The sequence below is a fragment of the Furipterus horrens genome, unplaced genomic scaffold (assembly GCF_987537825.1).
Source record: "Furipterus horrens unplaced genomic scaffold, mFurHor1.1.pri manual_scaffold_2, whole genome shotgun sequence".
In the NCBI taxonomy this organism is placed as follows: Eukaryota; Metazoa; Chordata; class Mammalia; order Chiroptera; family Furipteridae; genus Furipterus; species Furipterus horrens.
This window is the reverse complement of record NW_028327172.1, coordinates 174,497,992-174,641,006: the sequence shown is the minus strand read 5'-3', so window position 1 is coordinate 174,641,006 and position 143,015 is coordinate 174,497,992. Positions and strand designations below refer to the sequence as shown.

The following is a 143,015-nucleotide window of genomic DNA, read 5'->3' as shown; positions in this document are numbered from 1 at the left end:
TTAGAGAACTCACTTGAAGTGATAATCGGTGTCCCCCTAATCTGCCAAACCTGACACGTGTGAAGCTTTGTTGGACTATTATGCCCCAGTCAAGCTGACAGTGAACTGTAGTCTAATAAAAGATGAGCTCAGGCAACTCCCCCCAAATAATCATGTGCTGAGTCTAGCCCAAACTGCTCTTCTACAAGATAATAAGTAAAACATGTGCTTGCTGTTTTAAACTCTGAGTTTTAGGCAGCCAAAATAGGGAGACAAAGAAACATGCCTCAGATAGAAAAGGAGGAATCTCAAAAACAAAACAAAACAAAACAAACAACAACAACAACAAAAAAAAAAAAACAAGAAGAAGAAAGAGAAAGAAAACACTAATCACTAAATAAAATAGAGGCAAGCAATCTACCAAGTACGAAGTTCAAAGCAATCATTATAAGGATGCTCAAGAAGTTAGAAGAATAGAGGAACTCAGTGAAAATTTCAACAAAATTATAGAAAGCATTAAAAAGACATAAAACTCATAAAAAAAATAACCAGTCAGGAATGAAAAATGCAATAACTTAAATGAATAATACACTAAAAAAACTCAACACCATATTATATAAAGAAGAGGATAAAATCAACATTTGGAAAACAAAATAGCAAAAAACACCAAATTATAACAGCAATAAGAAAAAGAATTTCAAAAAAAAGTATAGTTTAAGGAACTTATGGGAAAACATCCACATTATATGGCTACCAGAAGAAAAAGAGAGAGAGCAAAGGATAGAGAACCTATTTGAAGAAATAATAATGGAAAATTACACTCACCTGGTGAAGGAAAAAGACACACAAGTCCAGGGAGTGCAGAGAGGCCCAAAGAAAGTGAAACTCAAAAAAGCCCGCACTAAGAGACGTCAAAATTAAAATGGTAAAGGTAAAAGACAAACTGTGAATCTCAAAAGCAGCAAAAGAATGACAGTTAGTTACTTACAATGGTACTCCAATAAGACTGTCAGCAGATTTCTCAATAGAAACTTTTTAAGCCAGAAGGTATTGGCACAATATATTCAAAGTGATAAAAAGCAAGTACCTATAAACAAGATGAATCTTCCCAGCAGGGCTCTCATTTAAAATTGAAGGAAAGATGGATATAAAGAGAAAGATCAACAATAATACAGTCATAGTAAGTGATTTTAACATCCCTTTGACATCATTGAATAGATATTCCAGACAGAAAATCAATAAGGGAACAGTGGACTTAAATGAAAAACTAGATGAGATAGATTTAATTGATATATTCAGAGCATTTCACCCAAGAGTAGCAGAATATGTATACATTCTTAGGACACAAAACAAATTTCAATAAAGTTAATACTGAAATCATATTAAGCATCTCCTCTGACCAAAAATGGTATGCAACTAGAAATCAATCACAAGAAAAAACTGAAGAACACACAAACACATGGGGCCTAAATTATATGTTACTAAACAATGAATGGGTTAACAATGAGGTCAGGAAAGAAATCAAAAGATACCTTAAAACCCATGAAAATGAGGACAGTCCAAAATTTATGAGACAAAGCAAAAACCCTCCTAAAAGGAAAATTCATAGCCTTACAGGCCTAACTCAGGAAACAAGAAAAATATCTAATAAAAAATCTAACTTTACACTTAAAGGAACTAGAAAAAGAACAACAAACAAAACCCAAAGTGAGTAGAAGACAGGAAAAACAAAAGATTAGAGCAGAAATAAATTAAATGGAGCCCCCTCCCCCCAATACAGAAGAACAGTGAAACCAAGACTTGTTTCTTTAAAAAGATACAGAAGATTGATCAATCTTTCACTAGACTCATCAAGAAAAAAAGAGAGAGGACCCCAAAATAAATCAGAAATGAAAGAGGAGAAGTAACAGCTGACACCACAAAAATACAGAGGATTTTAAGAAAATATCACAAACTACTATATTCCAACAAGCTGAACAATCTGGATGAAATGAATAAATCCTAAAACATACAATCTCCCAAAACTGAGTCAAGAAGAATCAGAAAATCTGAATAGACAGATTACAACTAATGAAATTCAAGCAGTAATAAAAAAATTAAAATTCCTGTCTTCACAGGTGAATTTTACCAAACATTCAAAGAACTAACACCTATCCTTCCCAAACTATTCCAAAAATTTCAAGAGGAGGGAATACTCCAAAGCTCATTTAACAAGTCCAGCATTACCTTAATTATAAAACTGGATAAAGACACTACAAAGAAAGTTATAGGCCTATATCCCTGATGAACTTAGATGCAAAATCCTCAACAAAATATTAACCAATCAAATCCAGAAATACATTAAAAAGATCATACACCATGATCATGTGGAATTTATTCCAGGGTTGCAAGATTGGTACAGTATAATATCTGCACATTAATAAATGTGATACACCAAATAAACAAAATGAAGGCTAAAAATTATATGATCATATCAATAGATACAGAAATAGTTTTCAACAAAACAAGCACCCGTTTTGATAAAAACTCTTAACAAAATGGGAATAAAAGAAACATGTCTCAACACATTAAAGGCCACATATGGCAGTCCCATGGCTAACATCATACTTAATAGAGGAAAACTAAAACATTTTCTTTAAGATCAGGAATAAGAAAGCAATGTCCACTTCACTACTCTTATTCAACATAGTACTGAAGTTCCAACCACAGCAATGAGGCAATTAGTAAAATGAAAAGGCATCCAAATTGGAAAGGAAGAAATAAAACTGTCATTTGCAAATGACATGATCCTATATATAAAGAACCTAAAGTCTCCAACAATAAACTACTAGAACTGATAAGTGAATTCACTAAAGTAGCAGGATATAAAATAAATATTCAGAAGTTGGTTGCATTTTTATACACCAAAAATGAAATATCAGGATGCGAAACTATGAAAACAATCCTATTTACAATTGTATTAAAAACAGTTCTTGGAATACATACAACCAAGGATACAAAAAAACCTGCACTTGGAAAATTATAAGACACTGAAGAAAGACATTAAAGAAAATACAAATACATGGGCTCATGGATAAAAATTAATATTGTTAAAATGTCCATACTCCCCAAAGAAATCTATAGATTCAACACAATTCTTATAAAAATACCAATGGCATGTTGAACAGAACTAGAATGAATATTCCAAAATTTATATGAAACCACAAAACCCACTGAGGACTTCCAGCCAAGATGGAGGTGTAGACAGACATGCTGCATCTCCCTCCACAACTAAGGAGAAATACAACTACCTCAAAACTAGAAACAATCAGAAGTGCCAAAAAATCAAACTACATGGAAGTCCAGCAAAAAAAGACATAAAGAAGAAATACTCATCCAGACAGGTAGGAGGAGAGGAGCGAGGGCAGAGAGGATGTGGTGTGGTGCTGGCAGCGGCAGCAGCAGACGCAGGCCTCAGAAAGCTCAGTTACACGTTCTAAAATGTCAGGAGGCACACCTGGGGACCATTCCCAACTCCTCACCAGACCTCGAAGCTTATGATCCCAGCACCGGGGAAAATCAAGCCTCATTGCTTCTGACTGTGCAGATCAGCGGGGGTTGGGGTGGAGGCAGAAACTGTCTGTCTCTCAGCAGAGTCTGCTTGTTTAAAGGGCCCCCAGGGTCCTAGAACATCCGAAGACCCACCCACTCTGGGAACGACAGCTGGGGCAGCAGCTAAAGGGGCACCAGACTGGTGCGGAAGTGGGAGAGGTGCCTGGGAAAGGGGCAAGTGCTGGCTGGCAGCATTGTTTCCTCTCGGACCCCTCGCCCACATACAATGCCACAATGTGATGAAACAGGTCGCCCTGTACAGATGAATCCTTAAGGCTCCGCCCCTTACAATGTAACAGGAGCGACAGCTCTACCTGGGACATGGAGGCAAACAAACACAGGAGCCTGTCAGAATGAGGACAGAGAAGTATGGCCCAAAAGGGGAAACAGATCAAGGTTCCAGTGGGAGAACTAAGTGACAAGGAGATAGACAACCTAACAGAGAAGGAGATAGACAACCTAACAGACACAGAATTCAAAACACTGGTGATAAAGATGCTCCCAAGCTTGACAGGTATGCTTGAGTATGGCAAACACATAAGAGAAGAAGTAAAAGCTATGCCAAGTGAAACAAAAAAAAATTTACACAAAACCAGTGGTGAAGAGAAGGAAACCGGGGTTCAAATCAATGATTTGGAACATAAAGAAAAAAAGCAGTCAACCAGTGCAGAATGAGGAAACAAGAATTGAAAAAAATGAATAAAATTTCCCAAATAAATATTGTCATTTGCCACAACATGGGTGAACCTTAAGGGTATTATGTTAAGTGAAATAAATCAGACAGAAAGAAAAATAGTGTAATGTCACATATATATGAAATCTAAAAAGCCAAACTCATTGAAACAGAGAATGGAATGGTGATTTCCACAGACTGAGGTTTGAGAGAAATGGAGAAATGATGGTCAAAGCGTGCAAACCCAGAGCTATGAGGTAAGTTCATAGTGATTTTTGTTAATACTATATTATACTCAGACATTGCTATAATGAGGAAATTTAAAATTTTCTCACCACAAAAAAGGTAATTATGTGATGCGAGAGATGTTAACTAATGCTAAGGTGGTAATCATTTGCAATATATAAATGTAAAAAAGTAACCCCAAACTAACACAATTTTATATATAATTATAATAAAGATGGAAAAATGATTTTAATGGTAAGATATTAATTTTAAAATCTCCTAAATCAAGCAGTCTTCTGAAATATATTTGTTATGCACCACAGACGAGCTAAAGACTTTTGACTCACACCCAATAAAATTCATCCATTATCAATATTACTCTTTCAATAATATGGGCTATAATCCTGGTCTGGGTGTTAAGCATTGTGTTTTCTATTAGAAAAGTGCTTTTTTTTTTTCTTTTCTTTTAATCTTAGTAAGTCTGGATAAATAAGAGAGACTAAGAAAATATGAATTCAGCAGCCATTACATTTCTACATTATGAAAATTCCCTTCTTGCTACAAAGCTCCCTCAGTTTCTGCTTTAATTTGTCTACTCAAAGATTATTCCAGGTTGTTTGGACTGCTTAAAAATTAAGGAATTGACTTCTATTTCTGGCCATGACAGTGTAATTAGAGCCAGACTACTGAACAAATTATATACAACAATTATTTTCAGATATTGAACATTAGGTATCACAGAAATATGATAACAAAGAGAGGTAAACTAATGAGGTGAACCCTAAGATCACTCCAACTTTCTGACTGTAGCCACTTTCCAGATGATATTGCAGGAAACAGGATCTCCAAAAGAAATTGGTCATATTACTGCATGAGGAAAAACAAAGTGGAGTTTGAGGAGACGAGACATGGAATAGGAACAACAGAATTTGGAAATTCAAAATAGCCCACACTACATTCTACTGAAATATGAGTTATTTGGAGAGGCTTTGTTCTGACATGCTGAAGTCAATTTTTGCACATGACCTTAACCTATCTTTTCTTTAATACCACTTTTATATATCTCAATCTTGTCAACTATTTAAAGTGCTAAAATTCCAGGTTAGTGGAATGTGGCCTTTCCTCAGAACCAATGCAGATAAAAAGATAAACTCATTCTCAGTATGTATGGTTATTCCTGTCAGGGTAATAGCCAGAGTAGAAGGGAAGGGAGTTATAAGGTGTTAGGTCCTGGGTTGGTGATATAAAGGAGGGCTTTCTAAACTAGGAAACTAGTTAGGACTTGGCAAAGTTTATGATATAACTTGGATTGCTGGACACAGTGAGGTGAGATCTTTATCTTAGTGAGTGAGCTATGTATTTTAATAACTATACTATTTTAGTTGGTCACATCTTGTCATCCAGGAATAAATTAGCTTTTTTTGTTGGGTCTCAGTATTATCTAACACAGAACTAGAAAGAAAAAAAATCCTAGTTCTGGTACTGTTTGTCAGTGGAAGAAAATATATGCTGTTTTTGCTATTAAGAAAATTAAACATGTGTTGCCACAACGTGACCTTATTTTATGAAGACTTGCTCTTTACCGCCATCTATTGTTGAGAACTGATACATAATCACCATGCTTTCCACGTGTTTATTATGCCTCTCCTGTTAATTTTCAATAGCTTCTTAACTGTTCTCTTATATCAGAGTTTTGTAAGTTTTTATCAGATGTGCCAGTGAATACATTCTCCCTTTCAGTTGGTTGGCTTTTCATTTTGTAGATATTTTTTTCTTTGCTGTGCAAACTTTTTAGTTTGATGTAGTCCCATTCATTTTTTCTTTTGTTTCCTTTGCATGAGGAGATAGAAAAAAATATTGCTATGACAAATGTCTGAGATTTTACTGCTTGGTTTTTTCTAGGATTTTTATGGTTCTGAGTCTAATAGTTAACTATTTAATCCATTGAGTTTATTCTTGTGTGTGATCTAGTTTCATGTTTTTTTCCACATATATGGCCAATTTTTCTAACATCATTTATTGAATAGGCCATTGTATGTTTTTACCTCCTTTATCAAATATTAATTGACTAAAAAGGTATAGGTTTATTTCTGGGCTCCCTATTCTTTTTCATTGATCTACATGTCTGTTTCTATGTCAGTATCATACTGTTTTGATTACTATGGCGTTGTAGTATAGTTTGATGTTAGGTAGCATAATTCTTCCACTTTTGTTCTTCTTTTTCAAGATTGCTGAGGCCATTCAGGGTCTTCTGTGGTTCTATATACATTTTGAAATATTTGTTATACTTCTGTGAAATTCATCATTGGTATCTTGATAGGAATTTTGTTGAATCAGTGGATTGCATCGGGTAGTATGGACGTTTTAATGATGTTACTTCTTTCTATCCATGAACAGGGTATATGCTTCCAGTTATTTGTATCTTCTTCAGTTTCTTTATTCAGTGCCTTATAATTCTCCAGGTACAGGTCTTTTACATTCTTGCTTAAATTTATTCCTACTATTTTTTTTTTTTTTTTGGTGTGAAATAAGTGTGAATGGGATTGTTTTCTTAGTTTTTCTTTATGATAGTTTATTATTGCTATATAATAATACAACTGATTACTAAGTATTAATTTTGTATCCTGCTACTTTTTCTGAATTCGCTTAAAAGTTCTAGTAGTTTTTTTGGTGAAATCTTTAGGGTTCTCTCCATACAGTATTGTGTCATCTGCAAATAATGAGTTGTACTTCTTTCCAATTTGGATAACTATTTTTTCCTTCTGTCTCATAGCTCTGGCTAGGACTTCCAGAACTATGTTGGGTAAGGGTGGTGAAAGCAGAAAGCCCTGTCTTACTCCTGTTCTTAAGGGGAATGCTTGTAGTTTTTGCCCATTAAGTATGATGTTGGCTATAGGTTTGTCATATATGGCCTTTATCATGTTGAGATATGTTCTCTCTATTTCCACTTTGCTCAGAGTTTTTATCATAAATGGGTGTTGGATTTCATTAAATGTTTTTTGTGCATCTTATTATAAGATCATGTGTTTTTTATTCTTCATTTTGTTTATGTGTTGTGTCATATTTATTGATTTGTGGATATTACACTAACTTTGCATCCCGGGAATAAATCCCACGCGATGATGGTGTATATTTTTAGTGTATTTCTAGATTTGGTTTGCTAATATTTTGTTGAGGACTTTAGCATCTATGTTTATCAGGGATATTGGCCTTCAATTTTTGTAGTGTCTTTATCAGGTTTTGGAATTAGGATAATGCTGGCTTCATAAAATTAGATTGGGAAACTTCCCTCCTCTTAAAATTTTTGGAATAGTTTGAGAAAAATAGGTGTTAGCTCTCTGAATGTTCAGTAAAATACACCTGTGAAGCCATCCTGTTTAGGACTTTTGTTGTTGGGAGTTTTTTTATTACTTCTTCAATTTCAGTATTTGTAATCTGTCTATCCAGATTCTCTGATTCTTCCTAATTTCGTTTTGGGAGATTGTGCATTTTTAGGAATTTATACATTTTGTCCAGATTGTCCAATTTCTTGGCATGTCATTGGCCATAATATTTTCTTATAATTCTTTGTATTTTTATGGTGTCAGTTGTTACTTCTTCTCTTTCATTTGTGACTTTATTTGTGCCCTCTCTCTTTATTCTTGATGAGTATGATTAAAGGTTTGTTGATCTTGTTTATCTTTTCAAAGAATGAACTCTTGGTTTCACTAATTGTTTGTATTTTTTGTTTAGACTGTTTAGTTTATTTCTGCTCTGAACTATACTATGTCTTTTGTTCTATACACTTTGGGTTTTTTTTTTGTTGTTGTTGTTGTACCTTTTCGAGTTCCTTTAAGTGTAAGAATAGGTTGTTTATTTGAGCTTTGTTTGTTTGTTTTTTTCTTGAGATAGGACTGTAATGCTATGAATTTTCCTTTTAGGACCACTTTTGTTCTGTTCCACAAATTTTGGGTTGCTGTGGTCTGAGTTTCATTTATTTTAAGGTATCTTTTGATTTCTTCCTTTATCTCATTATTAATCCATTCATTGTTTAGTAACATAGTATCTAGCCTCCATATCTTTGTGTGTCCTTCAGTTTTTTTCTTGTGATTGGTCTAGTACTATTGTATTATAGTTAGAGAAGGTGCTTGATATGATTCCAATCTTCTTAAATTTATTGAGACTTGTGTTGTGACCTAACATGTAATCTTTCCTAGAAAATGTGCCATGTGTGCTTAAAAAGAATGAATATTCAACTGCTTTTGGGTGAAATGCTCTGAAGAGATCAATTAAATTCATTTGATCTAATGTGGCATTTAAGGCTGTGTCTCCTTTTTTATTTTATATATAGAAGATCTATCCATTGACATCAATGCAGTGTTAAAATCCCTGACTATGACTATATTTTTGTCAATCTCTCTCTTTTTTAAAAAAATTTATTTTTATTGTTTTTCTATTACAATTGTCCCATTCTTTTCCTTCATTGCTACCACCTACCCAGCCCTCCCCTTCTCCCACAGTCAATCCCCACCCCATTGTCCGTGTTCATGTGTTATTTATAATAGTTCCTTTATTAAACCCTTACCCTACTTACCCCCTTCCCTCTCCCGCCCCCCCGATAACTGTTACTCTGTTCCTTGTTCAATTTTGTTCATGTGTTTGTGTTGTTCATTAGTCTCCTGTATTAGGTGATATCATATGGTGTTTTTCTTTTGTTGCCTGGCTTGTTTCGCTAAGCATAATTTCCTCTAGTTCCATCCATGTCGCAAATGGCAGGAGTTCCTTCTTTCTTTCTGCTGCATAGTATTCCATTGTGTAAATGCACCACTGTTTTTTAATCCACTCATCTACAGATGGGCACTTAGGTTGTTTCCAGCACTTGGCTATCATAAACAGTGCTGCTATGAACATAGGGGTGCATAGGTTCTTTTGAATTGGTGTTTTAGGATTCTTTGGGTATAATCCTAGCAGTGGAATTGCTGGTTCAAAAGGCAGTTCCATTTTTAGTTTTTTGAGGTAATTTCATACTGTTTTCCAAGTGGCTGCACCAGTCTACATTCCCACCAACAATACACTAGGGTTCCCGTTTCTCCACATCCTCGACAGCATTTGTTGTTTGTTGATTTGTTGATGATGACCATTCTGACTGGTGTGAGGTGGTACCTCATTGTGGTTTTTATTTGCATCTCTCTGATGGCTAGTGATGTTGAGCATTCTTTCATATGCCTACGGACCCTCTGTATATCCTCCTTGGAGAAATCTTTGTTCAGGTCATTTGCCCATTTTTTAATTGGGTTGTCTGTCTTCTTTGTGTTGAGATATATAAGTTTTTTATATATTTTGGAGATCAATTCCTTATCTGATGTATCATTGGCAAATATGTTTTCCCATATGGTTGATTCCCTTTTCATCTCGCTGATGTTTTCTTTTGTTGAAAAGAAACTCTTTAGTTTGATGTAGTCCCGTTTGTTTATTTTTTCCTTTATTTCCATTGCCTTAGGAGATGTATCAGTGAAAATATTGTTACGTGAGATATCTGAAATTTTCCTGCCTATGTTTTCCTCTAGGATTTTTATGGTGTCACATCTTACATTTAAGTCTTTGATCCATCTTGAGTTTATTCTGGTGTGTGGCCGAAGTTGGTGGTCTAGTTTCATTTTTTTGCATATCCCTGTCCAGTTCTCCCAGCACCATTTGTTGAAGAGGTTCTTCTCATTCCATTTTATGTTCCTTCCCTCTTTGTCAAATATTAGTTGACCATAGAGGCCTGCATTTATTTCTGGGCTCTCTATTTTGTTCCATTGATCTATATGTCTGTTCTTATGCAAGTACTGTGGCTTTGTAGTATAGTTTGATGTCAGGTATTGTGATTCCTCCTGCTGTGTTCTTCTGTCTCAAGATTGCTTGGCTAATCGGGGTCTTTTTTGGTTCGATATAAATTTTTGAAGTGTTTGTTCTAGGTCTGTGAAATACGCTGCTGGTATTTTAATAGGGATTGCATTGAATCTATAAATTGTTTTGAGTAGTATGGACGTTTTAATGATGTTGATTCTTCCCATCCATGAACATGGTATATGTTTCCACTTATTTGTATCTTCCTTAATTTCTTTCTTCAGTGTTATGTAGTTTTCTGAGTACAGGTCATTTATCTCTTTGGTTAAATTTATTCCTAGGTACTTTATTTATTTACTTATTTATTTATTTGCTAAGTAAATGGGTTTTTTTTCTAGTTTCTCTCTATGATATTTTATTGTTGGTGTACAGAAATGCCTTTGATTTCTGACTACTTTGTACCCTGCTATTTTGCCAAATTCACTTATTAGGTTGAGTAGTTTTTTCATGGAGTCTATAGGATTTTCTATGTACACTATCATGTCATCTGCAAATAATGACAGTTTTACTTCTTCTTCTCCAATTTGGATGCCTTTTATTTCTTTTTTTTTTTTTTTGTCTGATTGCTGTGGCTAGAACTTCCAATACTATGTTGAATAGGAGTGGAGAGAATGGACATCCTTGTCTTGTTCCTGATCTCAGGGGGAATGCTTTCAGTTTTTGTCCATTGAACATGATGTTGGCTTCGGGTTTCTCGTATATGGCCTTTATTATGTTGAGGTATGCTCCCTCTATTCCCATCTTGCTGAGAGTTTTCGTCATAAATGGGTGTTGTACTTTATCAAGTGCCTTTTCAGCATCTATTGATATGATCATGTGGTTTCTGTCTTTCATTTTGCTTATGTGGTGTATTACATTTATTAATTTCTGAATATTAAACCATCCTTGCATCCCTGGGATGAATCCCACTTGATCATGACATATGATCTTTTTAATGTGTTGTTGGATCCGGTTTGCCAATATTTTGTTGACGATTTTGGCATCTATGTTCATCAGCGATATTGGCCTGTAATTTTCTTTCTTTGTTGTGTCTTGACCTGGTTTTGGAATTAGGATAATACTGGCTTCATAGAACAAGTTTGGGAGTCTTCCCTCTTCTTGGGTTTTTTGGAACAGTCTGAGAAGGGTAGGTGTTAGTTCTCTAAATGTTTTGTAAAATTCGCATGTGAAGCCATCTGGTCCACGGCTTTTGTGTGCTGAGAGTTTTTTGATTATTGTTTCAATTTCACTCTTTGTTATCAGTCTGTTCAGACTTTCTGCTTCTTCTTGATTTAGTTTTGGAAGATTATGTTTCTAGAGATTTGTCCATTTCATCTAAGTTGTCAAGTTTTTTGCCATATAGCTGTTTGTAGTAATTTCTTACAATCCTTCGTATTTCTGTGATATTGGTTGTGATTTCTCCTCTTTTGTTTCTGATTTTGTTTGGGTCCTCTTTCTTTTTTTCTTGATGAGCTTGGCTAAAAGCTTGTCAATTTTGTTTATCTTTTCAAAGAACCAGCTCCTGGATTTATCGATCTTTTGAATTGTTTGTTTAGTCTCTATGTCACTTAATTCTGTTCTGATCTTGATGATTTCCTTCCTTCTACTCGCTCTGGGCTTTGTTTGCTGTTGTTGTTCTAGTTCTTGTAGCTGTAGGGTTAGATTTTTTATTAGCGATTCTTCTATCCTTTTTAGGTAGGCCTGCATTGCTATGAACTTTCATTTCAGGACTGTTTTTGCTGTGTCTCATAGGTTTTGGGCCGTTGTGTGCTCATTATAATTTTGTTTCAAGAAATTTCTTTATTTCTTCCTTGATGTCATTGTTAACCCATTCATTATTTAATAGCATGTTATTCATTCTCCATGAGTTTGAATGTCTTCGAGTTTTTCTTTGAGGTTGATTTCTAGTTTCAAGGCATTGTGATCTGAGAAGATGCTTGATATAATTTCAATTTTCTTGAATTTTTTGAGGCTTGTTTTGTGTCCTACCATGTGGTCTATCTTTGAAAATGTTCCATGTGCACTTGATAAGAATGTATATTTTGCTTTTTGGGGGTGAAAAGTTCTATATATATCAACTAAGTCCACTTGATCTAGAGTGTTGTTCAATGCCTCGATATTCTTAGTGTTTCTTTGCTTTGAAGATCTGTCCATTGTGGACAATGGTGTGTTAAAGTACCCTACTATGAGTGTGTTGCTGTTGATATCTTTTTTGTAGTCTTCCAAGATTTTCCTTATATATTTCGGTGCACCTATGTTGGGTGCACATATGTTTACCAGGGTTATATCTTCTTGATGGATTGTTCCCTTAAGTATTATAAAATATCCTTCTTTGTCTCTTTTTATGACCTTTGCTGTGAAATCTGTTTTGTCTGATATAAGTATTGCTATCCCAGATTTTTCTTTCATGTCCATTTGATTGGAATACTTTTTTCCATCCCTTCACCTTCAGTCTGTGTAAATATTTTGTTTTGAGTTGTGTCTTGTAGACAGCATATATGTAGGTTATGTTTCCACATCTATTCTGCTACCCTATGTCTTTTGATTGGAACATTTAATCCATTTATATTTAAGGTTATTATTGACAGGTATTTATTCATTTCCCTTTGTACCTGTGTTCCTCTCCTTCTCTCTTTTTCTTCCAGCATTCCTTTTAGCATATCTTGCAATGCTGGTCTTGTGGAGATGTATTCTTTTAGTCTTCCTTTGTCTGGGAAACTCCTTATTTCACCTTCCATTTTGAAAGAGAGCTTTGCTGGGTAGAGTAGTCTTGGTTGTAGACCTTTGTTTTTCATTGTTTGAAATATTTTTTGCCATTCCCTTCTGGCTTGTAGTGTTTCTGTTGAGTAATCAGTTGATAGTCTTATTGGAGCTCCCTTGTATGTTATTCGCTGTTTTTCTCTTGCTACTTTTTGAATTATCTCTTTGTATTTGAATGTTGCCATTTTAATTATGACGTGCATTGGAGTAGGCCTTTTTGGGTTCATCTTCATTGGGACCCTCTGTGTTTCCTGGACTTGCATGACTTTTTCTTTCTTCAAGTTAGGAAAATTTTCTTTCATTAATTTTTCAATCAGGTTTTCTATCCCATGCTCCTCTTCTTCTCCTTCTTTTATACCTATGATACATATACTGTTTTGTTTCATGTTGTCCTGTTGCCCTCTTAAACCCTTTTCATTCTTTTTCAGTATTTTTTCATTTTGTTGCATTGTTTGGGAATTTTTTTCTACATTTTCCTCTAACTCACTGATCTGATCCTCTGCTTCATTTAACCTGCTTTTGATTGATTCTACTGTTCTTCAGATCAGAAACTGTATTTCTTTATTTCTTCCTGGTTCTTATTGACAGTTTCTATGTCCTTTTTTATGCTGGTGTAGTTCTCAGTAAGTTCCTTGTATCTTCCCTGGAGTTCTTTGTAGTTTCCCTGGAGTTCATTGTAGTTTTCTTTGAGTTTGTCAAGTTCACTGAGTTTCCTCATTACTATTGTTTTGAGTTCCATGTCTGATAACTTGCTTGCTTCTATTCCATCTATCCCTTCTTCTGGGAATTCCTCTTTTCCTTTTGGTGGAGTGTTGTTTCTGTTTGGCGGGGTGTTATTCTGCCTCCCCATTTTGGGCATTGGTCTTGTTTCTGCTTCTTAGATTGATGTGCTTTTATTTTCTGCCTTTATGGTGTGAACTTCTTGTATCCAGTTGTTGAGCTGCTGCCTCCAGTTGACTTGGAGGGGAGTAGTCTGCTTAAGTGATTTCTCCTGTAGAACTTGGGATGATTCTGTACTGGGACCTAGTCCACTGCTCTCCCAGCGCTTTCTTGAGAGACAGCACCCAAAACTTATTACAAAGTGCCTCTAGTTCATTTCACCATCCTTTGGCCTCAGCCAGATGCAAGTGCATTCCCTCGCACAGGCCGCGAGCAGGTTGACCTGTTGGGCACCGGGGCAGGCAGGTCCAAGGAGGACTGGTTGCTCTCCTGTTCCTGTGGAGGAGGAGGCCTCTGTGTGCCTGTAGGCTGATTTGTTGTGGGCCTATTGGGGTGGCCGGCCAGTTCATTGGTTTCACATCTGTTGGGATGGGTCCGGGTGGCACCTGTGCATGGGCAGCCAATGCGCTGGTCCTGCACCCGTGTGAGGTGGCCAGTGTGCTAGCCTCACACCTGGTGGGGCTCGCTCGGGTGGCACCCATATGCAGCGACTGGCGAGTTGGTTTTGTGCCCATTGGGGTGGGGCCACGGGCACCTGTGCACGGCGATGGTGGGCGCCTGTGTGTGGTGGCCGGCTTGCTGGTCTTGCACTCGCTGGGGCATGCCCAGTTGGTGCCTGGGCACAGGGGCCAGCACGTTGATTTGGTGCCTATTGGGGTGGGCCTGGGATGCCTGGGTGCTACAGCAGCGTGCGCCTGGGCGTGGTGGCTGACTGGCCAGCCTTGCATCCCCTGGGGCGCACCCGAGTGGCGCCCGTGTGCAGTGGCTGGAGAGTTGCTTTTGTGCTTATTGGGGCAGGGCCCTGGGCACCTGTGTGCTGCGGAGGTGGGCATCTGTGCATGGTGGCCGGCGCACTGTTTCTGCACCTGTTGGGGTGGGCCCAAGGGGGCACCTGGGTGCGGTGGCCGACGAGTTGGTTGTGCACCTGGGCGGGTGGACTGGGGCACTTCTGTGTGCGCGCTCGTGCGACCTAGTGGGAGGGTTGGGGAGTGGGCGAGTGTGCCTCTGCACCTGTGTTCCTCAAGAATCTCATCCCACCACTAGCCTCTCCTCCCCTCTCCGCAAAAAAAAAAAAGAAAAAGAAAAAGAAAAAGGAAAAACACTTTCATACACACACAGCAGTACGCTGTTTCTTTCCTCTCAGAGCCAGATGCCACCTGGCCCACTCCTGGCTCTGCCAGTGGGCAGAGCCTCGCTCTCCTCCCAACTCCCCTCTGAGGAAACCTCGGGTCATTAAAAAATCTTTGTGTACTGCCAGCTGCAGCTCAGGGAGCCAACCCAGTCAGAAATCCCGTCTCATCCCTTTCTCCTCTGCCATCCTCACCAGACAGGTCGCTTCCAGATGGTCTTCTCTGATCCAGCAGTGCCAAGGCTGAACTCCTGCCAGTATCCAGATATCAACTGAGATGTTCTGTCTGCAATTAGTCCAAACTACAGACAGGTCTTGGGAGCAAGAAAGTGCAGCCTCCCCTCACTCCTCTGCCATCTTACCTCTATACTCTAGTTTTTCAATCTCTCTTTTTATGTTCATCAAGATTTGACTTGTATTTAGGTGCTCTAATGCTGGGTGCATAAATGTTTACAAGGGTTATATTCTCTTGTTGGGCTGTTCACTTTATCATTATATAGCATCTTTGTCTCTTACTATAGGCTTGGTTTTAATATTATTTTGTCATATATAAGTACTGTTACCACAGCTTCTTTTTCTTTCCATTTTTATGAAGTATCTTTTTCCATCTCTTTACTTTTAGTCTGTATGTATCTTTTATTCTAAGAAGGGTCTCTTAAAGACAACATATACACGGGTCTTATTTTCTTATCCATTCAGCTACCCAGTGCCTTTTGATTGGAGCATTTAATTATGATATGCCTTTTATGTGTCGCTTTGTTTGGGTTCTCTGTACTTCCTTGATTTGTGTGTCATTTTTCTTCACCAGGTTAGAGAAATATTTCGTCCATAGTTCTTCAAATAGTTTCCCAATCCCTTGTTATTTGTCTTTACCTTTTGTTACCCCTATTATGTGGATGTTGTTATGCTTCAGGTTGTTCCAAAGGTTCCTTAAACTATACTCATTTTTTAAAATTATTTTTTCATTTTGCTGCTTTAATTGGTTGTTTTTTTTTTTCTACCTTGTCTTCCAAATCACTGATTTGATCTTTTACATTTAACTTTCCAATGTATTCTTTATTTCAGATATTGCATTCTTCATTTGTGACTGGTCTTTTTATGCTTTCTGTGTCCTTTTATTATGTTGTTGAACATCCTTGTAATCATTACTTTGAATTTTATATCTGATCTTTTGCTTGCCTCCATTCTATTTAGCTCTTCTTCTAAAGGATTCTCGTGTTTTGTTTTATTTTGTTTGTTTTGTTTTTCATTTGGGGCCTGTTTCTTTGTCTCTCCATATTGGCTGCCTCTTTGTGTTTGTTTCTATGTGCTAGGTAGGTCTGCTATAACTCCCGGTTCTGGTAGGAGGGCCTTATGTAGTAGGTGACCTGTGGGACCCAGTGGTGCAGTCTCCCTGATCACCTGAACTGAGTCTTCTAGGAATGTTCCTTGTGCACGTTATGTGGGCTCTTCTATTTAATTGAGTATTGATTGCTATTGGCCCATTTGTGTGTGGGATCAACACCTAGACTGGCTATAAGACTCAACTCCCAACACAGTGTGCAAACTGCTGTGCAGGTGCTGATCACATGAGTGGAATTTGCCACAGCAGGGTTTGGTGCCTGCCAAGATCTCCCTGTGGATATACTTCTTGTGAAGCTAATTGGATTCTGCTCTGTTGTTGTCTGAAGCTGGCCACTGGGTGTGTTTGATCTGAGACTCTTCAGAAGGAAGATGGTGCAAACCTATGTCAGATGCTGCTTTGACTGATCCTGGGCCAGTAACTATCAGTGATCCCCAGCTTGCATCTCCCTTGCAGGGCCTGTGTGAATGCAAAAAGGTGTTATGTACTTAAAAAACACACACACACACACGTTCATTTGTATATATATAGATAAGAAATAGGTGTACTACAAAATGACCCCAATTTGATAAAATTGTATACAAAAATGTGGTGGTGTTTTCCTATATCATCTTAGAAAAAAAGCACTATGACAGAAGTAAGGAAGATAGCCTGAATAAGAGAGCATAATTAAGGAAATCCACATTCATTGCTGGATTCTTGGTCTAAGTTTTTATTAACCGCTGGGATAAGAACTACTTGCGAAGTTGCTTAAACACTGCTATGGCCTGAAAAAACTGTGATAAACTTAACACTGAAGTTGTGTCTGAAATGTGTACTCTCTTACTTTGAGCAGGTACATTGATGGTAGTGCTAAGATAATTAAAAGTTCCTAATGTTTTTGAAACCCACAGTCACCTATAATTTATGTAGTAAATTCTAAAAATTAAAAACACTAACAAAGTCATTTTCTCAGTCTATAATTACTTAACCCATCAATATCTGTAACATGAAAATTGGTTTATTTGAATTTAGGAACTGCCCATGTTATTAAGGACTTTGTTGTAAACAAACAGTTAAAAAAAATAACCCTAAAAACTTCAAAACATTTCCACTAAATGCTGAACTAAATATGTAATAAAGAGTATCAAAAGTTATTCATTTAAACATTATATATATATATGTGTGTGTGTGTGTGTGAATATATATATATTCCTTTTAAACCCCAAATACTGTTTTAATGCTCCTCTAGGACATATATCAAATAAAGAATGTATGCTGAAAGAATATATTGCAACAGCCTAGATAGTACTGTTAACTCTGTTATGTTGCCAATGTTTTGGAACAAATTTTTTTTTAAATTTCAGTGTGAACAGAGGTTTTTCTTATGAACATTTACAGATATTTCTCAGCTGAACCCATTCTTTTGGATTGAAGGATGGCCATGTCATGTGTCAACATGTGAGTATTTAAGAAAATTCATCTACAAACGTTTTCCTACATACTTCACACTTTCTGTCTGACACCATAGCATCAGATGCTTTATCTCTGTACCTGGGTTTGTTCTCCTGTGGGTTATCTTCCCCGGGCCTATTCTGCTTGGACACTGACAGAGATTGTTGCTTCAACTTGTGGAAAGTGAAGAGATGCCCAAACCCAAAGACAGGACATATAACAGAGGCTACATGTGGGTACTGGTACGGAGAACTATTTGATGTGTTCATAGAACAGCAGGAGATTTTTTAGGGTGAAGCTGCACACAGCACTTCTGTGAACCCTAAAAACATTTCTATTTAGCTTTTCCAGTGATTGAGTAATAGTTCCTCTGAGAGATCTGAACTCTAAAACTTGTTCCTCCACTTCCCCTTTGACCTGCAAACTTTGACATCTTCTTTTGTTCCTGTTTTTTTCTCATTTGTTGCTTCTGTTGGTTATTACTTTTTAGAGTGTCTTGTTATTATCTTTTAGAGTATTTATCAAAATTTACAATTATGCATTAGAATGGTAATTTGTTTATTTTGAAATCTTGATATTAATTATTTTGATTACTGATAAAGTTATATAATATGCTATACACTGTGGTGATAAGAGAAAAACACAAGTCAGGAAAGACCCTTTCTCTGAGCTGACTGTCTGAAGGAGGAGATGAAACAAAGTAAACAAGCAAAAACCAAAGCAAAAATGATCACAAGTGCTTTAAACAAACAAGAGTTGGGGAGGTGGGAGAGGTTTCAATAAAAATTACTGAAATGGGAGTTTAGTATCGCAATCTCCTTCCATGAAAAGAGGCATTGCTATTTAACACACTGCCTATCCTACTGTAAGTGCATCATAAATTAGTTGAATGAATAAATGAATTAATGGATAATTTACAAAAATATAACATTTATTGACTATCTACAAATTTCACTGAATTGAGTTCTTTGTGTACATTATCTCACTTTATCCTCATAACAACCCTAAGCTATCCATACTTTATAAGTAATAATAAGTATCCTGTCTAAAATCAGAGAACGTGTCACATGCTGGATTATCTGATTCCAAAATGGATATGTGTGATCAACATAGTTAATGATTAGAGGTAATAGTTTTTCTAAATTAGACTTACTCAGCACATAACAATATTCTTGTTCTATTTATGATATTCTGCACACTACCTTCTGTTCACTTAAATTTTACATTCAAATGTATATAAATAGTTGCCTTCGTGCATGTATAAATTCTGCAACATAAACATTTAAAAAACACTTTTCAAAAACAGTTACAAAATAAAACACAAAACAAATTTAGTCATAATCCCAATAAGTATTGTTATTCAATGATTATATTGTGAGTTTACCTCTAACAATTTCTATTTGAAATAAAATGGGAAGGAGAAAGAAGAAAGTGATTAGTGTATACAAACAATACATGCATATGATAAGCAAAGAGAAAATATCAAAGCTATTGTAGTCCTCATTTCTGTAAATTGGCCATGTCGTAGTTGACATCTATGGCTTTCTTTGTTAGTCCCATCTCTTTCTTGCCTTGTGTTCAACTGGATATTTCTGTGGGTTCTTTACTTGGTGGAATGACCCAAGTCTTCAACCCTGAAAGGTCTGTCTTTAGTCATCCTGCCTTTTTCTGGTATGCTGTTAGTATTCCATTAACACTTATAATTTGGTGTAAAAGTAAAAGAGGCGTTCTGGAGGTAGTCCTACCAGCTTTGTTGTGTAGCAACAATTGAACTTCTCCTTGGTAATCAGAATGAATCACTCCATACAGGAGATTAACCTAAATACCTAGAATAACTCTCCCCCCCCCCCATTAGTTCAGTGACATACATATCTCAAAATGGCAGGGTGGTAGTTTCACCTTCCAATTCAATGGAACCATTATTGTGTCCCTGATGGAAGCATTTCCCATTAAGGATTAAGATAAATTTCCAACTAGGAAGCAAAAATATTGTACAGATAGTGTACAAAATAGTGTAATTCTAGTTCTACTCCTTGATTCCTGTACCCATGTATTCTGGCTATGGACATATAGCACTGCATAATGGTTTCTGTATTAAAGCATACACAGCCTTCTATAAAACAGAACCCCATTCTTTCAGGCTCTTGCCTCCCAGGTGTTACTGTAACTTCGTCATCGATAAGCCATACTACCTTTCAATTAGACAGCTACTTCTGAGTGATAAAACCCAATGCAAATTTCTCTGCTCACCCTATGCCTCACCGATTCCCTCTTTTCATGGTGTCTTTAATGAGAGGTTCTTTATTTTAATGTGCTTAATTTTATCATTTTTTATTGGTGCTGTCACTGTCTTGTTTTTTAAAGCTTTTTCCCTATGTTGAGATTATGAAAATGTTGTTCTATAATGTATTTTTAAAATAGTTGGTAGTTTTGCATTTCACCATCTTTATCTTTAGTACCTTGTGGTTAATTTTTATGTATACTGTTGGGGCAAAAGGCAAATCTTTTTTTCTTTCTATGTAGGTAAGCGATTGTTCCAAAGAGATGTGTAGACTTCTCTGTCTGATGACTCTAATCAGCTCTATCATACAGAAAATATCTATATATGCATAACTATTTTTCTGGGTCCTGCATTTGATTCTGTTGCTTAATCTTCCTGTTTCTGCTCTGATACCATATTGTCCTAATTGTTATAGTTTTATAACATGTCACAGTTGGGTCCATAGGCTGGTGTCAGGTGTTTGCATGGTCATGGCTTTCCTTAGGTCCCTGGGAGGACTCCCACTGGGTCACTGGTTGGTCCTTGGGCAGGTGGGACTAGTCCTGGACCATAGCTGAGTGGGTGGAACCAACTCATGGAGCTGCTTTAAGGGCCATAGACAGGTCCAAGATCTGCAGGCCTGCCTCTGAAGGCATGATAGATGTCTCTTGGCTGAACCTCTGGGAAGACAGGATAGCTCCTGGACTGTGACTAGGAAGGGGTGGATCAAAATCAAAGGGCTGCTTTAGGACCTGCTGGTCATCGGATCTGCCTCCAGGGATACAAATGGGCATGTTTCCCACTGTATTCCTGGGCTGGCAGGTGTGCTCTTGGACCACAGCAGGGTTGAAGCTAAGTTATAGGACTGCATCTGGATCCCCAATAGAAACTAAGGTTGGCAGACCTGTCACCCAAGGCACGGGCAGGTATGGTTCCCTCCCAGGTCCCTTGGTGAATGATGCTGGTGGCAGGACCAGGGCCAGTTAGGGTTCTAGTCATATCTGCTGCAGTATGGGATCTGTAGTTAGAATTATGGCTGGTCAGTCTGGGTGCAGGCCTGCCTTTTAAAAATGGCCCTCCTCGGTTTTAGGCTCCATTAAGGTTTCACAGACTTCATCCTGGACCCCAAAGCTTGCAAAAAACAAAACAAACAAACAAAAAAACCACACACACAAACCAACCAACCACTTTTGTCCTTGGATGGCTGCCAAATTATTGTTGCTGTGGGTGGGTACAAGTGAGATACTTCTTATCCTGTTATCTTAATTGCTGATGTCACTTGGCTAGGTCTGAGGATTTTAATAACTACGGAATTTGAACCAAGTCTCTAAGACAGATTATTCCTTGATATAGCACACAATAGTCCATTCTGTTCTCTATTGAGCATACCCTATCTCCAGCATGATTTCAAATTCTAAGTGCTACAATCAAGAATTATGTTAAAAACAGAATTCTTTGGAGACTAGAATTTCTTGCAGCAAAGAAAAGCTAGAATAAGAATTTATCTCAGATAAAATGAAGCTATATGAGACTTTATCATAAAGAAACTAAGGGTTGGTGATTGAAGTTTGAAGCTTGTCTATCATAAAGTTATGTTATAGAATGCATTTAGAGACAAGCTGTCGAAGAGTGTAGGTATATATTTTTCTCAAGCAATTTTTGAGCTATTTGTGGTTTGAATAAAGATTAATCATTAAGTACATAATGGCAGTAGTAGTTGTTGTGTAGGAAAAAATTAGTTGAAAACAATTCTCTGTTTAAGACCTAAGAGGACAAACAATTTTATTGTTTTTTTTCAGAGAGCATAATTATTATCACAATAGAAATATATTCTTTTCTCTGCACTTTACTGAATGAGAAATGACCAACAATGTGAAACTAATTACAAAATTGAGATTTTCAGATCTTTCTCCTGAGGTTTGGTATTAACATAACATATTATACAATACTTTTATTATAATTTCTTTAAAACACTTAACTATAGACATTCTGACATTATGAGTATAAAATTATATGTATATGTGTGAGTGTGTGTTTTCATTTATATCTTAGCAGTTGTTACCTAACATATGACCTCATTAGATTATGTCCCAGAGAAAGCTCCTAAAGTCATTTTAATTTCTCCCTTGAAAATATATTAATGTAGCTGAACCTGGGCTCAGCCCAAGCATAGGAAGCTCATAATCCAGAGTTGTGATAAATGTATTCCATGTGTCAACTTCTCATCCAGTTGATGGTTAATGGGGCTGAACTTTGGACAGCCTGCCAATACCAGTGTTTGAGACTGAGTGTAGCTGCTTTGATATTAAAGGTCAATAATGTTGAGCAACATAGCTCAAACTACCAAAATTTTTCAAAAAGTACATTTAGAAGATAGGAATTTAAGTGCTTAAAATTAAACACAAATTAAGTAATTTCTAATTGTGTCTAAAAAAAAATCCCTACCATCATGCCTTTCCTGTTTAAATATGATAGTTTGGGTTCTTTATTTTTTTAAATTCATTTTAATGTTTATTTGAGCAGAATATTTTCTCATGTATTTTTTTAATATTGGAGTGACGGTAGATGTATATTCTGAGGAATTATACTCTAATTTGCTACTGATTTTTTTGTGACTTGTTTATTTCTCTTAGTATAATGTCTTGATGGTTCTTTGTGTTATAGCAAATAACATCATTTCCTTCTTTTTTAAGGCAGAAAAACATTCTTGTATATGTACATACCCTCATTATCGTTATTTATCTGTTTATAGAGTTTTGGGTTATTTTCTCCTCTTGGCAATTATAAACAGTGCTTCAGTGGACATGAGTGTGCAAATATTTCTTCAACATTCTGCTTTTAATTCTTTTGGATATAAACTCATATAAATGGAATTGCCAGATCATATGCTAATTCTATTTTTAATTTTTTGGAGAACCTCCGTTTAGTTTTTCATAGAGGCTATATCATTTTATATTTCTGACCACAATGCACAGGGTTCCATTATATCTACACATTTGTCAACATTTGTGATTTTCTGTTTTTTAGCTAGTGGCTAATGTGGAAAAAGTTTGTTTATAAATGAGTAGTCAGAAATTTAGACTCTTTTTCTCATAGAAGTAGTTTGTTATATGAATATTTGCCTAAGTGGTAAGATAGCAAAATTTCAATATGTAATTATTGAATGATTGTGGAAAATAGTATAGCTGTAGATTTAAATAACTGATTAAACAAAATTACTAAATAATATACCTGAAAATTATTTTTAGAAAAGATTATATTTGAAATTTATGCAGAAGTCAATTGTAAGCAATGCAGAAAACCTGCTTTTGATGTCCAGGCAAAAGACCTAAGTTTTCCCTATGTAATTCTTTTCATGATTAATATGCTGATATGCTGATTAAAAGCCTAGATTAGCATGTTTCAAGGACATTTGAGTCTATTAAATGTCATCTATAAAGTATAATGATAATATCAATCATATGGAATTACTAACAATTATAATTGTTATGAAAATCATGTAACATTATTCCTGGTAAATTGCAGTGTGTATTAAATGATAGATATTATTAATCACTAATATAATATTAGTAACATTTGTTGATAAGGAACTAAAAGTAATAATAATGTTGAAACTTAGTAATGCTAATTATTTTTGCAGAAAGCAGAAATATGGAGAAAACCAAAATAGATTTTAAAGAGAAATTGGTCTCTCATGAATTAGATTGTTTAAAATGTATAAAAACTACAATGGAATATGAGGGGGAAGTGGGGAGCAAGACATTCATAATATAGGATACTTACCTCCACTTACCACAGAAAGTTGTTTCTTAGAAAGAAATACTTAATAAACTTATTCCTCCACTGGCCAATAGATGACATGATTGGACGAGATAAGATGAACAAAGTAAGGCCTGTTGAATGTGGAAACAAGAGTGTGCCTGAATTCATTTGTAGCAATTAATGACATGGAAGCAAGGTGGTGCTACTTTTTTGCATAGCATTAATACCTTGGAGGTAATCTTTGTAAAATATTTATTTATTTGCACAAATCTGTTAAACTTATTAGTAGGTTTTAAAGACACAGATATTTGATATTTAGTTTAGACAGCAACAGAATAGCTGCTGCTTAATTGACTAAACCACCCCTCAAATTTACCTGTACATTATGCACTTCAAATAAAGTAATAACCATGTCCTCTGCTCATCTAGACCTTAATCAGTGGCTCCCACACTCTACTGCATATTGGAACCATCTAGGGAGCTCTTAAAAATATGATTATTTGGCTTAAACACCAAAAATTGTGCTTTTTTTGGTATACAAATGAACATCAATATTGTTAAAAGCACCCAAGGTGGCTCTAATATGCAGCAAATTTTGGGTATCACTCACTACCTTAACCAATTTGAAAAACTTCTTTTATATTGATATCTGTTATCTACCTATCTATCTTAAAAGTGTAAATCCTTCTGTTTTCCCCACTGATAACATATGAAAACAACCTATTATTAATAAGTCTCTCCTCCATTCCTTCTCTCTTGCTAGGAATTTGAGGCTAAGAGTTCCCTATAGGAGAGAGCCAACATAGGTAGGCTGCTGGTGACAGAGGAGGTGGTGAAGGTTCAGAAGTAATTATTGGATTAATTTACATTTCTTGAAGATAGTGACTGGTAACAATATAATGATTTTCTTACTTTTTGATTAAATATATATTTATTTTCTTTATAGTAAATTATACCTCTTATTATAAATAGTAATTATAGGTTAGTAATTTCAAATATAATGAATTAACATTTAAATTCAAGTTTTATCCAGTGTACTGTTAACTAAAATTTTTTATAATTAGTAAAATAATTTTCCTATGTTTTAAATAATTCTAAAATAATCTGTTTATCTTTAGCATATTGTTAACATTTTTCTTCTCTCTTTCGGAAAACACTGGTTCTATTCATTGTTTGAAGACAATAGCAGATAGAGGGAATTCAAAATAGACTGGTGGCTTAAAAGCAGAATATAGGCCAGGCTTATCTGGAAAAGTTTGAGGAAAATATAGTAAACCTTCCCTATCACTGTTATATTGATTCATGCTCTAATTCCAGTAATGTTGTGCATGTAGAAGGGCTCATTTTTATTGATGAGGGAAGTCATCATTTCTCCTAACAAGCTAATCTTCTAGGATACTTTCCTGATTTGTGTGTTCTATTGTAACTTGTGAATTTTGCTCTTCTAAATTGCTCTCATCCATTGAATTTAGCCCATATTTTGTGCACTCCCCAGGAATCAGTATATCACTTAAGGTTCGAAAATGTAAATAACGATATCATGAATATAACGTTTTACTTATGGTACTCCTGCATCAGGAGCATGAGAGGAGGGTAAAGACATGAGGGATTATTAGATTTCTGTTTTCCACGCAATGTTGACTCTACCTGTATACTTTGTAAAAACAGCTCTGTACTTCACCTATTTCCAAAATAGAATTATTAGTAACTTGACTGAATATTTCAAATTGGTATTGTGAGAAGCCATGTAAACAATTGTTAGAATAGGTAGGTTCCTAGTGAGTATAGCATGGGCGACTACACCTTCTTTCCTGAAAACTTTTTTCACACTATTTTCAAAGTACTATATTCTATATGAAGATTGTTTTTAAAATAATAGACTTCATTGAAAGAAAATTGCCTGATCAACTAATTCTTTCTTCTTAATAGAAAATAATAAAATCTTTTTGATGATCATTCTTATTTGATAGTAAGAGGAACTTCTATTTCTTTATGACAGAATGAAAGAATTAGAGCTATCATATATTGTGACTATCTGAAGGGTTGGATTCCAAAAATTCCATTTTCTTTTCCTTTGGAATCTCCCTGTTTTATTGCATCTAGGAGATAAAAGAGTTGGTGAGTGAGTTGTTCCTGAAATAAAGTTGTTAAATGTAACAGAAACATATTAAGAAAGTTAAACATTGGATATTTTGTTAACAAATTGCTCAACAGCCACAGATGGCAACTTTGCCTCATTAGTCAGAGATGGGAGAGGCATTAGGGGTTACATCTCTGCTTCTTATGTAACATGTGGTACTTATTCTCCAAGTGAGCAACTCCAAAGCAAGATACAAAGACTTCCACTTTATAGTCTCTGGTATAATGATATTTGTCATTCTATGGGCTGTGTAAATACTTTATTTGCTTTTCCAGTAGCTAAGTGGTAGGAAACAGGTAAGAACAAACTAACAAAATCTCAATATGGACTGCAGTTAGGAATATGGAAAAGGAAGGTGTTATGAGTTTTAAAAATGAGTTTATTTTTGACAAAATTCTCAGGCTGCATTGACATTTCAGGGAAGCAATAGAAAAATATAGGATTATGGGAAAAAGTTTGCTTTTTAGTACTTTGACATGTCACTTGATACTCATTCTTGGAGCTATAAAACAAAAATAATCCCCATTTCTTAAGGCTTCTCCTCATGTACGATGAGCAGTCACTGCTTCTGAAACAGCCCTCTCCTGTCACTGTGAGGGTGGCTGAATATGGAGAAAGAACAGTGTGACCAAGGATGGTGAAGAGGGAATATGGAGTGGTTCACAAAGCCTGGATATACTCCTAGTTAAGCAGGAGAGATACAGAGCTTCCCAGAAAACAAAAGATAAAATGTGAGTAGCAAGTCCTTTTATATCAATAATCACCACAAATGCAAATGGACTTAACTTACCAATCAAAAGACACAGAGTGGTTTGATGGATTAAACAATGAGACCCAACCTTATGCTGCTTTCAGGAGACCCATCTCAGCTCCAAAGACAAGCACAGGCTCAAAGTAAAGGATGGAAAATGATACTCCAAGCAAATTATATCCAGAAAAAAAGGGTGTGCCCATACTTAGAATAGACTTTGAGTCAAAAAAGGTGATTATGAGAGGTAAACTCACTGCAATGTTTAATATGTTTTTTAAAGTAATGTGTAGCTGATTAAAATATGAATATTAACCTTACATTAGAGTACTGCATTGATAAATATTTACTGCACCAGGTCTTCTAATATCTCATACTCTTAAATAACAATTAATTAATAAATTTACATTTGTAGAACTTAGAGACTGGAAAAATTATAATGGTCTTGCATTCAGAGTATATGACTTTTTTTCTGTGGGAAACTATTTCTTTGGTTATATAATTCAGCAACAATAAAATTTTAAAAATGAGAAAAAAGAACAGCCAAAAAATAATAAATCCTCACAAAAAAGAATTATTATTTAAATTATGAATACTAGTAACTTTAATTATAATGAAATGTTATTTAACTTTAAGATGATCAATTTTACTTGTCTTTAAAAATCTTATTAAAATTAGTGACACAAATTTTCTATAGTTGTTTAATTTATTTCTCCTAAAAGAATCTGTTTATCTTTAAAACATTACTGACATTTTCGCTTGTTGAAAAATAATCATTCAATTGATTATCTTTATTGTCTAAGAAAATGCTCAGAATTGTCCCTTGTATATAAAAGGCACAAAATATTTGTTGATTAAAAGCAAAAATAAACATAATTATTTGGTAGAGCTTGTTATGGACTGAATAGTGAACCCCTCTCAAATTTATATCTTGAAGCCTTGACTTCCTATGTGACTATGTTCGGAGAATAGGCCTTTAACAATATATTTAAGATTAAATTAGGTCATGAGGGTGGTCTCTAACCCCATAAGACTGTGTCCATGTAAGAAGAGGAAGAGACAAAAGCATTTTTTTCTTACCATGGGCGTACAGAGAAAAGGCCCCAAGAGGACAAAGGGTGAAGGTGGCTGTCTGCAAGTCAGAAACGGGAACCTTCCCAGAAACAAACCCTGCTGACATCTTGACCTTGCACTTGTAGCCTCCTGAATTGAGAAAAGTAAATTTCCATTGCTTATGCCATGGAGTCTGGAGAATCTTGTTATGACACCTGAGCAGACTAAGTCTGAGCTTCATGGAAACTTTGTAAACATTCTAAAGCAGAATGTCCCATCATCATTATTTTCAATTTTAACCTAATCCTAATAACATTGGACAAGTAAAGAGGCTTATTTTTATTTAAAAAAGAAATCATATTTTCATAGCAAACTAATTTTTGAGACTACTTCCCTGATTCTATGATCTGCTGCAATTTGTGAATTGTATTATTTTAAGCTCCCTATATCCATGAAATTCAGCTCATATTTTGTTCTCTCCAGCAATCACCATATCACTAAAAGTTATAAAATTAAAATAGTAATATCAAGAATAGGATTTTTAGAGATATTAATATCCCTATGTCAGAAAGTAGGTAAAGAGGAAGAGGATAACAATAAACTGGGACTGGGAAAAGGAAGAATGGGACATCTCACCAGTTAATGCTCTTATGGAATTGTAGGTTTTTTCTTTAGGCTGAAAAAGGGGAATGGGAAATTTGAAAACAGGAAGGAGGTAAAGGAATAAAGAGGATTTTCCTCTCAGACCTTTGCCAAAGTTGGAAAGATCTAGTGCCTTTTTTTCTTCTTTCCTGTTTTACCAAATTTTCGACAAGAAAATAAACAACATTTGGTGATCAAGAATGTAGCAGTGACTGCACAGGCCAGCAGGAACCCGATCACATCCAAAGAGTGGTACTGGAGCCAGGTGAGATCATGGGAGGCTGGCCGCAGGTGTTTGGCTCCTTTGTGGCGCATGACAAACTCGATCCAGAAGACTGCTCGATCCAGGGGCTTTACAGGTTGATCGTGATGAATCCTTGATAACCTCATTACATTCTCTTTATAACTAGAAGCAAATAAGAAGGAAGGCAAAAAGGGAAAGACAGTAATGAAATTATTTTTGTTAGTTATATGATACATGGTTGTAAAAATTGATCTAAGAGCCACCGAATTGTTGTTACATGAACTCAGTTCTCTGTACAGAATTTTACACATATAATGTGGAGATTGTAAAAGAAATATATTCTTAATAGAATGTACTTAAATGCATACATACAAAGAATCAGAATAAAACAGTCGTTAATTGAAGCCTAATTTTTCCAGCAGGAAAAGTGACATTGTATCAACTATATTTTCCAGGAGATGTCTAAGGCCCAGATACTGAACAGTCCAAGATTATGGGAAAAGTTCCATTAAAATGTCTGTAAGCATGATCTCTAACATTTTCTTGTATGGTGCATAATGCAATCAATGATAATCCTTTCAAAAATGGTAGTACTTACGAAGGATCATTAATGACTGTTCTCAAGGCGTTGAGCAAATCTGCACTTGTCATTGTGTTTATGTTCACCTCCACAGCTGCTCCTTTGGCCTTCATGTGAGCAATGTTATCATACTGATCAGCAAACATGGGAACCCCCACCATAGGGACCCCATGATAAATAGCTTCATAGATCCCATTTATTCCACCATGAGTAATAAAAGCTTTGGTTTTTGGATGACCTAGTTTGGAGATAGAATGAGAAATGAGTGAAAATTTCATTATAACACATAAAGAAAAATTCAGGTCAGAAGAGGAAGAACTATAGGATAAATTACTGAGGAAGGAAATATTTTCTACAATACTTTCTGTGGGGCATTGCTACCACAGAAAATTGCTATCCCAGGAAAAGGAGGCATTAATTCCCTCTTTGTTGCCTGAAAATCTTATCTGAATTATAGCAAGTATGAGTCTATATAATTAACGATCAAATCATTAATTATATGTTTTTAAATTAGAGGTAAAATGAGAAACATTTACAATTGTTAACTGTTGATATTAGTTTTTATTTTAATATTAGCTTTTAAAGAATTAATCAACTTGTCCATCAACAAATACACAGCTTTTTTCCCCCACAGTCTTACCAAGAAGGTCATTCTGGGGTAACCAATCATAGAGCCTAGTATTAGCTCCTAATGTGGCTGGTTTCTTTCCTTTGAATCTCCATAAAACCTGTGGGAGACAGTGTATATATTTTACAGGATCATGACATTTTAAGGTTGTAGAGTTAGGCATAAGTCATGCATTTAACCTACTTAAGATGGCAGTTGACAAAGGAGTATAGAAGTGTATTTTGTAAACACTGAAAGAAATAGTGGGATTTTTTTACATTCACCTTTTTAAAAGCCTTTGTGGTAGCTGTCTATTAGGTATGCTATCATTTTTTTCTATTATTGTTTAAGAACTTCTGGGAGTGAGGATGTAAATGAAGAATTAGAAAATAATGTGTATTAGCTTAATGAATCAGAGTTTGGAAGTTAAAATTTTTATGGCCACATGACCTTGTATAAATTGATGTCAATGGCATTCCTAGCTCTATCTTCAAATTAGCGTTTCATATACATATTATTGCTTTAGATTTTGTCTGCTTATTTTTTGGTGACTGATTATCTTTTCATCCTGCATTTCTTTCTATCTTCTTTTTTCCTCCATAATTTCTTTTTATTTAAGTAAGAATAAGATAGTGCTTTTGCTTATATTCCAAAGTTCAATGAAGCATCCTGTTTGGTTTTGCAATTATCATGTTTAGCTTTATATAGAATTTTTAAATATAATATTATAAAATTTAACCAAATATACAAATAAAAAGAGCTCTTGGATATCTTATAAATAACAACATTTAAAGAGCAGAGTCTAGAATGGTGCTGATAATGTTAAAATTAGTTGAATATTATAAATTAGGACATGCAAATTGCTAGACTATAATATTAAATTTTCTATGTCATTTTAATTCTAGAAAACTCTAATTTAAAAGACTAAATGAACCTAGGTTACTACTTCTATGCTCAGCTATGATGAATCAAGACCTAATACAAAGAAAGATATGGAGGATATTCTTGTATATGATTTATCTCTATTTTTTGTCATTTCATTTCTCCCTTTTCCTGGAGTGAATGCACTTCAGAACTATTTTAGGAGTATTCAGAACAAGCCTTAAGATTTCATGAACAATACACTTAATGTTTTCATCTCTATTTTATTAAACAAATGATTCTAAAAAGATGTGTTTCCATAGTAACAGCAAAGCTCAGCAGGTAAGGCTCAAATATGCCTACACTCACTATTTAATGATTTACAGATTTTTATTTAATATGGTACCTGATATGTTAACTGTAAAATGAAATTCAACTTTTATTTCAAAAGACACTATTAGTCACATTTTCAAATGGTAAGAAGCTGCCCAGCAGGATTAAAGGTATACTTACCCTCTGTGGAATCTGAGCAAGGGCTGAGGCAATAAGATTGGCCTTTTCTTCTGTGATAAAGTGGACAACTGAACCTAGAGAAAATACCACAATACCATCTTCACCTGAGTTCTGGACAAACTCTTCTATTTCCTGTAGATAAAAAATCCTTTGTATCACAGAGGTACATCATCATAGGGAATAAAATAAAGTTAATTATAGTTCTACAATAAAGATTCAAGAGAATTTTTAGAGGTATAATTAGAATGTTTTTTATCTTTTGACCCTAGAACTACCCAGTCCCTTTTACAGGAGGTATATATTTCAATATACAGATGAAGTATTGCAGAATGGTATATTTGAAATCTATATACATTTATTAATGTTATTGCAATAAATTTAGTATAAATAAATAAAATCCATGGCTTAAATACATAATCATTGATTAGTGACTAGCCATGTAGTCAAACCATTATACAAAAGGACGGGGTAAGAATATAGTACTTTTCATGGTTGATGGACACTGTTACTCACCAGGTTTAATTGTCTTAAAAACAGTAGTTTGCAAACTCATAAAAATATTCCTCAAAAGAAAACACCAAAATGGATCTGAATTAGGTTTCTGATAGTTTACATCTAATAAATCATAACTTGACTTCAATGGTAGTTTTCTCATACTTAGGTCCCCTTTTATGTATAGGGCTAAGCAGGTATTTGTTAGAACTGTGGTATAAGTAATGTATTAGAAAAGGAGATAACATATTTATACTGCTCTATGATCATAAGTTACTTCTAGGAGACAGTGATTGCCTGTCTTCCTGATGTATAAAACTCCCATTTCAGTAGACAGTGGGCACTAGCTACATGTTGATATTTGAGCCTTAGCACCGAATTCATACATAGTTAACTTCTGTGAATTAAACTGCCTCACCATTTAGAGTTGTGCAAGTTGGCCACGGGAAACTCTGGATTTGGGACCAGTCAGATTGTATACTGTGAGAATGACATCCTCTAGACATGCATTCCGTGTGAAATCTTTTGTGGCGGCTGTGGGGCCACCATGTCCCCCAATTAAATTAGGCTGCTAAATGATCAAAAAAAAAAAAAGCTGATATCAAAGCTGACAGTGTAAGCTTCATTAATGTTGGGAGGACATATCTGACATAACAAAAATTATTTTGTTACAATTTTGATTCACCTTCCTGAACACATACAGTCTGAATAAAGTATTTATATATATGTGTGTATGTGTGTGTGTGTATAAGTGCACATGTGTGAATGTTCTTGATTGGAGGACCTCTCATCATTCGTTTTTTTGATGTTTTAAGTTTATTTTGAAGGTCATTTTAAAAATAACGTTAAAGACAATCTGAGAAAAAATTGCACAGAATACACTCATTAAATAAGTATGATGATTAAATCAAAATAAGTGAAATACGTTTTCTTTTTCAACTCTGGTAATAAGTTGTTGTCCTGAAGGTTCTTATATTTCCAAAAGGGGGGGGGGATTATGCCAATTAAAGCTGCCTTTTAATCATGTAAATCTACAGTAGAAACCAGTTTTTTTTCTGTTTTTCCCAGTAAGTCAGTTTCAATCTTTAAACTGTGCCTTGTTTTTTATAAGATACCTTTGCCAGCACAGCAAGTTCCTGTAATAAGATAAGCACAACTGTCTCATCCAGGTAGGCACAAGGTGGCAAAGACCGGAGATCCACTTTCTGTTTTGATGACTTTTCCCCATTAGTATTCTTATTTTTTTTACTATCCTCTCAGCATTATCTGTGAGACTGTACACAGAGTGGAGGTTTTCTGCAGTCTAGAGAGGTCCTTCCAGTGTTTGCTCTGACTCCGTGATGAACCCAGCAATGCCTTCCATGCCTGAGCCTTCCATTCCTAAGAACCTGTTGCCATGCCACCAACTCACAGAACAAACTGCTACTGCCTCATCATTGCTTTTCAATCTGTGAATTCAGCAAGTAGAATAAGTCTTCCAGAACAATCATAAGCCATGATTGGTATGCATACTGCACAAGCTCCTTATCAATAGGTAAGTTGAATTTAGAAGAGGATAAATTTCCTCCTTTCATTTTATCTGAGATGATTTTGTGAAATGATGCTGTTTATTGTGTGTGTGTGTGGCTGTGAGTATGTGTATGTGTGTAAAAGTGGGAATGAGAGGGTAAAAATGAGTTTGGCATGGGAGATTATCTAGAGAGCCATATAGAAATAATTGCCACCTCTTTCTTGATTTCTCAGGTTAGATATTGGTCCATTACATCAAGTCTTAATAGAACATGATTTGCAGCTATACATGTAACTTGATTGGTAAGAAAAAGGATATTCATGATTCTGAAATGAAATATCATTCATTAATATACACCTTACCAAAAAATAAATCAAGATTTACCCTGGGAAAACCATGTACCCTGCAAACTTCCTAAAGGGATTTTGTTAATATTCTCACAGGACAAGTAAACAAGGGTTTTCCTTCTCATTACTTAATGATAGTTCAACACAGTGCCCATGTAATACTTATGTATTACTCATTTGTTTCTTAAAACTGTTTCCTTCCAACATCCCTGACACTCCACATTTTTTTTTTGAAGATTTAAGAATGTGGTATACAATTATCTTTTTCATTCCCAAAAATGTCTTGGGGTTGTAAAGAATCAGGTCAAGATTGGGTCTCTCATTTTCATGAACTCTACTTTATGCTGATGACTTCCAATCTTTCCTTTACTGTGAACTGAGATTGAGATCTCGTATTACCCAAATGACTTCTCAAAAATTTTGCTTGCTTTTTTAGGTGAGTAGTCACAATATAGACTCATTGTATTAATCTCAAATAAATTTTACCTCATGTTTCTTATTTCAGTAGAAGCCATCACTATCAAATAAACATTTAAACTAGAAATCAAGTCGTCTTCTTTATTGCCTTGTCTCATGAAAGCATGCTCATCTCTCTATCATCATGATATATGTTCTTGTTTGTAACTTTATCAAGCTTGTGAAGAATACTACAGCAGTCTACTTAGTGATTTTCATGGACCCAGTTTCCTGTCACTCTTATAAATTATCTTTACTTTAAATGCATGTATATATATATATATATATATATGTATGTATGTGCATATATATATATATATATATATATATATATATATATATAATCTTACAAGAGCCTTTCTGACATGGAAAATGAAAATGGATTTGGTCATCCAAAGATGTTCAGCATCATGTCTCTGTTATTAAGATTGTAATCTTTAAAGGGAAATCAGGTATCATGTCATAAGGTACGTATAATCCTTCAATGTTATAGTCTTACCTCAGGTAAAGGTTTGGGAGGTTTGCAGTGCAATCCTCCAACAAATTCAAAATTAGGTAGGTATGGACGAGGAAATTCAAAATCCCAGTATGTTCGAATTAGCCAAATATCAGCTTTCCCCAGAGTCTCACATAATGTAGTGGGTCTTCCTAGAAAAAAAAATTTAAGTTGGGTAGAAAGAATTAGACTACAAGTTAAATGGGGAAATTGCATCACTAATTTGATAATTAGCTATCAAGGGAAAAATAAGTTTAGGTCTTCTAGAATAATGCGGCTTCTAGATGTGAAATGAAAAGGGGTATTAATACAATAACATGTAATAAAAGAAAGAGAGAGATAAAAGAAGTAAACATGAAAGTAAAAAAAGGAAAAATGGGGTTATTTGTAAGTTTATTTTTACATGATAAATTAAACCAAACACTTAACTACAACTCCAAACTGTTGTCTAAATAAATTTATTACTAATTTTTCTCTTCAATTGAATGGCAGACAGTAGATTAACCCCGCAATATCTGCACCAAATTGCCTCTCAGTGGTTTCTAGTCTTCCAGTCAGAAATACGTCCACGCCCCGTCCCTCCCCAACCCAGCATGTTTTAATCACAGGGTTGGTTACCCATATTGTTATAGGATCCCATCAATATCAGTCCACCTTATCCTTCTGATTTCTATTTCATCACTTCAATTGATGGACCTCTGTTTTTATTCAGCATCACCAAACTTATTTATTGAGGGGTTCTGATGTGGACATCGTTTTCTCTCTTTCTTAACTTTCTGGCAAATAGGCTGATGACATCATTCTTGCCAACCCGTAGCACTGACAACACATCCTCCATGTGAACTCCATCGAGCTGGATTTCAGCACTGTGTTTCATGGTTCAGATGGTGAACAACTGCTCGCCAGATGGGAACAGCACTCACAGCATGGCCACTTCTTGAAAAAAGGGGATAGGGGACCATGGGATTCATGGACTCTCTTGGCCAAGTTCCAAGAACAAGTTGTGAGTTTGGTTGTATGCACCAGGAGAGATGAAGCCTCCCAGACTGATTGCTGCCATTCAAGGGAAGATATCTGCAAATAATCCTGACAGTCCCTGTGTTCACCAGACCCTGTGCAAGGTAGAGGACATTCCCAGTAGGAGTGCTGGAACAAGCCTTTGCCAGCATGATTCCTGTTTTTGCCACATCCAGAGGTGTGGTGACTGCAGCTGCGAATCCACTGTAAAAGCGCCACAGACTGTTGACTGCCAAGAACCCACCATCTAATCCTGCCTCCAGGACGAGAGGGATTTTAAGGACTCCCACAAAGGAAACTGGACCAATGAGAAAGGAATCTCTCTCAAAACTGTGCTTGTGTAGCCTCGATACAGTCCTTGGATGCCCTCTTGATATAAGTTGTTAGAGAAAATTTGAAACATTCTCAGAAAAGCAGAAACCTGAGCCCTCTGCTTAACTACTTCCAAAGGAACTCAAATCAGGCAGGCAACCACTTCTCCAGCAGAGTCAGCCAACATGTGCTTCACAGGCATCAGATATGAAGATGAATCACATGCAAAAACCATTTCACATATTCATAGGTGATAATAAAAGCAGCTGCACCAGAGAAGCCATGACCCAGGCTGGTCCGCAGCCCCCAAAACACCAACAACACTATAATTTGTGGCTGAGCAGAGGCAGGTCTCAGCCCCATGCACTGGGTGTCGCCATCTTGGAGGTGGGGTCTTAATGGGCCACTATTTTATTAGTAAGAACTCCCTGAGTAATTCATACTCAGGATGACCCCCTTTGGGGGATGTGTGGTCCATAAGTATATGCCATGATCATCACTCACTACTATACTCTACTGTGGCCTTACTGATGTGTCTCCAAGGATATACATTTAAGTTATTAATTTGGGGTTTTTATGCAGAAGAGTGAATAATTTCAAATAACCAAGTCAATAATTTATATTTACAAAAAATACAGTTTTTTGTAACTAAGAGAAAGGGGAAAAAAAAAACCGAGGTGAGAATCCTTTTCACTTTAGGATTCTAATCAAAGTTGGTGGTGACATACACCCACGGAAGAAAGCCTCACTTTAGAGTCATCGCTTTTTAATGTTTGAAATATTATCTAAGGTCATATAGTCCAATGGCTATAAACTGACAATAGAGTAACTTTGCCCAAGGACACTCAGTTTGAAATTGCCAGAGACTGCAGTAGAACTCCACTTCTTAGCTTCTTAATTAATGTGTTTTTGCCCCCTAGATGCCTATTTTTTTGTGACTCAAATCCTGCATGATTACAAAACTCAATGTGATATTTTTATTAGTCATTCTCTTATTTCACATAATCATTTTTTCCCTAGGTGATTTAGTTTATATGACATTCACTTCATTTTAGAAAGACAGAACTTAAAGCAGTTAAGAGAATTCTACATTTAAAGCAATGCTTCACAATAATGAGTATAGATGAGATAAAAGGAAAGAGAATGAAAGTGAATTTAAGTCTTTAAATAATTATATAACTCATATTTGAAACATTATATGTGAGGAATTATGGACATAAAACAGTAAAATAAAATTGACAAATACCCCTTGTCTTTTAGTTATATAATTTGCATAAAATTGAGTTATATAATCAGAATGGATAATTCAAAATATATTGTATATTTATGTATAGTATGTATATATATACACACACATACACACACACACACATACATATATATTTAATTAATGGGTTAAATTTTAGCTACCAAGTAGATATTATTATCATATGAACCTGCTATGTTAAGCTACCCAATGAGTCAAGTGGGATGGTTTTTAATTTTAAAGACTTCTTAGGGGTTGCCTGAATTCATGGCTAGTATAACTTTTGTTTAATAGAAGATTCTTTTTTTCTCCCTTCTCCTTAGAAAATGCTTCTGTCCTCTTTTTCTCAAGTTGAGATTTTTCAAAGGTCTTTACTCATAATCCTATTATACCAAAATGTAACAGTGATGTATTATAATTTACAGTTACTGAGCCAAGATTCTTGTATTTTTTTTACTTAAGTCTATAGAGCTTAGTATGTAGTGTGCTCCCAGACATGCATAATTAATTAGTACAATTAATTGATTATATCAATTCAATACATTTAAGTTCAAATTATGTCTACATCAAAGGATTTTTGAAGTGGGCTTCTTTGAACTTCAGTTCTGTGAAACAATTAGATGTTCAGTGAATTAAATTAGATTATATATTTAGTGACAGATATGATCCTTTGTTTTTATCTGTGTTTCTTAAAGATAGTTGGAGTAGAAGCCTACCTGAGTTGACTGCTTCAGATCACAGTTTAGTGTGAGAAATTGCAAATCAGAGTATTTTTAAGCAGAAAAGAGAAAGAATTAAAAACAGTTGGAATAGGTGTATATCAGTGACATTAAGAAAATCTATTCTCTTTCACTGCTCAAGACACAAAGTCTTTTAGAGTTTTCTAGTCACTCTTTCAAGTTTTTGTACAGCATTTCTCCAAGAAATATTTATAAAGCATCCTAGGAATCTTTGTCATGACCAGGCGTGATGAAGCTGTCCAAATAGGACTTTCAGAAGCTTCATTTGAAGTTCATGAGAGGGATAAGAATGGTGGGCACCTGTTCCAGTAAAGATGGTATAAAAATGAGGGTAATCATCACTAATTATAAAAATTATTTTAAAGATTTTATTTATTTGTTTTTAGAGAGAGTGGAAGGGAGGGAGAAAGAGGAAGAGAAATATTAATGTGCAGTTGCCTTTCACATGCCCCCAATTGGGGACCTGGACTGCAACCCAGGCATGTGCCCTGACTGGGAATCAAACCAGTGACCCTTTGGTTTGCAGGCTGACACTCAATCCACTGAGCCACACCAGTCAGGGCTAATTACAAAAAATGTTTGGAGCAGGTTCAGGTAATTAAATACAATCTCTTTGTTAATAATAATCATTTTAGTTATTAATGGTGTCAGGCAAGAAGGTTAGCTTGCTCTTAGAATAAACATTATCCTCTCTTTCCCAAGAATAGCTATAACTTCCTGTAATATGGAAACTCAATGTACTAGACTTATATGTAATATCCAAATATGACATAGATTCCATCTTCTAGAGGATTAACATTTTTTTGTGTGTTTTATATTGTTTGGACAAGAACCTAACAAGTATCAAGTTATCTTATGAGAAATGGTTTGATGACTATAAAGACAGAGTAAGCATGGCAAAATTTCTTATTTTCATTTCCACTCAGCTTTTTGATATCCAGTTGATTACTGTCACTGGTAGAGTTTTAAATGGAAGACAGATACTTTAAAATGCATTCCTTGTATCTACTTATATTTCTAAATTTATTTTGATGACAGCTTTAAAATAAAAACAGGATCTCTTACCTAATGCATTACTATAAAACTGGTCCCAAAGCTGAACATCATACTCCCGCATCCAGAAGTCGAAGTAAATTGAAAGCATTGTATTTTTCACTCTTTCCAGGAAGGTCATTTGGTCTGTTAGTGCCACCATCTGAACAGGAACATAGGAAGGTGGAGCTGGAAGTTTCCCACAGTGTTTCTCCTTCATGCCTCCTACAGACACTCTTAATGTGAGCACAAAAGGGACTGCAAGCAATTCAGCAAACAGCTCTCCGCAGGGCATCACAGGGTCTATAAGCATGACGTCGTAGTTGGTTTCCCGGAGCTTCTTCATGAATGTCTGATTATAGACTGCACCCTCACACTGGAGTTTTAAAATTGCAGTTGCTTCAATAAAAAATTCTTGCAATTTTATCGTTGATTGCCAGGGTGTTAAGTTCGGTAAGACATTAAGAATTAGGTCCAGAAGCTTGTCATGTATATTTTCCACTGATTCTTTCTGAACTTGTGAAGGCAATACCTCAAAGTTTATTGGGGAAGGTTTACTGTAGTCAATGAGCTTAGTATGTGGAAAAGTCAACACTGTTACCTCATGTCCTTTCTCTATGAGTTCCTCCAGGATGATCTTTATATTAAGCCAATGGCTCATGTCACAGGGCCATGCCAGGACCTTCCCACAGAATCCACAGCCAGTGCAGCAGAGTTGCAGCAGCAGAACTGCCAAAGCCCACTTCTCAGATAACATGACAGCAGGTCCGTCACACTGTTCTGAAGAGGTTTTAGGGTATTTCTGCTGAGTTCAGGAACCAAATGACAATTAAGACATAATAAGTTAAAAATTAACTTTAAAAGGAAAATGTTCATGCATTACGTGCAAGGTTAATGTTTATTGAGGTAATAAAAAAAATAAAACATATGGGAAAAACTTTTTACTTCTAGAACTTAAAAATAAAATACATTAAATAGAGATACATATATTTCCTAGAATGGTGATGAGGAAAATAACAAAAAAAAGTTCTAAAGTGAGTATTTCACTCACAGAAACACACACACTCAACATCCATTCCACTCTGTTTGCAGGTGTTTCCCTATGTGAAGCAGCAGATAATTTGCTTGGATACACATGGGAAATATTTTGATAAGAGTAATATAACTAGTACAGGATGTTCAGAATTCCAGAAAATACACACAGTCACCTCTTTTGACTCAAAGTAAGGTAGAAAATATATAAGGTGAGATGAAAGCCTTGGTAGGCAGAGTGTGGCAAAAGGACAGATTTCACAATGAATAGAGGAATGAGAAAAATTTATGGATATGTGGAAAGCATTCTGGTGGGTATGGATCATGGAGAAAGTAGTGGCAGTGGGTTATAGGAGAAAGATTGAAATGGGAGACAATATGTAGTCTTGAATCATTTAGATTTTAATTTAAAGGCAGAGCTTATTTACTGAAATTTCAAAGAGTAATCACAAAATCAAAATCATTTTTTTTTTCTTTAGCAAACAATTCTGGCAGCTAAACAGAATAGCATACAAAGGCAAGAGTTTAAAAAAGGGAAATTGATTAAAAATGTGTATTTAATAACTTAAACATGGGGTCATAATAACCTGAAATATAGATTGAAAATTATAAATGTGAAGAATATAGTTGACGTTTGTAATTAGTGATTAGATCTGAGACTGAAAACAATGTATATGAGCAAAGATTCATGCTTTCGTACAAAGATGTAAAGAAATATGATTTCTACCTGAGGCCAAAAAGCTGATAACATCATTAGATAAAATATACACAAGATTAGCAGTAGGTTTAGGAATCAATATGATCTACCACAGGGGTCCCCACGCCCCGGGCCTGTTAGGAACTGGGCCATACTGCAGAACGTGAGTGGCAAGCAAGTGAGCGAACCTTCATCTGGATTTCAGGCGTCCCCATCCCTTGAATTACAGCCCGAGCTCCACCTCTTGTCAGATCAATGGCAGTATTAGATTCTTGTAGAAATGTGAACCCAACTGTGAACTTGCATGTGAGGGATCTAGGTTGCATTCTCCTTATCAGAATCAAAGGCCTGATGACCTGAGGTGGAGCTGGGGAGCGGCTGCAAATACAGATTATACTTAACAGAGTGGTTTGACGGCACAGAGACCATAGTAAATCAATTGCTTGCAGATTCATATCAAAACCTTAACAGTGAGTGGCAAGTGACAATTAAACTGCATCTGGTGGCAGGTTTTAAGTTAGAATCTCTTGTTTTAGTCTACACATGGCCCACTCATTATTTTATTTACCACTTCCATCTGTGCCTTTCTTGCAGTGTGAACTTGTCTCAGTCACAGTTTTGGTAAGCTCACATGATAACCATAGCATGTGGTGAGTTGTATGATTATTTAATTATATATTACAATGTAATAATAATAGAAATAAAGTGCACAATAAATGCAATGTGCTTGAACCATCCCAAAACCATCACTCCACCCCTGACCCCTCCAGGCCATAAAAAAAATTGTATTGCATGAAGCCGATCCCTGGTGCCCAAAAGGTTGGGACCACTGATTTACCAGATTTTTTTTTTTTTAAGCAACTGATTTAGTAAAACAGCTCCATGGAAATGTTTATATACCCCTTGGGTATTCATATTTAGGTAGATGATAATGTTTCACGATATGAAGTGAGTAATCATTCATCCACCTACTCACCTGTTTATGCCTCTACCTTAATAATATACATCAATGTAATTCCTTTTACATTAACACACCCAATAAATAGTCTGTACCTCCTACATTATCCAAGTTTTTTCAGGAGGGCTGTAACTCATGACGGGTTTTCACACTGCATGAACTTCTATATTAATAGGTGACTTTTGGGGGAAGAACAATTTTTTCCATTTTGCATCATTTATATGAGATGACTGTGTAAAGAACTGTGGTTTATTGTGTGGTTTGTGTCTGTGCATGTGTGGAAAGTGAGAGTAGAAGAATAAATATGATATTATAGACTGAGATTATTTAGAGAGCCAAGAAAAATGCTGTATCTCATTCTGTATGCCTAATAAATATTGATTCATTTTCTCCTGTAATAGCAGCTCTCAGTAGAAGTTGGGTTGCAGGTATAAGTTGACTGGAATAAAAAGGATATTCAGACTATTGAATAAAGTTTCAAACAGCAATAAACATTTAACCATGAACAGAAATCAAGTGCTCTTCCAGGAACACTTTACCTTGCAACATTCTTAGAAGAGATTTTGTTCATATTCCTACAACCCAAGTAAAAGATAGTCTTTCTCTTCAGTCCCTATTGATTGCTAAGCACAATATTGTTACTATATTTATTTATTTACTGTCTTTTCCTTCTTAATACTGTTTCCTTCCAAAATCCCTAACACTCCATATTTCTTAGAAGACTTAGAATGCAATTGTCTTTATTACTTCAAAAAATTGGCCATTATGCTGGTAAAGAATTAACCCAGTGTTTGGATCTCTCATTTCCATGGTCTCCTTTATACTGTTGACCCTTAATCTAGTTCTTTTGCTATTTGCTGAGATCGAGACCTTGTATTAACCAAATAACTTCTTTTTTTTAAATAAGATTTTTATTCTTCAGTTACAGTTGACATTCAATATATTAGTTTCAAATTTACAATAGAGTGATTAGACATTTATAGAATTACAAAATGATCACCCTGATAACTGTAGTACCCATCTGACACCATACATAGTCATTAAAATATGGTTGACTCTATTACAAATGACTTCTAAAACTTTCCACCTAAATATTGCTTTGATTTCTTGAAATAAATAAATCCAAAAGAACATATTCATCTTACAGAACTTATTCCTCTAAATTGTTTTCTATTTTAGTAAAAGCCATTGTCGGCAGCCGTCCGTCTTGAGAGATGATGGTGTAGCTTCTTAAGAGTCTATCTGCACCGCCGAGAATGGCTGTGCAGTCCGACTCGGGAGTGACACGGTATCTGTCTCCTCCCGTGTTGAATCGACATCTTGCGATGACGCTGGAGTGTCCTCTCCAGTGAAGCTGAAGCTACAGAGCCTGGGCAGGGTGATATGGAGGGTCTGCTGTTGCCCATGCAACAAGGATATTCTGACATTGAACAAAAACACTGTAGAGAAAATAGACTTAATTGATACATATAGAACCTTTCACTTCAAAGAAGAAAAATATACATTATTTTCAAATGCATATGGAACATTCTCAAAGATAAACCATATGGTAGGACACAAAACAAGCCTCAACAAATTCAAGAAAATTAAAATCATATCAAGCATCTTCTCAGATTACAATGACTTGAAACTAGAAACCAACCTCAAAGAAAAAGCTCAAAAACATTCAAGTTTGTGAGGACTTAATGACATGCTATTAAATAATGAATGAACTAACAATGAAATCAAGAAAGAGATCAAAAAATTCCTGGAAACAAATGAAAATGAATAAACAACAGCCCAAAACCTATGGGACACAGCAAAGGCAGTCCTCAGAGGGAAGTTCATAGCAATACAGGCTTACCTAAAAAAGATAGAAAAACTTCCAGTACATAACCTAACCCTATATCTACAAGAACTAGAGGAACAATAACAAAGCCCAGAGTGAGTCAAAGAAAGGAAATAATCAGAGGAAAAGGAGAGGAAAAGATCAGAGTAGAATTAAATGGCATAGGGACTAAAAGAACTATTCAAAGGATCAATGAATACAGGAGCTGGTTCTTTGAAAAGATAAACAAAATCAACAAGTCTTTAACCAGACTCATCAATAGAAAAAGAGAGAGAACCTGAATAAATAAAATCAGAAACAAGAGAGGAGATATTACAGCCGATACCACAGAAATACAAAGGATTGTAAGAAATGACTACAAACAATTATAAGCCAAGAAATTTGACAATGAGGGTGAAATGGGAAAATCTCTAGAAACATCTAGTCTTTCAAAACTGAACCAAGAAGAAGCAGAAAGCCTGAATAGACCAACAAGAACTAGTGAAATTGAAAGAGTAATAAAAAAACTCCCAGCACACAAAAACTCTAGACCAGACAGCTTCACAGGTGAATTTTACTAAACATCTAGGGAAGAGTTAACTCCTATCCTTCTCAAACTATCCCCAAAAGGGAAGACTCCCAAACTTCTTATGAGGCCAGTATTATCCTAGTTCCAAAACCAGGTAAAGACATGACAAAGAAAGAAAACTACAGGCCAATATCACTGATGAACATAGATGCTAAAATTCTCACACAATATTAGCAAACCGGATCCAGCAATACATTAAAAAGATTATAAACCATGGTCAAGTGGGATTCATCCCAGGGATGCAAGGATGGTTTAATATTCACAAATCAAAAAATGTAATACACCACATAAACAAAATGAAAGACAAAAATCACATGTTCATATCAATAGATGCTGAAGAAGCATTTGATGAAGTTCAGCACCCATTTATGATAAAAACACTCAGCAAAGTGCAAAAATACTCTTTTCAATTGAACTAAAGAGAAAATTCTGATTATATTTCTTTTCTCTTTAGGATTCTGATTAAGTTGGTGGTGAAATACACCCCAGATTAGACTGTCTCCTTTTTGAGTCATCACACTTTAGTGTTCAGAGTTATATCTAAAGTCGTACAGTTTCATGCTTTTAATTTGATAACAAAGTTTTTCCTGAGGACACTCAGTGTGATATTGTCAGCAACTGATGAGAACCCCAACTCACACCTTCTTAGCCAATGTGTTCATATCCTCTAGAGGCCATGTTTTATGTGCTTCACGTTCTACCTTGACTACCAAACCCATAGGTGATTTTATAAAATTATTTTAATTGTTATTCTATTACAGTTGTCCTAATTTTTCCCCCTTTGCCTTCCTCTACTCATCCCATTCCCTGCTCCCACAGTCAATTCTCACACCGTTGTCCAGTCCATAGGTCATTCACACATGTTCTTTGTCTAGTCCCTTTCCCTTCTTTCCACCATTATCCCCCTCCCCCACCCCTTGGTCACTTTCAGTCTGTTCCATGTTTCCATGCCTGTGCTTCTATTTTGTTTGTTAGTTTATTTTGCTCATTAGATTCCTCTTATATGTGAGACATTTAGACCGCATTGTAGGAATGACTGAGCATATAGCATTTTTCAAAATTTTATGTTTAAAGGATTCACAATAATAAATATTAGCATATACAGTAAAAGAGAATGAAATCGAGTGAAAGCTTACAAAATTTAATTATTATGTAAGGTTTATCTGAAATGTTACATTTGGGGTATTATGGATCAAAAAGTGAATTATAAGTAATAATCATTTCCTTTAGTAATTATTTGCATTCATCTTAATTATAGATGCAATGTACTAATCTATAAAATAATTAATATCAATAGTTTATTCATTTTGATATACCAAGTGTATATTTTTATTTAATGACTATATTCGCTATGATCACATAGTAACTTAAATGAGATTGTTTTAATTTCAAAGAATTCTTAGAATTAGCCTTTACGCGTGGTCAAATGCTTTGCTGTAGATGAGGGAAAAGGCAAGTGGAAAAGGGGCTTCAGTGGTTAACAATTACTAATATTTCAGATATCAGGTACTAGGTAGATGGATATCTAGGACAATTTTTACTAGGCTTTTTAGGTGTGGCCATGTTACTAAGGTCTTGTCAAAAGCAGGTGAGCACCCTGTGTACAGTATCTTGATTACACAACTTAAACAGGAAAATGTTCTTCACTGCCTTAATATCTTGAGTCAGTTTATAGGTGTTCTTACCTAAACAAATAAGCAAGAACAACATCCTAAATGATGAAAGGACATCAAAGTAATGAGATAATTGGTTCCTTTATATATGGATGAATTTTTCAGTAGAGATTTCTTCCTTCCTTCCTTCCTTCCTTACTTCCTTCCTTCCTTCCTTCCTTAAGACACTTATAATAAATATACACTTCTATGAGACATGAAGCATGACAGTTTACCTCTCGTTTTTATTGAAGCTTATACTGTTGAGTCTATCATTTTAATCTAGGTAGGAGACAGAGGTATCTTCAACCAGGGGAAACCCATGGAGGTAAAGAGTAGGGTGCAAATTCTAGATATACAGGGTGAAGCAAAAGTAGGTTTACAGCTGTGAGTATGCAAAACACAGTTTATTCTCATATTATTATTTATTAATTATTGTATTATTTTCCATATGAACAACTGTAAACCTACTTTTGCCCACCCTGTATTTTAAGGTAATGCTGACAGATATTATTGGTCAATGTAAAATAAAAAGAGAGATAAATAATGAGCCCAGTATTTTTTTACCTGAGTACCTGGAAGGGCCAAGTTGCTTTTTGATTTTTAACTGAAATAGGGACAATTCCAGGAGAACTTGTTTGAATAGGATAAAAGCAGGAGATCACTTTCAAATATCAAATGTTTAAAACACATGTGAGCCCAGATTAGTGTGGCTCAATTGGTTGGGCGTCGTCCTGCAAGTGAAAGGTAGCTGGTTCCATTCACCGTCAGGCACATGCCAAGGCTGTGGGTTCTTTCCCCTGTCTGGACACATACTGGAGGCAACTGATTGACATTTCTCTGTCACATCAATGTTTCTCTCCTTCTCTTTCTCCCTCCCTCCCCCTCTTTCTAAACAAATAAACAAAATCTTTAAAAGAATAAATAAAATAAAATGAAAAAATGCGAACATCCTAACAGGTGAGAAGATAGCAGTTGGACTGGAGTACTGTATAGGTAAACATAAAAAATGTAAATTTTATTGTGGTCACCATATTTATTGAAACCATTTAATTGGACGAGATCATCAAAGGAGTAAGATTGAAAACAAAGGTTATAAACAGAAAAGAAAACTGGTCTAATTCAAACCTAGAGGCATTTAAGCTTGAATATGGCATGGTCTTAATACCTTTGAACATTCTTATATTGTTAAGTAATATGGTAAAGAAATTATCTTCTTGATTTTTAAAAATATGTCACTAAAGTAATAGATATTTGTTTGAATGCCCTACAGTTAGAAGAAAAATAAATGAAATGAAAGAACTTTTAAAAAATAATTAAAATTTCAAGTATCTTTGAAAACAATAAAAAAGTAAAAACAAAAAATAATTGAAAAAAACAGAGGAATAGAAACAGAATATGTCAGTTATCCTAGCAAATATAACTATAAAAATTCTCCAGTAAAAGATAATTCGTAGAGTTTATTTTCATGTTTGATTTAATGAACATATTCGGGAAGAAACACTTGTATGCTTTCATGATAGTTAATTTTAAATTGGAAGTAATTTTTAAATAAATGGATCTTATTTGTTTATCTCCTTAATTATACATCAAATATCAGTTAAATCTTTAGTTAGGCATGCCATTAGGTTTATAAAGGGGAAAGAGCTCAATATTTAATATATTTATTAAATTAATGCAAAGCTGATTCAAATATGAACATTTGCCTTTAATTAGCTTTTTTGCACTGATAAATTATTACTATAACATTTTTGGCCAAGGAGATATGCTAATATATTATTTTCTTGTGATAACACTTAATCGATAAATTTAAACTTGTAGATGAGAGAGACTAAAAAATAATATAATGATCTTACATTCCAAGTAAATAGGTATTAGTTTTTTGACAGGAAAGTAAATCTTTAATTATAGTAATTATAGATTATGAGCATTAGTGATTTTTAAGTATAGTGAATTGACATTAAACTTTAAGTTTATTAATTGTACCATTAATTAATAATTTCATAAAATTACTAATTTTTTCTATATCTCCTATTATTTTCTCTAAAAGTGATCTATTTACCTTTAACGTATTGCTACCTTCTCTGTCTTTGAGAAAAATAATTAAATAATTACTTAATTGTTCTCCTTTGTTTGAAGGTAATACCCAGACCTTTGCACTAAAGGGTACCTAAGGATACTTGTTGACTAAAGGTGCAATGTAAGTCTTGACTATGTATGTGTTCAATGGAAATTTGTAGACCTGTCCTAGTGTGATGTACTATCCATCATTAATTTATGCTCTAAACCCCAGTAATATTAGACAAGCAGAAGGGCTTTATTTTATGAAAAAAAAATCAATACTTTTCTTATAACATACTAATCTATGATGTTTCCCTGCTTTGTATGTTCTAGAGGACTCCTGTGAATTTTGTTCTTCTGTGTTATGTTCCTTACATCCATCTAATTTAGCTCACATTTTGTTTGTTCCCCAGAATTTAGCATATTGTCAGTCAGCATATCACTAGGGTTAAAAATAAAGAAAAATTTGACATTGTGTATAGAATATACGTAAAACTATAGTGCTCTTGTGGCAGGAAAGAGAGAGGAAGATGGTAAAGCCATCTGGCAAAAGACAAAGGAAGAATGGGACATGGTCACTAGTTAATGACATTGTCTGATTCTAGGCTATATGTGTAGAATAAGTTAGAAAAAAATGGGAATTTTGAAAACATGATACATTTTCATTAGGCCATTGTAGCTAAACTGACCAAGATTTCTCATTCAGGCCTTTACCTCACTTAAAATGATCTATTCCCTCTTTTTTTTCTTCCCTGCTTTGCCAAATTTTTGACAAGAAAATAAACAACATTTTGTGACCAAAAATATAGCAGCTGCCACACAGGCCAGCAGGAACCCGATCACATCCAAAGAGTGGTACTGGACCCAGGTGAGGTTGTGAGCAGCTGGCCGAAGGTGTTTGGCTCCTTTGTGGCGCATGACAAACTCAATCCAGAAGACTGCTCGATCCAGGGGCTTTACAGGTTGATCATGGTGAATCCTTGATAACCTCATAGCATTCTCTTTATAACTGGTAGACAAAGACATAAACAGAAATCAGAGCTTTTGTTTTCATTGACGGTAAGTATGTAATACCATTTCATTACCTATTATACTGTGTGAAGGCCACAGATGTGTTGAGAAAACATTTACCGGTAATTCTTGCTGTGACATGACCTTTGCTGACTGCGCAGTGCTTTAAGAATTGTAAAGAAAAGGGTATGGAAGAAATACATTTTTGATACAATGTGGTCAAATATAAACATAAAGGAATGGGGCTAATTTTTTCAAGAACAAATCTTAATATTGTGTGAAGTGTGATTTTAATGATTGTTCTAGGACCAAGAATGTAGCTAACCCCTATTGCAAAAAAATATCCTTTAAAAAGTCTGTAAGCATGGAATCTGACTATTTAATAATGACTGGCTCAGGAAACTGGTAGTCAACATTGATCAGTCAGTTTTGCAGTGTCTGAGATTCCTTCATTGCTCACACTTGTGATTTTGTGATACAAAGGACACTGTTTATATAGTATAACTATCTCACTAGAATTTGACATCACAGTGGCCATAGTTCTAGAGATAATATCACTAATGGTCTCTCAGACAACAATGGGTATAGGTATATATTTGAAAGGCAAGTTGTGTCTTCACTTGACCTTTGGTGGTTGAGACAGAATTAGTATATATATTTTGGGGGGCAGGTTTGTGATAGATATAAGTCCAGGAAGCTCAGAGAGTCCCAAACAAGTTGGACCCAAAGAAGCCTACATCGAGACACATAATTGAAATGATAAGACTTAAAGACAAGGAAAGAATCTTAAAAGCCACAAGAGAAAAGCAGGTAGTTACATATAAAGGGACACCTTCTGGCCTGAAATGTTACTGAAAATAAGCATTTCAGGCCAGAAGGGAATGGTGTGAAATATTCAAGGCAATGAAGAGCAAGGACCTACAGCCAAGGCTATTCTTTAAAATCAAAGGAGAAATAAAGGAATTTGTTAACACCAAAGTACTGCAACAAATGTTAAAGAAGAAAGAAAAAGAGGAAAAAATAGTCTAACAATAAAATGGCACTAAATATGTATAATCAATATTCTCCTCAAATGTAAATGGCTTAAACGCTCCAACCAAAAGACATAGGGTAATTGAATGGATAAGAAAACAAGACCCACATATATGCTGCCTTCAAGAGACCCTTCTCAGACCAAAAGATACACACAGACTAAAAGTAAAGAGATAGGAAAAAATATTTCATGCAAATGGAAAGGAAAAGAAGCTTGGAGTACCAATACTTATATCTGACAATTTAGTTTTAAAACCAAGGCTATGGTAAGAGACAAAGAAGACACTACATAATGATAAAGGGAGCAATCCAACAAGAGACTATAACTATTGTAAACATTTATGTACCCAGTATTAGAGCACCTAAATATGTGAAGCAAATCGTGATGGATATAAAGGGAGAGATCAATAGAAATACTGTCATAGTTGAAAATTTTAACACCCCATTGACGCCAATGGATAGATTTTCCAGACAGAAAATCAACAAGGAGACAGTGGTCTTAAAGTACACATTAGATCATAGATCAAATGGTTTCATTGATATCTTCACAGCATTTTATCCCAAAGCAACAGAATACATGTACTTTTTCAGTGCACATGGAACATTTTCAAGTATAGACCACATGTTAGGACACAAAACAATAAGAAGACTGAAATAATTTCAAGCATCTCTGAACACAATATTCTGAAACTAAAAATCAATCACAAGGAAAATTCTGAAAAATATGCAAAACCATGGAGGCTAAATAACATGTTATTAAACAATGAATGGGTCAACAATGAGATCAAGGGAAAATCAAAAGGTAGCTTGAAACAAATGAAAGTGAGAACATAACAATTCAAAATCTGTGGGACATTGGGAAAACAAACCAGCACTGCTACAAATATATGAGAGAAATTCATAGCATTACAGGTCTCCCTCAAAAAACAAGAAAAGCTCAAATAAACAATCTAACTTCACACTTAAAGGAACTCAAAAAGAACTACAAACAAACCCCAAAAGAAGAAGGAAGGAAATAATAAAGATTAGACTAAAAATAAATGAAATAGAGTCTAAAAAAATGATACAAAAGATCAATGAACCCCAGTTGGTTCTTTGAAAAGATAAACAAGATTGACAAACATTTAACCAGAATCATCAAGAAAAAAGAGATAGAACAAAATAAATAAAATCAGAAATGAAATGAACTAAATAGAACAAGGAGCAGAATAACAGTCAATTGGGGGGAGGGGGAGGAAGAAAAGGGGGATAAGTAAGGGAAGGGTTTAGTCAAGGAACATGTATAAATGACTCATGGACATGGACAACGGGGAGGGATATGATTGTGGGAGAGGGGGTGGGCTGGGTGGGGGGAGCACTGGGGAAAAAAATGAGACAACTGTAATTGAAAAACCAAAAAAATAAAAGATTAGAAAAAAAAATCAGAAGTGAAAGAGAAGTAACAACTGACACCAAAATTTAAAAAAATACAAAAGATTGTGAGAATATATTATGAACAACTATATGCTAACAAATTGGACAACCTGGACAAAATGGATAAATGCCTGGAAACACAATCTTTCAAAACTAAATCAGGAAGAATCAGAGAGTTTGAATAGACAGATTACACCTAGTCAAACTGAAGCAGTAATCAAAAATCTCCCAATAGGCAAAAGTCCTGGACCAGGTGGCTTCACAGGTGAGTTTTGCCTCAAATGTGGATACTAGTGCCCTATCAAAGTAGCAACGGTCAGCGTGAAAATGCCCAAGTTCTATGAGATGTTGGCTTTATATCACTCAAACTTGTGAGTTCTCTCTTCATTGATGCAAAGTATGTCATGTTTCACAAGAAAATCCTCAGGTTTTACAGGAACTTTAAGGTTGATCTGATTTTCAATATGTAGTCAAAGAATAAATTACACAAAACTAATAATGCTTTCTGTATAGTCAATGAGCTTTAATAAAAATCAACCTACACTTTCCACAAAAAAAAAGAAAGAAAACAATTAACACCTCTCTTTCTCAAACTAATAAAATTCAAGAGGAAGGAAGGCTCCCAAACTCATTTTACAAGGCCAGCATTATCCTAGTTACAAAACCAGACAGACATTACACAGAAAGACAATTATAGGCCAATTTCCCTGATGAACAAAGATACTAAAATCCTCAACAAAATATTAGCAAACTGACTACAACACTGCATCACAAATATCATACACTATGATCAAGCAGGATTTATTCTGGGAATGCAAGGTTGGTACAACTTCTGCAAATCAATAAATGTGATTCACCACATAAACAAAATGGAAGATAAAAACCACATGATTATATAAATAGATGCAGAAAAAGCATTTGATAAAATACAGTACCCATTTATAATAAAAACTCTCAGCAAAACAGGATTAGAGGGAACATATCTAAACATAATAAAGACCATATATGGCAAACTGACTGCTAGAGTCATACTCAATGGACAAAAACTACAAGCATTCCCCTTAAGATTGGAAACAAAACAGGGATGTCTGCTTTCACCTCTCTTATTCAACTTAGTACTGGAAGTCCTAGTCACAGCAATCAGACAAGAAGAAGAAATAAAAGGCATCCAAATTGGAAAGGAAGAAGTAATATTGTCATATTTGAAGATGATATGATACTGTACATAGAAAAATCCAAATATTCCACTAAGAAACTACTAGAACTGATAAATGAAATCAGCAAAGTAGAATGATACAAAGTTAATATCTAGAAATCAGTTGCATTTTTATATGCCAATAATGAACTAACAGAAAAGGAAATTAAGAAAATAATCCCATTCACAACCACTACAAAAAGAATAAAATACCTAGGAATAAACCTAACCTAGGATGCAAAAAAATTGTTCTTAGAAAATTATGACCCTGAAGAAGGAAATAGAAGGTACAAACAAGTGGAAGCACATACCGTGTTCATGGATAGGAAGAATTATCCTCATTAAAATATCCATATTACCCAAAGCAGTCTGTAGATCCAACGTAATTCCTTCAAGATTCCAATGATGTATTTCAAAGAAGTACAACAAATATTTCAAACATTTATATGTAATCACCAAAGGTCCTGTATAGCAGCTTTGCTATTATTAAATAATAAGCCCATAGTAATTAGAACAGCATGGTGCTGGAGTAAAAACAGTCACATAGATCGCTGGAACAGAATAGAGAGCCCAGAAATAAACCCATTCCTTTATATGTTAATTAACATTAGACAGAGGAAGCAAACACATACAATGGACTAAAGATAGTTTATTAAATAAATGGTGTTGGGAAGACTGGACAGATACATGCAGAAAAATGAAACTAGACCACCTTCTTAAACCACATACAAGAATAAATTCAAAATGGATCAGAGACTTAAATGTTAGACCCGAGACTATAAAATTCATAGAAGAAAACATAGGTAGAAAAATCTCAGATATTGCTTGTACAAATTTTATCAAATAATCTCACCAGAGAAGGGAAACAAAAGAAAAAAAAAAGGGACTACATCAAACTTAAAACTTTTTGCACAGCAAAGGAAATCATCAAGAAAATAAAAGACAACCCACAGAATGGGAGAATATATTTACCAATACATCTGATAAAGTGTTAATATCTAAAATTTATATAGAACTTACAAAATTCAACACTAGGAAAAAAAAACAACCCAGTTAAAAAATGGGCACAGGACTTAAATAGATACTTCTCCAAGGAGGACATACAGATGGCCAATAGCCATATGAAAAGATTTTAACATCACTAATAACCAGAGAGATGCAAATTAAAACCACAATGAGACACCACTTCACACCTGTCAGAATGGCCATCAACAATAAATCAAGAAACAACAAGTGCTGGCTACGATGTGGAGAAAGGGAAACCCTTTTGCACTGTTAATGGGAATGCAGACTGGTGCAGCCCCTGTGGAAAGCAGTGTGAACATATCTCAAAAAATTAAAAATGAATATGTCTTTTGACCCAACAGTCCCACTTCTCGAATTTATCCGAAGGAACCCAAAACACTAATTCAAAAGAACATAAGCACCCCTATGTTTATTACAGCATAATTTACAATTGCCAAGATATAGAAGCAGCCCGAGTGTCCATTATTAGAAGAGTGAATAAAACAACTATGGGATATTTACACAATGGAATACTACTCGGCCATAAAAAGAAGAAAATTTTACCTTTTGCAACAGTATGGATGGACCTGGAGACCATTATGCTCAGTGAAATAAGCCAGTCAGAGAAAGACAAATACCATATGGTTTCATTCATATGTGGAATCTAATGAACAAATTGAGCTAATAAGGAATATAGGGACAGCTTCATAGATGGAGAGCAGGGTGACAGCTAGGGAGGAGGTTAGTGTTGGAGGGATTGAGCAAAAAGAAAAAGAAATCATGGACATGGGCAACAGTGTGGTGATTGCTCGGGGACTGGGGTATAAGAGGACTAAGTGGTAATGGAAATAAATACAATAATGATGAAATCAAATTAAAAATAACATTGAAATCTAATGTCTCTGAAATAGAGATAAAAATGGAATTAAAAGTAATTCTAATAAATAACATATAGAATTTCTGAACAAATTAAATACTTTTTATTCTAGATTAACAGTATTGAAAGGACTCACTACAACCCAGGGAAAATGTAGAAAATAATTTATAAAGATATATAATAATTTAGTTTCTGAATTTAAAAAATTAATGATATTTTTCTATGCTGGATTAAAAACACATAAAAATAAAAAAAATGCTCAAAATCTACAGCAGCATTTAAAGCTAGAAGACCATGGGTAACCTTTACATAGTTCTAAAGAAAATAAAGGAAGAGCTAAGTATAGTTACATAGGTGTCATTCTCATATCAAGGCAGTGAGCAAGTATCACTAAACATGATCTCAAGGAATTCAATATCCATGAGTCTACATTGAATGAAAATTCCATATGATATATTTATTTAAAAACTAATTGAAAATATTTTAGAAGAAAAAAAAATCCCTGATACAATGGAGAAATTTGATTTTCTTAAAATACTTTAAAAAGACAATAAATGTGAGGAAAGTAAGTACCATAAATATTGACAAATTAAAATTTTAAGTAATACATATTAGAGATGCGATTGCTTCCATAGCATGAGTTAAATTGGTATTGACTAAGTTTAAAACACGTAGTTAAAAATTAACACTAAAAAATAAACAACACAAAAAACCACTAAAAAATGTATGTACATATATTAATTCCTAAATTTGGTGAGGTCTTTAGGAGAAAAAAAGCCCTAAGATATAATTATATGGATCTAAAGTTTAATATAGTTTATAGATTCATTTCAATTTATCTTTATATAAGTCAGATAAAATTTAAAATTCTGTTTTAAAATTTATGCAATCTATATTTACAAAGCAGGAACCAAAAAAATGGAATTTATTTATAAAAAATTGTTTATTTAGTCTCACGTGTTTAAACTTCAGTCACCTTCAAAATACACTCCATTTGGTGAAATACACCTATATGAGACAGTTTTTCCACCACTTAAAATAGTTTTTGTACTCGTTGATTTTGATGTCTTTTAGTGCTTCTACCATCTTTTGTTTCCTTTCTTCCACACAGGCAAAATGTTTCCCTTTGAGGACTTTTTTCATCCAGGGAAACAAAAAAGAAAAGTCATCTGGGCTGAGATCAGGTGAATAGGGAGAGTGCGGCACAGGGGTCATGCATTTTTAGTAAAAAACTTCTGAACACTCAGTGAGCTGTAGGAAGGTGTACTCATAAATTGCCCATCATGAAATGGGCAAATGCATGGAATCTTAAAAAAAATAAAAAATGAACTGAAGCCCAACACAGCCTCTCACAGCAATGTCAGCCAGTACACTGATACAAATGGATTCCTAGAACACTCATGTAGCAAGGGGCCCACCCTCCAGAAGATAATTCAAGTTTTTGGGCCCCCTAAGTATAAAGTTATAACTATTCTATCTCCCTATACATATGCATGTGCTAATAATGATCAGCACTCAGTGTTACTGATTATTATTTTTGAATGATTAATGCTTGGCAAATTATCACTCTTGTATATTTACTGAACACATAATATTTAAAGAACCATATATATTTATGAAAACAAGCATAGGATCCAAAAATATCTGAGAATTTATGTCATCATTAACATTATTTTTTGGAAAAAATGTTGGTAGATATTTGAATTCTGAGGGTTGTTTGGAGTTTTAGCAAGTCATTTCATCAATTTGTGGAATGAAATAATAAAATGCTTTCTATATTAGTCATGTTATGTTTGTTATTTGAAAGTACACCAATTATAAACACATGAAACATTGGGCATTCTTAAATATGATGGGTAATGTAATCAATGGTAAATCTTTCAAAGCGGCAGTACTTACGAAGGATCATTAATGACTGTTCTCAAGGTGTTGAGCAAATCTGCACTTGTCATTGCATTTATGTTCACCTCCATAGCTGCTCCTTTGGCCTTCATGTGAGCAATGTTATCATACTGATCAGCAAACATGGGAACTCCCACCATAGGGACCCCATGATAAATAGCTTCATAGATCCCATTTGTTCCACCATGAGTGATAAACGCTTTGGTTTTGGGATGACCTAGTTTGAGGGTTGGGTGAGAAACAAATGAGGATCTCATTATATGTTGACAGAATTCAGAAAGAGATGGAGAAAAACTACAGAATAAATCAATAAAGAAGGTAGTATTTTCTATAGAAGCTGAACATAGGGAATATTGCTACATCAGAAAACTGTGATCCCAGGAAATGGTAGAATTAATTTCCTCTGCATTGTCTAGAAAGACTTTACTGAGGGGTGATATTTGAACTGAGATCAGAATTTAAAAAACGATGAGAGTCTTAACTGAAGATGCTCCTCTGTCAACAAACGAAGCAGGAATCTATAAATGGCCAATTCTTTAATTATATCTGCTTTAAAATTGGCAGTAAAATGTGAAAATTTTTTAGTTATTAAATGTTGCCCTGGCTGGGTAGCTCAGTTGGTTAGAGTGTTGTCCTGATACGCCAAGGTTTTGGATTTGATCCCTGGTCAGGGCACATAAAAGAATAAACTAATGAATGCATAAATAAGTGGAACAACAAATCAATCTCTCTCTCTCTTCCTCCCCTCTAAAAAATCAATAAATAAAAAACTTAAATGATTAAATATTGATTAAATTTAGTTGCTATCAGTTACTTAACTTGTTCATCATCCAACTGTACAGCTTTTCCCCCTCAGTCTTACCAAGTAGATCATTCTGGGGTATCCAATCATAGAGTTGAGTATTGGTTCCTAATGTGGCTGGTTTATTTCCTTTGTATCTCCATAAAACCTGTGAAAAAGAGTGCTTTAATTTTACAAGTACAACACACACAATTAAGGAATTTTAGTGCTGTAGAGTTAGTTAAAAAACATGTAGCCTATTCGATGTAATATTCAATGGGAATATACAAAAGGGGTAGTTGGCAAACATTGAGAGATATAGTAAGACATTTACATCTACCTTTTTTGAAAGAGCTTGTATTAATAGTTTGTTCAGTGTATCGTTACCACTTAAAAATGATGTGAGAGCTTTGGGGAGTGACATTGTAAGTGAAGAAATAGAAAACAATAAGATTAGTTTAGTCAACCAGAGTTAGGGATTAAAAAACATTAAAACAAATACAAATGCTGTGTAAATTTATTTCTTAAGATGTCATCTCAGCTCTCATTTCAAATGCAATATTTTTCAAAAATATAATTACCTTTAGTTTTTTTTGTCTGATTTTTAGACAATTAATTTATTCCTTCCTTCTTTCCTTCCTTCCTTTCTTTTTCCTTTGTTTCTTCCTTCCCTTTTTCTCTTTTTTCTTTTTTCTTTTCTTCCCTCCCTTCCTCCCTCCCTCCCTTTCTTCTTTCCTTCCTTCCTTCAATTTTGGAAGAAGGATGACATAGGAGGTTTACTTATATAACACTATATAATGAAGTATCTTGTTAGAATGTTAACCTTTTGTTACATTATTTTTCTTTTACATAATTCTGTAAGACAAATTCCAGATTACTAGTATGTGGCAAATTCTTAACAGAAAATGTTGTTAGAAATAAAATGTTTTTAGAAATATAAATTGAAAGTTTTAACAGGCCTAATTAGTATACAGACCATCACAGAGTTTTATGCATTTTAACTAATTACAATTATATAGTGTCCTTGGATATTTCATGAATAGGAGCTGTTAAAAATAATATAAATGAGTCACTTCAAAATGGAGTCAAAGTGCCATTTCAGAGCAATTGCCCTGCCTGTCTTCCTGAAACATTTTGAAGCTTTAAACTGGGCAAAACAGCCCGTAGACTATACCAAGAGCAACAGGAAAGTAGACATCATGACTACTAAACTGAAATTAAAGACGTTTTTTAGAATTAGCACAACCATGTATAATTAAGGAATCACTTAGCTTATTTGTACCTATAGAAATGTCTTTCTTGGCTTATTAACATCAACAGAAGTTTCTTCCTTTTGTTTATGTAATTGTTCCCCTTTCATTTTTATAAATACTGTGCCTTCATTTCCTAATCAGAATACTATATGGGTTTCTGTCTGAATCAATTCTTTTTTGATCTCAAACACTTGTTGCCTCTCACTTTGGCCTTTAAATTTTTTAGGTTAACAAAGTAGATATATAAAGAGTAGAAATCTAGAATTACAATGACAACAAAATTAAAGTTAGCTGAATATCATAAATTAAAAAAATATATATATTGTTTGACAATAAAATGAGGATTTTTAAAAATTGCTTTTAACTGTAGAAAATCAGTTTAGAAAGATAGGCTTCTACTTCTAAACCAACTACACTTTGGTAGAGTCCTAATAAAACGTAAAGATACAAAGTATATTCTTGAGCATGATTCTTCTTTCTGTATCGTCTTCCTGTTCCTGGACCTTGGAGTTAACACATTTGAGAACCAAAAGCAGTTAGTGCAGCTCATAAGATTTCAAATAGTGAGAAGCTATTAAGATACTAACATTTTTATTTCCATTTCCTTGAAAATAACTTTATAAAAAATGTATTTATACCCTGGCTGGGTAGCTCAATTGGTTAGAGCACTGTCTTGATACTCCGAAGTTGCGGGTTCTACCACCAGTCCAGACACATGCAAGAATCAATCAATGAATACATAAACAAGAAGAACAACAAATTGGTCTCTCTCTCTCTCTCTCTCTCTCTCTCTCTGCCCCTTCTCCTCTCTCTAAAATTAATATACTGTTTTTAAAAAGTTGTATTTCCATAGTATTTCAAAGGCTCAGTAGACAAATGATCAAATGTGCCCAAATACAACATTTTAATATTTTGAGAAATTTTTACTTAAAGACAGTGCCAGTTATGCTCAATGTATAGAGTACTATTAACCACACACTCTCTCCAATTGGCGAAGTGGGATGGTATGTTGCACTGACCTTCTGTGGAATCTGAGCGAGGGCTGAGGCAATGAGATTGGCTTTTTCTTCTGTGAGGTTTTTGACCATTGACCCCAGAGAAAACACCACAATACCATGTTCACCTGAACTTTGGACAAATTCTTCCATTTCCTGCAGAGATAAAATAATCTCTATTATAAAAGTACAGAATTATAGGGAAAACTTTCACTTGCATTTCTACATAAGCCGGGTCAAGAGAAGTGTCAGAGACATTGTTAGACTGGTTCTGTATCCTACCACATATCACCTAGATTTTTAGGAGAAAATATGTTTTGGAAAACTATGGCTGAAATATATAATAAGAGATTATAAATGAAGGCATGGAATCAAACCATTATACCAAATGAATAAATAATAAGAGGCACATCTTTCCATGGTAAATGTGACTGTTACTCCTAAAGTTTCATTATATAAACCAAAAGAACTGTTTGTAAACTCATAAAGATATTCGTTGGAGGGAAGCTCCCCCTACCCCCCAAAAAAGGGTTTAGAACTAGGCTTTAAGTTTTTTTAGCATGCCAGTTTATAGCTAATAAATTATTAATGAATTGATCCAACTTTTTGTTAGCTATTTAGGATATTTCCTCATATTTATTCTTCCTCTGAGTCATAGGGCTACAAAGATATTTTGTAAATGGGATATTTAGTAATATATTTAAAAGGTGACAGCACAGTTAAACTTTTGCTATAATAATAACATTTATGAGATAATGATTCTCTTTTCCCACACAAGTGTGATATTAACTGCATGTCCTTAATTTGAGCACAGAAGTAAAATATAAATAATCTCTGTAAAATAAAATTCTCCTGTTCATTGCTTACAGTTGTACAGTTTGAACATTGCAAAGTCTGGGATTGAGGTTTTTACATCAGAATCTATGTGAATGTCACCCTCTAGATTACATCATGCATTCTCTTTGCAACCATTTGGGATTGCCCTGAAATCACTGATGTTTCTCAATGTATGGCTAGTAAAATCAATAGGGGAAAGATGATACCATAAATGTAGACTACTATTTTTAGCTTAGTTAATGTTCAGAGACTATCTCTGAAGTCCCAGGATTTTGTAGTTTTGTCATTTTGATTCATCTCCCTAAACAGATGACTAAATTTAAAAAATACAGTGCGTGTGCGAGTGCACACACATCATTAAAGGCTTGTGTACCTACCTGTTTGATTTGGATTCTTGATTTAACTGCCTCATTGTTTTTTTATTCTGTGTATTCAGTGACTGATATAATTATTTCATCAAATATAAGGCATGATTCATGTTATTCATGTTGCTTAAATGTCTATATCAATAATATAAGGTTTGAAATGGATTAATCCTCCTCTCTTGTAATAAAACATGTCTGAGTTGTTTTGTGAAATTGTGAAAAACATAATAGTGTGTCAAGGTATTGTATAGTGAGCCACAGAATATGTCATGTATCTTACTCTATCTTTATTTAGATATTAGTTCCACAGGGTTTTTCCGAAGCTGTATTTGGCTGGTAAGAAAACCATTTCAGTCCTAGCTTGTGTGGCTCAGTTGGTTGGAGAGTTGTCACATAGACCAAAGGTTTTGGGTTTAATTCCAGTCAGGGAACATACCCAGGCTTCAGATTCAATTCCCACTTGGGGAGCTTGAGAAGGCAACCAATCAATCTCTCTCTCTCTCTCTCTCTCCCATCCCCTCCCTCCCTCCTCTCTTTTTCTCTCTCTAAAAGCAATGAAACAATGTCCTTAGGTGAAAATTAAAAAAAAAAATAAAACCTCATTCAGAGTCCTGAAATGAAAATTTAAACTTAAATATGTATCTTGCCTGAAGCAGAAATCAAGAACTCTACTGGGAACACCATTTAACCTGCAACCTTCTACAGAGATTATGTTGTTTACCTAAAACCTAAGCAAATGAGTGTTTCTTCTCTCCCTATTGATATAATTAAATACAATTTTAGTAATATGTTTACATATTATTCTCTTCTACTTCTCAATATTTTTTCTTCTAATACTTTGGCAGTCCATATTTGTTTGTTTATAACTTCGGAATGTGTTGCAAAAATTTTTTTCATTTCCCCTCTCCCTCCCCCTAAAAAACCCTGATATCATGGTCGTAAAGAACCAATCCAACATTTGGGTCTCTCAGTTCTATGACTTCTGCTTCACATTGATGACTCCTAATCTATTTCTAATGCTGCCTGCTAGGACAGAAATATTTATTACCCAGATGATTTCTAGAAATTTCCATTTGAAAATTTCTTTGGATCCTTAAAATAAATTTGTAATTGAACTCATGTCATCTCAAAAAGTGTTTCCATTAATTGTTTCTTATTTTGGTAAAAGTTATTGCTATCCAAGAAGCTGTATCTAATTCTATATCTTCTTACAAGACATACATCTACTGACCAAATCCTGTGGAATTTACCCAACAATTCTCAGGAAAGCCTCTCTATTACTCAAACAATCATAGTAAGTGTTCCTATTTATAATTCCACCATGCTTGTTAGGATGACCACAGCAGTCTCCTCAGCGACATTCAAGGCTCTGGTTTCCTGTCCCTTCAATCTAATACCCACACTATAGACACACTTATATTTTTAACATGCCTATTATATCCCTTCATTCTTAAGCTTAAATATCAAAATCAAGTTCAAAAAAATGAGTATCACTCATAAGAGACCCCTATGTCTTGGAAAATTGATTTGGAGTAGCACACTGAAGAAATGCAACAGCACATCTCTGTTATTTAAGATCTAAACTTCAGAGGAAAATCAGAATTTTTATCACAGGTACAAAAAATCCTCCACCATGATAGACCTACCTTAGGTAATGGTTTGGCAGGTTTACAATGCAATCCTCCTACAAACTCAAAATTAGGTAAGTACGGACGAGGAAATTCAAAATCCCAATATGTCCGAATTAGCCAGATCTCTGCTTTCCCCATAGTCTCACATAATGTAGTAGGTTTTCCTGAAGAAAATATAGAAAGTTGGGTGAATATTATTAGCATATGTTTGTTAAGAAAAGAAATGTACCACTAATTTTCTGATGTGTTATTAAGGACAAAATAAATCCAGGGTCTCTAGAATACTTATATGTCTAGATTTTAAAAGGAAGAAGAATTTGAAGTAATAAGGAAGGGAAGTAGGCAGGGAGCAGAGAGTGAGGGATAGAGGGAGTGAAAAAATTTGGGTAGCGAAAGAACAGTACTATGTAAAATAATACATTCCATAAAATAAATTTTATAAAATTAAATAAGAATGAATAAAAACAAATTCACAAAAATGAAATCAATAAAAAATTTAACCACAACTCCAAGTACTGATAAATTTAATACTCATTGTTTCCCTCAAATTAAATGGCAGAGATAGAAAACCCCATCATATTAGCACTGAATCACCTCTCAACAGTTTTCTAATTTCCTGTTAGGAAATTATTTCTACCTTCCAGCTTGTTATACTTTCTTTTCCACTAATATTGTTGAAGAATCCCACCAATATCAGTTTACCTTATCTTCCTGAGTCAAATACAATTACTTCAATTGATTTTCCTTTTTTCTTTTTCCTAAGCAGGAATTCCCTGAGTAATTCATACCAAGTACAACCCCATTTGGAATGTGAAGTACACATTACCAATATCACATACTTATTTTATTTTATTTTATTTTTTTCATTTAATGCCCACATTTAATGATATCCACACTATACCAGTCTCTGTTCTCAACAACCCAACTCTTCTGTTGGGGTATAAATATATTTTCCTATTACAGAAGAGATATATAAGATAAAGAGCAGTTAAGTAGTTACCCAACATGACACAGTTAGAATGGGGAAGGCAAGATTCCAAACTCATACAGTCAAAAATGCAATATTATTGGTAAATTGGAGTCTTATCTCTAGAAGACACAACCTAGGAAAGACAGATGAATAGTGACATTAAACAGCTATAAGCAACAGTTGGTAGAATTGACATAATGTTCTCTAGAAAAAAAATTATAGGTTTTAATGTCTTGGTATTTACTATACTGTTTTTGAGGTAAATAGTACTTATTTATGTACAATGACAAAAAAAAAAAAAACATTAGTAGCAGATCCTCAGCAACATTAGGGATTCAATTGCTTGGGAATAATTTAGTACACATATTTGGTTGTACTCATATTAGATACATATCATATAGTCATTAACACCTAGAACAAATGTGTGAAATATTTTGATATAATTAGCATTTATAAATATATCCAGATGTTACTTACAGAACACAAATTTTTTCCAATGCAATTTTTATCAGTAAAAATAGAATATATATTACATGTAGTTGCCCATGTTAGGAAGAACTTATTTGGGAAAAATTAAAAGAATATATTTAGTGCAAATATTATCTATTTAGTTTGTTATAGAATTCTCTGTTTAAAATATTATAACTGTCTTCTTAAGAAAACTGTTCGAGTTCTCTGCCCACTTTTAAAAATTGGATTGTTTGTTTGTTTTATGTTGAGTTGTATGAGTTCTTATGTATTTTGGATATTAATCCTTGGTTGGAGCTCTTGTTTGCAAGTATTTATTTCCATTTGGTTGGTTGTTTCTTTTTTTATTTTTATTTTTATTTTTTTTATTTAACAATGTCTGAATTTATTTATTTATATATCTTTTTTTTAAGTATATTTTATTGATTATATTGTTACAATAGTTCCAATTTTTTCCCCTTTGCTCCCCTCCGCCCAGCACCCCCCTTCCCCGACAATCCCCTCCCCAAGTCCATGCCCATGGCTCACCCTTTCATATATTCTTCTTCTTTTTTTTTAAATAATTAATTAATTAGTTAAATATTTTAACAATAAAAAATAACAATCTCTCCCTCTCAGACTTAAGACCCTTTACAATCTTATAAAGGACAATGGACGAAGGTCTCGAGCTCCTCTAGCTGCTTCAAGCTGGATATGGTCGTCGTCCTACCTACCCTTGGGTCAAGAAATACCTAATAAGAGTGGGGATGTGGAGGGGAGGGTGGCCTTCCTACAAGGGGAAGGATCGTGCAGACTCCAGGTTGGTTGGCTGTCTCTGGACAACGGCATGCTCACATACTTATTTTAGTGTTACCTTTAAATGGTATTTTTTGAAAGGGACAGATTCTAAGTATTAATTTTAGGAGATCTGTGAAGTATTTGCATTTTTACATACATAAAACATGTTTTGCATCGAAGTAAAGAAAAACTCTGATGATAGCCCTCCTTTGTTGAGGATTCTACTCAAAATTGGTGATCATATACACCCAGGTTAGATAGCCTCTTTTTTAGTCATTACAATATTCCCCCATTTATCGCGGGTATTACATTCTAGACCCCCCTGCAATAAGTGAAAACCTGCGCAGTAGGAACCTTACATTTATTTTAGTATTTATATATATTTTAAGGCTTTATAAACCCTTCCCACACACTTATAAGCCATTCCCAGCCCCTTATTAACCTTTCCCACACTTTTATAAACACTACTTATGTTCTTAAAGACATTCTACACTCTTAAACCTACATAATTTTAACAATATACATATACAGTATACCCTGGCTGGTTTGGCTCAGTGGATTGAGCGTCGGCCTGCGAGCTAAGTGTCGCTGGTTCGATCTTCCAGTCAGGGCACATCAGAGAAGGAAAACTCTGACTCCAAAAAACCTCCGCTGCCTTGCGGCATACCTCTTCAGGGGAAAGGCTAAGGGAGTAAACCCCGACAGAAAATCCGGAGCCGGAGTCCCTAAGGCGGTTTGACGTTGCAGTCAACACCGGCAACTCCTGCGGCGCACCTGAAGCCAAGCTGTATTGACTCCGTCTTTCCCTTGGACCCTTCAGCTGTGAAGAGAGGGGGGGTCTGCTGCATGGGCAACAGCAGACCCTCCATATCACCCTGCCCAGGCTCTGTAGCTTCAGCTTCACTGGAGAGGACACTCCAGCGTCATCGCAAGATGTCGATTCAACACGGGAGGAGACAGATACCGTGTCACTCCCGAGTCGGACTGCACAACCATTCTCAGCGGTGCAGATAGACTCTTAAGAAGCTACACCACCGTCTCTCGAGACGGACGGCTGCCGACAATACCCTCTTCCTTATTATTTCTTTTACTAGAGTACCTTGCTTATTCTTAGCTCTTTTATATAGATTTTAAAATCATGTGTAAAATTTCACAGAAAGTGTCAAGTTTCATGACGCTTAGGATTTTGAGTTTTTAAAGAGAATTACAATGGATCTATTGTATGAATTTTGATTTTCTTATCAATGAGCATGATAGCTCTATTTATTTTTCTATAATGCATTTCCATAAGATTCATAAATGGTTTCCACAACACATAAAATTATTCAAAAATTTTAAAGTTGAACTGTACATTTTAATTAAAATTTCTTTTATTTATGCACAGTAATTTCAGTTTCTTCTTCATGTTGTTTTTTATTCATCAAAATGATCAAATTCTCAGCCCTGGCTGCTGTGGCTCAGTGGACTGAGTGTTGGCCTGCGAACCAAGTGTCGCTGGTTTGATTCCCAGTCAGGGCACAGGACTGGGTTGCACATCAGGTCCCCAGTTGGGGGCGCGAGTGAGAGGAAACCACACAGTGATGTTTCTCTCCCGCTCTCCTTTACCCCCTCTCTAAAAATAAATAAATAAACAAACAAATAAATAAATTATTTTTTTAAATGATCAAATTCTCTTATTCTTTTTAATGATATATCTATATGTTCTTTTGGAATATGAAGGGACTCCATATTGCCTGAGTGAGCACTCGGGAGCAAAGACTCAGGAATGGAAATCACTGCAGGAGCCGGTGTCTGGGTAAGAAAACCTGAACCATAATTGACAAATTGCTGGAAGTTCAATGTGACCACATATGAATTAAAAACTCCAGAGGGACCCAGTCATAGGGGAGTCCCCACAATATTATGTGATTACTTCAAGGAGCTTGACCAATTTTTCACAGTAAATATTAATTTAAAAACCTGCTTTTAGCTGGGGGAGGTAAAACATTATTTTGAAATATGCCAGTGGACTCTATTAAAAAGATCTGCCGTTGGGGGAAACTAGTTAGCCAGAGCATATTGTGCTGGGATTTTTATCAGCATAACTGACCTGGAGAAAGGGAAATACTCAACTCAAGCCCCCTCTAGACTACTACAAGGATACAGAGATATACTCAATTCCTGACCATCCTGCTCCATGTAAAATGGAAGAAAACATTGAAAAACAATTGTGAAGTGTATAATCCAGAGGCATAGTCACTAAAGTAGCAAACAACTTTACCCTGGGTGTGGATGAGTAGGATATTGAGGAGCTCCAAGAGATGATTCCTGAGGAACTTGTAACAGTAGGAAATTGTAAAACCCACCCCATCATTCCTTTGTCACTGTTTCTTTAAGTGCTGACTGACTAATATGTGGCTTGTAGATGAACAGCATGTTTGTGTAAGAATCCTAGGAACTAACTTCAAAAGATACAGACTCTGACCTTCAGGCATCCCAGTTCCAGGGGATTTCTTTAACTTTGACCCTGGAATCAAGATGATGTAAAGTCAGGAAGACACGAACCCAGCATGACTAAACAAAGATGTTGCCCACCTTGTCTTATAGGAATGGACTGCTCTAGTCTGCGTTTAGAGAACTTTGCAACCCCCTCCCTTGGTCTCTTTGTTCTGTTCCCCTCTCCCTTTTTATAAAAACCTTTGCTTCCAATGAGACAAAGAGATAGGCTTGAGTTCCCCATCTTCCCAGGAGATGGGCTTTGAGACATGCATGAATCCCCCATCTTCCAGATGGCCAGCATCCACAAGTAAACTACTTTCTTGTATATCAGCATCTGCCTCTCGAGTATTAGCTTTCTTAACGGCAGGCAGTTGGACCTTCTTTCAGTTACAAACTGACTGATGAGGAGTTGTTGGGTCTTGGACAGAAACACATAGCTGAAGAAGTAGCAAGAGAAAAGGAAACTGCAGGAGAAAAAGAAAAAAGAAAAGAAAAACGCATAAGAAAATCCACAGTGAAGGTTTTAGCAGAAGCTTTTTCAGACTTCAAGAAACTTCTTAAGTTTTGAAAACATGGACCCCTAACACCAAAAGGTTTTCATTAAAAGAGAGGAATGTTCATGTTGCATTATCTGTACAAGCAAATCAGTGATGAAAACAACAAATAAATAAGAAAATCACTATGGATATACTTCTGAAAAGAGTGATACCTCCTCAAGTAGAGGCTCAGGCAGGTCCTTTCAGGAGGTATTCCAGAGAATACACATAGGTACAATAAGTTTAGTGAAACATTTCTTGTAATATTGGATTTGGAGCAACCAAAGTAGATCTCATCATTAGGCCAGTTCAATGGTTTGGTACATCCATTCAAATCAATATTTCTAAGTTACTATAAACAACAATGTAGATTTTGGAATGTTCTGGGCAAGATTTCAAATCTATAGTAGGTGAAAAAGAGCCAAAAGTGAATGCTTTGTAATTGTCCCTTTTGGTATAAAAAGACATATATGCATACTTATATTAAGTATAATACTTATATTAAAGAAGATACAATGTAAAGACAACAAAGTTAATAGTGCTTACATAGGAGAACTATCAAGCCAATTATTATTAGTTATATGTGTTTGTTCCATTTGAAAATTTTAGCCATTTGTATTAGTTATTTTAATTATAACATCAAGACTGGAATTATAGTGTATTCAGAATTGTCTAATAAAGAATATAAGCAAATACAGGAATGAAAACAATGAAAGTATTTACAACTAAAGAAAAACCCATTAAAGACAACAGAGTTAAAATTTGCCATCATACTAAGGATACATTTATTCCATAATATTTTATATACAGAATTTTATATCTTTTCCCTATTAATGCATAATATGACAAACATCTCTATAAAGTTATTAATTGAAACTAGAAAAATATCCTTAATTAGAGAATATGCTTATAGTCCTATGTTTTGCATTTATTTCTTGTGGTAGAACTGAGTCCAAGATCCAGTCTTATTTACTTTGAATCCATAGTGCCTAACACACTGTCTGCACCCAGGTAGTGCTTACTGGGGTTGTTAAATTATTTACTGTGAAATCAATAGAACATAAATGCAAATCATTTACAAAGCTAAGGATTTCTAAATATTAGTTCTGTGAAAAAATTATTTATTGGAAAATCAGTGTTATGGACTAAATTGTATTCCTCTACCATTCATATGTTGAATTCTAACTGTATTCCAGAACTGTGAGAAAATATATTTCTATTTATGCCACCCAGTCTATAGTATTTAGCTATGGCAGCACTATTAAATATAAGCAGGGCTTAAATTAGTTAATATTTCTAATACTCAATGTGACCTTTTGTTAGTTCATGTTCCTTAATGGTTCTCAAAAGTAGTTGGAATGGAAGCCAAACTCAGTTGATGGAATCACATAAGAACAATACATGTGAAAACTGCAAAGCAAAGCAATTCTTTATTTAAAAAGTCGAGCAATTAAAAATAGAATCTATGTAATTAATTAAGTAAAAAGTGCTGTTTTTCAAAAACCCAAACTATTATCTCTTTTAGAGTTTTTATTATTTTGTCCAGGTTTCTGTACAATATTCCCCCAAGAAGCATAAAGCATCCTAGGAAACTTTTCATTAGGACCAGCTGTTATGAAACTCTTCACAGAGGACTTAATGAAGTTTTATCATAAACTTATGAGAGAGACAAGAATAACAAGTACTCTGGTCTAATAAGAGAAGGGTATATATTTTGAACTTAATAATCTATAATTCTCAAAATTTGAGGACCAAAATTTAGACAAAGTAAAATACATTCCAAACTTAATCCTACTGTTAATACAGCTCAGGACTTTGTTACTAGAATAAAGCAAAGTGAAATATCATCTTACTCTTACAATAAACATTACCATCTTTTTATTGGTAAGAAGTCAAATCTCCTTCACTATGTAAACTCGGTGTATGGTAGTTATTTGTGATATCCTACATCTGATAAAAAATGTATCTTCCGTTAGATTGACATTTATTAGTGTGTTTTATATTTTGTTTTGATAACAATCTATTAAATATCAAGGTATATTATAAAATGATTAGATGACTATAATGAAAAAGTAAGGACAAGATATTTCTTGCTTCCCCTTCTCCATTAATATTGATAACAGTTTACTGCTATAAAGACTTTTAAGTGGAAATTAAAGTTTTAAAATATAGTCATTTCATTTTCCTAGACTTTTCTTAAATGTCCTAAGTGTCCTTTATTAACTTCTTTAGAATGAAAAGCAACCTCTTACCTAATGCTTCACTGTAAAGTCGGTCCCACAGCTGAGTGTCATGAGGCTGGATCCAGAAGTCAAATAAAATGGAAAGCATTACATTTTTTACCCTTTCCATAAAGGTCATTCTGTCTGTTAGTCCCCCCATGACCACAGGCACATAGGAAAGTGGAGCTGGAAGTTTCCCACAGAATTTCTCCACAGTGCCACCCATAAAGAACCTCAGTGTGTACACAAAAGGGACTTCCAGCAACTCAGCTATCAGCTCTCCACAGGGCATCACAGGGTCTATAATCATTACATCGTAGTTGGTTTCCTGGAGTTTCTTCATGATGGTCTGGTTGTAGACTGTACTCTCACACAGAAATTTTAAATGTCCATTCACTTTAAGAAGAAATTCTTGCATTTTTGTTGCTGACTGCCAGCGTGACAATGTTGGCATGACATTGGTAGCTAAATCCAAAAAGTCATTTAGTATGTTTGCAGCAAGCTCTTTGTCATGAGGAACAGGGATCACCTCGAATTTCAGTGTGGAAGGCTTGCTGTAGTCAATGATGAAAGAGGTTGGAGAAACCAACACAGTCACCTCGTGTCCCCTTTCTGTGAGTTTCTCCAGAACAATCTTGAGATTGAGCCAATGGCTCATGTCACAGGGCCACACCAGGACCTTCCCACAGAATCCACAGCCAGTGCAGCAAAGCTGTAGCAGCAGAATTGCTGAAATCCATTTCTCAGACACCATGACAGAGTTCTTTCACACTCTGTTCTGCAGAGGTTGAGTACATGCTGGGCACAGAGGTGAAGTGGCAATTTAGATATAAGGTTAAAAATTAATTTCTTTAGTTACTGACACATGCAGAGAACTTGGTCAGTGTTGTTGACTGGGCACAGTACTGGATACTTGTTTAGGAGGAGATATGACATATTTAAATATTTTCTAGGAAATGTCTTCAGCATTATTTGAGTTTGTAAATGTGTTAAAAGAGAAAAATGTTTTTACTTGATAATTTTTAAATATAATAGAATAACCCACTTAAGTAGGTCTAGTCAATAATAAGGCATATCCTATGAAACAAGGCGATTGATTTGAGGAAACATAGTAGGTTTTGTAATAAAACTGATTACATGCTAGTATTGCTAGTATATAGGTAAGACACATACATTACATAATGAGAGAAGGACAACACTAAATATTATACAGAGGTATAGTGTTTTAGGGCACCAGAAAACACTGTCACTCCAATGTGAAGACAAGTAGACAGAGGTTCAGGTTGGCGGAGACATTTCAGCTGAGCACAGACACAAGGGTGAGAGAAGGAGGGTTTTGAAGGTGAAAGGAAGAAAAGGAGAAAAAGAATGACTATATGCAAATCATAGGCATTTAAGTACAGAGTTATCAGTTTAGTTTGTTTAGAGAAGAGGTTAACACAAGCAGTGTAGAAAAAAAAAACATTAAAATAAGACATTACAGAGAACCTTGAATGCTGTATTTGGGGTTCAGTTTTAATCTCCATAAAATGACATTTATTCAACTTTTCAAATCCAGTTCAGAATATGATCGTATGTATCCTTGAATAAAACAATTCTAGCATCTAAATAGGAGTTGAGTTGTAGAGAAAAAAATGTCTAAGGTGTGAAAAAAACTGGTATAAAGTCACTTCAAAATGGAGTTGGAGCCGCCATCCCCCAAGGAAAGTTCTCACACATCTTGCTCCTTGAATTCTTTGGAATGCTTGAGCTGAACAAAATAACTTGAATTGAGCCAAACAAACAGTCTTATAACAGGAAAGCAGATGACCTGACAACAAGGACTGATAATTCTAGACATTCTCTTTTTTGGTAGATGTTTATAATGTTGTGGGTTTTTTGAATTTTATAAGTTGAATTTATTGAGGTTACATTGGTTAATAAAATTATATAGGTTACAGGTGCATAATTCTATCATACATCATCTGTATATTGTACTGTGTGTTCTCTACCCCAAGTCAAGTCTCCTTCCATCACCATTTATCCCCCTTTTATCCTCTTCTACCTCTCCCCACCCACTTTTCCCTCTGGTAATCACCATACTGTTATCTGTGTCTATAAAGGTTTGGGTTTTGTTTTTGTGCTTAATCTTCACCCAGCCCTCTAAGTCCCTTCCCCTTTGTGAGATGCTAGTTTGTTCTCTGTATCTATGAGTCTGGCTCTATTTTGTTTGTTAATTTATTTTGTTCATTAGACTCTACATTTGAATGAAATCATATTTTGTTGAGGATTTTAGTGTCTCTGTTCATCAGGAATATTGGTCTATAATATTCTTTCTTTGTATTTTCTTTATCTGGTGCTGTAATTAGAAAAATGCTGGCCCCTTAAAACTAGCTTGGAAGTCTTCCCTCCTCTTGACATTTTTGTAATAGTTTGAGGATAGGTGTTGGTTCTTTGAACATTTGATAAAATTCACCTGTGAAGTCATCTGGTCCATGACTTTTGTTTGTTGGAAATTTTTTGATTACTGCTTCAATTTTATTAGTTGAATTCTTTCTGTTCATATTTTCTGATTCTTCTTGATTCAGTTCTGTATGTTTGTAGAAATTTATCCATTTCATCCAGATTGCCCAATTTGTTGGCATGTAGTTGTTCATAATATTTTCTTACAATCCTTTGTATTTCTTTGGTGTCAGTTGTTACTTCTTTCATTTCTGATTTTATTTATTTGTGTCTTCTCTTTTTTTCTTCATGAGTCCAGCTAACAATATGTCAATCTTGCTTATCTTTTCAAAGGACTAGCTTTTGGTTTCATTAATTTTTTGTTTTGTTTTTTAAAACTATATTGTTTATTTCTGATTTGATCTTTATTATTTCCTTTATTTAATTTGGGTTTTGTTTGTTGTTCTCATTCTAATTCTTTTAAGTGTAAAGGTAGATTGTTTATTTGAGATTTATTTTTGAGATAGGTCTGTAATGCTAAAACTTTTCTTCTTAAGACTGCCTTTTCTGTGTCCCATAGATTTTGGGTTGTTGTGTTTTCATTTTTATTTATTTCAAGATATCTTTTGATTTCTTCTTTGATCTCATTCTTAACCCATTAATTGACTAGTAACATGTTATTTAGCCTCCATGTCTGTGTGTATTTTTCAGTATTTTTCTTGTAATTGATTTCTAGTTTCACACCATTATGATGGGAGATGTTTAATATGACTTCAATCGTCTTAATTTTACTATAGCTTGTTTTATGTGCTAAAATATGAGCTATTCTTGAAAATGTTCCATGTGCACCTAAAAATAATGTATATTCTACTGCTTTGGGGTAAAATGTTCTGAAGATATTAATTAAATTATCTTATCTATTGTGTTATTTAAGGCCATTTTCTCTTTGTTGATTTTATATTTGGAAGATCTATCTATTGATGTCAATGGGGTGTTAAAGTCCCTTACTATGACTGTATTGCTATCAGTCTCTTCCTTTATGTCTGTCAGGATTTGCTTTACATATATACGTGTTCCGTGTTGGATACATAAATGTTTATAAGGTTATATCTTCTTGTTGGATGGCTCTCTTTATTATTACATACTGTCTGTCTTTGTCTCTTATTATAACCTTTGTTTTAAGGTGTATTTTGTTAGTTATATGTATTACTACCCCAGCTTTAAAAAAATTTATTTGTATGAAAAAAATTTTTTATCCCTTACTTTAAGTCTGTGTGTATCTTTTGTTATGTTGGTCTTCTTTTTTTATCCATTCATCTACCTTAATCTTTTGATTGAAGCATTTAAGCCATTTACAATTAAAGTGACTATTGATAGGTTTGTATTTTTTGCCATTTTATTCTTTTTACTATGTCCCTCTTTTTTTCTTTCCCTCCTTCTCTTTCTTCTTCTCCTTCTCCTTCTTAAAGAATCCCTTTTAATGTTTCTTGTAATATTGGTTAGGTGATAACTAACTCTTTAAGCTTTTTTTTTTTTTTTTGTCTGGGAAGCTCTTTATTTCTTTTTCAATTTTAAATGATAGCTTTGCTGGGTAAATCAGATACACAGTTTGTGTCTGCCTCTGTTGGGCTTGGATGTTCACAGGACAGACCAAACTGTGCACCAAGGTGGGTGTTTATCAGAACCAGGCCTGGGGACAAGTCAGCAAATGTCCCAAGGCACCTGAGATCCACCTCTGCCTGCCGCTGCGTGCCTCTGCCTGCAGGTTGCATGTTCAGCTCAGTCACTGAGAGAGCCCCTGACAGCACTAGGGTCTTTTGAGGTGGGTTCTCAGTGAGGCACTCTGGGTAAGGGTGAGTGGTGTTCACCAGATCCATACTGGTTCCAATTTGGTACCAGTGCTGGGCCTGAGGCCACTCAGCAAATATTCTATGATATAGCAATCTCACTACCACCCACTGGGTGATCACACATACTTGTGGTGCAGCGGGGTCCCAGGGAGTTGTGAGGGTAAGACCAGCAGAGTTTATCACACCCAAACAAATCGTGATTTGGCCAAATGAAGGGAGGGCTCTGCACCAGTTGGGCATGCAATAGAAAAATGTCCCCATATTAGAGCTATTCAACTAAGTGTGGCCCAGATTATGCCTATAGCTCAATCTCAGCAAGGCAGGACCACTGGGAGTGGAGATGTTCTGTCTAGTGGATTTCCTGTGAGGAGGAGGTTTTGATTAGGCTTCAGGACAAGTGGGGGAGTGGCTTTGCCCCAGAGCCTCACAACTCAGTCTGTCCTAGATTCTGCCCAGAACTCAGCAGAGTGGAGCTACCAGGATTTGGGAACATGGGGCTGCCAAGAGCCTGGAGAGTGGAGCTAGCAGATCTCCCATGACAAAGAGGCACCAGTCAAATTTGTGTGAAAGTTGGAAAAATGGCCCCTGTCCAAAGACACACTACTTGGTCACTGACACCCATGAACCTGCCCAGACCTCTACACCCTGGCCCACGCAGCTGATTCTTCAGCAGGGTACAAGCTCCACAGGGTGGGGCAAAAGGGAGTCCAGAAAGGGGTTATTGCATTTTCCCAGGCTGATGCGGTAAGGAACATTCCACCCAAGAAAGATGACATCTTCAGTGTGGGAGCGGAATTCAGTATAGAGATCCTGGCTGTTATCCCTTCAGCTCTCTCTCTAGAGCAACAGACCTAAGTCTCTCCTCATGAGACTCTAGCCTGCACTGCCTTCCTTCCACCAGAGCACAGGGTGAATGGCTATGAATAAGATTTTGTCTATTGGCCCTTTAGGGGGTACCTATGTCTCTAGCAGACCCATGTCTCTCCTTGGAAAGTAGAACCTTTGCAGATTTTCACAGCCCGATATTATGGTTCCAATGTTCTGGGCTGGAGAGCCCAGCTTGGGGCTGAGACATTATGGTTCCCCTGCAGCCAAGATACCCTTGGGAGTGGGGCCAGCCCTTTTAACAACTCTAGCCTTCTTTCCAATCTCAACGTGGCTTCTTCTGTGAATCCTTGATTATGAGACTTCTTTCCTGCTAGTCTTCAGTTTTTTTCATGTTGATTGCTCTATATTTTAGTTGTAATTCCAGTTTTGGCCTGGGAGGAGGTGAGTCTGATATTTACCTACTTAGTCACCATCTTGAAGTCCTCTGGATATTCTTAATCAGTAACCAGCCACGTATAGCTAAAGAGTAATTTAGCTTGTTAACACCAATAGAAATTCCTTTTTTCTATTCATGTAATTATTTCCCTTACGTTTCTCACAAAAACCTACTTTCTTTACCCCATAATTGTGACATAGTTTGTTTCTGCCTGAATCTATGCCTCAGGATTTCAATTTTTAAAAAAAATTTCAAATAAATACTTGTTACCTCTTATTTTTGCTTTTTATTTTTATGTTAACAGGGTTTAAAAATAAATATTAGGAATTCAAGATTTGATAAGAGTGTCAGGGAAAATATAATATTGGTTTGGGAGTCAAAAACATAGAATGGAAGTCTTATGACTGATGAGAAGAGAGAGGCAACTAGTAGCTGAAACAAAGGAACTGTTCAGTTTATAGTTTGAGCAACCAGAGTACGATAATGACTTTAGAAAAATGATGAAACACTACAGAAGGAGTAGCTATGGGAATATTTTTTGACCTGCAGTGTGTGAGTTAATGATTGCACAGCAAGTCTGTGAAGATACCAATTTGGCCCATGAACTCTTGAATCTCAAAGAGGGAATAAATACAGATATATAGATTTTGTGTCCAATTGTCCATCTATTCAACCCAATTCCTTTCTAAATCCTTTAATATTTATTCTTTCAAGAAGCAGTTTTAGCATTTAGTATGGGCCAGATTCTATAGAATGCACATGGAATAAAGAGATAGGTAAGATACTATTACAATTCACAATGAGCCTACAGATTATTACAGAAAATAAATCATTTAGCCAACACTTACTGGACACCTATAAGCAAGATGGATGGATCTGAGATGGTAGGGGTGGACTGAGTAGGGGCAAAACCTGTGAAGGTGGTTACTTGGTGGATGACGGAAATGAAGAAATGATACTTTAAGTAAGTCTTTAAGAATGATACTTAGCAGGTTAAGAAGTATTAAGTAAAAGAGAATATTAATGTATCTGTGTTCTAAGTGTGACATAATTATATCAAGGTTTATATTCAGTTATAAAATTATATTAAATTCTATAATTTGAAAGAGACTTATTATTGAAATTTTAAATCCCTTGAGAATGTTTCTGTTTTGCTATAAAACAAAAGCCCCAAGTAGATTAGTTTAGAAGATGCAAAGATAAATCTAGGGCCAAGGATTGAAGAGATGTACTCTGTTGCATAATTAGGTTTTGAATAAGTTCTGGTGGTAATTGGTAGAAAACAGAGGCCAAATAAGAGTCAGAAACAAGAAGATACAACAGGGCCATAAATCCACTAGAAGAAAAATGAGATAACATTACAATCTTAGAGGATGAAAGTCCTTTCACACAAGGTAAATAACCCACAAGTGATAAGATAAAAAAGATAAATTTATTGACTCACTATATGAAAAGGTTCATGACATACTATAAACAGCACAAACAAAGCTAAAGAAAGAACAGTGATATATAACACAGCACAGATATTGACCTCAAAATATATGTGTTATTAGAGGAATATCTCTAAGTTATTTTATTATATAAGAAAACTAAGATAGAACTCAGGTTATGCAGAGGATTATTTGGAATAAATTTAGAAGTATAAACATGTTTTTTTTATGTCAAATTGAAATATTTAAGGTTCTGGTCTTTTTGTTTGTTTAAATGTTTTTATTAAAAAAGATTGAAGACCTTCATGGCACAACTTCTTCCCAGCACAGTTATGTTTTAGTTATACCAATTACAATTACAACCAATAAATCAAGAGCGAGAGGCGACTTCTGACTTCAAACTTAAAAAATGGGGAGAGGGGGAGCCCACTCCAAACAAAGTTAAAAATTACTTAAAAAAACCTTTCAGAATAATTGCCAACACAACTGTTTTGTATTGGCATTCAATTTCCTGCTGTCTGATCAATGCAGACACAGATAATGCTGAGAAATAAAGTGTCCCAATACATGGTATACCCATGAGGTAATTTACATCAACAAAGAAGTCGTTACTCTGTAAACTCTCACCCCTCACCCACCCAACTGGGTTTTTTTTCCATGCTTCTGTAGTGACTCTTTAATTAGCATTTTAAAAACTTCTATCCATTTTAAAAGGCTCTTGAGTGGCATTTCAGAGTCCTCTGCATCACCTTTAGTTTCTTGCAAGGTCTGATGAGTGTTAGGAGGTTCAGCTGTCTGCAGCTCCCCACATCAGCCTCTGCTACACCTAGATTCTGAGCTATAAGGGTGGGGTGTGAAGTCTTGATTTACAACAACCCTCCTCACCACCTAAAAGGACAGAATTTATTAGTCATAAGTGTCCTGTTCAAATTACAATTCAGTAAGATTCTGGATGAAATATGAAATTGCCTGCCCCCCTTTTTTTTTGATTTGCCAAGAAAGTAAAAAACTCAGCAAACTCCTTAGAGAAAGTGAAAACAGAAATTCTGCTGTACAAGCTTTCACTAAAACTTGACTTGTTCCTTTGAATAATAAATGCTATATGGCAGGAGTAGGGGAGTGGGAAAATCTGAAGGCTTGTCAGACTCTTCACCTCATACATCTGTTCATGTGATGCTGGGTTTCCAGGATCTCTGGTCACCTGTACAAATGACTTCTTTTACATGAAGTTTATAGTGAGGAAAACTGTTGGTTTTCACTTGGCTACCTTTCTTTAAAGTTCTTAACTCAGTCAACTGTCATATAAATTTCCAATTCAAATTCAAACTGGAAAAGCCTCTTTGAAGACACTTGGACTTTGGTTTCAAAGGCTTCTCACAGAAAAAAATTGCAAGGCGAATAAATCATCAGAATAATCTCAATGTTTAGAAAATGCTTCAGTGGAGGATTAAATCATTATAGATTTTAATACAAAATTGAAGATTGCATTAAAAGAAGGTAAGTCATCATAGATTAACCATGTAGGCATCAATAAATATTGAGAAATAACGTAGTGACATTTTCACACTCTCAAATATAACAGAACTTAATAATATTATTTTGAACAATAGTATTAGTAATGATCATAAGATCAATAAAAATTGACAGACAAAAAAATTAATGCATAGTATGGAAAATAGAAATTAAAAATGAAAGTGAAATGTTGATTTTTACTTAACTGTCTGAGTTTGGAAAGGTGGAGTAAATATCTAGACAAATACATAAAGAAGTGGAGTTTAAAAAGTGCAATAACTATAAGATAATTTCTTTGAAATGAAAATGCTTCTCTTTGTGCTATGAGCATCCAAGTTTGTATTAACTGAAGTGAAACTAGAAACATTGTGTAGCATTATAGATAGTGAAGTGTTTTTTGAACCAGAAAGGTATATTTTCAAAGAATATACACAAAATAAGGAGAAACTTAAGTTTCTTCTGTGAATAAAAACAATGTTTCTTATTAGAGTAGTTTAAACGAAGTAGGTTGAGTATAATTACATATGTTGAGTATATCTGATGGCACCAGGCAGTTAGAAGGTGTTCAAGATACGGTGCAGGAGACTGATTGAGAGAGATTTAGAAAACAAGATGCACATTATAAAAACATGAATGTGTTATAAGGCATGAGAAAAAGCTTCCTAAGAAATGTAGAGGACTTTATGAAGTAAAGGACCTTAAACCCAATTAGTTACATTGGTGTGTGTTTCAACCCATCAAGCAAAAAGAGGAAAAAAGTGTGACTATTGGGTGTTGATGGATGCCTGAAGAGTGAAAAACTATGTATATTAAAATACATATGTTGATAATATACAAAGTGGAGATGGGGCATGCTGTACCTATAAAAAATAAACTGCAGAGGAGGGCATTTATTTATCCTCTAAGATTTCTCTTGGAGAATAGATATCTTCAAGAAAGTGTAGCTTCTGCTTTGCTAAGCAAAAAACGTTATATACTTACATTTGTTATATTGAGAAATATCTGGGTCTAATATTTATAGGCCCAGATATTAGTCTACAAAATGTGTTGTAGAGGACAACATTTTTCTGTATAATAAAACTTATGTTAATGAACTTTGGCATATAAATCAATCAAGGCTGATGTTGTAACTGGATCTACCAGAGGTTATCTGGAACTGGCTACCTTAGGTTCATGAGAGTTCATTGTTAATATTTAGGAGTTTCTTAAAGCTGGCAGCTATAGCACCAGTAGTGTGAATTTAGTCCAGGTGGGAGAATTTACACCACGAGTAGAGGTAAATGCTACCAAAGAATTTATTTTTTACTTTTTTTTTCTTTAACCACAGAAAGCCAGCTATTAAACATTTATCATGTGTTACTGCATACTAAAGTGCAGAAAAGAAAGTGCTTATGTAGAGGTGAAAGCAAGGTAGAGTTCTGGGATTTAACAGATAGTATAAGTCAAAGCTAGAAGTCTTTTTATTAGTTTTCTATTATTGAATGACAAACTACCCAGAACCTTATTGTCTTAAAATAGTAACATTCTATTTAGCCCATGGTTCTGCTCACAATTCTGATGCAGACAAAACAGAACTGTTCTGGGCTGGTCTAGTTCATGGTCATGTAAATATGGATCACAAAGGTCTAGTTGATCTTAGGGGAAATAATTTGTATGTTTTACAGTAGTGTGGCTAATATCTTCATGGGTGAAGAACTTGGGGGCTATGTGTCCCTCACCATTTTGTATGACAGATAAGTTAAATCACAAAACAAAAGATTCACAAAGCAGTGAGAGTAAGCTTCAATTTTTAATAGATTTCTTGTACTACATTCACTAAAGTCACACTTACCAATGCAAGATAAATAACCAAGACAAGGGTCAATGCAGAACATGACTAATATGTGAGTGAAAATAAGAAAAGCCAAAAAATATAATAAAAAAGAACAAAAATGTAACGAGAGTAGATATAAAGAAGACTCTTTAAAAGATAGTTCTCAGAACTCTAATATACTTTACAACCTAAAGACAGAGAGCATTATATTATCAAAGACTCCTTTCCAATGAATTGCCCAGCCCAAGATATTTTATAAAAATTTACCAAAAAACCCACAGCTAATATCATACTCAATGGTGAAAGATTGAAAGCTTTTCCTCTAAGATCGGGAACAACACAACCTTGTCCCCATCACCACTCATATTCAACATTGTACTAAAAGCCCTAACTTGAGCAGTCAGGCAAGAAAAATAAATAAAAGGTAATTTGAATCAGAAAGGAAGAAGCAAAATTATCTGTTTGCAGATGACACGATCTTACATATAGAAAATCTAAGACTCCAACAAAAAACTGTTAGCACTAATTAATGAATTTACTAAAGTTATAGGAGGCAATATTCAGTTGCATTTCTATAAACTAAAAATAAAACAGCTGAAAAATAAATGAGAAAAATATTTTTCCCATTTACAATAGCACCAAAAACAATAAAATACTTAAGAACAAATTTTAACCAAGGTAGTGAAAGATCTGGAAAAATTAAAGTATGAGCAACATTAAGGAAAACATAAATAAATGGAAAGATATTCTATGTTCATGGACTGTAAGAGTTAATATTGTTAAAATGTTTATACCAGCCAAAGCAATATATACGTTCAATGAAATACTCATTAAGATTCCAATGGCGACTTCTGGCCAAGATGAAGGCATAGACAGACACACTGCATCTCCCTCCACAACTAAGAAGGAATACAGCTACCTCAAAACTAGAAACAACCAGAAGTTCCAGAAAATGAAACTGCATGGAAGTCCAGCAAAAAAAAAAAAAAAAAAAAAAAGATATAAAGAAGAAACACTCATCCAGACAGGTAGGAGGGGCGGCACCAGGGCGGAGAGGACACCGTGTGATGGCAGCAGCAACTGTGGCAGCATCGGCAAGCTAGCAGAAAGTGCAGTCACATTTTAAAAAGTCAGGAAGGACACTTGGGGAGCGTTCCCAGCTCCTCACCGGACCTTGCAGATCACGGTCCCAGCATCAGAGAAAATCAAGCCTCATTGCTTCTGACTATGCAAACCAGTGGGGGTTGGGGTGGAGGCAGAAACTGCCAGTCTTGCAGCAGAGTCCCCTTGTTTAAAGGGCTCCGACGGTCCTAGAACTCTGCAGATCCATCCACTCTGGGAATGACAGCCAGGGCAGCAGCTAGAGGGGCATCAGTCCCATGCAGAAGTGGGAGAGGTGCCTGGAAAAGGGGCGAGTGCTGGGCAGGCAGCATTGTTCCCTCTCGGACCCCTCCCCCACATACAGCACCACAATGTGGTGAAAGAGGTCACCCTGTACTGATGAATCCCTAAGGCTCCACCCCTTACAACATAGCAGGAGTGACAGCTCTACCAGGGATGCAGAGGCAAACAAACACAGGAGCCTGTCAGAATGAGGGGACAGAGAAGTATGGCGCAAAAGGGGGAACAGATCAAGTTCCCAGTGGGAGAACAAAGCGACAAGGAGATAGCAAACCTAACAGACACAGAGTTCAAAATACTGGTGATAAAGATGCTCACAGGCTTGACAGATATGCTTGAGTATGGCAAATGCATAAGAGAAGAAATGAAGGCTATGCTAAATGAAACGAAGGAAAATCCATGCAAAACCAATGGTGAAGGGAAGGAAACTGGGGTTCAAGTCAATGATTTGGAACATAAGGAAGAAAAAAACAGTCAACCAGTGCAGAATAAGGAAGCAAGAATTGAAAAAAAAAATGAGGAGGTGCTTAGGAACCTCTGGGACAACATTAAACATGCCAACATTCAAATCATAGGGGTGCCAGGAGGAGAAGAGGAAGAGCAAGAAATTGAAAACTTGTGTGAAGAAATAATGGAAGAAAACTTCCCACATTTTGTGAAGGAGGTGGACATACAGGTATGGAAGCACAGAGGGTCCTGGGTGAGCTGGACCCAGAGGGGACCACACAAGGATGCATCATGACTGAGATTCCAAAGGTGAAAGATAAAGACAGAGTCCTGGGGGCAGCAAGACAGGTGAAGAGTTGCCTACAGGGGGGTGCCTATAAGACTATCAGCTGATTTCTCTGAGGACACTTTGTAGGCAGGAAGGGACTAGCAAGCAGTATTCTATGTGATGAAAGGCAACCTGAAACCAGGATTATTCTATCCAGCAAGGCTATTATTTGGAATGGAAGGGCAGATGAAGTGCTTCCCAGACAAGGTAATGTTAATAGAGTTCATCATCACCAAGCCATTATTATATAAAATGTCAAAGGGACTTACTTAAGAAAAAGAAGATCAAAACTATGAACACTAAAATGACAACAAACTCACAACTATCAACAACTGAATCTAAAAAATAAAAACAAAATCCAACTATGCAAGCCAGAATAGGAACAGAGTCATAGATACGGGGATCATTTAGAGGGTTATCAACTGGGAGGGGGGAAGGGAAGAAATGGGAATATGTTGCAGGGATTAAGAAGCAGAATTGGTTGGTACAAAATAGACAGGGGGAAGTTAAGAATAATATAGGAAAGGGTGAAGCCAAAGAACTTATATGCATGACTCATGGGTATGAACTAAGGGAGGTGAGATTGCTGTAGGGAAGGGGGTACTGGGCAGATGGGAACAAAGGGGAAAAAATTGGAACTACTGTAACAACATAATCAATAAAATATACTTAAAAAATAAATAAATAAAAGCTGACTGAGTTTACATTGATTAAAGTGGGCAGCAAAATATATTACCATGATTTTATTTGTACTTCAAAAGCAGGACATTCTAAGACCTAATAAACTTAGGCATTACTTGCAAAAAAAAAAAAAAAAAAAAAAGAAAAAGAAAGAAAGATTCCAATGGCTTTTTTTTTTTTTACAGAAATAAAAACAAATTCTAAAACTTATTTGAAATCATAAAAGACTCTGAATTGTGAAAGCAAAGCTGAGAAAGAAGATAAAAGCTGAAGACATACACATCCCAATTTCAACTATATTATAAAGCAATACTAATTGAAACAGTGTAATACTGGCATACAAACACATAGACCAATGGAACATAATTGATATCCCAGAAATAAACATAGTCAACAAAGTTCTGACAAGGAAGCCAACAATACTCGATGGAGAAAAGGTAATCCTGTCAGTAAGTGGTACTGGGAAAACTGAATATTCACATGCAAAAGAATGCAATTGAGTCCCTGTCTTACATCATTCACAAAAATTACCTTTAAATAAATTAAAGACAAATATAAGACCTGAAACCATAAAATTCCTAGGAGAAAACACAGAAACAAAACTCTTTGATATTGATCTTGGCAATAATTTGATGAATATGATACCCAAAGCATAAGCAACTAAAGCAAAAATAAATAACTGGAACTACATCAAACTAAAAAGTTGCACAGAAAAAGAAATGTTCAGCAAAACAAATAGGAAACTTACAGAATGGGAGAAAGTATTTAAAAACCATATATTTGATAAGGGGTTGCTATTCAATATATGTAAGAAATTCATCCAACTGAATAGCAAAAAATGAAATCAAATAATCCGATTAAAAATGATCTGAGGACCTAAATAGATATTTTTCCAAAGAAGTTATAGAATGGCCATGAGGTGCATGAAACCATGCTCAACGTCTCTAATTATCAGGGAGTTGATATAAAAACCAAAATGAAATATCACTCCAGACTTGTTACAATGGTTATTATCAAATAGACAAGAGATAAGCATTGTCATAGATATGGAGAAAAGGGAAGCATTGTACATTGTTGGTGGGTGCATAAATTGGTGTAGTCACTATGAAAAAATAACTATAGATGTTCCTCAAAAAATTAAAAATAGATCTGCCATAATATCCAGCAATTAACCTTCTGGGTATAAATCCAAAGGAAATGAAATCACTATTGCTAAAAGATCTGCACTCCCAAGTTCATTGCAGTGTTATTAACAATAGCTAAGGCATGGAAACAACCTAAGTGTTTATTAATGAATGAGTGAATAAAGAAGTTTTGGTATACATACACAGTGTAATATAAACCAGCCATAAAAAAGAAGGCAATCCTGTCATTTGCCACAACACGGATTAACCTTGAGGGCATTATGCTATGTAAAATAAATGAAACAGGAGGACAAATACTACGATCTCACTTATATGTGATATCTTAAAAAAAAAAAAAAAAAGCCAAACTCACAGAAACAGAGAGAAGAAAGTTGGTTTTCATGAACGAGGTATGTGGGTGATAGAAATGGGTGAAGGTAGTCAAAAGGTACAAACTTCAAGTTATAAAATAAGTAAGTTCTGGAGGTGTAATGTACAACATGGTGGCTATATTTAACAATATTGTGGAGTATATTTGAAAGTTACTAAGAGTACTTCTAAAAGTTCTCACCACAGACACACAATTATAACCATATGAGATGTTGGATGTTTTAACCAATCTTATTTTGGTGATCATTTCACATTATATTAATATATTAAATCATTACTTTGTACACCTTAAATTTGCACTATATTATATGTCAATTATAACTCAATAAATAATGCCAACAACAATAAAACAAATTAAATAATTTGGCTAAAATTAACAACAAAAGTGCAAAACCTGTATGAGAAACATTGGTAAACACTCTAGAAGACACAAAAAATGATTTTTAGAAGTGAAAAGAAAGTATATTTTTGCAGCAGAGACTCACTAAAAATGCCAGTTTAAACAAAACATTTGCACTTAACTTTAATAAAAATACAATAATTTTTTCTCTTCTCAGTGGCTAGTTAAGAGTACAGTAAGTCCTCACTTAACATTATCAGTAGGTTATTAGAAACTCTGACTTTAATTGCAATGATGTATAATAAAACCAATTTTTCCATAGGCTAGTTGATATAAATAAGAGTTCAATGCATATTTCTGGTCACAAAAACATCACAAATCTTGTAAATGAAAATCCAAAATGCTTCTAATATTAAACATTTAAATAAATGTGAGCTATACATACAGTTAAGAAAGATTAATATAAACAAATAAGGTAATTATTTCCAAACTACATTCAGCCAGGGTCATGGTGGCTAGAGCTCATCCCAGCAGCTCAGGGCACAGAGCAGAAATATACCCTGGACAGGAGACCACTTCATCACAGGATGCACTCATACACACACCCATGTAACTTACAGTGGGACAATTAAGACATGCCAATTCACCTATGTGCAGGTCTTTTGGACGTGGGAAAGTAGCTGGAGAAAGCCCATGCAGGCAAGGGGAGAATGTGCAGACAGTGGCCCCTGCTGGAACTGTATACATTTTTTTCTCATCAGCTTTAGCACAGAACAACACCTAATGAAACAACATTATTCAAGGATCTGCTGTATTTCTAAATTTCTGTGGCAATGTAAACAAGCAAGAGAGGCCACGAACACCCGGGTCTTACATGCTCTTCCTTTGTAAAAGGCAAGAGCAAAGGTCTGCAAATTCAGGACCATACACTCTTCTATGAGAATGCAGACAGTTTGCACCAAAATATTCAAAAGATTTTTAACTTGCAAAATAAACTGTGTCAAGTTAAAAGGATGTCACAGCAGTATCCTCAGGAAAGATAGATGGGAGAATGCTCATAGGACAGCCCAGATCACCAGCAAAGGGTGGGAGAAAGTTGTGCGGCCCTGTTTCTTTCTCTGCCTTGTCATGACTTCTAAAATTAAAACCTGGAAGTTATGGAGTGGCTTCTTCCTGGGAATATAAGCTTTTTATGTAGTAGATTAAATATTTTTAGGTTCTTATCTTGTTCAATTACATATTTTGTGAGCTCAGCAATTATTTAATCTTTCTGAGTTTCTGATGCATTGTGTCTGAAACGTAGATAATGATTGTTCTTGGATGTTTGGGGTGTGGGTTAGCAATAATACCTGCAATGTACCTATCAAAGTGCTTGATACCAAGTAGATGTGTAATTAGAGTGTCTATTTATTAATAATAAGGATGGTACAGTTAGCACAGGCATTAATTAGCTACAGAATCATGGAATAGAGCACTAGACCAGAGATTCTTGATGGATCAAAAAATGAACATGAATGACAATGTAATCATGTCACTTTTGCAATTTAAATAATTAGAGGATGAATTAAAAAACCAACAAAAAACAGGAGTGAAAAAAAATGAAAGCTATGTTATTAGTTTTCAGGAGTTATTCTGTTACAATAATAAGTATCTGGAAAAGTCTGGAAAGTGGTTTCGTTAGAGAAGGATCCAAGAGATTGATAGATATGTTAGCTACAGTGGTACATACATTTGATAAAACAAATCACACTGTATACTTTATATACTTTTTTAGCCATAGGTCAATTAACTCAATAATGAAAAGAGAGATAACACTATCCATCAATATCATGGTTATAATTTTTAAAAAATTCCAAGTGTTGACAAGAATGGAGAACAACTGGAATTCTAGTGAATGACTGGTAGGGTTATTAATTGGTTCACCTGGAAAATTAGACTTTAGCAGTACCTACTAAAGCTAAATAAATATATGCTATGACCTAGCAATTTCACTTTTATGAATACAGTATTCCCTCACTTATCACGGGTATTACATTCTAGACGTCCCCCCCACCCCGCCCGCAATAGGTGAAAATCCACGAAGTAGGAACCTTACATTTATTTTAGTATTTATATATATTTTAAGGCTTTATAAACCCTTCCCACACACTTATAAACCATTCCCAGTCCGTTATTAACCTTTCCCACTCCCTTATTAACCTTTTCCACACATTTATAAAAACTACTTATGTTCTTAAACATATTCTACGCTTAAACCTACGTAACTTTAACAACATACATATACAGTACAGCAAAATCCCGCGATACAGCAAAAAGTACATTATAAATAATTAAATATAATATTTTTAAAAATCCCATAATACAGTGAGGTCTCTATAAATGAACTGCGATATAGAGAAGGACTATTGTATACCCAATATTATGGCACATGTGTATTTACCAAAAGAAATGCACAAGATTGTTTATTGCAGTGTTTATCATAAATAGTTAACACCAAAATAGTCTAAATGTCCATCAACAGCAGAATTGATAAGTAAAATGTGGCTTAGTAATTGAATAGACTCTATATAACTAAGAGGATGAACTATACCTAAGTGTAACAGCTTGGAAAAATAAATTCCCAAGCATGATAATAAGTAAAAGTTGCAAAATATAAAAGAGTATATAATATGTCATTCATTTATACAAAGTCTAAAATCAGACAAAATTAATCGATGGTGTTAGAAGTCAAGAAAGTGTTCACTCTAAGATGGAGTCACAGGGGCTGGTATGAGGAAGAAAGAGAGGTTATGGGTTGTAATAATATTGTTTCTGGATTTGGGTGCTGCTTGCATGGGGGAGGTTCACATTGTTCAACTTCAATGAGCTGGAAATGTTTGATTTATGTTTTTCTTCAAAAGAAAGTACAGAAAGTTTAAGAACATCTCAGCACTGACTGCAAGAAAGCTGCATGTGACAAGGAATTAGAAGACTCATGATGGAAGATTAACAGAGAGATCTATGTTTTCCAGAAAAGGATGGGAGGTTGGGAATGGGGCTTAGAATGGGAGTGGAGCCCAGAAAAACTAACAGACAAAATCCTGGGCTCCAAAAGGAAGCCAGAGATCAAATATAAATGATGTTGTTAGTAATCTAGCCCAGTTCTAAGCAAGTGGGTTGGGGGAAAATATTTAGAGTCTTATTTTTTTCCCATGGGTTGGCAAAAGGTAGCATTAGTTCTAGGAAATCCATCTACCCTGGATGGAAAGAGAGCAACATAGAACCAACATGGTACTGCAGGTAAAAGGAGACTGCATTTGCCATGTGGCACCTACGTTAGCACTGGGCTTTCTGCTCTCCTGATCTGCAGAGCACTGGGAGAGACAGAGAAAGACTAGGAAACCAAGACATGGACAAAATGGGGTCATCCAAGTTGCCTTTCCTGTTTATCTATTTTCACTACAGTGTTCAAGCTCTTGCCTCCTTACAGCTGCAGCAAAGGCTAGTCCCAAATCTGACCCATGTTATCTGCATGTTGTACAGCATCTCAATCAGTTCAAGGTTGTGCGAGAGATTAGGCTCAATGCAATGTGAAGGTACCTGGCAGGACACGGGGCCTGGGTGAGATTTGTTAATAGATTTACTCCTGGAAATGAATAGCAACGGTTGTCATATTCTCAAGTGTGCCTGTTTTATTAGGTATTAGAAGCATTTTAAAAATCGAACTCATGATGATTTTCCTTTGCTTCATCCAGAAGGTTTAGGACCTCCCCCATGACAACTAAAATGGGATTTTTAACCAGTACAGGTAGATATGTCCTTGTTATTTCCTTACCTTTCCTTAAATACAGATATTTGGGGTGTTTCTTTACCACTGCTAATCATGTTATTTTTCTGGTCTCTTTCCCACAGAACTGAAGAACAGTCATTGAAATGGAAACTCCACTGAAATTTTACATTATTATATCTCCTGTGTTCAAAGATAATAAATACCAAATATAAGGTACCTATCCTATTTCAGTATCAGTTTACAGTTACCAGGTGTCCTTAATACTTTAAAAGGTGTAATTGAAAACAAAAGACAAATTGGATTATACCAGTTCTTCCTGACAATAGTACTTCACTTTGAAATAAAATATTTAATATTTGTTGTTCAAATAGGTTTAGTAACATGAGGAGCATGAAGGGTTTAAGTAAATAATACACTTAATTTCTCAACATGTGTGGTTTCTGAAACAGATTGTCTGTTGAAAATGAGAAGTTGGGAACATGCTTTTTCACACATTATATAATTTTCATGTCCTTGCCTGAGATTACATAGTTAGCAGGTAGAGCTTGAACCCAGAATCTCATGTACTTTTCAAGACCCTTCACAATCTCACTTTTTGTAATCCCCTTATTTAAAGCATCTAGGTTATTACTTTATTCAGTACCTCCAATTGTCAGTATGTGATACATATATGGAAAGTATGAATTATTATTGAACATATTTTGGATGTCTTAGAAAATAATCATGTGTCTAACATCTAATTTTACAGAAAAATATGTTTCTGAGGCATATAAAATTTGGAATTCAGATGTAATAGTTAAGTTGCATTATAAAGACTATTAAAACAGAATTTTACTTTCAAAATTCTAATTACCATATCTTCAAAAGTATATGCAAATTTTAATTCACTTACATATGTTTTATTTATGTGTGTGGTGTGTTCAACATCCTCCCTCTAGATCAATTCTATTAAGAAGTTTAAAAGTTTAAGTGATGGAAACTTGGGTGAGGAATATTCCAACATCAAGGAAAGAAAAAAAAATATGTATACAAATTCTACTTGTGAAAGATAAGATTAAAGTCAAGTTACAGTAAAAATATTCCTGCATCTATGGCTTGCCACAGGCCTTTGTGCTGTTTTTATCCATTCCTGAAGTGCATTTCTGCCAGGGAGCCTGTTGGCTCTCATCCTCACTGCCCGAGTGTCTTTGTTCGAACGCCCTTTTACTTGATACTTTTCCTGACCATCTTATTTAAAAGTGTAATTCTACTCCCAGAACAATCAGTTTTCTTACTCTACTCTACCACATATATTACACTTTAACATCCTATATATTTTGCATATCTATTTTATTTGTCATCTGTCTCCTTTTACTAGAATGTAAAATCTATAGGGATAGAATAGAGATTTTGATCTGCTTTGCTAATTGTTGTATTGCCAAGTACATAGGAAAGTTGTAGATACTGTGTTTTTGGTCAATAAATACTTTTTTATACAAAGAAAGTAAGAAAGAACGAAGGAAGGAAGGAAGGAAAGAAGGAAGGAAGGGAGGGAGGGAGGGAGGGAGGAAGGAAGAAAGGGAAGGAGGAGGGAACAAAGAAGGGAAAAAAGTGAAGGAAGAGAGGGAAAAAGGAAAAGAAACAAGAGGAAGGCCAAAAGTTGTGTAAAAGAGCAATATTTTGTGTAAGGAAGTACCATTGATAGCATCAACTATTAATTCATATCCCTGACACTACTGATAGATCTAGAAAAAAAACATGCAGGGAAGAAGAAAATAGAAAACTAAAGAAAAGAAGACTCATAAAGGACAGAAAGAGAAGTAAATAGCCAATCACAACTGGCCTTGACAGTTTGTATTATTTGCTTGATCCTCACAAGGAATCTGCAAGGCAAGGAAACTTGAGTCTTGCCAAAGGATACTGAAAAATTCAGTTGAAGACAGTACTAGCCTAAACACTCAGAGGAACCTAAGGATGGGCAGAGGAGGGCATAAACTCAAGTTTCCCAGAGTCAATTTTAGGCTTTTAAAGGTTTTCTGCAAAGAAAAGAATGAAGAATCAAAGAAGGAAAGTAAATCATGTATTGCTTCAAAATGTTTGACAAGGTATTTTTTGGCAATGTCATAATTTATCCTAGTAAAGGTACTTCTATTTCTATTTGAAGATTGATTTATGCATTGAGAAGCTATTTATTAAATAGGCACAAGATTATTTGCATTAATAGCATCTATATTAATACTACCATTTCATTTTTAAGAATTTATCTAAAGATAATGATCAAGGACTTGTATGAAGATATAGTAAGTATATTTCCTTCAGCTTGGCATATGCAGTGGGATAAAAACCTTTTGCTTTGTTAACAACAAGAATAAATAAGTTATCCAGAGTCATTAATAAGAGGACATTTTAGAGACTTACCTAGAACTTTGCTGTAGTACAAATTCCATTGTTCCCAGTAGGACTGAAATATATAGTCTTGCAGAGGATAAGATAGGGTATTTTTGACCCTTTCACCAAAGGTCATCTGGTCAGTGAGCTCTGACAAGGCTGCAGGTACATAGGAGGCAGGTGCAGGGATTTTCCCACATTGTCTCTCTACTGTTGATGCTGGAGAGAACCTCAATGTGTACATAAATGGAATTCCTAATTTCAGAGCAACCAGATCCCCACAGATTGTTACTGGGTCAGCTACCAGCACATCAAAACCACCTTTCTGAAGTCTTGACATTAACTTGGGGTTGTTTAATACTCCATCACAGATTTGTATATTAATTCGAAAGAAAGTATCTAGGAGTTTTCCTAGTTCTTTGTAGAAAGTCCAGAGTGTAAGAGGAGTTGGTCTATGGTGTACCCAGAGCATTATCATATGTTCAATTAAGGAATCTATATTGCTCTTCGTGAAGGAAACAGGTATCACCTCAAACTTCACAGAAGAATCAGGATTGGAGTTGATGAATAGAGTTGCTGATGAAGCCAGGACAGTCACATTGTGATTTCTTTGAGCCAACTCTTCTAGAATGATTTTAATATTTAACCAGTGGCTACCATCTGTTGGCCAAATTAGCACGTTCCCACTTTGAACAATTTCAGTCAGAGTCAAATTAAAAACCAGCAGAAAGACAAACTTCTTAGGCATGATGATACCTACTGTAGCTCTTTTCAGATGAAAATAAACTTCTAAGATATATTTAGATAAGTGTTTTTCAAATAAAATAATATTTAATGTAACAGCTATATTTGTTCATAGGTCAATTGATCTATAGATGAAAAGGAAAACAATGTAATTAAAATTCTTTTTGCATTGATATGATTACTTCAACAACAGAAATGAGATGTCATCTTTTAAAGAAAAAAAAGCTGGCAGGTTATAAGCCTGGTATCTGTGTACTCTAGGATAATAATTATGATTTATAAAATACGTCTCCAATTTAATATATCTTTTCAGAATTAGGTTAAACTAAAAGTAACACTTCTTATTGTTAAAACCACTTTGTCAAACATATAGTACCTTCAAGTTGTCTGTCTTTATTTTAAGATGTTTCTACATACAAAATGGATTAGCCATATAAAATTTTCACCAATTAGAATAGTCCTTGTACTTTGAATCCAATTTTTATTTTCATTCCAACCTGTTTATTTTAAAGGGAGAACTCCAAAGGGGAATAAAACAGATATAAAGGACTCAGAATCGTACTTAATAATATTTTGCATGTAACACTTGAAGAAGAATGTTTAGTTTATTCCTTTAAAATTCAGTTAGAATAAAATTTCTTAAAATATGAACAGTGCCATCATTTGAGTTGAGAATTGTTAAAACAACATTTTTGTATGGAAGTTCTTTCTTACATATTTTCCCCCCAAAGCCATGCCCCGACTTGAAGGTCTCTACTTCCTGTATGCTTCTTAAGCATTGCACAGGATTTAATTGTGCTGACTCATTACTCATTGCCGCTCAGATTTGGAGGTGGTGCCAGTGGCCGACCACAAGAGCCTGGAAACTCTCCTTCACACTGTTTTAGGAACATGACTAGTCAACACTTCTGTAACTTTAAAGTTTTAGCCTCACATCAATGCTTCAATTTTATTTGGATTCCTTGGCTGGCATTTAGTTATTGCTTTTGAATGCTTACATTTAGATAAACAGTTTTCCCTTTATTATTATTTTTTTTATATATAAACTGAGCATCTTTCTAGGACTTTCATTTTAGTCCCAGGTCTGCCATGAAATGCTTCGCAGCTTTTGTGGTTATCAACCTTAGGTGAGTTGCTCAGCTTTCTCATTACAAAAATGGAGGAGAATAGTGGGGCCTATTTCCTATAGTTGTGAGGCCTGAATGAAATAATGCACACAAGTTATTCAGAACAGCACCTGTGTGCAATAAATGTTAGCTGTATATGATATGGTAGGAAGAGAATCTTACTTGATCTCATCACCCCCTCTCAGTCCTCTCACTGAGGCACCTGAGCTTTGGTACCAAGGAGAAGCAGAGTTTGCCACCCTAAAATATGCTTATCCATTATTTTAAACTGGCTATTTTCAAGAAATGCAAGACTGAAGAAAAAAGTTTGACTTCCCTCTAATTGCTTAAAAGAATTTAGGTAGAAGACCTGTTCCAGGAAGGGAGATGTCACCACAGGCAACTATAGTTTAATATAACTAGTGTGTGATAGACAGGGAAGAACTTTGAAAGGCTCTTTTGATCAAAGACTTTCTGTATCTTATTGTTAAAGATGGCCCAGCACACATTTAGTTACCAAACATTTGCTTTTCTATCTCCATGTGAATTGCCTTCCTACCCCTTGAACAACATGGCATGTAAACCCATCTGCCTGATCTATCCTCTGTCTCATATTCTGTGGAAACTTCGTATGTACATACATAAAAATTTTGGTCATTTTCTGATGTTAATCTGTCTCATGTTAATTTGTTATTAGTTCAGCCAGAAGAACTTACATAGAAAGGAAGAAAATGTATTTTTCCACCCCCACAGTGCCGAAGTTCCCAAGCACGGCAGGTCCCTCCACAAGTTTCAGTCATGCTCAGCCTCTAGTACCAAAGTTCACAAATGACTAATTTTAGCAAATACACAAATATATATATGTATATTCAGATTATATATATATGTAAAAACTATAGTTTAATATAACTAGTGTGTATATATACATATAACCTGCCTCAAACCTTTAGAATGTTACAACAGGGCAAAATAACCTTGGACTGGGCCTAAAGCAACACTGTGTTCCAAAGAATTATTTGCAAGGATAACAAGAAAGTAGATATTATGACTACTAGGCTGGAAATTAAAAACATTATTTAGAATTAGTGTCACTATGTTAGCTTATCTACACCAATAGAAATGCCTTCCTTCTACTAATGTAATTGTTGCACTTCTCTTTCTCATAAACACCTATTGGCTTGGTCTCCTATTCGGAACACTATTTGGATTTCTGCCTGAATCTGTCCTTCCCAAATAGCTGTTCTTCTTGATATCAAATAAATGTCTGTTGCCTCTCACTTTGGCCTTTTATTTTTAGGCTAAGAATAAAAAACTCCAGATTATAGTCATAAAAATTATTACCTCTAGTCTGCTTTACTGAGTGGGAGGAAAAAAAGTGGTAGCTCTCTCTGGGAACTGTGCATGTCCCACACTTTGGATGCCATGCCTGTGGCTGTTATCTGGCTCATAAGTCATCCTGGAAAAGGTTATGCTACCAGCAATTATTTGAAAGGTTCTAAAAATTGAAGATTAAGTTAAATTTAAAAATAAAGGAAAAAATGAAGGAAGAAAGGAGAGAGGGCAGCAAAAGAAATACTAGGGGAAAGAGAAAAAAAGAAAAGAAAAGAAAAAAAAAAAAAGATCCAAGACAAAATACATAACTCTTCAGGGAAAACTCCAATACATTTTTTCTCCTTTAAAATGTTTGCTGTAAATTAAACACTGTAGCGGTAAACACACTCAAATTTGTTTAATTTCTATCACTTTATTTTACATTAATTACCTGTGCTCTGTGTATAGTTAGTTAATGCAAAGATCTAAATGTTACGGTCATAAATTTCTTTATTGATGATCTGATGATTTTTCCTATTTAATTTAATATGTTTGCAAGATAGTTTATTGTTATTATAGATGGTATTAGTTCTTAGAGATCACTCACTTAATTTTTATATATAATAATGCATTATGTATTTATAATATGTAAAGATTACTCACACATACACTTACAACCTGTTTGTTTTTATAGTGTCCAATGTATAAAACCCTTAGTAGCAACAGCTAATGTTTATGGACTATAAATATTTTTTACTGGCATTAAAATGCTGCATTACTCTTTCCCTAAATGTTTCCCTAATTTTTGTGGCTTTTTTATTGTTAACATGAATATTTAAAAAATTTACCTAGTTCAACTTTAAACAAATATATTTGAAATCTGCACCATGCTTTTCTTTCCTTTAGTTAAAGAGCAGCTTTCTTAAGACCAGAAAGCTATCCTCAGGCAAATCTTCCCAGGCAACAGTCACCTGAATACTCGTGCCTAAAGGAATAGCAAGTTCCCTGGTGATAACATGTCCCAATTAAATCCGTTCAGCAAACTAATAAAAATGAGAAATACAGCAACAGGTTTCAAAAGCTAAATACACTAAAGGGAAGAAAAAAGTATGAAGACAGTTTAACCTAAAATATTCTAAATAATTGCTAGATTTGCACCTGAAATTTTAAAAGGAGAGAAAAACATTTCTAGGAGCTTTGGTGTCAGAAAGTCTTCAGTTTAAACGCTATTCTCAAACTGGTAACTATATGATTTTATCTTAACATGTTCAATAGCAATTTTTTTCCTCACAATTTTATTGCAAGGATTAGGGATATAATACACATGAAACACTTATCACAATGTCTAGTGCACAGGGTGAGGTCAACAAATGTTAACTGCTATTACTATAATGATACCCATGAGCTTGAACCAAATACTCATGACTTGAAATAAAAGAAGTAATTTTGACATTATAATATCCAATTTCTAGCAATTAACAAAGATTAAGGATTCACTTTAAGGTTCTCATTGCATAACTGCAGAAAACTAATCTTACAGAAAGTTGTTCTATTTATTTACTCAGGTGTGACCATTTGAGACTTGAGTGTATATGGATTCATTGCAATGACTTTGATTAGAGCATTCAAGGTAAAGCAAAAGATAAGTTCAAATTACAAATTGGAAATGTTATTTTTATAAATCAGTTCTATTTATCATCCACACATATCACACATACGACAAAGGCTTGCATAAAAATAAATTACTTTGTCATGTCAATACTTTTACTTCTTACCTGGTGTTTGGAACATGAGTGTTCATGTCCCTGGGCGTCAATAAGAATATGTTTTAGTAAAACAAACTTAAATAGTCATTCTAAGTCAGAAAAAATAATTTGATCAGAAACATGATATTGTCAAAATCAGAGAGCAAGAACATTTTTAGAAATCTTCATTACATTCTCATGACCAAATTGTTAAGAAGTATTAGTCTCATGTGAAGACTCAAGGAATAGTGGAATAATGTGGTTTTATTAATAGCATTAACTTACAAGCACACTACAATGGACCATGTAATACTGATACTGCCAGCACAGGGATAGTTTATCGGGGATAATCTCATCAATAGGAATGAGAAGCATTGTACTGGTGATAATTATTACTCCAGGGTTTAGAAGGAGCAGTTGATAAAAATTAATGAGATAAAAATGGAGACATATATAGTGAGCAAGGAACTTTCCACTTACCTTCTTCTAGTTTGTGAACTGAGACGCTGCACATATTCAGATGACACTGTTAGTTTACTGCATGCATGAGGAGCTTAGCGTTTTTGCAGATGTTAACAGCTTCATTACCTCATTAAATGGCCATCGCTTCATTCTCTATTTTTCAGTTTTAGCCCCATGATGCTGACTAGTTACTTCTATCATCACAGAAGTATTTAAAATCCTCATAGTACCTATGCTTATTATCTCTGAATGATAGAATACATAGATCTTTGTTTACATTCCAAGAGATAAAATCTTTTTTTTTTTTTTTTAATTTGGGGGCAACTATTTAACATATCCAGAGAAGACAATACACTAGTTATAGCTAACACTTCTCTTAACACTGCTCACCAGTAAAACCTGTGCCTATATGGTCAATTCGTTTATGAAAAAGGGTCCAAATATACAATGGGAAAAGAAACTTCATTTGTTTGTTTCTTTCTTTCTTCCTTTCCTTATTTATTTTTAAATCCTCACCCAATGATATATGTGAGAAACATCGATCAGTTGCTTCCCATACGTGACCCAACAGGAGTTAAACACACAACATAGGTATATGTTCTGACCAGGAATCTGACTCACAACCTTTTTGGTGTTGGGACAATGCTCCAACCAACTTAGCCACCTAGCCAGGGCAAAAGAAAGTCTGTTTAATTGGTGTTGGAAAAACTGGACAGTCATATGCAAAAGAATAAAAATGAACTCTATCATACACTATACACAGAAATGAACTCAAAATGAATTAAAGACCTAATCATAAGACCTGAAACCATAAAATTCCTTGAGGAAAACATAATCAGTGAGCTCCTTGACATTGGTCTTAATGAAGGCTTTTTTGTTTGTTTGTTTGTTTGAAATCAAAAGCAAAAGCAATAGAAGCAAAGATAAACAGCAGTACTACATAAAACTAAAAAAGCATCAGCACAGCAAAGGAAACCATCAACAAATGAAAAGGCAACCTACTGAATGGGAGAAAATGTTTGCCAATCATATATGTATTAAGGTGTTAACCTGCAAAATATATTTTTAAAAGATACAACTCATTACCAAAATAAAAAAAATTTAAAAAAGATCTAATTAAAAATGGCCAGAGGATTTGATACTTCTTCCAAAGGAGACACACAAATAACCAACAGATACATGAAGGGGTGCTCAACATCACTAATCACCAGGGAAATGCAAATTAAAATCATAACAAGATATCAGTTCACACCTATTATCAAAAAAGACAAGAGAAAACAAGTGTTGATGAGGATGTGAAAAAAAGAGAACCCTTGTGCACTGTTGCTGGGAATATATATTGGTACAGCTACTTTGAAAAACAGTGCAGAAATGCACCACTTAACGAGAGGTATAAGTTCTGAAAAAATGTGTTATTAGGCAATTTTGTTGTGCAAACATCATAGAATGCACTTAAACAAACATAGATGTTTAAGCCTACTACACACCTAAGCTATATGGTTTAGCTTATTGCTCCTAGGCTACAAACCAGTTCAGCATGTTACTGCATTGAGTACTGTAGGTAATTGTTAAAAAATTATAAGCATTTGTGTATTGAAACATATCTAAACATAAAAAAGGTACAGTGAAAACACAGTACAAAAGATAAAAAGTCAGTGGAGCTTGTAGGACTAGAAGCTGCTCTAAGTGAGTCAGTGAGTGAGTGGTTAGTGAGTGTGAAGGCTCGGATATTGTACACTACTGTAAAGAACAAGCGAAATAGTGACAGATGCATAGATAGCAGGATGAGAGCTGTTGGAGGGTGCAGGGTGGGGGAAGAGTGGAGGGACTTAGCAAAGAAGAAAAAAGAGAAAAAACTCATGGACACAGACAACACTGTGCTGATTGTGAGGGCGGGGTGGAGGGAGGTGGAGGAGGGTATTGGGGGAATAAACGGTGACAGACAGAGACTTAACTTGAGGTGGTGAATACATAATACAGTGAGCAGATGATGTGTTGTAGAACTGTGCACAAGAAACCTGTATAATTTTGTTAACCAGTGTCACCCCAATTAATTCAATAAAAAGGAAAAATAATTAAACACTACATTTTAGCTACACCAAATTTACAAAATATGAGATTAAATCAAGCGCAAGAGAAAATGATGCAACCAAGAGATGCAGTAAACACCAGATGTATGAGGCTGATACTACTGTAACATGGCATACTGTTTTAAAGCAAACTTTTTAAAATGAGTATGAAGAATAGATTCTAAAATAATAATTAAAAGTATTTTGTAAATACATAAACTAGTAACAGAGTTATTATTATTATCAAGTACCATAAACTGTACATAACTATATGTGCTATACTTTTATAGGACTAGCAGCACAGGTTTGTTTACACCATCATCACCACAAACACAGAAGTAATTCATTGCTTTACAATGTTATAGTATCTACTACTAGGTGATAAGAATTTTTCAGCTTCCTTATAATAGTATGGGACCACCTTCATAAATGTAGTCCATTGTTGACTGAAACATTATTATGCACTGCATGACTTTAAAAAGATTACTCGGGGGGAGGTAAGATGGCGGAGGAGTGAGGAGAGGTTGCGGTTTTAGGCTCCGGAGACCCGTCTGCAGTTTGGTCTAATTGCAGACAGAACATCTCAGTGAGCAGCTGGACATTGGCGGGAGTTGAGCCAAGGCACTGCTGGATTAGAGAAAATCCATCTGGGAACAACCTGTTTAGTGAGGATAGCGGAGAAAAAGGGGACGAAACGGGATTCCTGACTGGGGCGGCTGCCCGAGCTGTGGCGGGAAGCACACAAAGGATTTTTGGCGACCACAGGCTACCCCAGAGAGGAGTCAGGTGGAGAGCGGATCTCTGCCCGCTGGCAGAGACGGGACTCGACCAAGTGGCATTGGCGCTGAAGGACAGGAGACAGCGTGCTGCCGGGCAAGTGAGAACATAATTCTCCTTTATATTTTTCTCTAGTGGACGGTGGAGAGGGGAGGAAAGTTTGGGGGTGGTAGGCCATTCTGGAGGAGCCCAGGCGCAGAGGCGGCTCATCCACTCCTCAACCCTACCATTGGGTCGCGGGGGCGCACATAGGGAAGTGCTCTCATTCACTGGCCCAGGTGCGCGGGGCCGTGAGTCCAGGCGTCCCTCGGACACTCCCCAACGGACATAAGATCAGTGCCCCAACGGGCACAGGGAGGGCCCACTGAACACGCAGAGGACTGTGCACAGACACCCCTAGACAGCTCCCGTGGGCGCAGGGCCCCAGGCCGGAAAGCAGACCACTAGCGCAGGCTCTGTTTGTGCCCGCCCAGACGGGTGAGGGAAGGTGGGCAGCTGCAGCACGGGAACAGCGGGAGGCGGCGACCCACGGACGCTCGATTCCACTGAGCACAAGTGTCCCTGGCCCTGCCATAAGAGGCGAGAGACCAACTCCCAGAGCTCGGCTCAGCGGGACTGAGGGCACAGGGCGGCGCGCGAGCGCAAAAGCACCTCAGCCCGGGGTCAGTTGGCGCCAATCCCGGGGAAAGCTCTCGGGCCGCCCGCGCGGGCAGGGACACCTCGGCACAAACGCGGAACAGCCGCGGCCCAGCGAAGGCAGGAGCCAATCCCGGGGAAAGTGCTCGGGCCGCCCGTGCGGGCAGGGACACCTCGGTGCGAACGGGGAACCGCCGAGGCCCAGCGAAAGCAGGAGCCAATCCCGGGGAAAGCGCTCCGGCCGCCCGAGCGGGCAGGGACACCTCGGCGCGAACGGGGAACCGCCGCGGCCCAGAGAAAGCAGGAGCCAATCCCGGGGAAAGCGCTCGGGCCGCCCGCGCGGGCAGGGACACCTTGGCGCGAACGGGGAACCGCCGCGGCCCGGCAGCAGTGGGCTCCAACCGCGGGGCAAACTCTCGGGCCGCCCGAGAGTGCAGGGGCTTGCGCGCAAGGGCACCTCAACTGGCTCCAGCAAGCAGCAAGGGAGCGCGCCGTGCCGGCAACCGCGGGCGCGCACCATAGCGGCAACCGGGGGCGCACACCAGTCCTGCAAAAAACAAGAACCTCTGACCTGCCACACTAGACCAGCTGCGGACCCAGAAAAAGAAGGCAACACACCAAGGCTAAAACGGAGTAAAAACATCGATTTTTTTTTTCCAAATTTTTTCTCCCAAATTTTTTCTCCTTTGTTCTTTCTTTCTTCTTAATTATTTCTTTTCTTTCTTTCTTTCTTTATTCTTTTCCTGGGGTTTTTTGTGGGGGGTTTTGGGGGGCATATATATATATATATATTTTTTTTTTTTTAATTTTTTTTCTCTCTTTTTTCTTTCTTTCTTTCTTATTTTTTCTTTCTTTTCTATCTTTCTTTGTTTCTTTCTTTCTTCCCTTTTGGTGTTTTTTTTTAGGGGGGTTTTGTGGTAAATTTTTTATTTTCTTCTCTTTCTCTCTTCTTTTCTTCTATTTTCTTGGGGATTTTTTGGGGGGGTGTTTTTCCTTCACCTCTTCCAATAATAACAAACTTTATCTCTAACGTGTTGCATATAACCTCTCCTTCTCACCCTTTCTCTTTAATCATGATTTATTCGTTTGTGTGTCTAGCTTAGCCCCCCTATCACTCTAAATAATATAATATAATTACTATATAAACCCAAATACAATACAATCCCACTTTCTTACTATACTATGTATTTTTCTATCCTTTTCTTCTATTTTTATTAACATACAATGTAAATATTACTAACTGGCTTGCACAGTCTCAACTATTATTAATCTATCAACCTCTCTATCAAAAATTATATTTTTCCTCCCCCAAAACAACTCTTATCTATTCTTCTTATAGTATAAAAGCTCAAATCTCTTTACATTTATATTAATACGGGCTAGTTGGCTAACGATAGCAGGATAGAGTGGGGGATACTTTCTGAGGGTGTGGGTCTCCTGCCTGGGCTGTGTGTTTATGTCTTTAACAGCATATCCACAAAAGAACTCAAGACAAAGCAGATAGAGTGACTCTCAACCAAGTAGCCAGAAGGAAGATCCTATCAAAGAACATCTGAAATATAACCAAACAGCATAAACAAACGACATAAAGGGTAACTCAAGACCATCAGGCTCAGGATATCAAAGAGACTGCACCACTGAAACTCCCAGACCTTCGATAAAGAATATTACACCACAAAGGAGGGAAGTCAAAGCAGACTACCCCCCCAAAATAAATAAATAAATAAATAAAAACAAAAAGAATCCAACATGGTAAGACGCAAAAATAACCCCTCAATGAAAAGAAAAGAGGAATCCTCAGAAAGAGAGATAGACGAAATAGACATAGCCCAAATGTCAGACATGGAATTCAAAACAATGGTGGTAAAGAAGCTCAATATACTCGACATCCTTAAAATCAACTATGACAACCTTCAAGGAAGTTACCAGCAGCTCCAAGAAAATTACAGGGAACTGGCAGAGAACTACACCAGCATAAAAAAAGACATAGAAATTGTTAACAGGAACCAGGAAGAACTTAAGAATACAATCTCTGAACTGAAAAACACAGTAGAATCAGTCAAAAGCAGACTTAACGAAGCAGAGGATCGGATTAGTGAGTTAGAAGATAATGTAGAGAAAAACTCCCAGACAATACAGCAAAATGAAAAACGATTGAAAAAATATGAACAAGATGTAAGGGAATTACAGGATAGCATTAGGAAAAATAATTTAAGGATCATCGGAATTAGAGAGGGAGAAGAAAAGGAACATGGAATTGAAAATCTGATAGGAGAAATAGTGACAGAAAATTTTCCAAACCTGATGAGAGGAAAAGCTATGCAAGTCCAAGAAGCACTGAGAGTTCCAATCAAGAGGAACCCCCAAAAACCCACTCCAAGGCACATCATAGTTAAAATGGCAACATTCCAAGACAAAGAGAGAATCCTAAAAGCAGCAAGAGAAAAGCAGCAAATAACATACAAGGGAGCTCCGATAAGGCTATCAACTGATTTCTCAACAGAAACATTACAAGCCAGAAGGGAATGGTCAAAAATATTTCAAGCAATGAAAAACAAAGGCCTACAACCAAGAATACTCTACCCAGCAAGGCTCTCATTCAAAATAGAAGGTGAAATAAGGAGTTTCTCAGACAAAGGAAGACTGAAAGAATACATCTCCACCAAACCAGCATTGCAAGAGATGCTAAAGGGACTGTTCTAAGAAAAAAAGAAGAAAAAAACAAGAGAGGAGAGGAACAGAGGTACAAAGGGAAATGAATAAATACACGTCAATAATAACCTTAAATGTAAATGGATTAAATGCTCCAATTAAAAGACATAGGGTAACGGAATGGATAGGAAAACAAGACCCACATATTTGCTGTCTACAAGAAACACACCTCAAAACAAAAGATTTACACAGACTGAAAGTAAAGGGATATAAAAAAATATTCCAAGCAAACGGACTGGAAAAAAAAGCCGGGGTAGCAGTTCTCATATCAGACAAAATGGATTTCAAAGCAAGGACAATAAAAAGAGACAAAGAAGGACACTTCATAATACTTAAAGGAACAATCCATCAAGAAGATATGACTTTGATAAACATATATGCACCCAACATAGGAGCACCCAAATACACAAAGCAAATACTAGAAGACCACAAAAAGGATATCAACAACAACACACTCATAGTAGGGGACTTCAACACTCCATTATCAACAATAGACAGATCATCCAAGCAAAGAAACACCAAGGATATACAGGCATTGAACAACACACTAAACCACATGGATCTAACTGATATATATAGAACTTTTCACCCCAAAGAAGCAAAATATACATTCTTTTCAAGTGCACATGGGACATTTTCAAAGATAGACCACATGATAGGTCACAAAACAAGCCTCAACAAATTCAAGAAAATTGAAATCCTATCAAGCATCTTTTCAGATCACAATGCCCTGAAACTAGAAATCAACCTCAGAGAAAAAAATCAAAGACACCCAAACTCATGGAGATTGAATAACATGCTATTAAATAATGAATGGGTTAACAATGACATCAAAGAAGAAATCAAGAAATTTCTAGAAACTAATGATAATGAGCACACAACAACCCAAAACCTGTGGGACACAGCAAAGGCAGTCCTGAGAGGGAAGTTTATAGCAATACAGGCATATCTGAAAAGGCTAGAAGAATCTCAAATAAAAAACCTAACCACAATGCTACAAGAACTAGAACAACAACAACAAACAAAGCCTAGGGCAAGAAGAAGGAATGAAATCATCAAGATCAGAGCAGAACTAAATGACATAGAGACTAAACAAACAATCCAAAAGATCAACAAAACTAGGAGCTGGTTCTTCGAAAAAATCAACAAAATCGACAAGCCTCTAGCCAGTCTAATCAAGAAAAAAAGAGAGAAGACACAAATAAACAAAATCAGAAATGAAAGAGGAGAAATCACGACTGATACCTCAGAAATACAAATGATAGTTAGAAATTACTTCAGACAACTGTATGACAAGAAATTTGACAATCTAGAAGAAATGGACAAATTTCTAGAAACATACAACCTTCCAAAACTAAATCAAGAAGAAGTGGAAAGTCTCAACAAACCAATAACAAAAAAGGAAATTGAAACAGTAATCCAAAATCTCCCGGCACACAAAAGCCCTGGACCGGATGGCTTCACAGGCGAATTCTACAAAACATTCAGGGAAGAACTAACTCCTATCCTCCTCAAACTGTTCCAAAAAATCCAAGAAGAGGGGAAAATCCCAAACTCTTTCTATGAAGCCAGTATTATCCTAATCCCCAAACCAGGTCAAGACACAACAAAGAAAGAAAACTATAGGCCAATATCACTGATGAACATCGATGCTAAAATCCTCAATAAAATATTGGCAAACAGGATCCAGCAATACATCAAAAAGATCATACATCATGATCAAGTGGGCTTCATTCCAGGGATGCAAGGATGGTTTAATATTCGCAAATCAATAAATATAATACATCACCTAAACAGAATGAAAGACAAAAATCACATGATCATATCAATAGATGCAGAAAAAGCATTCGATAAAGTACAACACCCATTTATGATGAAAACACTCAGCAAAATGGGAATAAAGGGAGCATATCTTAACATAATTAAGGCTATATATGAGAAGCCTGAGGCCAACATCATACTCAATGGACAAAAACTGAAAGCATTCCCCCTGAACTCAGGAACTAGACAAGGTTGTCCACTCTCTCCACTCCTTTTCAACATAGTGTTGGAAGTCCTAGCCACAGCAATCAGACAAGAAAAAGAAATAAAAGGCATCCAAATTGGGAAAGAGGAAGTGAAACTTTCATTATATGCAGATGACATGATAGTATACCTAGAAAATCCTATAAACTCCGCTAAAAGACTACTCAATATAATAAGTGAATTTGGCAAAATCGCAGGGTACAAAATAAATATACAGAAATCTAAGGCATTTCTGTACACCAACAATAAAATATCAGAGACAGAGACAAAAAAGAAAATACCATTTACTATAGCAACAAGAAAAATAAAGTACCTAGGAATAAACTTAACCAAAGAGATAAAAGACCTGTACTCTGAAAATTACATAACATTGAAGAAAGAAATTAAGGAAGAAACAAATAAATGGAAGCAAATACCATGTTCTTGGATGGGAAGAATCAACATCATCAAAATGGCCATACTACCCAAAGCAATTTACAGATTCAATGCAATCCCTATTAAAATACCAATGACATATTTCACAGACCTAGAACAAATACTCCATAAATTCATATGGAACCAAAAAAGACCCCGAATAGCAAAAGCAATCTTGAGACAGAAGAACACAGCAGGAGGAATCACAACACCAGATATCAAACAATACTACAAAGCCACTGTAATCAAAACAGTCTGGTACTGGCATAAGAACAGACATATAGATCAGTGGAACAGAATAGAGAGTCCAGAAATAAACCCAGGCCTCTATGGTCAACTAATCTTTGATAAAGGAGGAAGGAACATAAAATGGAGTGAGAAGAGCCTCTTTAACAAATGGTGCTGGGAGAACTGGATAGGGACCTGCAAAAAAATGAAACTAGACCACCAACTTACACCACACACGAGAATAAACTCAAGATGGATCAAAGACTTAAATGTAAGCCGTGACACCATAAAAGTCCTAGAGGAAAACATAGGCAAGAAAATATCAGATATCTCACGTAACAATCTCTTCACGGATACATCTCCTAAAGCAAGAGAAATAAAGGAAAAAATAAATACATGGGATTACATCAAACTGAAGAGTTTCTGCTCAGCAAAAGAAAACATCAGCAAGATGAAAAGGAAACCAACCATATGGGAAAACATATTTGCCAATGACATCACAGACAGGGGACTGATTTCCAAAATATATAAAGAGCTGATACGACTCAACATCAAGAAAACAAACAACCCAATTAAAAAATGGGCAAGGGACCTGAACAAACACTTCTCCGAAGAGGACATACAGAAGGTCCATAGACACATGAAAAAATGCTCAACATCATTAGCCATCAGGGAGATGCAAATAAAAACCACAATGAGATACCATTTTACACCAGTCAGAATGGCCATCATCAACAAATCAACAAGCAACAAGTGCTGGCGAGGATGTGGAGAAACGGGAACCCTACTGCACTGTTGGTGGGAATGCAGACTGGTGCAGCCACTATGGAGAACAGTATGGAATTACCTCAAAAGATTAAAAATGGAACTGCCTTTTGAACCAATGACTCCACTACTAGGATTATACCCGAAGAATCTTGAAACCCCAATTCAAAAGAACTTATGCACCCCTATGTTCATTGCAGCACTGTTTACAATAGCTAAGTGCTGGAAACAACCTAAGTGCCCATCTGTAGATGAGTGGATCAAAAAACTGTGGTACATTTACACAATGGAATGCTATGTAGCAGAAAGAAAGAAGGAACTCCTGCCATTTGCAACAACATGGATGGAACTAGAGAGAATTATGCTTAGTGAAATAAGCCAGGCAAAGAAAGAAAAATACCATATGATATCACCTAATACAGGAAACTAAAGAACAACACAAACAAAGGAACTAAATAGAACAAAGAGCAGAATAGCAGTCAATAGGGGGGAGGGGAGAGGGAGAGAAGGGGGATAAGTAAGGGAAGGGTTTAATTAAAGAGCCTGTATGAAAGACTCATGGACATGGACAACGGGGAGGGAAATGATTGTGGGAGAGAGGGTGGGTTGGGTGGGGGAGAGAAATTGGGGGAAAAGGGGACAACTGTAATTGAAAAACCAAAATAAAAAAATTAAAAAAAAAATAAAATAAAAAAATAAATTAAAAAAAAAAAGATTACGCAAAAATTTGAAAATAGAACTATTGAACAACCCATCAACTCCACTTCTGAAGTATACATACGAGGGAAAGAAAATCACTATTTCTTTTTTTTTAATTTTTGATTTATTTGTTGTTTTTCTATTACAGATGTCTCATTTTTTCCCCATCTCTACCCCCCACCCAGCCCACCTCTTCTCCCACAGTCAATCCCCACCTCATTGTACATGCCCATGGGTTATTTATACTAGTTCATTACTAAACACTTCTTCTTTTTACTCCCCCTTCTCTCCCTCCACCCCTCTCCCCTGGTAAATATTAGTCTGCTCTTTGTTTACATGCCTCTGGTTCAATTTTGCTCATTTGTTTGTGTTGTTCATTAGTTTCCTGTATTAGGTGATATCATGCGGTATTTGTCTTTCGTTGCCTGGCTTATTTCACTAAACATAATTCTCTCTAGTTCCATCCATGTTATCACAAATGGAAAGAGTTCCTTTTTTCTTTCTACTGCATAGTATTCCCTTGTGTAAATGTACCACAGTTTTTTGATCCACTCATCTACAGATGGGCACTTAGGCTGTTTCCAGCCATTTGGCTATTATAGTGCTGCTATGAACATAGGGGTGTGTAAGTTCTTTTGACTTGGGTTATGAAGATCTTTGGGTATAATCCTAGCAATGGAATTGCTGGTTCAAAAAGCAGTTTCATTTTTAGTTTTTTGAGGAAATTCCTTACTGGTTTCCATAGTGGCTGCACCAGTCTGCATTCCCACCAACAGCACACATTTCTCCACACCCTCATCAGCACTTGTTTGTTGATTTGTTGATGATGGCTATTCTGACTGGTATAAATTGGTATCTCAAGAAATTCATTATTTCAACAAAATGTGTCGACGACCATATTCATAACAGTATTATTTACAACAGCCAAGACACTGAAACAACCTAACTGTCCCCTGATGGGTGAATAGATAATTAAAATGTGGTTTATATGTAGAATGGAATATTATTCAGCCATAAAAAGAAGAAAATCTTGTCATTTGCAACAACATGGTTGGAACTTTAAGGCATTGTGCTAAGTCAGATTAAGTCAGACAGAGAAAGACAAACAGCTTATGATTTTACTTGTATGTGGAATCTTAAAAAACAAGAAAAGAAATGTAAAAACAGCCCAAACTCATAGATACAGAGAACAGATTGGTATTTGCCAGAGGTGAAAGTTAGAGGGTAGGCAAAATAGGTGAAGGGAATCAACACGTACAAACTTCCAGTTATAAAAATAAATAAGTAATGGGTATGTAATTTACAGCATGTTTACTATAGTTAATAATACTGTATTTTATATTTGAAAGTTTCTAAGAGAGTACATCTTAAAGGTTTTCATCACAAGAAAAAAATATGTAACTATGCATGGTAATGGATGTTAATTAGACTTATTGTGGTGATTATTTTGCAATATACACACATAACAAATTATTATGTTGTACACCTGACACTATAATATTATATGTCAATTATATTTCAATTAAAAAAAATAATTTAATCTCATTTCACCCCTTAAAACACTCTCACTGATTAACCATTAGCTTTTATTAATTTTACCTGATAAACAGCTAACAGTAATTGAACAGTTTCTGTCTTTTAGACACTATTCTAATTTTAAAAAATACATTAACCAATTTAGTTCTTTCAGTAACCCTGTTTCCAATGGGATAAAAATGTGCAGGTACAAAGAAACTTAATTACTTTTTATGATCACAGATGTAAGCAGAAATTGTTTTCAACAGCCTGCCCTCCTCAGTGTGTTACTATGTATTCCCATCTGCATTATTTTTCTAGTTCATAAGCTACTTCATTAGTACATACTGTTACCACATCTTTCCTAGAGTGATGCAGTAGCCTACAGTCCAACATTTATCCACTCTAAGTCCACATCTATCCATGTGTTTAATATAAGATGCAATATTGTCATAATACATCCCTTTAAACTGATTCTAGTTACTTGCTAGATGCAAACCAAGGTACTTAGCATGACATACAAAATGCTTTGAAATTATTTATTTAATTAATTCATTCTTCCAGTACTGACACCTTCTTCATTCTTTCCCATGACTTCTTACCTTACACTTTGACCTTCCTAAATACTGACTCATCAGTAATACTCACCACCAAATGTGTTATTTCTAGAATCCACAACATTGGGTACACTGTTTCTTTCCCCACACTTAGTTTTCAGGAAAACTCATATTTATTGTTTAAAAATTTCCTTGTGAATCACCTCAACTCTGAAGTTTTTTAGAATACCCTTTCTCCTGTCATGTACTGTCTATCTCCTTTATACCATTTCTGTTCTTTATACACATTTTCATTATCCACATCATTCATATTGCAAATATTCCTTTTCATGTCTAACTTCTCTCTTTGAGACTGTAAAGTCCTTGAAGCCAAGAACTTCATCTTAGTCTTTGTGGTAGCCTCCCCATCCAAGGAAATGCTTACTAAACAGTAGGAAATATATGAGCAATGATCACAGATTATCCACATACATGTACATTTTAAGCACATACACAGACACAAATATCTATATTAACAATGGACTTGCAGAAAGCTTAATATCTTTTAACTTTCTCCACACACCAGTGAGGTTTCTAGGCAACTTCTACTTTCAATAATATGTAAATGAGAATCAAGTTCTAATTTTAACTAAGTTATTTGTATATTATGCATAAAATATCTTTGTATTTTTAAGTCTACAAAATTAGAAAACAACAAACTGTCATTCCAAAGCATATTGTCTTGTTATTTCATGATATCAACTGATAATAATATATAGTAATTAATATGTAGAATTGAAAACTATTCATAGGAAATAAGAAGGAGGTCATATAAAGCTCTGTTTGTTTACATTCAAATAATACCAAAAAAATGTTACTTACCCAAAGCTTCACTATAGTAGGAATCCCATGATTTCCAAAGACTATCAAAGATATAATCCTGTAGATGGTAGGAGATGAAATTTCTTATTCTGTCAGTAAAAGACATTTGGTCGGTAAGTTCTGATAAAATAGCAGGAACATAGGAAGGAGGGTATGGTGTCTTCCCACAATGTTTTTCCACTGTCGATGCTGGAGAAAACCTCAAGGAGTACATAAATGGAATTCCAAGTTTTAAAGCTATTATATCACCACAAGGAAATACTGGATCTGATACCAGGACCTCAAATTTGCTTTTCTTCAGTTTTTCCATTAGCTTTTGGTTTTTGAGAACACCATCGCAGATTTCTCTACACAACATGTGGAAGTCCTTTAAGACTTTGCCAATTTCCTGATAGAATGTCCAGATGGTTGAGGGAGATGGTCTATTTTCCATCCAGGCCAAAACAAAGTTCCTGATCATTTCTTCCATTCTTTCTTTGCCAAAGGCCACCTTATATATTTCAAATGTCAGAGATGAAGTATGGGTGGGCTTGATGTAAAGTGCACCAGAAGAAGTTAGGACAGTCACATTATGCTGTTTTTGAATCAGCTCATCTATAATTATCTTAATATTTAGCCAATGACTACCTTCCATTGGCCAAATCAGAACTTTCCCGCCAAGAGTGACTCCTAGGAGACTTAGCTGAAGAGACAACAGCAGAATGCTTTTTTGTAACATGATGCAGCTTGATGTAGGAGACTTGATGAGATGTGACACAAATGAATTTCTCTTAAAACAAAAAGGAAAGGCAAATTATTCTTCAGTTTGATTCAAACCAATGATATCTTTAAGAGTTTTCTCTCTAGAAAATAATGTTTGTCATGGTAGCTTCATATTTTATGATAATTACAAGTTTAGGGGCAACAAATACTGTACCTATCAACCTGTTTCTTTAGATTCAGTTATAATTTTTTCTTGTGTTTTTAAATTTTTTATTGTATATTTTTGCATTTTTTTTTTCATTACCAGATTCTTCAACATTTTTGTTACATCTTGTAATTCTTAAGTTTTTTCTATTAGATTGTTTGAAGCCACTGTGTATCTGAACTCTACACTCAGGCCTGAGAACTGAAACTTCAGCTATGACACAAAATTTAGAGATGCTAACTCTACAGCTAGCTCAGAATGTAGAGATGCTAATTCTATAGGTTTTTCAATATTTAATAAATTTTATATAATGTCATAATAATAATTATAGTTACTCATTATTAATAGGTAAGATTATTATAAAGAGAGTACTTAAAATGTGAAGTACAAACATAGTATAATATTTATTGCTACTTTATTTTAATAAATCACTGAGTAAAAACTCAAGTAAATAAATAAACTGTGTACGAGTATATCTGCCAGAGATGATGGGTAATGTTACAAGTGAATAGGAGCTTTTTGAAGGGGATTATGAAGTCAAGCATGCTTCTATGGAAAGTGCTGCTCAAAAAGCTAGCCAGCCTATGTGAATAACAACTGCTTTACATCTAGATTCAGCCTTTCATAATTGCTAGCATTTATTAAATGCTCACTATATGTCAGACATTGTACAATATGTTTTACCTATGTTAATATTATTTACTTTGCACTAAAAAAAAAAATCCAGAAAGTAGATATGGTTATTATTTCCACATCAAAGAAAGAAATATTGGTCAGAGAAGGTAAGTAGTTTGCCAAGTTCATAAAACAAAATAAGAAAGAAACTGATCATAGCTGCCTTATGGCTCTTTGGCTCAAAAGCCTATCGTATTGAGAAAATTGATGTCAATGGGGCCGTTTCAAAATAGAGCCATTATTCCTTGCACATCTTGTTCCTTGAATATTTGGATGTTTGAAATGAGCAAAATAATCTTTGGACTGAGCCAAATCAACATTGTCTTCAAAAGAACTATTTATGAAGTTAACAGGAAAGCAGACCTCTTGACTATAAGGACTGAAGATTTTTGGACATTCTTAACCAGTAACCAGCCATGTATAGCTAAACAGTAACTTAGCTCGGTAACATCAATAGAAATTGCTGTCTTCTATTCATATAATTGTTTCCCTTCTCTTTCTCATAAAACCCCCTTTCCTTCACTCCCATAGTTGGAACATAATTTGGGTTTCTGCCTGAACCTATGCCCATAGATTGTAATTCATTTTGATCACAAATAAATGCTTGTTGCCTCTCCCTTTGGCTTTTTATTTTTAGGTTAGTAGTATTACCCACTAGGATAGATTGCCCCATTAGAGTTCATCATGTCATGTTATCAGCTATAAGGCATCTATCTATATGAATGATAAACTTCCCAAAAGATGCTGACACATTATAAAATGCACAATATGTTTGTAACCCACACTGAATATTTCAGAATCAAGTCATCTGAGTAAAATAATCTCTATGAAAATTGTGAATACATCCCTCTTAAATAAGCAGAGGTGACACTTTTGTTAAATAAGTCTTTTAAAATTAAAAAACCTAAAAGTTTTAGTGAAACCTCTTCTGAACTACTTTACCACCCAAAATAATCTGTAGTGAAACATGACTGCTTCTTTAAAACACTTAATAACCTTTACAAAGTACTATTCAGAGCATAGCAGGGTAATCATACAGTTCACAGCATGGGTTTCAATTCAAGGCTCTGTGTAGTAAGATTTTATAGTATACACAGAATTTCTGCCTGCTAGTGTCAACTTGGTCCATAGTGACTTGGAAGGACACTTTTTAGCAGTTGTCACAATCCATTAGAACAAATAATTTATCTCAATTCACTGTTATTGTATTCATTTTATTTACTATCAGGAAATCAGATCCAGAGTTAAACAATTAAAATACAGTTGTGTGCCACAGAAAATGGTTTCCATTAATGATGGGCCACATATATGACAAAGGTCCCATAAGATTATAATTGAGTTGAAAATTTTCTATTACATTGTAGCGATCATAATGTTGTACTACAGTGCATTACTCACGTGTTTGTGGTGATGCTGGTGTGAACAAAACTACTGCTCTACCAGTCATATAGAAGTATAGCACATACAAATATATTCAGTGCATAGTACTTGATAATGATATAAGCAACTATGGTACTGGCTTGTGCATTTATTATACTACATTTTTTATTATTATTTTAGAGTGTACTCTATTTATTGAAACGGTTTGCTGTAAAACAGTATGCTGTATTATAAACCAGCTACAATCTCATACATATTGTGTTTCCTATGTCTCTTGATTGCATCATTTCGTGCTTGATTTAATCTCATTTTGTTTTATAAATTTGCTGTAGGCTAAGTGCAGTAGTGAAGAGTAATGTCCTAGACCTTTGCAATCACTTACCACACACTCACTGGCTCACCCAGAGCAACTTCCTGTCCTGTAAGTCCCATTCATGGTTAGTTTCTTATTCTGCACATCTTAATTCAATACAGTAAGCTGGCTTCACAACACAATTGGTGATCAAGAGGATGGAATTGTGGGTGAAATTTGTTTCCTTATACAATGTCTTTGACTGCAAATGGCTTACTAACTTCCTGGGGAGAAATCACTGCTTTTTGGCGATCTGTGGTGTTGCATTGCACTCTGCTTATTTGCTGTTTCCAGGTGTTGCCCTGAATACCCACCCTAAACTGTGGGTGAGGTAAAAGATCAGACTCCTCTGCAGAGACCAACCAACAGGCCTCAGTCTGAGATGGATGTGTTTCTCACTAGTCTCTAAACAATACTCCTGAGTGTTGGTTCTGAGGGTGATTGGCAATAATCATACTCAGAAGTCTGGTATTGAGACAAGGTGAGCTAAATGAGATAGTAGGGCTCTGCCTCTTTCCCTCAGGAAGAGACCAAGGACAGAGTCTATCTCCTGGGAGCCAGAGAGAGTTCCCCTGTATTAGTACTGAATGGGGAGGCTGACTGCTGGGCCTAGAGAGAGGTAGTTAGCTATGACATCGTGGTCATAGATATTCCTGGTCCATTAGAAGAACACTGACCTCATCTTCCAATGTATAGTTGCTTTAGTGGATGACTCATTTTCCCTAACCATAACTCTGTACAGGAAGTGAAAATATAATTGCACCTAAACCCACAAAGGCAATGGTGTGGATCTCTAAAACATGGGTAGAGGCAGTCAGGTTGATTGATACCAGTAACATTAGAGAATGATAGCATGGTGGAAGACTTCCAGGCAAGATGGAGGCATAACTAAGAGAGAATTTACAACCACTTCAAAACTAAAAAAACCCTAGAAGATTCAGAAAATTGAACATGGAAATTCAACAAATAAAGAAATAAAAAAGAAATATTTAGCCAGACAGGTAGGAGGGGCAGAGCCAGGGCAGAGAGAATGAGGTGCCATGCACAGCAGCTGCTGTGCTTGTGGCAGTTGGCGGCGGCAGCAGTGGCACAAGGATTGCAGCTGCGGTGAAAAGCACAGTCATACATTTAAAAGCTGGGAAGTGATCTCAGCCCTGGACCAGACCATACAGCTCATGGTTCAAGCATGGGGGAAAATAGAGCCACATTGCTTCTGACTGTGAAAACCAGTGGTAGTTTGGGTGGAGGAAGAAACTGCCAGTCTCTCAACAGAGGCAGCTTGTTTAGAATGGGAAGAGGGAGAAGTGCTTGGAAAAGGGCTGAGTGCAGGACAAGTGGCACTGCTTCCTCTCAGACCCTTCTCCCCCACATACAGTGCTACAACATGGTGAAACAAGTCACCAGCACAGATGAATACCTAAGGCTCTGCCCCTTATAATGTAACAGGTTCAACAGCTCTACCTAAGACACAGAGGCAAACAAACACAGGAGCCTGTCAAGATGAGGAGACAGAGAAGTATGACCCAAAAGAGGAAACAGGTCAAGGTTCCAGTGGGAGAACTAAGCGATGAGGGGATAGCCAACCTAACAGACACACAGTTCAAAACACTGCTGATAACAATGCTCACAGACTTGACAGACAAGATTAAGTAGTACAGGGAACAAATGAAGGCTATACTAAGTGAAATGAAGAAAAACCCATGTGAAATTAGTGGTGAAGGAAAGAAAAAAAAGGTTCAAATCAACAGATTGGAACCTAAGGAAGAAATAAACAGTCAACCAGTACAAAATGAAGAAACAAGAATTGAAAAAAATGAGGAGAGGCTTAGAAACCTTTGGGACAATTTTAACAATGCCAACATCTGAATCATAGGGGTGCTAGAAGAAGAAGAGGAAGAGCAAGTGCTTCCCAGACAAGGTAAAGCTAAAGGAATACATCATCACCAAGCCCTTATTATATGAAATCTTAAAGGGACTTAAGAAAAAGAAGATAAAAATTATAAACATTGTAATGACAACAAAATCACAACTATCAAAAACTGAATCTAAAAAAAATAAAAATAAAAACAAACTAAGCAGACAACCAGAGTAGGAACAAAATCATAGGTGTGGGGAGTATCTGTGTGGAGGTCATCTGGGAGAGGAAAGTGGTGATAAGGAGGGAAATCATACAGGGATTAAAAAGCATAGTAGGAGGGTGCAGAATAGACAGGGGGATGTTAAATATAGTACAGGAAAAGGTAAAGTCAAAGAGCTTATATGCACGACCCATGGACATGGACTAAGTGGGGGACTGGTAGAGGGAAGGGGATGCTGGGTGGAGGGGAGCAAATAGAAGAGAAATTGGGACAACTGTAACAGCATAATAAATAAAACATACAAAGAAAAACAGAAAATGACAGCATGGTGATACAATTACAACACTTTTAACCCCACCACACTTTGGAGGAGGCACCAATAAGCTGTTGGCCCACAATCACTCCCAAATAAATCTTCATATGAGGCACACGATAAACTTAGTGCCCTGTGTGCCATATGTATCATGGGCTTTCAACACCAGACAAGCAACACTACAAAGTTGTTGGAACTACACAGTACTCACCTGTAATGACACCACAGGATGGGGGGCTAGTGAGTATTGGAAGCTAGCTCTCCAGTGGCTATGCCCAAAATGCCACCAGGTGATTCAAGCCATTTATTTTAAATGTGACCACTGGCACAAATACTTAAAAGTCAGAGCCCTGCCCAAACAGTCACCAATAGCCTGACCTCTGGGTACTGTCCATTACATTGTCCTAATTTCAATCCTATTTGTCTGATAAACTTATGTAATTCAGATCTACCTCTGGTAACACAGGGCCAAACATTAAATTGTCAGGAACACAGTACTAAATTTGTTTTAAACCAAGGCTACATATGTGCCTTCAACCTTTACTATTTATGTATGGAGACATCCTGTGCCTTGGAGGAAAGCACAATCCAATTATTTGAAAGTTACACCCCTAAGGATCCCCAAAATTTACCGAGAATTTAGGGTACAAGTAAATGCTCTCAAAGTGCCCCAAATCTATGTGACATCCTTAGACTTAGTTACCATCCTGTGATGGCTCCCTCCACCCACAATAACACTGGAGATAGCAATGCCCCAGACCATGACATCAGAGGACACAAGCTCATCCCAAATGCTGCTTCCAAAACCTTCTATTATGGCAGAGATGTCACCAAGGAAGACTTGGTTGATGAAGGTTCCCAGAACCTGAGTGCTGAACTGAACATTTACTTGTTTAAATTTCCTGCTGATGACCCTGTGAGTGGCATTTGCAGAGTTAACTATGTGTTTACCCCAGAGCTCCCTCTTTACTACAATGCATGTTGTTGGAGTGTGAGGTGGTAACCTACCTGCTGCTTTCAGCTTCACCTTTGAGCTCGGGAAAGACAAGGTATGTGTGTGAAGTCTCACAACCTTACAGGGGTCCCCAAACACTTCACTTAGTTGCTTGCTTTCACCACACCCTCTGGATTGGTCCACATTATGCATCCTACAGATTTTAATTTTTGTTGAGAGGACCCTCCCTGGCTGTGGCTGCTGCCACCACCACACCTCCCCTCCAGCACACACAACTCTCCAAGACCATAACCACAGAATTACCTCCCTGCACCATCTCTTGTGAACCCTTCCCCATAGTCACTGCTCAGGCATACATAACTCTCCCATTCAGACTCCAACAGTCTTAACATTTTTATACTATAGGAAGAAACCAGAGCTCATTTAGGGGGCCTCTTGAATTGGTAGGATCAACAAAGGCCATTTCCAAAAGTTAATGGTCTACCCAGTTGATTTATTGACCCTGTACCCATTTGCCCAACGGAAGGCACCCTGGGTGATCCTGGAACTTGCCCTATGCTCTCTATAATGCTCAACAGTTCCCATGCTGGACACTTGCCTTACAGTATGTGGCACCTGGAAGGAGTTCCCACATGTCTCTGATAGTTCCCCATATGTGACCAGGCATGAACACCACATGAATATGACCTACATCTTGTCCAGAATAGCATAATCCCTCTAGTCTTGGGTCCTGTGGCACAGCCATCTGGAGAAAACCCCAACTTATCCTGGCCTCCCTGAGCACACAGTTGGTAACCAACATAAACTCATTACGCTGGGGCTACCCCACATACCTGGCTCTGCAAATGTGCTTCTCTTACTCTCAGCCTCCAACGCCTCTGTTTCTGTGCTGGTGCCCAGGAAGTACTGTCTGTTCAAACTTCTTATTTACTTTAGTTTCCCTGGGACTGACTGCCCTTACGAATCACTGAGCAGGACACCCAATCACCTCTCTTCCTGTCCTCTCTCATCAACAGTATGCAGGATACATCCCTATTATTTTGGCAGCAAGTGCTATTTTCCCTCAGAGAGATGGGTACGTGCCAACATAATGGGAATACAGCAACAAATCATTAAGGCAAACATCAACCTGTCAGCCATTCTGGTTAAACACACTGGGCTGTTACATTGGAGCCGTAAGGCAGCAGTAACATGATTCTTCAGTACAGATAGTTTTGGATAACCATTTAGTTTTAGCTTATTTATTTTTCCAGAAAAGAGGTGTATGTGTTTGTAAAGGACATCATCTTCTGCATGTACATTAAAAATTCTGGACAAATTCAGACACATATACAAAATAGAACTAAAAACTTTTTCAAAAGGAACCAATAAAACAACCCAAAAGTTAACCCACAATTTTGTAATGGTTAATACTGCTTTTAGAATAAAATATAAAATAAATCCAAATGTTCATTACACAAGGCTTTTATGTAGCTTAGATACTGCTTTAATTTTCTTACCTGAAGTTTCCAGCAGGACCATTAATAGCAATCACTTGCCATTAGGTAGCTGAACTTAAATAACCTTTAGTTGCGAAAGTGTGGTATGATAAGAAATACGATCTTCAATGGAAATAAGATTATACAGATTTGTTTACTCATAACGTTCCTCATACATTACATTATTAAACGGATTAAACTTTGTTAAAGGTAAAACCTTCTATGGCTTCCCTGGCAAGTATTTGCACTGAATACTGCCTTTGCTATAATGGTCTTCTCCTCTCCCATCAACCAAGAATGTCCAAATGTGTGAGATAATGACCGGTAATTGTGAACAATCTTGGGTTCTTATTAAGAAATATGTAAAATTATTATCTTTCAAACTCATGCAACATAAAATTATTATCATTATTGATTATAAAATGATTTTTTTTTCAAAAAATTGAAGTCTCTTTTTTTCGGAGTCCTATAATGATGAGATTTGGTTATGTTAATGCAGATGTAAAAGCAACAGCAGAGATGCACTGCTCTGAATAATGAAGAAATATCTCTGAAAAATCCTGGTGGTATTTTTGATCTTTGAATTTATTTTAAAAGGTACTAATTTAGATAATTAAACATGTATTTTAAAGCTTTATATTTTCATTATGCAACACCCTTGTGAGTAATTATCATTACATATTTTTGTCCAACCATTTTGGCTATTGTTTTTATACAAAAGGTTCTACATATAAAATCATAAATTCTGTCAGGTATATTTTAAGAACACATTGAGCCTATCCTATCTTTCATATTCTGTTGCTTTGAAACCATTTTTTGACATTGCATATTAATACCAAGTGGAAGCAAAAATACCACACAGAAACTTTTTTTTCTGAATCATTGGTTACTTTTAAAAAATTACATTGCTTCTTTATATCTATTGTTCAAATAAAAATTCAGTATGCATAACCAAAGAGCATGTTAAAATTACTTTTTAATCACAATCACAAAGTCTATGAATCTTCAAAATATTAACACTTCATCTCTGATTTCCAAGTATAATAGGAAACAATAGCCAATGTTTTGTTTATAGGAATGAGCATTAGATTTGTGAAACTATATTTAATTTAAAAGTTGAACTACAAGTAGCATCTTCTGACATTCTCATTAAAAATAACTTATTGGATTTAAGATATAGAGTGTAGAAAAAATTAATGCTTAGCAGATAAAATTCTCTTTTTTTAATTCACTATTTTAGTTTGGTTTAATGATAATTCCTTCTTGGTCTTTTATTGTCTTCAAACACCATGCTCTAATCTAAACCTATATGCTTTCTGTCCAAAAACATTAAACGTCTTCTCTTTGTGCCATAAAAATATACTTATTTCTTTAGCTATGTCTCCTGTAGAAAAAAAGGAAAAATCTTTGTTTTATTGTGTCTAATTTATATATCTCTCAGAAATGACAGATTTGAGGGGGTGAGGCATGTGTTGGGATGCATAGTACTAAACAAGCAATGGACGTTTCACCAGATTGAAGTACACAGAGCACTCAAAGGTGTTGAAACTATAAATAAGGTAACATCATAAGAACCCAGTAACTCAAACCCAAGTTAGCTGATAAATATTTTCCTAGAATAATATAATAATTGTTAGCAATATAATAAAGTTTATACTTTATCTTAGTACATTAGTAGAGAACTGCTCTATTCTCTATTATGTCAGCAATGAAACCAACAGCTGTTTCTTTGAAAAAATAAAGAAGATTGACAAACCTTTGATCAGACACATAGAGAAAAAGAAGAGAGGGCCAGAGTAAATAATATCAGAAAAGAACAATGAACAGTCACCATAGAAATACAAAGGATGGTAAATATTACAAACAACTATGTGACCACAACTTGCACAATCTGGAAGACATAGATAAAATCAGGATGAATCATAAAATATGAATAAACTGGTTACAACTAATGAAATTAAAGCAGTAATCAAAAACTCCCAAAAAACAGAAGACCTGGACCAGATGGCTTCACCGGTAAATTTTTCCATACATTCAAAGAAAAACTAAAATTTATCCTTCTCAACCTATTCCAAAAAAATCCAAGAGGAGGGAAGACTCCCAAGTTTATTTTATGAGGCCAACATTATCTTAATCCCAAAACCAGATAAAGACATTACAAAGAAAGAAAATTATAGGTCAATATCCCTGATGAACAAAGATGTTAAAATCCCCAACAAAATATTAGCAAACCAGATATAGTATCACATTAAAAAGATCATACCCCATGATCTAGTGGGATTCATTGTGGGAGTGCAAGGTTGGTACAGTATCTGCAAATCATTAAACATGATACATCATCTCATAAGTAGAATGAGGGGTAAACAACACGATTCTATCAATAGGTGCAGGAAAGGCATTTGATAAAATACAGCAAACATTTATTTAAAAAAAAAAAAAAAAAACCTCAGCAAAGTGAGAATAGAGAGAACATACCTCAATGTAATTAAAGCCATGTATGACAAACCCACAACCAACATCATACTCAATGGGCAAAAAATAAAAGTGTTTCCTTTAAGATTGGGTATAAGACAGGGATATTTTCTTTCACCACTGTTATTCAAAATGGTACTGGAAGTCCTAGCCACAGCAATCAGGCAAGAAGAAGAAATAAAATGCATCCAAATTGGAAAAAACAAAAGTAAAACTGTCATTATATGCAGATGATATGATACTGTAGATAAAGAAACCTAAAGATGCCATTAAAACTGATAAATGAATTCAGCAAAGTAGCAGGATATAAAATTAATGCCCAGAAATGAGTTGGATTTTTATACATCAATTATAAACTATCAGAAAGGGAAACAAAAATACCATTTACAATTGTATTAAAAAAAACCTTGAAATAAATTTAATCAAGGATATAAAAATCTGTACTCAGAAAATTATGACACTAAAGAAAGAAATTGAAGAAGATACAAATAAGTGAAAGCATACATTATGTTCATAGATAAAAAGAATTTACATTATTTAAATGTCCATACTACCCAAAACAATCTTAGGATTCAGTACAATTCTTATCAAGATACCAATGACAAATTTTATAGAACTAGAACAAATATTCCAAAATTTTACATGGAACAACAAAAGACTCTGAACTGGTTGCTGACTCAGTGGCTTGAGCATTGTCCTCGAGCCAAGTGCCGCTGGTTTGATTCCCAATCAGGGCACATGACTAGGTTGCACATCAGATTCCCAGTTGGGGGTGAGAGTGAGAGGCAACACACAGTGATGTTTCTCTCCCTCTTTTTCTCATTTCCCCTCTCTCTAAAAGTAAAATAAATAAACAACAAACAAACAAATAAATAAATAATTTTTTAAAAAGATCTGGAAGTAGCAACAGTGATCTTCAGAAAAAAAGAACAAACTTGGAGGAATTATGCTGCATGCTACTAAACTATACTACAAGGTCATAATAATCAGAACAACATGGTACTAGCATAAAGACAAATATAGACCAATGGAATAAAATAGATTCCAGAAATACACCCACACCTTTATAGTCAATTAATATTTGACAAAGGAGGCAAGAGCATTTAATGGGATAAAGACAGTCTATCCAATAAGTGGTACTGGGAAGATTGAACAGATGTGTGTAAAAAAATAAAAACTAGACAACCTTCTTACACCATATACAACAATAAACACAAAATGGATTAAAGATTTCCAACCATAAAAATTCTAGAAGAAAAGATAGGCAGTAAAAGCTTGGACATTTCTCATAGCAATACTTTTTCTAATATATCTCCTCAGGCAAGGGAAACAAAACAAAAATAAACAAGTGTGAGTACAACAAACTAAAAGTTTTTCACCACAAAGGAAACCGTCAATAAAGTGAAAAGACAGCCTACTGAATGGGAGAACATATTCCCCAATGATACATCTGATAAGGGGTTAATATTCAAAATTTATGAAGAACTATGCAATGCAACAACAAAAAATCCAATTAAAAATGGACCAAGAACTTGAATTGACATTACTCAGAAGAGGATATACAGATGGCCAACAGACACATGAAAAGATGCTCAAAATATTTAATCATTAGAAAATGGCAAGTTAAAACCACAAGATATCACTTCATACCTGTCAGAATGGCTATCATCAATAGATCACCAAACAGTAAGTGCTGGGGATGATGTGGAGACCCTTCTGCACTGTTGGTAGGAATGCAGTTTAATATAGCCACAGTGGGAAAGAGTAGGTTGTTTCCTCAAAAAATTAAAAATGAAACTGCCTTATGATCTAGCTAATCTACTTCTGGGAATATATCCAAAGAAACCCACAACACTAATTTGAAGGACTACATGCAACTCTATGTTCATTGCAGTGTGTTTTTTAATTTTTATTTTTTATAGCAGACAAGATTTGGAAGCAGCCCAAGTGTCCACTAGTAGATGTGTGGATAATGAAGCTGTGGTACATTTACACAATGGAATACTATTTGGCCATTAAAAAAAAAAAAAAGAAAGAAATACTACCTTTTGAAACAGCGTGGAGGGACCTGGAGAGTATTATGTTCAGTGAAGTAAGCCAGTCAGAGAAAGACAAATACCATATTATTTCACTCATATATGGAATCTAATGAACAAACTAAACTAACAAACAAAATAGAAAAAGACTCATAGATACAGAGAACATATTAATAGCTGTCAGGAGGAAGGGAGGTTGAAAGTGTTTGAAAAAAAATGAAGAAATTAGGCCAGAAATTAAACCTCACAGAGACTGACAACAGAATGGTGATTGCCAGAGGGAAGGGAGGTAGGAGGTAGAAGAGGCTAAAGAGGGGATAAATGGTAATGGAAGGTGCCTTTACTTTGTGTAGTGAACATATAATATAACATGCAGATGATGTAGTTTGAAGTTGTACACTTGAAATCTATATACTTTTATTAACCAATGTCACCCCAATAAATTCAATAAAAATTAAAAGAATAAATGTTATGAGGTGTTCAATGAAGTACAGATATAAGACTTCAAACTTATATAACATCTATTTTAATAGACAAGCATAGTAATTACATAGTTAATATAATTAATTATCAAGTACTTTATAACAGTTATTATAATAGCTAATGTGTAAAAATATAGAGGTAAGCATAATCATATAAAGACATAAATAAAATATCTGAAAAGAGACCCATATTAAACTTTTAGAGATGGAAAGTACAATATTTAGAATTAAAAATACATTGGATAGGATTAAAAGAAGATTAAACACAGTGTAGAAAAAAATAATGAATTTGAAGACATAGTAATGAAGCAGTAAATTAACCAATGTATTCAGAAAAGAAAAAAGAAAAGAAAGAGAAAATAAATAGAACAACCTACCAGATGTATAATTAGAGTCCCTGAAGGAAGGAGCATAGACGGAAACAAATAGTAAAAGATATAATAGCCAAAATTTGTTCAAATGTGATGAAACCCATTGACATATACAAAAAGCTCAATTAACCAAGAAAAGAAAAAAGAATAACTCCTAGCACATTATAATTATTATACTGAAATCAGTGATAAAGAAGAAACCTTAAAAACGGAGGGAGAATAAATAGGAAAAAAAAAAACTGATTGCCTAACAAAAGAAAAAGAAAAGAATAAAAACAGACTTCTCATTGTAAGCAATACAAGCTAGAAATGAAGTGGCATCTGTAAAGCAGTAGCAGAAAACTAAACTCTTCTAATTAATACATATACCCAGCAAATACAATTTTCAAAATAAAGGCTAATTACTTTTTTTCTTAGCTACAAGGACCAAGAGAATTAATCTTTTATAAACCATCATTTTAAGAAATGTTAAAGGCATAGAGAAAACTATCCCCAATAGAAATTTGGTTCTGTTCAAATGAATAAAGAGTACTGAAAATGGTAAATATGTGGGTGAAGAAAGACCTTACTATCGTATTTAATATCTCTAAAGGCTAAATGACTGTTCAAAACCAAAACAATGTACTGTGACATTTATAACACCTAGAAATAAAATGTTTGACAAAAAAACACAAACTTTTTGGAAGGACTACAGGAAATATACTGTTTAAGGTTATTATGCTAGATGACACATAAACTGTAAACTTTAGAACAGTCACTAAAAGAAAAAAACAAAGAGAAATATCTAAAATGTGTTAAAATAACAAGACATAATTACAAAAAAATATTCTATTAGTCCAAATGAAAGTAGAAAAGGAAAGTGAAAAAAACAAAGAAGAGAAGGAATACATTTTTTAAAATGGTAAGATAGTAAATTTGAACTCAGACATATGCACAATTACATTAAATTTAAATGGTTTAATGACCCTAATTAAAAATTGGATGTAAGATTGGATTGAAAAAAAACTAAACTGTAGACTGTCTCTAAGAAAGCAAGTTTATTTATTAAAAAGGTTAAAGTGAAATGAGAATACACATACCATGCTAATGCTAATATATTAATATAGTAAAGCTGGAGTGGCTAGTTAGTATCAGATAAAGTAGATTTTTTAAAGTAAAGAATATTACTGGAGATAAAGAGGGTCATTTTGCAATAAAAAAATGTTAATTCATTAAGCAGACATAACAGTCTTAGATGTGCATGTAGCTAACATCAGAGCATCAAAATACATGAAACATATTGATGGAAATAAAAGGAGGAAGAGGAAGATCCATGATTATACTTGATACCCATGATAATCTCTTAATAATTAATGGAACAAGAGGCAGAAAATTAATTAGGAAATAAAGAAGTTTATATTTTTCATGGAAAATATTTGTGAAAATTAGACATTTGTGTTTTATAGGGGTAGGCAAAAGTAGATTAATAACAATAATAAAAGAATAGACTGTTCCATGTACTCACAACTGTAAACCTACTTTTGTCCACCCATTTTTTTCCAATATATATCATGGCATTTCAGGTTCTGTAGCTAGGTTTTCTTTGCCTGTATGAATTTTGTAAACTTGTTTTCTTTGTTGTTGCTTTCATATTCAGATACATTTTGTCCAGGTCTTTATTTTTGCTTCCTGGTTTTTTTTTTGCTGAAAAAGGTTTATTATTTATACTATTTATTATAAAAAGCATAATGTTGGATCTTTAACTGTGATTTCAGAAGTGTTGCTTAATTTAATAATGTATTATAAATAATTTCACATATAAAGAGAGCTAAAACAAATACTAATCTATCTGACTAGCTGAAAAAGTTAACATTACAATTCTTTATACCTTGCCTGCTCATTTGTTCCTCATAAGCAGGTATTCAATTTTTTGCATTCTCCTCCTGAAGCTTTTTGAACTATTAGTATTTATGTGTCATCCTTAAATAACGATATTATTTTGTACTTTTTCAATCTTTAGATAATTATCATTAATTTTATTATAGGTTTGCAAATTTTCATACATACATTTAATATGTAGAGCAAAGAAAATTGTTAATATGTGTTTAAATATTACTATTAATTGAATACAATATAAACTTATAAAATTGGAAAACAACATAAAAAGAAGAAAAATGTTTGATAATAATAGCATGCAAGTCATGAGGGGTTAAATGGAATAAAAGATTACATTATGCAAGAGAAAAGTGAAAACACTCATTAATTTTATTCATTGATAAGTAAAATAAGAAAGTTAAATAAAGGAAATGGACTGTAGGAAACCGCTCCTTGTGGTTTAGGGAATTGTAGTCCCGGCCTGAGCATGACTGCCACCAGCATTCTGGCTGTGCTTGTCTTTAAGTCTCAACATAAGGCTGTGTATGCAACATAACCAAAGACCACTCAGAGGGTTTCCATGGGAATTGGATTTACAGAATGCTTATTATGCTTTAGAACTTGTGCTGTTTTCTTTATCATTAATGTAACATAAACAGTCTCTAGCAAGGAATGTATGAAACCTTGCACCTAATGTCAGTGTGGTGTCAAGATGTTTGATAGACCCTGACACAGACTGGTCACTGTACCCTCTGTACAAGTACATGTAATCTGTTACTGTCAACTGTAACCCTAACACCTCCAAGCTATTGATGATTCATGAATCTTGACCTTGTATCTTTCATGTGTATCCTCCTCAATAAAAAACATGAGGGAAGAAGGTCTAATTGCTGTTCTCCTCTAGAGAGAACAGCCACCTTCTTTCCCCCAGGCATGATAAAATGTCCTGGGTAAATTTGTTCCGCCATGGTCACGAAGCCTCTGCTGGACAGAGCAACTTCCAACCAAGCCTAGGGTGTGTGAGGCACCTCCACCTCAATGGACAAAAAAATTACCAAAACTTTTACAAGAAAAAAGAATAAATTAAGTTGTTCCTTTGACCATATAAGAAACTCAGTTAATTGTTAAATAAATTCCCACAAAACACTCCATGTCCAAAGCAAATGGATTCCTGAACACGGTTTAACAAATTTTCAAGAATAAATCATTTAAAATTTTCTCTTATGGCAGTAGATGACCATATAATCAAAACATGATTTGGAAAGTACAGAAAAAAAATCATAGGCCCTGGCTGCTGCGGCTCAGTGGATTGAGCGTCGGCCTGTGAGCCAAGTGTTGCTGGTTCAATTCCCAGTCAGGGCACATGAATAGGTTGCACGTCAGGTCCCCAGTTGGGGGCGCGAGTGAGAGGCAACCACACAGTGATGTTTATCTCCCTCTCTTTCTCCTTTCTCCCCTCTCTAAAAATAAATAATAAATAAACAAACAAATAATTTAAAAAAAAATTATAGGAAAATCACATTAATGTCTATAAGGAAATAATAAATACTAGCACGATCTTTTCAGTTATGTATAATAAACTTCATATATAAATAAAGATTATTGCAGGAATTCAAGTTTAATACTCAGAAATCTATTCATATAATCTACAATATTAACAAGTCAAAGGAGGAAAAATATGACTTCAATAAATGTAGAAAAAGCCATTAGTAAAATTTAACATTATTTCATGATTTTAAGAAACTATAAAATACTAGGGTTAAAAGGACTTTCCTTAACCTGATAACAGGTATCTACAAAAAACAAACTATTCCAAAAAATAGCTCCTTAAAGGTGTGAAAAGAGCAAAATTAAACCACTTTGTCTACTAATAAATATATATCTAGTAAAACTATGAAAAGAAAACAAACGAATTTATTATCAAAAAGTGGTTAAATCTGAAATCAAAGGAGAAAGTGATTGGTGATATGTGATCTTCTAAGTTACCAGAAATATTCTAGTTCTAAAAATGGATGGTTACACAGACGTACACCTTAGCATTGGACAAGTTATCTTTTTAGTCTGCTCTCATGGACTGATGCCCTTTGCCTCCCATTACAGTGGAATCTCGCACTGTAAATAGAGTTTCTGGCTCTATTTATTTTCATGTTTGTAACAGATTTTCAAGGTAACTGTAACCACTCCCGTCACATTTAATTCATGTCCTCCTACCATGTACATACACAATTCCTTGCAAGCCCATTTCTCTATCTATGTAGCTGTCCAGTATAAAGAGAGAATCTTGCCTTTAATTTGACTGTACTGCACTGTAATGAAAAGAATAATATGTTGCAGTCTTTTGACAAACGTTTAAATTTTAATTTTACTACATACACACTACACTCACACCTTTTGACAAGGTCTTAACATGAGAGTTTTTGTTTCCTTATGTGTAAAATATTTTTCTCATAGAATTATAAAGTTTATGCAATATGTATATTAAATTCAATACAAAAACATTCAATACAGTTTTTCTGCAATTTTAACCTGTTTGGACTCCTAACTGAACAGCTCTGAAATAACAAATTTCTAAGGCCTAAAAATTCCTCTTTGATTAAACTGCAAATATTAATCATTTCCAAAAAACATATTAAAACTCAATAATGTTAAAACAGTGACACCTTGTTTACCATGGTTGTTATTATTATTGTTATTGGTTTTGTTAATTTCTTATGGAACCAGGGAGTGAAATTTTCTTGGTAGACAAAACTATTTTCCAGCTGTATTTTAAAACCCAGCTATGTTTTATTTCAATGGTTATGAAAACTATATCAGACAGCATTAGCTATTAATTAAACTATAATGATAGTATTTTTAGAAATATTAATAGCTAATAATAAATGTTATATGACTTTACTGTTCTAAATATTTTAAACAGCATGTCAGTGGATCCTATATTTTGCTAATGCAATCTTCTTTAGCTTTAATATACTTAGATTATTGTTCAATTTTAATTAGCATTTACCATAACCTGGAAAGGTGTTTCTTATTAGATATGAAGGAAATTAGTGATTGTGTGTGTTCATATTGGTTTTGTATATTTGTGTATACATATGTACATACAATTCACTTTAGATCATATATTTGTGTTACATTAGATATGTCCATACATTTATGTTACGTATTTATATAAGTACAACAATGTGTTTAATGTACACAAGTAGATCTAAATGAACTTTACTTTTACTCTATGAACAAAATTATGAAAATTCTAATAATCTGGACTCCTTACACCTAGTCAGCATTATCTGCGGCCGTCCACGTGGGGGCAGCATATCCTAAAGTCAGATAAACTACTGGAAGGAAAAGAACTTATGGGGAAGATCAGGGTTTCATCTAAGGTCTAGAATTTACAGCTGTCACATGATACATACACACTTGTACATTACAGTTTTGAAAGTGATTTTACAAACAATTTCTTGTTGGAACCTCACAAATTTCTTATACCTTAACTTGATTTTACAGATGAAGAAATCAAGGTCAGAGAAGTTGAGAATTTTCTGACAATCGGAAGCTTTGTAATATATCTCATTTCCATGAATTACATATTTCACATTTCTCTACATCTCAGCTACAAAATAATAGTAATAAAATCAAGGACTGAAAATTTTCTAGATTTTTTTTCTCTACTTCATTGTCATTAATTCACGACACCACCTATACAGAATGCAGTTTCTAGGGGTCCATGAAATTTAGAAAGCACTGTTAAAAAAATATTTAAAAAATGAAACTTGGCAGTGAATTCCCAAGGTGTCATTAGCTTTTTAATTCAATTTTATTTTATTCAATTCAATTCAATTCAATTCTATTCTATTTTTACTGTTATTCAATTACAGTTGTTTCACTTTTTCCCCCTTTGCCCTTCTCTGCCCATCCCACTCCCTATTCCCACAGTCAATTCCCACACTATTGCCTATGACCATGGGCCATGCATACATACTCCTTAACAGGTCATTAGCTTGATTTATATCTACCATCTCAGTTAAATGGAGGAATTTGTAACTTGCACTTTTCCATTCCTTACCCTCCAAAATAAACTGTTTCATGTCTCTCCTAAATACATTTGCATGGACACTCAAATGCTTTCCAGAAAATTTAAGCTGGAAGTTCTAAACTCTCGAGTCTCTTGAGCTCCTAAGAATTTTTACCATCTTTTGGCTAAAAATATCACAAGTAAATAATCTTTCTGTTCAAGCCTTCAATTGTAGAAGCATTATGGATGTTGTGGTTATGTCAAAATAAAGGTAATGATGAGTGCCATCAGTTCTAATTAAAAGAGCTCTAAAATATTCAAATTAATAGTTCTGTGTAGGAATCATCTGTATAGGAGAAATATTCTTATGAAACTCCAGGTTTAGAAGACAATCTACAGGCCATTTAAGAAAGAGAAAAAAAAGGAGCTTTTTAAATTAATATACTTATTTCTTATTTAATAATGAAATCAACTTTATTTCCTATTTTCTATACATATAATTATAGCTATCATACTTATCAACTCTTGACTCCATTTTCTTATATGATTCAGAAAAAATGTATTTCATGTGGGCCTGGAATCTGGGAGAATATTGGTGAAAAAGAGTGATATTTTAAAGTGATATTTTAGTACTTTGAGATTTGCAAATCTAAAAATTTAGTATATATGATTTTTAAATTTGGAATATACCTACTTTATATTGTATTTTGGGATTATTATATGATCATCTTAGTAAATGCTTTACAAATAAATGAAAGGACTGCATTTGCTGTAAGAAACTTTTGTATCACTCAATTGTGATCCCTAATATCTTTGTTTTTATATGTTTGTTTATTTCACATTATAATTTTAGGCTCAACATTTTTGCTTCATTATTTTCTCTATATGACATGTTATTTAGATATATCATTGTCTTCTGTCATTAAAAAATGCTCACTTTATGTGTTTTTGCTAAACTTTTCCTTCCTTCCTTCCTTTTTTCTTTCCTTTCTTCTTTTCTCTTTCTTTCTTTCTTTGTTTCCTTCTCTGTTTATTTCTTTGTTTCTTTTTTCCTTTCTGCCTGGTTCACTCTTTAAATTTATTTATATTGCTCAAGATTTTAAACATTTGATTTAGTTTTAAATAGTACTACAGCGGTACCTGATACTCGTCATTGATTTATTCCAGAACTTGTGTTGGAGTGCTAAAACTAACGAGTACTGAACAATGAAGCGTTTTCTCTTGCTGGGCAGTGTCATGACTCATGCTAAGTTCTAGCATGTGCAACAAATCCCAAGCAAGTGCCACATACTATAACATTTTTTTCTCATCAAAATGTGACAAATACAGGGTTTGAAGAGTTCTGAAGCCAACAAATACCGAGGCATGACCATATTTATTATTTTAATTCATTTTGTTCTCCCAAGTCATTTGCAAATTTTAATATCTTTTACATTCCTGCCTATATATTTCTATAAAGTAAAAGTTTTTCAAATTTATCAGACATGTATAATTCCACATATCAAATAAAGTATTATCCTCCACAAGGAAAAATTTTTAATAAAACTTTACTTCCTTATTCATAGCTTTTTTTCACATAGCATGTACAATGAGAACTTTAATAAGGTTTTTCCTTTCCACTTTCCCCATCTTTCAACTCCTGGGTTTTATTGGAAAACTTGTGAATTCTTAGTCATAGGTTATAATTAAACAGTTCCTTAGGTCTTAAATTTTTTTTTTACTTCTTTTTTTCAAATTTTATTAGTTTTCACATTCAGATTTACAACTATTATATATATACATGCTCATGGCAACCAGTAAGGGACTTCAAAGTTATGTAATAAAAATTTTGATATATTTCTTTTTCCATCTCTCAAGGTTTTCTTGCTTTTCCTGTCCACCTGGCTGATGTTAATCATTTGATGTGTATTTTTCCTAACTATTTCTATACTCCTATGTATGTATACCCACATATACTCTAATATGTATGTGTGTATGGGCTTCAGGTGAACTTGGCAAGAGCAGTCTGATAAGATGGTGGTGGTGACAACCTCACTACCTCACTAGAGTGGATTCAAGGAGGAGAGAATCTGGAGATTTTGAATATAGTCACCACTTTCTAAGAGTTTGTTGTAAAAGAGCAGAGAAATGAAGTGATTCCTGGAGGCTTATGGAGAATAAAGAGATTTTTGTAATTTGTTTTTAACATGGAATAAATAATATTCAAGAGATGAAGGAATTATTGTGGAGGAAAGAGGACAATATTGGTGTACTGATATTCTTGAAGAGTCAAAAAGTATTACAGTAAGTGGGTGTGAGAGACAGTACATCCACACAAAAAAGTGAGAAGAGCATAGGGATTGTTAGCCTAGGTGGTTAGCTGGTTATTAATAAGAAATGAAGCAAAGGGACTCAGACATTGAGCTTAATAAACTAGGAAGCTAAATTAGGAAGTTACAGCATCTCATTAAGCTTGATTTATTAGGAAGCTATAATACTCACAGACTCATTCACACACTGTGAGGGGCCACCACATCCTCCACTGACAGGACTTAATCCTTGAAGCAGGCAGGAAAAGTGTCCCCAGGAGACTGCCAGTCAGGTACCAGATTATTGGATTTTGCGGGGAGCAGGAGGGGACATTCTTTTGCTGGGCACATGCACAGTAGAAACTAGATGATGCAACAGAACTTTAGGACATGTGCAAGTCACAATGGAAAAGGGGGACATGCTTCTACTCTGAGGAATTCATAATAAGAGCCAAAATGGTGACAAAAAGGGGTAGACCTAGCCTGGGAAAATTTAGGAAAAGAATCAGGTTAGATAGGAGGTGCAGAACCCCCAAAAGGGGAAGGGCCAATTTAGGCCCGGGAAGAATCATAAAGTGGGTTGGATAGTTTGAATGACAGTTTGCTCATTACTGAGATCCAAGAAACTATATGGAGGTTTATCAGGAATCTCAGGGCAGTTGCTGCTAGAGCCTTCCTGCCCTCTGCCTCCCCTAGGGTGTATTAATTCCCTTCACCCCAACAAAATCATCTTCCACGTTTGTACACTTTGAAATTCCTTTCCTGCGACACCACAAAAGAATTAATTTTCACAGGCAACAGGGTCAGACGCACATAGCACATAGGCTGGTTGACAAGAGTTTGTGGTAATTCTCTTCTGATTAACTCTTTCATGAAATGGAAGGTGGTTTTGGAGACTTGAGAACAGCAGAAAAAGTATGAAATAGTCTCAGGAGAGTAAAAAAGTGACTGAAACCAGACTGCAGATGTGGCAATGACAATATAATTATAAATATAAATGGCACTATTCAGCATGATTACATGGATTTCCCAGCCACCTTTAGCTGCTAAGATTAAGGTTTTGCCAGACAAATATGAGGATAGGTTAGAGGAGCTAAGACATATGATTGATAAAACAGAGTGATTGATGTACCATAAAACATCTGCTGGGTAAAGAGGTAAATACGAATGTGAGATGAAATGAGGAACAATGATAAGTGGCAAAATCAATGGATTGTTTGTCCCAGTATGCTAAAGGATTGCTGGAAGGCAAATTCCATGTGGTTTCAATTATATCTAGAAATCTAATGAACAAAATAAACAAAAGAGTAAGAGACTCATAGATACAGAGAACAGACTGACAGCTGTCAAAGGGGAGGGGGGCTGTGGGACTGGATGAATTAGGTGAAGGGATTAAGCCAAAAAAACAAATCCTCCTGGCTGGTTTGGCTCAGTGGATTGAGCGTTGGCCTGTGAGCTAAGTGTCGCTGGTTCGATCTTCCAGTCAGGGCACATCAGAGAAGGAAAACTCTGACTCCAAAAAACCTCCGCTGCCTTGCAGCATACCTCTTCAGGGGAAAGGCTAAGGGAGTAAACCCCGACAGAAAATCCGGAGCCGGAGTCCCTAAGGCGGTTTGACGTTGTAGTCAACACCGGCAACTCCTGCGGCGCACCTGAAGCCAAGCTGTATTGACTCCGTCTTTCCCTTGGACCCTTCAGCTGCGAAGAGAGGGGGGGGGGGTCTGCTGCATGGGCAACAGCAGACCCTCCATATCACCCTGCCCAGGCTCTGTAGCTTCAGCTTCACTGGAGAGGACACTCCAGCGTCATCGCAAGAAGTCGATTCAACACGGGAGGAGACAGATACCGTGTCACTCCCGAGTCGGACTGCACAACCATTCTCGGCGGTACAGATAGACTCTTAAGAAGCTACACCATCGTCTCTCGAGATGGACGGCTGCCGATACGATACATAGACACACACAACAGTACGGTGATTACCAGAGGGAAGGTTGGGTGGAAGAGGGTAAACAGGATGAATGGTGATAAAAGGAGACTAGACTTCGAATGGTAAGTGCACAATGCAATGTGTAGATGATGTAGTGTAGAATTGTAGACTTAAACCTGTATAATTTTATTGACCACTGTAAGCCCAATAAATTCAATTTTAAAAAGATTGCTTAAACTATCATACTAGAAAGAGTGAGTTTAATGAACATTTGGATATTTCCTTCTGAAAAATTTTCTACTCATCTTCACATATTTTTTAAAAGATGATCATTTTGTCAATTTTTATATTTTGAGAATAGTATCTTATCTCTCATATATGTTTATGAATATTTTTATGAATAAGTTATACTTTCTTTTCTATTTTTAAAATTCTTTCAAGCAGTTTCCAAGCACATTAACAGTGTGTACATTTCACTACTCATTTTACTAGTTTCTGCTCAACACTTCAGATTCATTTCATCTTGTTTTGAGATCTTTATACTGGTTAAGTTATTTTTGTTATAACCACTTCTAATAATTTTCTCAGAATGTAAATGAATGAAATATTGTTTGAACCATTATATGTTCTCAAAATATTTTACTTTGGTCTTTCTACATGAGTAATATTTTGGCAGGAGATTCTAAGGGCACAAACATTTATTTTTCTCAAAAGCTATAGATATTATAGTTTCCATTATTACAGATGAGAAATCCAATAGTGGTCTGATTTTCCTCCCTTCAAAATAAAATAAACCAATTTTTCTGACAGATCACAAGCTTTTTTCTCTTCAAATGCTGAAATCTTTCCAGTGAGCCTTTTTTTCTTAAAGACTGCCTTGGATCTAATGGCCACATTTCTTATAAAGTTTTAATTCATTCTTCAGCATGGTAAAACACTTTTCTAAAATCAGATTTTATTACTGATTTTGATTTGTTATTTTTCTGTCTTTCTGAATCCCTTATTGTTCATCCATTTCTCTAACACCAAATATGTCACCTATATTTTTCTCTTTTTTTTTTTTTTTGTATTTTTTATTTATAGGATAGTTCTTTCATTTACCTTTTAAGATAAACCCAGTTTTCATGAGTATCTATTTCTGTTCCATTATTGAGTTTTTTGATTTGGAAAGTATGACACTTTAAATGTTTTCTGTCACATTTCTAATATTTTAAATAACATTTAGAATTTTTGCATTAAGTTTATTTAAATAGGATCTTTCTGTTTTGTGGGTTCATTTCAGTATTACTTAAATAAGATCTTCCTTTTGATGTGTTTTCATGTAACCTTCCTGCTTAAAAGAGAATCCCCAGAAGTGTTTTTTTTTTTTTTTTCTATGGCAATTTACTTATTCTGGGCAGGCTGTCCATTTTCTTCTACCTCTCTGAATAATCACTGGTTAACCAGTTCCAAAGATACTTCATTCTGTTTTAGTTTTGTACTCTAAGTGCTGCTGTTACTTCCTATATTTAACAGAATGATCTATCTTTCCAACCCCAAAATATTGTATTAATTTAATATTTATTTAAAAATTTTTACCCAGTCTTTATTTCATTCTACTTGTATTTCCAATTGGTTTCTATGACTATGTCTTAATTAATAGCTAAGTAAATGAGCTATCTGATTTAGAGTATTTAATTGTTAAGTCCATTTATAAAATGAAGTTAATGTTGCCTATACTAAAAGGGAATTTTTAAGATTAAATGCACTTGACACATAGAAAGTAACCCATGTTAGTTATTACACTTGTGGTTTTTAATAACCATATCCTAGAGAATGTATTCAATAAATACTTGATGATAACACATTCTAGTCAGCTCTTTTTTACTAGTCAACCCTGTTGCCTCAGCCACTCCTCACCTTACTAGTTTTGCAAAATCTGAACCCTGATTAAATTAAATATTCCACCTACTATAGGCTGAAACAAAGCTAAAGGAAAAAAACACTACCATGGTAACAGGTCTCACATCAAATCCAAGTCCATGACCATGCTCCCAGGTTTCTTTCTCTATTTCCCTCTCACTTTCCTACTCTTCCAGAAAACCCTCTCACATCTCCTTTTTTGTTTACCTTTGCTTCATTTTCTGTTTTATTTTCTAAGGCTACCACTCCCAATCTTCATTTTTGTTAAAATATTTCAATTCATGCTATTCTTCATATGGTGGGGGAAGTGTCCTAAACAATATGTTTAATCAACTCAGACATGTAGCAAATATATTTACATGGCTTTTGTGGCAAGCTTGTCCAGGTTCCATTTTTGAGGGCTTAATAATAATGTAAAATGACTATAAACATTAAAACTGTTCATCAGCATTTTAAGTAAGACTTCTCCATCAAGATACAAAAAGTACCTTTAACACACCAAATGCATACATTATGGCTCAGGTACCCACGTATTAAGGTAGCAAGTAAAGAAGTCCAAGTTTACTCAGCATTCTCAGGGGACTGTTGAGAGTAACTAATCGTGGCAACCCTCAGATATTAAAACCGATCCCCTTCAATAAGCTCCAGAGTACTAAGGAGAAATAGTTTAAAATGAAATCATAAAAGTAAGTCACATCATATGCATTATAACAACAGTGAAAGTTGTTTTAATCAAAGGACATATATTTTTAACAATAAATGTTTATTTCCCAAACAGCTCTAGCATTTTGCAGAATATATATGATTTGAAATGAAACAAAGATAAGACTCTTAACAATTTTATAAAAATAAGAAACACTGACAATAAAGTTTTGCAAGTCTCAAGTGTTCAGCCCTTAGAATTCTGTATGCCAAAGGAGACTCTCATAGAGCTCAGAGGTATCTGAAACCAGATCTAAACTAGCTGGCTTAATCTGAATCACTGTTCTTTTCTCCATTTTTTAACTTTAGCCTTCTGAAAAATTTCTATATATAGATAAAATCAAGGTAAATGGTACTATTTTAATGAGGAGAATTTTAAGTGAACTTCTTTTTCCTGTTTATTACAGTGTAATTGACCATTTAAAAATGAATTGAAGTCAAGAAATCCATTTGTACATTATATTTTTTAGAACACATTTTCTGATTTTACCTGTTCTATACTTTATAGCCTAAACCAAACACTTTTCTTGGAAATAATTAACTTCTTGAAGTACTGTATGCAATAAACTATGATATATGCCTTCATCACAGTCCAACAATAACCCTGTGGAATGTGTGTGCTCACAGTCCCCACTTTGAGTGCCAAAAGAGGTGAGAGGCCCTTTCGGTGAGTGTACACCCTGTACCTTTCATTCAGGCAAATAATAACACACACAGGTTAAAATAGATTGACATTTTCATCTCTATGGACTCATGTCAAAAAAATAATTTGTCAGTGTGAAGAAAGGTTAGGGAGAAAAAGCCATTTTATAAATCATCATTATTACTTTTTAACCAAATAAAAAAAAGTTTGGAACTTGCCCACTCCTAGTATTTGTAAGGTCAGGACAAGAGTACAAATTCAAGCCCCACAGCCACTCCTAGCTTCATTTACCACCCAAAAGGACTTAACATAAATGTATTTGGACAAAGAAAGTCACAATTTTAGGATCTTTCCACACCCTTCCTTCCAAGCAAAAAGCTACCACTTGCCACCCTTTAAGCCTAGGGGATGAACATGCCTACAGCAAAGGTCTGCCCTGGGGAGGACTGACCTGGGAAGAAACTGTAACTGAGCAAACTGGGGCTCGGCCATGTGACACCTTGACACAGAACCCAACAACTAGTGTTGAAGGAAACAGGTTTTTATACATAGGATTTCAACCTCAGAGGGGCTGGGAGCCTCCTGCTCAGAACCCTCTTCTCCCACAGAGACCCAGTACTTCCCTTGCCCTCCAAAACCCTATAAGCCAAAACCATGGCCAGAAGTTCCCCATTTCCTTATCTGTTCCTAAGCTGGCTGTGCAAACAGATCTCCGTCCCCTCTGGAATGTGCACTTGTGGGTTTCAGAGTCGCCATCCTCTCGCAACAGCTCTCCCCTTCAGGATCTGGGGTGAGCTCTCCTCAGCCTCCACACAGTGGTTCAGGCAAACATGTGCTGTGTTACACTGGATCCCGGTGGAGTCCAGGGAGACACATGTCTCAAGAGAGTGGCTTCTCCGTATGCCCTTTAGAGAAGCAGAAGTCTGCAGTTCAGTGTTCCTGGTCAGAGCTCAGCCCCACGCATCTCCCATGAATCCATGCTTGGTTAGGCAGGTCCCCACACAGCTCCATCAGCTCTGCCACAGTCTTCTCCTTCTTCCATACCCTTTCAGACCCTGTGGCTCCTTCTTACACCCTTTCAACCCATGTGGCTTCTTTCTCCTTCTCTCTCAGTCTGTCTTTATTTTAAATGCAGCCTGGACCTTCCTCATAGCCAGCCCCTCCTATGATGTGCTACTTTTGCCAGTTCCCCAGCATCTTTTACCTTCTTTCAGCTGCCATCTTTAATCAGGGCAAGAGTTCTCAGTGACACAGGGGTATCCCCCTCCCCCAGCTATGTCATGAGTCACTATATACTCTTAAAGTCACATACACCTTTCTTATACTTTTTGCCCTGGACAGCAGTCCTCTCCCTTCAAGAAAGGTACACCTATTAACTTGCCTTTATTATGCAAAGTATATTAAATATTGCATCATCCACTTCCCCCTTCCCTCAATGAAGGGCTGTAGGGACTATACAGCTATTTTCAGGGGACTCATGCTCTGCACCCTATTACAAAACCTTCATAAATCTGGGAGTGGGCTGAGCTAATATGGGCAAGGAATTCCAGGGTTGGGACTCCTAAAACGTTGTCTAGAAGGAAGGACAGACTTCCTGGCTTCCCTAGACTCTTTACCCCATAGAAAAAGGATGCAGCTAGATAAAGGCCGGAGTATGGCCCTCTAAAGTTTATGAGCAGGTAATAGCCAGAAATGTATTTCTTCCAACTAAAGTAAGTCTAACAAGTAGGATTAAAATTCTGGAGAACTAAACATATGAGGAAGTGAATGGTAAAGAACTAGAGTATCATAAAAGCCCAGTCTGGTAAGAAATGGGAGTGTGGGGATTAGCAGTGAAGAATAGTTTTCACTTTGAGACGTCATGCAGATGTTGAATTTGTTTTCTTTTATGAGTCACAGGAGTTGGCCCTCAGGCTCCTATTTTTATACTGGGCACCTAATGCTTTTAGCCAGGACTTTGCTCTCCCTTTACCAACAGCAAAACTCAGCTAACAATTTACATGCAAATTTTTAGATGAGCTTCCAGAATAGTTTTGTGTGATTTTAGTACTAGATAGAACACTTAAGGGAAGTAAGTGATGGACATCCCTTCCTAGAGATCCCACTGTTCTTCTTTTACTGAGAATCAAAAAAGAAAAAGAAAAAAGAAAAGTCATAAGTAAAATCTGATGATATTTTTATCCTAATGAACAAAATAGAGGGAAATCAAGATTTCAGCTGTAATAGCAAATTTTGTTTCAATATGTACCATTGATATGACTCTGGTGGTTTTTTAAAATGGCTTTAAAATTTTTCATACTCTTCTCAAGGAGAGGGATCTTTGCTACTTCTCTTGAGTATGGGTGACCTCATAACCACTTTAACCAAAAAAGTATATTAAAAATGATACTATTTAACTTCTGACAGGAATCATAGAATACTATGTAACCACCACCTAAGCTGTCATGTAAGAAGTCAAATTACAATGAGGCATCTGTGCCTTAAAGAAGGATGTTCCTCACCAGTTCAGCACATATTTCAAGTCAACACAGCCCAGGAACCCAATGTGGGATTGAAAACACTTCCAAGGGATTTTAATATCCAGCCATTTGAGATCTGAGTCTTCCTCGTTAAGTTCCCCAACATCACCGAGCAGAAACAAGGTATATTTCTTCTTGTCTGGATCTCTGATCCTCAGCATCTTTGAGGATAATAATATAGTTTTAAAATATATATAAATGTATTTTATTATAAACATTTTAGCTTCCTCCTTTGTTTTATGAAAAAATATATATCATTGAGGATATAGTGTATGTTCAATTATTTCAAATTCCTTATTTCTTCAGTGATTTCTCCTTCCTTTCACTTTTTAATTAAGTCACTTTTAAATTGTTATTCTATTACAGTTGTTTCAATTTTCCCCCTTTACCCTCCTCTGCCCATCCCATCCCCCACTCTCACAGTTAATTCCCACACTGATGTCCATATCTGTGGGTCATTCATACATGTTATTCATCTAGTCCTTTCCTCTTCTCTCCACCATTATCCCTCTCCCCTATCCCCTCTGGTCACTTTTAGTCTATTCCCTGTTTCACTGCATGTGGTTCTATTTTGTTCATTAGTTTATTTTGGTCATATTCCTCTTATGGGTAAGGTCATATGATATTTGTCTTTCACCAACTGGCTTATTATACTTAGCATAATATTCTCAGTTCCATCCATGCTGTTGCAAAAGGTAGGAGTTCCTTCTTTCTTTCTGCTGTGTAGAATTTCATGATCAGGTGGGATTAATCCCAGGGATGCAAGGATGGTACAATATTTGCAAGTCAATAAGCATAATACACCACATAAACAAAATGAAGAAAAAAAATCACATGATTATATTAATAGATGCTGAAAAAGCATTTGATAAAATCCAGCACCCATTAATAATAAAAACACTCAGCAAAGGGGGAGTATAGGAAGCATACCTCAACATAACGGAAGCAAGAGAAACCTACAACCAACATTATACTCAACAGGTAAAAACTAAAAGTTTTCCCCTTAAGATCAGGAATAAGACAAGGGTGTGTGCTTTCACCACTATTATTCAACATAATACTGGAAGTTCTAGTCACAGCAATCACACAAGAAAAAGAAATAAAAGGCATCCAAATTGGAAAGGAGGAAGTAAAACTGTCATTATTCACAGATGACACGACAGGGTATATAGAAAATCCTATAGTCTCCACCAAAAAAACTACCCCACCTAATAAGTGAATTTGGCAAAATAGGATACAAAGTCAATATTCAGAAATTGATGGCATTTTCATACACCAACAATGAAATATCAGAAATGGGGTGTGTGGGGGGGATCTCATTTACTATAGCAACAAGAAAAATAATGCACCTAGGAATGAATTTAACCAAGGAAGTAAAACACCTGTACTCAGAAAACTACAGAACACTGTAGAAATAAATTAAGGAAGATAAAAATAAATGAAAACATATATAGTGCTCATGGATTGGAAGAATTAATCTCATTAAAATGTCCATACTACCCAAAGCAATCTATAGATTCAATGCAATTCCTATTAAAGCACCAATGGCACATTTCACAAATCTAGAACAAATATTTCAAAAATTTATAGGGAACCAGAAAATAGCCTGAATAACTTCAACTATCCTGGAAAAGGAGAACCAAGTAGGAAGGATCACAATGCCTGATAACAGACTATACTATAAGACCACTGTAATCAAAACAGTCTAGTACTGGCATAAGAACAGACACATAGATCAATGGAACAGAATAGAAAGCCTAGAAGTAAACCCAAGTCTTTATTTGACAAAGGGCACAGGAGCATACAATGGAGTAAAGATAGCCCCTTCAATAAATGGTGTTGGGAGAACTGGACTGGTATATACAAAAAATGAAGTTAGACCACCAACTTACACCATACACCAGAATATAGTTTTATTTCATATTCCTACATTTTGGGATAGTTTGTTAAATAAAAATAGATAACCTGAAATACTAACAATTGTCTCTGTGTATGTGTCTATGTGTTTATTCTGCATACATATGAATATATGTCAAATGAGAAATACCAAAATATTACATTAAGTAGTAAAGCTATTTGTTCTTTGATTATATAGTCAATTGTTTGACCACTTTTAATAAAACCAATGAATACTTCACTGCACTGTATCAGATGTCATAGACCTTTCCTGAGTTTCCCACTTCTAAAATTGCATGATTGGTTCATTTGTATAAGTGTGTTAAAATTCTTAGATATGCTATGTGTATTTTATTGCTGTTTGAAAAAATAATTTGAAAAAATTTGTGTTGCCTTTAATAGGATTTATCATAAAATATATACATTTGGGGGCATAAGAAAAATAGATTCTCAATACCCAAGCAGGTTGACATTAAGTGTTATAGACAATCTTCACATCAAAACTTCCCTTCAACGTTCTAATGACAAAATTATTACTTTGTACAGAAATCACTTATTGAGCTTTAGAAGACTACCTCCCCCTCTCACTATCTGTCAGCTGCTCTCCATCTGTAAGTCTGTCCCACTTTCCTTAATAGCTTGGTATGTTCTTTAGATTCTATATGAGTGAAATCATGGTATTTGTCTTTCTCTGACTGGCTTATCTTACTTAGCACAACATTCTGCAGGTCAATCCATATTGTTGCAAAGGGTAAAATTTTCTTCTTTTTTACAGCTGAGTAGAAGTGTGGGGTGGGGGGGATGTTATGAGGTGGAGGGGTTGAGCACAAAAAGAAAAAGACTCAAGGACATGGACAACATGTGGTGATTGCTGAGGGGAGGAAGGTATAAGGGGACTAAGTGATAATGGAAAAGATACAATAAAAATAGATTTACAAAAATAAAAAGAAGGTAAACTAGGTAAACATTTTTCACCTAGTAGCTCTGATTTAGACCATTGCATCTTGCAGTGCTTCTCATCATACTTTCTCTTAACTCTTTATAATCAATGTTTTCAGTTTTTCCTCATTTCTCATTTGCTCTTGGCCACTGACAGTAAACATTCTTGGAGGGAAAGAACTGAAGTAACACGTACACACTCCCACAGTTCTTTTCATCTTTCTCTTGCTTTTATAGTTAGAATTTTTTTTAAATTCCTAATTCTGTATGTGATTTGGTCATGCCAAGCCTCATGAGCTCCACTTTCATCTTAATGCAAACTGTCTGCTTGAACATCTGTGATACTGCCTTCCTCTAGAGATATTTTGGTTTTTTCACAGCAGACACCATTATTTACAGAAGAGTCATATTCAGCAATTTCTAACATTCATCTCAATGAGAGAAGTGATTTTGTGATTACAGAGAATCACACTCAGACAAGATATGATTATTCCCATTGGGAGAAGAAGAAGAAACTAGGCATAGAAAAATAAAGTGAGTTTTCTATGATCCCAAAGATATTTCAGCAGAATTAGAAATCAGGTCGTAGTTTGGAATGTCTCTTCTCAATTCAAGCTGTTTATTTTTGTCACTTAGGCTTTCTAACTTGAATGTGTACCCAGATATATATAGCCCCGGTAGTATTTTATCTCAAACTATTTCAGTCTGGTTAAAAGCCCATTAAAATGCATTTAAAAAAATTAAATAAACATTTTTTAAAGAAGGAAACTGATTGTCCAACTTTTTGAATGTAATATTTTCATGCCCATATTCTAAATTCAATTTATCTGGAAATGTGGTAGAATTATTGGGATTATTTTTAACATATATATAGTGAGATGAAAGTGTAAGGGGCAAGGAAATGGTGACTGTCAAACAAGTAGAAAATAATTAGCAGCAAAGGACAAATGTAATTATATCTTGAATAAGGGGGTCTCCAAGCCAGAGTTAACAGTATCAGCACACTTACAAGTCAGGAAGAAGGCAATCCACAGCTCAGAACAAATGTTTCTAAAGGCATAGGATATCTGAGATCAAAGTGGGGGGAGATATTCATCACCAAATTCCAGGAAATGGGAAAATGTAGCTGACAGCCCAGCAAACAAGATAAAGAAGTTTCAAAGAAGAGCTGGAGACAGACCTATAACCAGATCACCCTGAGTTAATTATCACCCTCAGTTAATTTAGTTAATCACGTTAGATTGAAACTCCAGAGTATCCAGCATGGAAAAAAGGAGGAGGAGAAGGAGGGGGAAAAGGGAAGCAGGGGTTTGGGTGGGGGGAGCTTTATTCGTGTTAGGACAAAAATAGCCAGCTCCATCTTTTCAGCATGCACCTTTGATTTGGCTTTTTGGCTGCACCCAGAGCTGCAGATCTGTGAATAAACAACTACCTCAGTTACTGCTAAAGCCCTATGTCCCGGTGTTTTTATTGTGAGCATTTCTCATAGAAGAGACAATTATAATATTGTGAAAATAAGGAAATTTGAGAGGAAAATTTTGAAAAAA

General features: G+C 35.3%; 2 protein-coding genes and 1 pseudogene across 4 annotated transcripts; all 3 read right to left on the bottom strand.

The window, feature by feature from the left end:
- Positions 1-27,346: 27,346 nt before the first annotated feature.
- On the bottom strand, positions 27,347-39,762 carry LOC150020038 (UDP-glucuronosyltransferase 2A3-like). The gene is made up of 6 exons (XM_090266796.1): positions 39,014-39,762; positions 34,637-34,785; positions 31,333-31,464; positions 29,992-30,079; positions 29,370-29,589; positions 27,347-28,933 (listed from the first exon to the last, which is right to left on the bottom strand). The coding sequence occupies exons 1-6, from the start codon at positions 39,735-39,737 to the stop codon at positions 28,654-28,656; spliced, it is 1,593 nt and encodes a 530-aa protein (XP_090122922.1). The 5' UTR covers positions 39,738-39,762; the 3' UTR covers positions 27,347-28,653.
- Positions 35,601-36,179, bottom strand: LOC150020039 (mitochondrial S-adenosylmethionine carrier protein pseudogene; annotated as a pseudogene).
- An 8,493-nt stretch (positions 39,763-48,255) lies between the features above and the next one.
- LOC150020037 (UDP-glucuronosyltransferase 2A2) lies at positions 48,256-91,409 on the bottom strand. 3 transcript variants are annotated; one of them, XM_090268135.1, is made up of 6 exons: positions 90,692-91,409; positions 62,089-62,237; positions 59,265-59,396; positions 57,074-57,161; positions 56,209-56,428; positions 48,256-48,785 (listed from the first exon to the last, which is right to left on the bottom strand). In XM_090268135.1, the coding sequence occupies exons 1-6, from the start codon at positions 91,407-91,409 to the stop codon at positions 48,506-48,508; spliced, it is 1,587 nt and encodes a 528-aa protein (XP_090124261.1). In that variant the 3' UTR covers positions 48,256-48,505. The 3 variants fall into 3 exon arrangements, with proteins under 3 accessions (XP_090124261.1, XP_090124260.1, XP_090124262.1); XM_090268134.1 differs by lacking the exon at positions 90,692-91,409 and adding an exon at positions 69,555-70,278; XM_090268136.1 differs by lacking the exon at positions 59,265-59,396.
- Positions 91,410-143,015: the final 51,606 nt, after the last annotated feature.

Excerpts from the sequence above, each read along its gene's own strand:
- LOC150020038 (XM_090266796.1), bottom strand. The coding sequence starts at position 39,737 with ATGTTATCTGAGAAGTGGGCTTTGGCAGTTCTGCTGCTGCAACTCTGC. Across the intron at positions 34,786-39,013 it reads GTTTTATAGTAATGCATTAG|GAAGACCCACTACATTATGT; the intron begins GTAAGAGATCCT and ends TTTTTTTTCTAG. Across the intron at positions 30,080-31,332 it reads TTGCTCAGATTCCACAGAGG|GTTTTATGGAGATTCAAAGG; the intron begins GTAAGTATACCT and ends TGTCTCCCACAG.
- LOC150020037 (XM_090268134.1), bottom strand. The coding sequence starts at position 70,278 with ATGGTGTCTGAGAAATGGATTTCAGCAATTCTGCTGCTACAGCTTTGC. Across the intron at positions 62,238-69,554 it reads ACTTTACAGTGAAGCATTAG|GAAAACCTACTACATTATGT; the intron begins GTAAGAGGTTGC and ends TATTTTCTTCAG. Across the intron at positions 59,397-62,088 it reads CTGCCAAACCATTACCTAAG|GAAATGGAAGAATTTGTCCA; the intron begins GTAGGTCTATCA and ends TTATCTCTGCAG.